The following is a 144,179-nucleotide window of genomic DNA, read 5'->3' on the forward strand; positions in this document are numbered from 1 at the left end:
AGGAGAGACACTTCTGCCTGTACTTACAGTACCATATGTATCACAATCAGTGTTGAGGGACAGAGAGGAGAGACAAGTCTGCCTGTGCTTACAATACCAAATATAGCACATCCAGTGTGGAAAGACAGAGAGGAGAGACACGTCTGCCTGTTCTTACAGTATCCTATGTATCACATCCAGTGAAGAGGGACAGAGAGGAGAGACACGTCTGCCTGTTCCTACAGTACCATATGTACCACATCCAGTGAAGAGGGACAGAGAGGAGAGACATGTCTGCCTGTGATTACAGTACCATATGTAGCACATCCAGTGGTGAGGGACAGAGAGGAGAGACACTTCTGCCTGTTCTTACAGTACCATATGTAGCACATCCAGTGGTGAGAGACAGAGAGGAGAGACACTTCTGCCTGTGCTTACAGTACCATATGTATCAGATCCAGTGGTGAGAGACAGAGAGGAGAGACACTTCTGCCTCTGCTTACAGTACCATATGTATCACATCCAGTGGTGAGGGACAGAGAGGATAGACACTTCTGCTTTTTCTTACAGTACCATATGTAGCACATCCATTGGTGAGGGACAGAGAGGAGAGACATGTCTGCCTGTTCTTACAGTACCATATGTAGCACATCCAGTGGTGAGAGACAGAGAGGATAGACACTTCTGCCTGTGCTTACAGTACCATATGTAGCACATCCAGTGGTGAGGGAGAGAGAGGAGAGACACTTCTGCCTGTTCTTACAGTACCATATGTAGCACAAGCAGTGGTGAAGGACAGAGAGGAGAGACACTTCTGCATGTTCTTACAGTACCATATGTAGCACATCCAGTGTAGAGGGACACAGAGGAGAGACACTTCTGCTTGTGCTTACAGTACCATATGTAGCACATCCAGTGAAGAGGGACCGAGAGGAGAGACACGTCTGCCTGTTCTTACAGTACCATATGTAGCACATCCAGTGGTGAGGGACAGAGAGGAGAGACACGTCTGCCTGTTCTTACAGTACCATATGTATTACATCCAGTGGAGAGGGACAGAGAGGAGAGACACGTCTGCCTGTGCTTACAGTACCATATGTATCACATTCAGTGGTGAGGGACAGAGAGGAGAGACACTTCTGCCTGTTCTTACAGTACCATATGTATCACATTCAGTGAAGAGGGACAGAGAGGAGAGACACTTCTGCCTGTTCTTACAGTACCATATGTATCACATTCAGTGAAGAGGGACAGAGAGGAGAGACACTTCTGCCTGTTCTTACAGGAGCATTTGTAGCACATCCAGTGGTGAGGGACAGAGAGGAGAGACATGTCTGCCTGTTCTTACAGTACCATATGTAGCACATCCAGTGGTGAGAGACAGAGAGGAGAGACACGTCTGCCTGTGCTTACAGTAACATATGTATCACATCCAGTGGTGAGGGATAAAGAGGAGAGACACTTCTGCCTGTTCTTACAGTACCATATGTAGCACATCCAGTGGTGAGGAACAGAGAGGAGAGACACTTCTGCCTGTTCTTACAGTACCATATGTAGCACATCCAGTGGTGAGAGACAGAGAGGAGAGACACTTCTGCCTGTTCTTACAGTACCATATGTAGCACATCCAGTGGTGAGAGACAGAGAGGAAAGACACTTCTGCCTGTGCTTACAGTACCATATGTATCAGATCCAGTGGTGAGAGACAGAGAGGAGAGACACTTCTGCCTGTGCTTACAGTACCATATGTATCACATCCAGTGGTGAGGGAAAGAGAGGATAGACACTTCTGTTTTTTCTTACAGTACCATATGTAGCACATCCATTGGTGAGGGACAGAGAGGAGAGACATGTCTGCCTGTTCTTACAGTACCATATGTAGCACATCCAGTGGTGAGAGACAGAGAGGATAGACACTTCAGCCTGTGCTTACAGTACCATATGTAGCACATCCAGTGGTGAGGGAGAGAGAGGAGAGACACTTCTGCCTGTTCTTACAGTACCATATGTAGCACAAGCAGTGGTGAGGGACAGAGAGGAGAGACACTTCTGCCTGTTCTTACAGTACCATATGAATCACATCCAGTGGTGAGGGACAGAGATCAGAGACACTTCTGCATGTTCTTACAGTACCATATGTAGCACATCCAGTGAAGAGGGACACAGAGGAGAGACACTTCTGCTTGTGCTTACAGTACCATATATAACACATCCAGTGAAGAGGGACAGAGTGGAGAGACACGTCTGCCTGTTCTTACAGTACCATATGTACATCCAGTGGAGAGGGACAGAGAGGAGAGACACGTCTGCCTGTGCTTACAGTACCATATGTATCACATTCAGCGGTGAGGGACAGAGAGGAGAGACACTTCTGCCTGTTCTTACAGTACCATATGTATCACATTCAGTGAAGAGGGACAGAGAGGAGAGACACTTCTGCCTGTTCTTACAGGACCATATGTAGCACATCCAGTGGTGAGGAACAGAAGGGAGAGACACGTCTGCCTGTGCTTACAGTACCATATGTAGCAAAATCCAGTGAAGAGGGACAGAGAGGAGAGACACGTCTGCCTGTGCTTACAGTACCATATGTATCACATCCAGTGGTGAGGGATAAAGAGGAGAGACACTTCTGCCTGTTCTTACAGTACCATATGTAGCACATCCAGTGGTGAGGAACAGAGAGGAGAGACACTTCTGCCTGTTCTTACAGTACCATATGTATCACATTCAGTCAAAAGGGACAGAGAAGAAAGACACTTCTGCCTGTGCTTACAGTACCATATGTAGCACATCCAGTGGTGAGGGACAGAGAGGAGAGACACTTCTGCCTGTGCTTACAGTACCCTATGAGGCACATCCAGTGAGGAGGAACAGAGAGGAGAGACACGTCTGCCTGTGCTTACAGTACCATATGTATCACATTCAGTGGTGAGGGACAAAGAGGAGAGACACTTCTGCCTGTTCTTACAGTACCATATGTATCACATTCAGTAAAGAGGGACAGAGAAGAGAGACACTTCTGCCTGTTCTTACAGGACCATATGTAGCACATCCAGTGGTGAGGAACAGAAGGGAGAGACACGTCTGCCTGTGCTTACAGTACCATATGTAGCACATCCAGTGAAGAGGGACAGAGAGGAGAGACACTTCTGCCTGTTCTTACAGTACCATATGTAGCACATCCAGTGGGAAGGGAAAGAGAGGAGAGACACTTCTGCCTGTACTTACAGTACCATATGTATCACAATCAGTGTTGAGGGACAGAGAGGAGAGACAAGTCTGCCTGTGCTTACAATACCAAATATAGCACATCCAGTGTGGAAAGACAGAGAGGAGAGACACGTCTGCCTGTTCTTACAGTATCCTATGTATCACATCCAGTGAAGAGGGACAGAGAGGAGAGACACTTCTGCCTGTTCCTACAGTACCATATCTACCACATCCAGTGAAGAGGGACAGAGAGGAGAGACATGTCTGCCTGTGATTACAGTACCATATGTAGCACATCCAGTGGTGAGGGACAGAGAGGAGAGACACTTCTGCCTGTTCTTACAGTACCATATGTAGCACATCCAGTGGTGAGAGACAGAGAGGAGAGACACTTCTGCCTGTGCTTACAGTACCATATGTATCAGATCCAGTGGTGAGAGACAGAGAGGAGAGACACTTCTGCCTGTGCTTACAGTACCATATGTAGCACATCCAGTGGTGAGGGAGAGAGAGGAGAGACACTTCTGCCTGTTCTTACAGTACCATATGTAGCACATCCATTGGTGAGGGACAGAGAGGAGAGAAATGTCTGCCTGTTCTTACAGTACCATATGTAGCACATCCAGTGGTGAGTGACAGAGAGGATAGACACTTCTGCCTGTGCTTACAGTACCATATGTAGCACATCAAGTGGTGAGGGAGAGAGAGGAGAGACACTTCTGCCTGTTCTTACAGTACCATATGTAGCACAAGCAGTGGTGAGGGACAGAGAGGAGAGACACTTCTACCTGTTCTTACAGTACCAAATGTATCACATCCAGTGGTGAGGGACAGAGATCAGAGACACTTCTGCATGTTCTTACAGTACCATATGTAGCACATCCAGTGAAGAGGGACACAGAGGAGAGACACTTCTGCTTGTGCTTACAGTACCATATGTAGCACATCCAGTGAAGAGGGACCGAGAGGAGAGACACGTCTGCCTGTTCTTACAGTACCATATGTAGCACATCCAGTGGTGAGGGACAGAGAGGAGAGACACGTCTGCCTGTTCTTACAGTACCATATGTATTACATCCAGTGGAGAGGGACAGAGAGGAGAGACACGTCTGCCTGTGCTTACAGTACCATGTGTATCACATTCAGTGGTGAGGGACAGAGAGGAGAGACACTTCTGCCTGTTCTAACAGTACCATATGTATCACATTCAGTGAAGAGGGACAGAGAGGAGAGACACTTCTGCCTGTTCTTACAGGACCATATGTAGCACATCCAGTGGTGAGGAACAGAAGGGAGAGACACGTCTGCCTGTGCTTACAGTACCATATGTAGCACATCCAGTGAAGAGGGACAGAGAGGACAGACACGTCTGCCTGTGCTTACAGTACCATATGTATCACATCCAGTGGTGAGGGATAAAGAGGAGAGACACTTCTGCCTGTTCTTACAGTACCATATGTATTACATCCAGTGGAGAGGGACAGAGAGGAGAGACACGTCTGCCTGTGCTTACAGTACCATATGTATCACATTCAGTGGTGAGGGACAGAGAGGAGAGACACTTCTGCCTGTTCTTACAGTACCATATGTATCACATTCAGTGAAGAGGGACAGAGAGGAGAGACACTTCTGCCTGTTCTTACAGGACCATATGTAGCACATCCAGTGGTGAGGAACAGAAGGGAGAGACACGTCTGCCTGTGCTTACAGTACCATATGTAGCACATCCAGTGAAGAGGGACAGAGAGGAGAGACACGTCTGCCTGTGCTTACAGTACCATATGTATCACATCCAGTGGTGAGGGATAAAGAGGAGAGACACTTCTGCCTGTTCTTACAGTACCATATGTAGCACATCCAGTGGTGAGGAACAGAGAGGAAAGACACTTCTGCCTGTTCTTACAGTACCATATGTATCACATTCAGTCAAAAGGGACAGAGAAGAAAGACACTTCTGCCTGTGCTTACAGTACCATATGTAGCACATCCAGTGGTGAGGGACAGAGAGGAGAGACACTTCTGCCTGTGCTTACAGTACCCTATGAGGCACATCCAGTGAGGAGGAACAGAGAGGAGAGACACGTCTGCCTGTGCTTACAGTACCATATGTATCACATTCAGTGGTGAGGGACAGAGAGGAGAGACACTTCTGCCTGTTCTTACAGTACCATATGTATCACATTCAGTGAAGAGGGACAGAGAGGAGAGACACTTCTGCCTGTTCTTACAGGACCATATGTAGCACATCCAGTGGTGAGGAACAGAAGGGAGAGACACGTCTGCCTGTGCTTACAGTACCATATGTAGCACATCCAGTGAAGAGGGACAGAGAGGAGAGACACGTCTGCCTGTGCTTACAGTACCATATGTATCACATCCAGTTGTGAGGGATAAAGAGGAGAGACACTTCTGCCTGTTCTTACAGTACCATATGTAGCACATCCAGTGGTGAGGAACAGAGAGGAGAGACACTTCTGCCTGTTCTTACAGTACCATATGTAGCACATCCAGTGGTGAGGGACAGAGAGGAGAGACACTTCTGCCTGTTCTTACAGTACCATATGTAGCACATCCAGTGGGGAGGGACAGAGAGGAGAGACACTTCTGCCTGTGCTTACAGTACCATATGTAGCACATCCAGTGGGGAGGGACAGAGAGGAGAGACACTTCTGCCTGTGCTTACAGTACCATATGTAGCACATCCAGTGGGGAGGGACAGAGAGGAGAGACACTTCTGCCTGTGCTTACAGTACCATATGTAGCACATCCAGTGGGGAGGGACAGAGAGGAGAGACACTTTTGCCTGTGCTTACAGTACCATATGTAGCACATCCAGTGGGGAGAGACAGAGAGGAGAGACACGTCTGCCTGTGCTTACAGTACCATATGTAGCACATCCAGTGGGGAGGGACAGAGAGGAGAGACACTTCTGCCTGTGCTTACAGTACCATATGTAGCACATCCAGTGTAGAGGGACAGAGAGGAGAGACACTTCTGCCTGTGCTGACAGTACCATATGTAGCACATCCAGTGGGGAGAGACAGAGAGGAGAGACACGTCTGCCTGTGCTTACAGTACCATATGTAGCACATCCAGTGGGGAGGGACAGAGAGGAGAGACACTTCTGCATGTGCTTACAGTACCATATGTAGCACATCCAGTGGGGAGAGACAGAGAGGAGAGACACTTCTGCCTGTGCTTACAGTACCATATGTAGCACATCCAGTGAGGAGGAGCAGAGAGGAGAGACACTTCTGCCTGTTCTTACAGTACCATATGTAGCACATCCAGTGGTGAGGGACAGAGAGGAGAGACACGTCTGCCTGTTCTTACAGTACCATATGTATTACATCCAGTGGAGAGGGACAGAGAGGAGAGACACGTCTGCCTGTGCTTACAGTACCATATGTATCACATTCAGTGGTGAGGGACAAAGAGGAGAGACACTTCTGCCTGTTCTTACAGTACCATATGTATCACATTCAGTGAAGAGGGACAGAGAGGAGAGACACTTCTGCCTGTTCTTACAGGACCATATGTAGCACATCCAGTGGTGAGGAACAGAAGGGAGAGACACGTCTGCCTGTGCTTACAGTACCATATGTAGCACATCCAGTGAAGAGGGACAGAGAGGAGAGACACGTCTGCCTGTGCTTACAGTACCATATGTATCACATCCAGTGGTGAGGGATAAAGAGGAGAGACACTTCTGCCTGTTCTTACCATATGTAGCACATCCAGTGGTGAGGAACAGAGAGGAAAGACACTTCTGCCTGTTCTTACAGTACCATATGTAACACATTCAGTCAAAAGGGACAGAGAAGAAAGACACTTCTGCCTGTGCTTACAGTACCATATGTAGCACATCCAGTGGTGAGGGACAGAGAGGAGAGACACTTCTGCCTGTGCTTACAGTACCCTATGAGGCACATCCAGTGAGGAGGAACAGAGAGGAGAGACACGTCTGCCTGTGCTTACAGTACTATATGTATCACATTCAGTGGTGAGGGACAGAGAGGAGAGACACTTCTGCCTGTTCTTACAGTACCATATGTATCACATTCAGTGAAGAGGGACAGAGAGGAGAGACACTTCTGCCTGTTCTTACAGTACCATATGTAGCACATCCAGTGGTGAGGAACAGAAGGGAGAGACACGTCTGCCTGTGCTTACAGTACCATATGTAGCACATCCAGTGAAGAGGGACAGAGAGGAGAGACACGTCTGCCTGTGCTTACAGTACCATATGTATCACATCCAGTGGTGAGGGATAAAGAGGAGAGACACTTCTGCCTGTTCTTACAGTACCATATGTAGCACATCCAGTGGTGAGGAACAGAGAGGAGAGACACTTCTGCCTGTTCTTACAGTACCATATGTAGCACATGCAGTTGTGAGAGACAGAGAGGAGAGACACTTCTGCCTGTGCTTACAGTACCATATGTAGCACATCCAGTGGGGAGGGACAGAGAGGAGAGACACTTCTGCCTGTGCTTACAGTACCATATGTAGCACATCCAGTGGGGAGGGACAGAGAGGAGAGACACTTCTGCCTGTGCTTACAGTACCATATGTAGCACATCCAGTGGGGAGGGACAGAGAGGAGAGACACTTCTGCCTGTGCTTACAGTACCATATGTAGCACATCCAGTGGGGAGAGACAGAGAGGAGAGACACGTCTGCCTGTGCTTACAGTACCATATGTAGCACATCCAGTGGGGAGGGACAGAGAGGAGAGACACTTCTGCCTGTGCTTACAGTACCATATGTAGCACATCCAGTGGGGAGGGACAGAGAGGAGAGACACTTCTGCCTGTGCTTACAGTACCATATGTAGCACACCCAGAGGGGAGAGACAGAGAGGAGAGACACGTCTGCCTGTGCTTACAGTACCATATGTAGCACATCCAGTGGGGAGGGACAGAGAGGAGAGACACTTCTGCCTGTGCTTACAGTACCATATGTAGCACATCCAGTGGGGAGAGACAGAGAGGAGAGACACTTCTGCCTGTGCTTACAGTACCATATGTAGCACATCCAGTGAGGAGGAGCAGAGAGGAGAGACACTTCTGCCTGTTCTTACAGTACCATTTGTAGCACATCCAGTGGTGAGGGACAGAGAGGAGAGACACGTCTGCCTGTTCTTACAGTACCATATGTATTACATCCAGTGGAGAGGGACAGAGAGGAGAGACACGTCTGCCTGTGCTTACAGTACCATATGTATCACATTCAGCGGTGAGGGACAGAGAGGAGAGACACTTCTGCCTGTTCTTACAGTACCATATGTATCACATTCAGTGAAGAGGGACAGAGAGGAGAGACACTTCTGCCTGTTCTTACAGGACCATATGTAGCACATCCAGTGGTGAGGAACAGAAGGGAGAGACACGTCTGCCTGTGCTTACAGTACCATATGTAGCACATCCAGTGAAGAGGGACAGAGAGGAGAGACACGTCTGCCTGTGCTTACAGTACCATATGTATCACATCCAGTGGTGAGGGATAAAGAGGAGAGACACTTCTGCCTGTTCTTACAGTACCATATGTAGCACATCCAGTGGTGAGGAACAGAGAGGAGAGACATTCCTGCCTGTTCTTACAGTACCATATGTATCACATTCAGTCAAAAGGGACAGAGAAGAAAGACACTTCTGCCTGTGCTTACAGTACCATATGTAGCACATCCAGTGGTGAGGGACAGAGAGGAGAGACACTTCTGCCTGTGCTTACAGTACCCTATGAGGCACATCCAGTGAGGAGGAACAGAGAGGAGAGACACGTCTGCCTGTGCTTACAGTACCATATGTATCACATTCAGTGGTGAGGGACAGAGAGGAGAGACACTTCTGCCTGTTCTTACAGTACCATATGTAGCACATCCAGTGGTGAGGAACAGAGAGGAGAGACATTCCTGCCTGTTCTTACAGTACCATATGTATCACATTCAGTCAAAAGGGACAGAGAAGAAAGACACTTCTGCCTGTGCTTACAGTACCATATGTAGCACATCCAGTGAAGAGGGACAGAGAGGAGAGACACTTCTGCCTGTTCTTACAGTACCATATGTAGCACATCCAGTGGGAAGGGAAAGAGAGGAGAGACACTTCTGCCTGTACTTACAGTACCATATGTATCACAATCAGTGTTGAGGGACAGAGAGGAGAGACAAGTCTGCCTGTGCTTACAATACCAAATATAGCACATCCAGTGTGGAAAGACAGAGAGGAGAGACACGTCTGCCTGTTCTTACAGTATCCTATGTATCACATCCAGTGAAGAGGGACAGAGAGGAGAGACACTTCTGCCTGTTCCTACAGTACCATATGTACCACATCCAGTGAAGAGGGACAGAGAGGAGAGACATGTCTGCCTGTGATTACAGTACCATATGTAGCACATCCAGTGGTGAGGGACAGAGAGGAGAGACACTTCTGCCTGTTCTTACAGTACCATATGTAGCACATCCAGTGGTGAGAGACAGAGAGGAGAGACACTTCTGCCTGTGCTTACAGTACCATATGTATCAGATCCAGTGGTGAGAGACAGAGAGGAGAGACACTTCTGTCTGTGCTTACAGTACCATATGTATCACATCCAGTGGTGAGGGACAGAGAGGATAGACACTTCTGCTTTTTCTTACAGTACCGTATGTAGCACATCCATTGGTTAGGGACAGAGAGGAGAGACATGTCTGCCTGTTCTTACAGTACCATATGTAGCACATCCAGTGGTGAGAGACAGAGAGGATAGACACTTCTGCCTGTGCTTACAGTACCATATGTAGCACATCCAGTGGTGAGGGAGAGAGAGGAGAGACACTTCTGCCTGTTCTTACAGTACCATATGTAGCACAAGCAGTGGTGAGGGATAGAGAGGAGAGACACTTCTGCCTGTGCTTACAGTACCATATGTAGCACATCCAGTGAAGAGGGACACAGAGGAGAGACACTTCTGCTTGTGCTTACAGTACCATATGTAGCACATCCAGTGAAGAGGGACCGAGAGGAGAGACACGTCTGCCTGTTCTTACAGTACCATATGTAGCACATCCAGTGGTGAGGGAGAGAGAGGAGAGACACGTCTGCCTGTTCTTACAGTACCATATGTATTACATCCAGTGGAGAGGGACAGAGAGGAGAGACACTTCTGCCTGTGCTTACAGTACCACATGTAGCACATCCAGTGGTGAGGGACAGAGAGGAGAGACACTTCTGCCTGTGCTTACAGTACCCTATGAGGCACATCCAGTGAGGAGGAACAGAGAGGAGAGACACGTCTGCCTGTGCTTACAGTACCATATGTAGCACATCCAGTGGTGAGGGACAGAGAGGAGAGACACTTCTGCCTGTTCTTACAGTACCATATGTATCACATTCAGTGAAGAGGGACAGAGAGGAGAGACACTTCTGCCTGTTCTTACAGGACCATATGTAGCACATCCAGTGGTGAGGAACAGAAGGGAGAGACACGTCTGCCTGTGCTTACAGTACCATATGTAGCACATCCAGTGAAGAGGGACAGAGAGGAGAGACACGTCTGCCTGTGCTTACAGTACCATATGTATCACATCCAGTGGTGAGGGATAAAGAGGAGAGGCACTTCTGCCTGTTCTTACAGTACCATATGTATTACATCCAGTGGAGAGGGACAGAGAGGAGAGACACGTCTGCCTTTGCTTACAGTACCATATGTATCACATTCAGTGGTGAGGGACAGAGAGGAGAGACACTTCTGCCTGTTCTTACAGTACCATATGTATCACATTCAGTGAAGAGGGACAGAGAGGAGAGACACTTCTGCCTGTTCTCACAGGACCATATGTAGCACATCCAGTGGTGAGGAACAGAAGGGAGAGACACGTCTGCCTGTGCTTACAGTACCATATGTAGCACATCCAGTGGTGAGGGACAGAGAGGAGAGACACGTCTGCCTGTGCTTACAGTACCATATGTATCACATCCAGTGGTGAGGGATAAAGAGGAGAGACACTTCTGCCTGTTCTTACAGTACCATATGTAGCACATCCAGTGGTGAGGAACAGAGAGGAGAGACACTTCTGCCTGTTCTTACAGTACCATATGTATCACATTCAGTCAAAAGGGACAGAGAAGAAAGACACTTCTGCCTGTTCTTACAGGACCATATGTAGCACATCCAGTGGTGAGGAACAGAAGGGAGAGACACGTCTGCCTGTGCTTACAGTACCATATGTAGCACATCCAGTGAAGAGGGACAGAGAGGAGAGACACGTCTGCCTGTGCTTACAGTACCATATGTATCACATCCAGTGGTGAGGGATAAAGAGGAGAGGCACTTCTGCCTGTTCTTACAGTACCATATGTATTACATCCAGTGGAGAGGGACAGAGAGGAGAGACACGTCTGCCTGTGCTTACAGTACCATATGTATCACATTCAGTGGTGAGGGACAGAGAGGAGAGACACTTCTGCCTGTTCTTACAGTACCATATTATCACATTCAGTGAAGAGGGACAGAGAGGAGAGACACTTCTGCCTGTTCTCACAGGACCATATGTAGCACATCCAGTGGTGAGGAACAGAAGGGAGAGACACGTCTGCCTGTGCTTACAGTACCAGATGTAGCACATCCAGTGAAGAGGGACAGAGAGGAGAGACACGTCTGCCTGTGCTTACAGTACCATATGTATCACATCCAGTGGTGAGGGATAAAGAGGAGAGACACTTCTGCCTGTTCTTACAGTACCATATGTAGCACATCCAGTGGTGAGGAACAGAGAGGAGAGACACTTCTGCCTGTTCTTACAGTACCATATGTAGCACATCCAGTGGTGAGGGACAGAGAGGAGAGACACTTCTGCCTGTGCTTACAGTACCATATGAGGCACATCCAGTGAGGAGGAACAGAGAGGAGAGACACGTCTGCCTGTGCTTATAGTACCATATGTATCACATTCAGTGGTGAGGGACAGAGAGGAGAGACACTTCTGCCTGTTCTTACAGTACCATATGTATCACATTCAGTGAAGAGGGACAGAGAGGAGAGACACTTCTGCCTGTTCTTACAGGACCATATGTAGCACATCCAGTGGTGAGGAACAGAAGGGAGAGACACGTCTGCCTGTGCTTACAGTACCATATGTAGCACATCCAGTGAAGAGGGACAGAGAGGAGAGACACGTCTGCCTGTGCTTACAGTACCATATGTATCACATCCAGTTGTGAGGGATAAAGAGGAGAGACACTTCTGCCTGTTCTTACAGTACCATATGCAGCACATCCAGGGGTGAGGAACAGAGAGGAGAGACACTTCTGCCTGTTCTTACAGTACCATATGTAGCACATCCAGTGGTGAGAGACAGAGAGGAGAGACACTTCTGCCTGTTCTTACAGTACCATATGTAGCACATCCAGTGGGGAGGGACAGAGAGGAGAGACACTTCTGCCTGTGCTTACAGTACCATATGTAGCACATCCAGTGGGGAGGGACAGAGAGGAGAGACACTTCTGCCTGTGCTTACAGTACCATATGTAGCACATCCAGTGGGGAGGGACAGAGAGGAGAGACACTTCTGCCTGTGCTTACAGTACCATATGTAGCACATCCAGTGGGGAGGGACAGAGAGGAGAGACACTTCTGCCTGTGCTTACAGTACCATATGTAGCACATCCAGTGGGGAGGGACAGAGAGGAGAGACACGTCTGCCTGTGCTTACAGTACCATATGTAGCACATCCAGTGGGGAGGGACAGAGAGGAGAGACACTTCTGCCTGTGCTTACAGTACCATATGTAGCACATCCAGTGGGGAGGGACAGAGAGGAGAGACACTTCTGTCTGTGCTTACAGTACCATATGTAGCACATCCAGTGGGGAGAGACAGAGAGGAGAGACACTTCTGCCTGTGCTTACAGTACCATATGTAGCACATCCAGTGGGGAGGGACAGAGAGGAGAGACATTTCTGCCTGTGCTTACAGTACCATATGTAGCACATCCAGTGGGGAGAGACAGAGAGGAGAGACACTTCTGCCTATGCTTACAGTACCATATGTATCAGATCCAGTGGTGAGAGACAGAGAGGAGAGACACTTCTGCCTATGCTTACAGTACCATATGTATCAGATCCAGTGGTGAGAGACAGAGAGGAGAGACACTTCTGCCTGTTCTTACAGTACCATATGTAGCACATCCAGTGGTGAGGAACAGAGAGGAGAGACACTTCTGCCTGTTCTTACAGTACCATATGTATCACATTCAGTCAAAAGGGACAGAGAAGAAAGACACTTCTGCCTTTGCTTACAGTACCATATGTAGCACATCCATTGGTGAGGGACAGAGAGGAGAGACACTTCTGCCTGTGCTTACAGTACCCTATGAGGCACATCCAGTGAGGAGGAACAGAGAGGAGAGACACGTCTGCCTGTGCTTACAGTACCATATGTATCACATTCAGTGGTGAGGGACAGAGAGGAGAGACACTTCTGCCTGTTCTTACAGTACCTGTGCTTACAGTACCATAAGTAGCACATCCAGTGGGGAGGGACAGAGAGGAGAGACACTTCTGCCTGTTCTTACAGTACCATATGTAGCACATCCAGTGGGGAGGGACAGAGAGGAGAGACACTTCTGCCTGTGCTTACAGTACCATATGTAGCACATCCAGTGGGGAGGGACAGAGAGGAGAGACACTTCTGCCTGTGCTTACAGTACCATATGTAGCACATCCAGTGGGGAGGGACAGAGAGGAGAGACACTTCTGCCTGTGCTTACAGTACCATATGTAGCACATCCAGTGGGGAGGGACAGAGAGGAGAGACACTTCTGCCTGTGCTTACAGTACCATATGTAGCACATCCAGTGGGGAGAGACAGAGAGGAGAGACACGTCTGCCTGTGCTTACAGTACCATATGTAGCACATCCAGTGGGGAGGGACAGAGAGGAGAGACACTTCTGCCTGTGCTTACAGTACCATATGTATCAGATCCAGTGGTGAGAGACAGAGAGGAGAGACACTTCTGTCTGTGCTTACAGTACCATATGTATCACATCCAGTGGTGAGGGACAGAGAGGATAGACACTTCTGCTTTTTCTTACAGTACCGTATGTAGCACATCCATTGGTTAGGGACAGAGAGGAGAGACATGTCTGCCTGTTCTTACAGTACCATATGTAGCACATCCAGTGGTGAGAGACAGAGAGGATAGACACTTCTGCCTGTGCTTACAGTACCATATGTAGCACATCCAGTGGTGAGGGAGAGAGAGGAGAGACACTTCTGCCTGTTCTTACAGTACCATATGTAGCACAAGCAGTGGTGAGGGATAGAGAGGAGAGACACTTCTGCCTGTGCTTACAGTACCATATGTAGCACATCCAGTGAAGAGGGACACAGAGGAGAGACACTTCTGCTTGTGCTTACAGTACCATATGTAGCACATCCAGTGAAGAGGGACCGAGAGGAGAGACACGTCTGCCTGTTCTTACAGTACCATATGTAGCACATCCAGTGGTGAGGGACAGAGAGGAGAGACACGTCTGCCTGTTCTTACAGTACCATATGTATTACATCCAGTGGAGAGGGACAGAGAGGAGAGACACTTCTGCCTGTGCTTACAGTACCATATGTAGCACATCCAGTGGTGAGGGACAGAGAGGAGAGACACTTCTGCCTGTGCTTACAGTACCCTATGAGGCACATCCAGTGAGGAGGAACAGAGAGGAGAGACACGTCTGCCTGTGCTTACAGTACCATATGTATTACATCCAGTGGTGAGGGACAGAGAGGAGAGACACTTCTGCCTGTTCTTACAGTACCATATGTATCACATTCAGTGAAGAGGGACAGAGAGGAGAGACACTTCTGCCTGTTCTTACAGTACCATATGTAGCACATCCAGTGGTGAGGAACAGAAGGGAGAGACACGTCTGCCTGTGCTTACAGTACCATATGTAGCACATCCAGTGAAGAGGGACAGAGAGGAGAGACACGTCTGCCTGTGCTTACAGTACCATATGTATCACATCCAGTGGTGAGGGATAAAGAGGAGAGGCACTTCTGCCTGTTCTTACAGTACCATATGTATTACATCCAGTGGAGAGGGACAGAGAGGAGAGACACGTCTGCCTGTGCTTACAGTACCATATGTATCACATTCAGTGGTGAGGGACAGAGAGGAGAGACACTTCTGCCTGTTCTTACAGTACCATATGTATCACATTCAGTGAAGAGGGACAGAGAGGAGAGACACTTCTGCCTGTTCTCACAGGACCATATGTAGCACATCCAGTGGTGAGGAACAGAAGGGAGAGACACGTCTGCCTGTGCTTACAGTACCATATGTAGCACATCCAGTGAAGAGGGACAGAGAGGAGAGACACGTCTGCCTGTGCTTACAGTACCATATGTATCACATCCAGTGGTGAGGGATAAAGAGGAGAGACACTTCTGCCTGTTCTTACAGTACCATATGTAGCACATCCAGTGGTGAGGAACAGAGAGGAGAGACACTTCTGCCTGTTCTTACAGTACCATATGTATCACATTCAGTCAAAAGGGACAGAGAAGAAAGACACTTCTGCCTGTTCTTACAGGACCATATGTAGCACATCCAGTGGTGAGGAACAGAAGGGAGAGACACGTCTGCCTGTGCTTACAGTACCATATGTAGCACATCCAGTGAAGAGGGACAGAGAGGAGAGACACGTCTGCCTGTGCTTACAGTACCATATGTATCACATCCAGTGGTGAGGGATAAAGAGGAGAGGCACTTCTGCCTGTTCTTACAGTACCATATGTATTACATCCAGTGGAGAGGGACAGAGAGGAGAGACACGTCTGCCTGTGCTTACAGTACCATATGTATCACATTCAGTGGTGAGGGACAGAGAGGAGAGACACTTCTGCCTGTTCTTACAGTACCATATTATCACATTCAGTGAAGAGGGACAGAGAGGAGAGACACTTCTGCCTGTTCTCACAGGACCATATGTAGCACATCCAGTGGTGAGGAACAGAAGGGAGAGACACGTCTGCCTGTGCTTACAGTACCAGATGTAGCACATCCAGTGAAGAGGGACAGAGAGGAGAGACACGTCTGCCTGTGCTTACAGTACCATATGTATCACATCCAGTGGTGAGGGATAAAGAGGAGAGACACTTCTGCCTGTTCTTACAGTACCATATGTAGCACATCCAGTGGTGAGGAACAGAGAGGAGAGACACTTCTGCCTGTTCTTACAGTACCATATGTAGCACATCCAGTGGTGAGGGACAGAGAGGAGAGACACTTCTGCCTGTGCTTACAGTACCCTATGAGGCACATCCAGTGAGGAGGAACAGAGAGGAGAGACACGTCTGCCTGTGCTTATAGTACCATATGTATCACATTCAGTGGTGAGGGACAGAGAGGAGAGACACTTCTGCCTGTTCTTACAGTACCATATGTATCACATTCAGTGAAGAGGGACAGAGAGGAGAGACACTTCTGCCTGTTCTTACAGTACCATATGTAGCACATCCAGTGGTGAGGAACAGAAGGGAGAGACACGTCTGCCTGTGCTTACAGTACCATATGTAGCACATCCAGTGAAGAGGGACAGAGAGGAGAGACACGTCTGCCTGTGCTTACAGTACCATATGTATCACATCCAGTTGTGAGGGATAAAGAGGAGAGACACTTCTGCCTGTTCTTACAGTACCATATGCAGCACATCCAGGGGTGAGGAACAGAGAGGAGAGACACTTCTGCCTGTTCTTACAGTACCATATGTAGCACATCCAGTGGTGAGAGACAGAGAGGAGAGACACTTCTGCCTGTTCTTACAGTACCATATGTAGCACATCCAGTGGGGAGGGACAGAGAGGAGAGACACTTCTGCCTGTGCTTACAGTACCATATGTAGCACATCCAGTGGGGAGGGACAGAGAGGAGAGACACTTCTGCCTGTGCTTACAGTACCATATGTAGCACATCCAGTGGGGAGGGACAGAGAGGAGAGACACTTCTGCCTGTGCTTACAGTACCATATGTAGCACATCCAGTGGGGAGGGACAGAGAGGAGAGACACTTCTGCCTGTGCTTACAGTACCATATGTAGCACATCCAGTGGGGAGAGACAGAGAGGAGAGACACGTCTGCCTGTGCTTACAGTACCATATGTAGCACATCCAGTGGGGAGGGACAGAGAGGAGAGACACTTCTGCCTGTGCTCACAGTACCATATGTAGCACATCCAGTGGGGAGGGACAGAGAGGAGAGACACTTCTGTCTGTGCTTACAGTACCATATGTAGCACATCCAGTGGGGAGAGACAGAGAGGAGAGACACGTCTGCCTGTGCTTACAGTACCATATGTAGCACATCCAGTGGGGAGGGACAGAGAGGAGAGACACTTCTGCCTGTGCTTACAGTACCATATGTAGCACATCCAGTGGGGAGAGACAGAGAGGAGAGACACTTCTGCCTATGCTTACAGTACCATATGTATCAGATCCAGTGGTGAGAGACAGAGAGGAGAGACACTTCTGCCTATGCTTACAGTACCATATGTATCAGATCCAGTGGTGAGGGACAGAGAGGAGAGACACTTCTGCCTGTTCTTACAGTACCATATGTAGCACATCCAGTGGTGAGGAACAGAGAGGAGAGACACTTCTGCCTGTTCTTACAGTACCATATGTATCACATTCAGTCAAAAGGGACAGAGAAGAAAGACACTTCTGCCTTTGCTTACAGTACCATATGTAGCACATCCATTGGTGAGGGACAGAGAGGAGAGACACTTCTGCCTGTGCTTACAGTACCCTATGAGGCACATCCAGTGAGGAGGAACAGAGAGGAGAGACACGTCTGCCTGTGCTTACAGTACCATATGTATCACATTCAGTGGTGAGGGACAGAGAGGAGAGACACTTCTGCCTGTTCTTACAGTACCTGTGCTTACAGTACCATAAGTAGCACATCCAGTGGGGAGGGACAGAGAGGAGAGACACTTCTGCCTGTTCTTACAGTACCATATGTAGCACATCCAGTGGGGGGGGGACAGAGAGGAGAGACACTTCTGCCTGTGCTTACAGTACCATATGTAGCACATCCAGTGAAGAGGGACAGAGAGGAGAGACACTTCTGCCTGTGCTTACAGTACCATATGTAGCACATCCAGTGGGGAGGGACAGAGAGGAGAGACACTTCTGCCTGTGCTTACAGTACCATATGTAGCACATCCAGTGGGGAGGGACAGAGAGGAGAGACACTTCTGCCTGTGCTTACAGTACCATATGTAGCACATCCAGTGGGGAGAGACAGAGAGGAGAGACACGTCTGCCTGTGCTTACAGTACCATATGTAGCACATCCAGTGGGGAGGGACAGAGAGGAGAGACACTTCTGCCTGTGCTTACAGTACCATATGTAGCACATCCAGTGGGGAGGGACAGAGAGGAGAGACACTTCTGCCTGTGCTTACAGTACCATATGTAGCACATCCAGTGGGGAGAGACAGAGAGGAGAGACACGTCTGCCTGTGCTTACAGTACCATATGTAGCACATCCAGTGGGGAGGGACAGAGAGGAGAGACATTTCTGCCTGTGCTTACAGTACCATATGTAGCACATCCAGTGGGGAGAGACAGAGAGGAGAGACACTTCTGCCTGTGCTTACAGTACCATATGTAGCACATCCAGTGAGGAGGAGCAGAGAGGAGAGACACTTCTGCCTGTTCTTACAGTACCATATGTAGCACATCCAGTGGGGAGGGACAGAGAGGAGAGACACTTCTGCCTGTGCTTACAGTACCATATGTAGCACATCCAGTGGGGAGAGACAGAGAGGAGAGACACGTCTGCCTGTGCTTACAGTACCATATGTAGCACATCCAGTGGGGAGGGACAGAGAGGAGAGACATTTCTGCCTGTGCTTACAGTACCATATGTAGCACATCCAGTGGGGAGGGACAGAGAGGAGAGACACTTCTGCCTGTTCTTACAGTACCATATGTATCACATTCAGTCAAAAGGGACAGAGAGGAAAGACACTTCTGCCTGTGCTTACAGTACCATATGTAGCACATCCAGTGGTGAGGGACAGAGAGGAGAGACACTTCTGCCTGTGCTTACAGTACCCTATGAGGCACATCTAGTGAGGAGGAACAGAGAGGAGAGACATTTCTGCCTGTGCTTACAGTACCATATGTAGCACATCCAGTGGTGAGGGACAGAGAGGAGAGACACTTCTGCCTGTTCTTACAGTACCATATGTAGCACATCCAGTGGTGAGGGACAGAGAGGAGAGACACTTCTGCCTGTTCTTACAGTACCATATGTAGCACATCCAGTGGTGAGAGACAGAGAGGAGAGACACTTCTGCCTGTGCTTACAGTACCATATGTAGCACATCCAGTGGGGAGGGACAGAGAGGAGAGAAACTTCTGCCTGTTCTTCCAGTACCATATGTAGCACATCCAGTGGGGAGGGACAGAGAGGAGAGACACTTCTGCCTGTTCTTACAGTACCATATGTACCACATCCCGTGGGAAGGGAAAGAGAGGAGAGACACTTCTGCCTGTACTTACAGTACCATATGTATCACAATCAGTGTTGAGGGACAGAGAGGAGAGACAAGTCTGCCTGTGCTTACAATACCAAATATAGCACATCCAGTGTGGAAAGACAGAGAGGAGAGACACGTCTGCCTGTTCTTACAGTATCCTATGTATCACATCCAGTGAAGAGGGACAGAGAGGAGAGACACGTCTGCCTGTTCCTACAGTACCATATGTACCACATCCAGTGAAGAGGGACAGAGAGGAGAGACATGTCTGCCTGTGATTACAGTACCATATGTAGCACATCCAGTGGTGAGGGACAGAGAGGAGAGACACTTCTGCCTGTTCTTACAGTACCATATGTAGCACATCCAGTGGTGAGAGACAGAGAGGAGAGACACTTCTGCCTGTGCTTACAGTACCATATGTATCAGATCCAGTGGTGAGAGACAGAGAGGAGAGACACTTCTGCCTCTGCTTACAGTACCATATGTATCACATCCAGTGGTGAGGGACAGAGAGGATAGACACTTCTGCTTTTTCTTACAGTACCATATGTAGCACATCCATTGGTGAGGGACAGAGAGGAGAGACATGTCTGCCTGTTCTTACAGTACCATATGTAGCACATCCAGTGGTGAGAGACAGAGAGGATAGACACTTCTGCCTGTGCTTACAGTACCATATGTAGCACATCCAGTGGTGAGGGAGAGAGAGGAGAGACACTTCTGCCTGTTCTTACAGTACCATATGTAGCACAAGCAGTGGTGAAGGACAGAGAGGAGAGACACTTCTGCATGTTCTTACAGTACCATATGTAGCACATCCAGTGTAGAGGGACACAGAGGAGAGACACTTCTGCTTGTGCTTACAGTACCATATGTAGCACATCCAGTGAAGAGGGACCGAGAGGAGAGACACGTCTGCCTGTTCTTACAGTACCATATGTAGCACATCCAGTGGTGAGGGACAGAGAGGAGAGACACGTCTGCCTGTTCTTACAGTACCATATGTATTACATCCAGTGGAGAGGGACAGAGAGGAGAGACACGTCTGCCTGTGCTTACAGTACCATATGTATCACATTCAGTGGTGAGGGACAGAGAGGAGAGACACTTCTGCCTGTTCTTACAGTACCATATGTATCACATTCAGTGAAGAGGGACAGAGAGGAGAGACACTTCTGCCTGTTCTTACAGTACCATATGTATCACATTCAGTGAAGAGGGACAGAGAGGAGAGACACTTCTGCCTGTTCTTACAGGAGCATTTGTAGCACATCCAGTGGTGAGGGACAGAGAGGAGAGACATGTCTGCCTGTTCTTACAGTACCATATGTAGCACATCCAGTGGTGAGAGACAGAGAGGAGAGACACGTCTGCCTGTGCTTACAGTAACATATGTATCACATCCAGTGGTGAGGGATAAAGAGGAGAGACACTTCTGCCTGTTCTTACAGTACCATATGTAGCACATCCAGTGGTGAGGAACAGAGAGGAGAGACACTTCTGCCTGTTCTTACAGTACCATATGTAGCACATCCAGTGGTGAGAGACAGAGAGGAGAGACACTTCTGCCTGTTCTTACAGTACCATATGTAGCACATCCAGTGGTGAGAGACAGAGAGGAAAGACACTTCTGCCTGTGCTTACAGTACCATATGTATCAGATCCAGTGGTGAGAGACAGAGAGGAGAGACACTTCTGCCTGTGCTTACAGTACCATATGTATCACATCCAGTGGTGAGGGACAGAGAGGATAGACACTTCTGTTTTTTCTTACAGTACCATATGTAGCACATCCATTGGTGAGGGACAGAGAGGAGAGACATGTCTGCCTGTTCTTACAGTACCATATGTAGCACATCCAGTGGTGAGAGACAGAGAGGATAGACACTTCAGCCTGTGCTTACAGTACCATATGTAGCACATCCAGTGGTGAGGGAGAGAGAGGAGAGACACTTCTGCCTGTTCTTACAGTACCATATGTAGCACAAGCAGTGGTGAGGGACAGAGAGGAGAGACACTTCTGCCTGTTCTTACAGTACCATATGAATCACATCCAGTGGTGAGGGACAGAGATCAGAGACACTTCTGCATGTTCTTACAGTACCATATGTAGCACATCCAGTGAAGAGGGACACAGAGGAGAGACACTTCTGCTTGTGCTTACAGTACCATATATAACACATCCAGTGAAGAGGGACAGAGTGGAGAGACACGTCTGCCTGTTCTTACAGTACCATATGTACATCCAGTGGAGAGGGACAGAGAGGAGAGACACGTCTGCCTGTGCTTACAGTACCATATGTATCACATTCAGCGGTGAGGGACAGAGAGGAGAGACACTTCTGCCTGTTCTTACAGTACCATATGTATCACATTCAGTGAAGAGGGACAGAGAGGAGAGACACTTCTGCCTGTTCTTACAGGACCATATGTAGCACATCCAGTGGTGAGGAACAGAAGGGAGAGACACGTCTGCCTGTGCTTACAGTACCATATGTAGCAAAATCCAGTGAAGAGGGACAGAGAGGAGAGACACGTCTGCCTGTGCTTACAGTACCATATGTATCACATCCAGTGGTGAGGGATAAAGAGGAGAGACACTTCTGCCTGTTCTTACAGTACCATATGTAGCACATCCAGTGGTGAGGAACAGAGAGGAGAGACACTTCTGCCTGTTCTTACAGTACCATATGTATCACATTCAGTCAAAAGGGACAGAGAAGAAAGACACTTCTGCCTGTGCTTACAGTACCATATGTAGCACATCCAGTGGTGAGGGACAGAGAGGAGAGACACTTCTGCCTGTGCTTACAGTACCCTATGAGGCACATCCAGTGAGGAGGAACAGAGAGGAGAGACACGTCTGCCTGTGCTTACAGTACCATATGTATCACATTCAGTGGTGAGGGACAAAGAGGAGAGACACTTCTGCCTGTTCTTACAGTACCATATGTATCACATTCAGTAAAGAGGGACAGAGAAGAGAGACACTTCTGCCTGTTCTTACAGGACCATATGTAGCACATCCAGTGGTGAGGAACAGAAGGGAGAGACACGTCTGCCTGTGCTTACAGTACCATATGTAGCACATCCAGTGAAGAGGGACAGAGAGGAGAGACACTTCTGCCTGTTCTTACAGTACCATATGTAGCACATCCAGTGGGAAGGGAAAGAGAGGAGAGACACTTCTGCCTGTACTTACAGTACCATATGTATCACAATCAGTGTTGAGGGACAGAGAGGAGAGACAAGTCTGCCTGTGCTTACAATACCAAATATAGCACATCCAGTGTGGAAAGACAGAGAGGAGAGACACGTCTGCCTGTTCTTACAGTATCCTATGTATCACATCCAGTGAAGAGGGACAGAGAGGAGAGACACTTCTGCCTGTTCCTACAGTACCATATCTACCACATCCAGTGAAGAGGGACAGAGAGGAGAGACATGTCTGCCTGTGATTACAGTACCATATGTAGCACATCCAGTGGTGAGGGACAGAGAGGAGAGACACTTCTGCCTGTTCTTACAGTACCATATGTAGCACATCCAGTGGTGAGAGACAGAGAGGAGAGACACTTCTGCCTGTGCTTACAGTACCATATGTATCAGATCCAGTGGTGAGAGACAGAGAGGAGAGACACTTCTGCCTGTGCTTACAGTACCATATGTAGCACATCCAGTGGTGAGGGAGAGAGAGGAGAGACACTTCTGCCTGTTCTTACAGTACCATATGTAGCACATCCATTGGTGAGGGACAGAGAGGAGAGAAATGTCTGCCTGTTCTTACAGTACCATATGTAGCACATCCAGTGGTGAGTGACAGAGAGGATAGACACTTCTGCCTGTGCTTACAGTACCATATGTAGCACATCAAGTGGTGAGGGAGAGAGAGGAGAGACACTTCTGCCTGTTCTTACAGTACCATATGTAGCACAAGCAGTGGTGAGGGACAGAGAGGAGAGACACTTCTACCTGTTCTTACAGTACCAAATGTATCACATCCAGTGGTGAGGGACAGAGATCAGAGACACTTCTGCATGTTCTTACAGTACCATATGTAGCACATCCAGTGAAGAGGGACACAGAGGAGAGACACTTCTGCTTGTGCTTACAGTACCATATGTAGCACATCCAGTGAAGAGGGACCGAGAGGAGAGACACGTCTGCCTGTTCTTACAGTACCATATGTAGCACATCCAGTGGTGAGGGACAGAGAGGAGAGACACGTCTGCCTGTTCTTACAGTACCATATGTATTACATCCAGTGGAGAGGGACAGAGAGGAGAGACACGTCTGCCTGTGCTTACAGTACCATGTGTATCACATTCAGTGGTGAGGGACAGAGAGGAGAGACACTTCTGCCTGTTCTAACAGTACCATATGTATCACATTCAGTGAAGAGGGACAGAGAGGAGAGACACTTCTGCCTGTTCTTACAGGACCATATGTAGCACATCCAGTGGTGAGGAACAGAAGGGAGAGACACGTCTGCCTGTGCTTACAGTACCATATGTAGCACATCCAGTGAAGAGGGACAGAGAGGACAGACACGTCTGCCTGTGCTTACAGTACCATATGTATCACATCCAGTGGTGAGGGATAAAGAGGAGAGACACTTCTGCCTGTTCTTACAGTACCATATGTATTACATCCAGTGGAGAGGGACAGAGAGGAGAGACACGTCTGCCTGTGCTTACAGTACCATATGTATCACATTCAGTGGTGAGGGACAGAGAGGAGAGACACTTCTGCCTGTTCTTACAGTACCATATGTATCACATTCAGTGAAGAGGGACAGAGAGGAGAGACACTTCTGCCTGTTCTTACAGGACCATATGTAGCACATCCAGTGGTGAGGAACAGAAGGGAGAGACACGTCTGCCTGTGCTTACAGTACCATATGTAGCACATCCAGTGAAGAGGGACAGAGAGGAGAGACACGTCTGCCTGTGCTTACAGTACCATATGTATCACATCCAGTGGTGAGGGATAAAGAGGAGAGACACTTCTGCCTGTTCTTACAGTACCATATGTAGCACATCCAGTGGTGAGGAACAGAGAGGAAAGACACTTCTGCCTGTTCTTACAGTACCATATGTATCACATTCAGTCAAAAGGGACAGAGAAGAAAGACACTTCTGCCTGTGCTTACAGTACCATATGTAGCACATCCAGTGGTGAGGGACAGAGAGGAGAGACACTTCTGCCTGTGCTTACAGTACCCTATGAGGCACATCCAGTGAGGAGGAACAGAGAGGAGAGACACGTCTGCCTGTGCTTACAGTACCATATGTATCACATTCAGTGGTGAGGGACAGAGAGGAGAGACACTTCTGCCTGTTCTTACAGTACCATATGTATCACATTCAGTGAAGAGGGACAGAGAGGAGAGACACTTCTGCCTGTTCTTACAGGACCATATGTAGCACATCCAGTGGTGAGGAACAGAAGGGAGAGACACGTCTGCCTGTGCTTACAGTACCATATGTAGCACATCCAGTGAAGAGGGACAGAGAGGAGAGACACGTCTGCCTGTGCTTACAGTACCATATGTATCACATCCAGTTGTGAGGGATAAAGAGGAGAGACACTTCTGCCTGTTCTTACAGTACCATATGTAGCACATCCAGTGGTGAGGAACAGAGAGGAGAGACACTTCTGCCTGTTCTTACAGTACCATATGTAGCACATCCAGTGGTGAGAGACAGAGAGGAGAGACACTTCTGCCTGTTCTTACAGTACCATATGTAGCACATCCAGTGGGGAGGGACAGAGAGGAGAGACACTTCTGCCTGTGCTTACAGTACCATATGTAGCACATCCAGTGGGGAGGGACAGAGAGGAGAGACACTTCTGCCTGTGCTTACAGTACCATATGTAGCACATCCAGTGGTGAGGGACAGAGAGGAGAGACACTTCTGCCTGTGCTTACAGTACCATATGTAGCACATCCAGTGGGGAGGGACAGAGAGGAGAGACACTTTTGCCTGTGCTTACAGTACCATATGTAGCACATCCAGTGGGGAGAGACAGAGAGGAGAGACACGTCTGCCTGTGCTTACAGTACCATATGTAGCACATCCAGTGGGGAGGGACAGAGAGGAGAGACACTTCTGCCTGTGCTTACAGTACCATATGTAGCACATCCAGTGTAGAGGGACAGAGAGGAGAGACACTTCTGCCTGTGCTGACAGTACCATATGTAGCACATCCAGTGGGGAGAGACAGAGAGGAGAGACACGTCTGCCTGTGCTTACAGTACCATATGTAGCACATCCAGTGGGGAGGGACAGAGAGGAGAGACACTTCTGCATGTGCTTACAGTACCATATGTAGCACATCCAGTGGGGAGAGACAGAGAGGAGAGACACTTCTGCCTGTGCTTACAGTACCATATGTAGCACATCCAGTGAGGAGGAGCAGAGAGGAGAGACACTTCTGCCTGTTCTTACAGTACCATATGTAGCACATCCAGTGGTGAGGGACAGAGAGGAGAGACACGTCTGCCTGTTCTTACAGTACCATATGTATTACATCCAGTGGAGAGGGACAGAGAGGAGAGACACGTCTGCCTGTGCTTACAGTACCATATGTATCACATTCAGTGGTGAGGGACAAAGAGGAGAGACACTTCTGCCTGTTCTTACAGTACCATATGTATCACATTCAGTGAAGAGGGACAGAGAGGAGAGACACTTCTGCCTGTTCTTACAGGACCATATGTAGCACATCCAGTGGTGAGGAACAGAAGGGAGAGACACGTCTGCCTGTGCTTACAGTACCATATGTAGCACATCCAGTGAAGAGGGACAGAGAGGAGAGACACGTCTGCCTGTGCTTACAGTACCATATGTATCACATCCAGTGGTGAGGGATAAAGAGGAGAGACACTTCTGCCTGTTCTTACCATATGTAGCACATCCAGTGGTGAGGAACAGAGAGGAAAGACACTTCTGCCTGTTCTTACAGTACCATATGTAACACATTCAGTCAAAAGGGACAGAGAAGAAAGACACTTCTGCCTGTGCTTACAGTACCATATGTAGCACATCCAGTGGTGAGGGACAGAGAGGAGAGACACTTCTGCCTGTGCTTACAGTACCCTATGAGGCACATCCAGTGAGGAGGAACAGAGAGGAGAGACACGTCTGCCTGTGCTTACAGTACTATATGTATCACATTCAGTGGTGAGGGACAGAGAGGAGAGACACTTCTGCCTGTTCTTACAGTACCATATGTATCACATTCAGTGAAGAGGGACAGAGAGGAGAGACACTTCTGCCTGTTCTTACAGGACCATATGTAGCACATCCAGTGGTGAGGAACAGAAGGGAGAGACACGTCTGCCTGTGCTTACAGTACCATATGTAGCACATCCAGTGAAGAGGGACAGAGAGGAGAGACACGTCTGCCTGTGCTTACAGTACCATATGTATCACATCCAGTGGTGAGGGATAAAGAGGAGAGACACTTCTGCCTGTTCTTACAGTACCATATGTAGCACATCCAGTGGTGAGGAACAGAGAGGAGAGACACTTCTGCCTGTTCTTACAGTACCATATGTAGCACATGCAGTTGTGAGAGACAGAGAGGAGAGACACTTCTGCCTGTGCTTACAGTACCATATGTAGCACATCCAGTGGGGAGGGACAGAGAGGAGAGACACTTCTGCCTGTGCTTACAGTACCATATGTAGCACATCCAGTGGGGAGGGACAGAGAGGAGAGACACTTCTGCCTGTGCTTACAGTACCATATGTAGCACATCCAGTGGGGAGGGACAGAGAGGAGAGACACTTCTGCCTGTGCTTACAGTACCATATGTAGCACATCCAGTGGGGAGAGACAGAGAGGAGAGACACGTCTGCCTGTGCTTACAGTACCATATGTAGCACATCCAGTGGGGAGGGACAGAGAGGAGAGACACTTCTGCCTGTGCTTACAGTACCATATGTAGCACATCCAGTGGGGAGGGACAGAGAGGAGAGACACTTCTGCCTGTGCTTACAGTACCATATGTAGCACACCCAGAGGGGAGAGACAGAGAGGAGAGACACGTCTGCCTGTGCTTACAGTACCATATGTAGCACATCCAGTGGGGAGGGACAGAGAGGAGAGACACTTCTGCCTGTGCTTACAGTACCATATGTAGCACATCCAGTGGGGAGAGACAGAGAGGAGAGACACTTCTGCCTGTGCTTACAGTACCATATGTAGCACATCCAGTGAGGAGGAGCAGAGAGGAGAGACACTTCTGCCTGTTCTTACAGTACCATTTGTAGCACATCCAGTGGTGAGGGACAGAGAGGAGAGACACGTCTGCCTGTTCTTACAGTACCATATGTATTACATCCAGTGGAGAGGGACAGAGAGGAGAGACACGTCTGCCTGTGCTTACAGTACCATATGTATCACATTCAGCGGTGAGGGACAGAGAGGAGAGACACTTCTGCCTGTTCTTACAGTACCATATGTATCACATTCAGTGAAGAGGGACAGAGAGGAGAGACACTTCTGCCTGTTCTTACAGGACCATATGTAGCACATCCAGTGGTGAGGAACAGAAGGGAGAGACACGTCTGCCTGTGCTTACAGTACCATATGTAGCACATCCAGTGAAGAGGGACAGAGAGGAGAGACACGTCTGCCTGTGCTTACAGTACCATATGTATCACATCCAGTGGTGAGGGATAAAGAGGAGAGACACTTCTGCCTGTTCTTACAGTACCATATGTAGCACATCCAGTGGTGAGGAACAGAGAGGAGAGACATTCCTGCCTGTTCTTACAGTACCATATGTATCACATTCAGTCAAAAGGGACAGAGAAGAAAGACACTTCTGCCTGTGCTTACAGTACCATATGTAGCACATCCAGTGGTGAGGGACAGAGAGGAGAGACACTTCTGCCTGTGCTTACAGTACCCTATGAGGCACATCCAGTGAGGAGGAACAGAGAGGAGAGACACGTCTGCCTGTGCTTACAGTACCATATGTATCACATTCAGTGGTGAGGGACAGAGAGGAGAGACACTTCTGCCTGTTCTTACAGTACCATATGTAGCACATCCAGTGGTGAGGAACAGAGAGGAGAGACATTCCTGCCTGTTCTTACAGTACCATATGTATCACATTCAGTCAAAAGGGACAGAGAAGAAAGACACTTCTGCCTGTGCTTACAGTACCATATGTAGCACATCCAGTGAAGAGGGACAGAGAGGAGAGACACTTCTGCCTGTTCTTACAGTACCATATGTAGCACATCCAGTGGGAAGGGAAAGAGAGGAGAGACACTTCTGCCTGTACTTACAGTACCATATGTATCACAATCAGTGTTGAGGGACAGAGAGGAGAGACAAGTCTGCCTGTGCTTACAATACCAAATATAGCACATCCAGTGTGGAAAGACAGAGAGGAGAGACACGTCTGCCTGTTCTTACAGTATCCTATGTATCACATCCAGTGAAGAGGGACAGAGAGGAGAGACACTTCTGCCTGTTCCTACAGTACCATATGTACCACATCCAGTGAAGAGGGACAGAGAGGAGAGACATGTCTGCCTGTGATTACAGTACCATATGTAGCACATCCAGTGGTGAGGGACAGAGAGGAGAGACACTTCTGCCTGTTCTTACAGTACCATATGTAGCACATCCAGTGGTGAGAGACAGAGAGGAGAGACACTTCTGCCTGTGCTTACAGTACCATATGTATCAGATCCAGTGGTGAGAGACAGAGAGGAGAGACACTTCTGTCTGTGCTTACAGTACCATATGTATCACATCCAGTGGTGAGGGACAGAGAGGATAGACACTTCTGCTTTTTCTTACAGTACCGTATGTAGCACATCCATTGGTTAGGGACAGAGAGGAGAGACATGTCTGCCTGTTCTTACAGTACCATATGTAGCACATCCAGTGGTGAGAGACAGAGAGGATAGACACTTCTGCCTGTGCTTACAGTACCATATGTAGCACATCCAGTGGTGAGGGAGAGAGAGGAGAGACACTTCTGCCTGTTCTTACAGTACCATATGTAGCACAAGCAGTGGTGAGGGATAGAGAGGAGAGACACTTCTGCCTGTGCTTACAGTACCATATGTAGCACATCCAGTGAAGAGGGACACAGAGGAGAGACACTTCTGCTTGTGCTTACAGTACCATATGTAGCACATCCAGTGAAGAGGGACCGAGAGGAGAGACACGTCTGCCTGTTCTTACAGTACCATATGTAGCACATCCAGTGGTGAGGGAGAGAGAGGAGAGACACGTCTGCCTGTTCTTACAGTACCATATGTATTACATCCAGTGGAGAGGGACAGAGAGGAGAGACACTTCTGCCTGTGCTTACAGTACCACATGTAGCACATCCAGTGGTGAGGGACAGAGAGGAGAGACACTTCTGCCTGTGCTTACAGTACCCTATGAGGCACATCCAGTGAGGAGGAACAGAGAGGAGAGACACGTCTGCCTGTGCTTACAGTACCATATGTAGCACATCCAGTGGTGAGGGACAGAGAGGAGAGACACTTCTGCCTGTTCTTACAGTACCATATGTATCACATTCAGTGAAGAGGGACAGAGAGGAGAGACACTTCTGCCTGTTCTTACAGGACCATATGTAGCACATCCAGTGGTGAGGAACAGAAGGGAGAGACACGTCTGCCTGTGCTTACAGTACCATATGTAGCACATCCAGTGAAGAGGGACAGAGAGGAGAGACACGTCTGCCTGTGCTTACAGTACCATATGTATCACATCCAGTGGTGAGGGATAAAGAGGAGAGACACTTCTGCCTGTTCTTACAGTACCATATGTATTACATCCAGTGGAGAGGGACAGAGAGGAGAGACACGTCTGCCTGTGCTTACAGTACCATATGTATCACATTCAGTGGTGAGGGACAGAGAGGAGAGACACTTCTGCCTGTTCTTACAGTACCATATGTATCACATTCAGTGAAGAGGGACAGAGAGGAGAGACACTTCTGCCTGTTCTCACAGGACCATATGTAGCACATCCAGTGGTGAGGAACAGAAGGGAGAGACACGTCTGCCTGTGCTTACAGTACCATATGTAGCACATCCAGTGAAGAGGGACAGAGAGGAGAGACACGTCTGCCTGTGCTTACAGTACCATATGTATCACATCCAGTGGTGAGGGACAGAGAGGAGAGACACTTCTGCCTGTTCTTACAGTACCATATGTAGCACATCCAGTGGTGAGGAACAGAGAGGAGAGACACTTCTGCCTGTTCTTACAGTACCATATGTATCACATTCAGTCAAAAGGGACAGAGAAGAAAGACACTTCTGCCTGTTCTTACAGGACCATATGTAGCACATCCAGTGGTGAGGAACAGAAGGGAGAGACACGTCTGCCTGTGCTTACAGTACCATATGTAGCACATCCAGTGAAGAGGGACAGAGAGGAGAGACACGTCTGCCTGTGCTTACAGTACCATATGTATCACATCCAGTGGTGAGGGATAAAGAGGAGAGGCACTTCTGCCTGTTCTTACAGTACCATATGTATTACATCCAGTGGAGAGGGACAGAGAGGAGAGACACGTCTGCCTTTGCTTACAGTACCATATGTATCACATTCAGTGGTGAGGGACAGAGAGGAGAGACACTTCTGCCTGTTCTTACAGTACCATATTATCACATTCAGTGAAGAGGGACAGAGAGGAGAGACACTTCTGCCTGTTCTCACAGGACCATATGTAGCACATCCAGTGGTGAGGAACAGAAGGGAGAGACACGTCTGCCTGTGCTTACAGTACCAGATGTAGCACATCCAGTGAAGAGGGACAGAGAGGAGAGACACGTCTGCCTGTGCTTACAGTACCATATGTATCACATCCAGTGGTGAGGGATAAAGAGGAGAGACACTTCTGCCTGTTCTTACAGTACCATATGTAGCACATCCAGTGGTGAGGAACAGAGAGGAGAGACACTTCTGCCTGTTCTTACAGTACCATATGTAGCACATCCATTGGTGAGGGACAGAGAGGAGAGACACTTCTGCCTGTGCTTACAGTACCCTATGAGGCACATCCAGTGAGGAGGAACAGAGAGGAGAGACACGTCTGCCTGTGCTTATAGTACCATATGTATCACATTCAGTGGTGAGGGACAGAGAGGAGAGACACTTCTGCCTGTTCTTACAGTACCATATGTATCACATTCAGTGAAGAGGGACAGAGAGGAGAGACACTTCTGCCTGTTCTTACAGTACCATATGTAGCACATCCAGTGGTGAGGAACAGAAGGGAGAGACACGTCTGCCTGTGCTTACAGTACCATATGTAGCACATCCAGTGAAGAGGGACAGAGAGGAGAGACACTTCTGCCTGTGCTTACAGTACCATATGTATCACATCCAGTTGTGAGGGATAAAGAGGAGAGACACTTCTGCCTGTTCTTACAGTACCATATGCAGCACATCCAGGGGTGAGGAACAGAGAGGAGAGACACTTCTGCCTGTTCTTACAGTACCATATGTAGCACATCCAGTGGTGAGAGACAGAGAGGAGAGACACTTCTGCCTGTTCTTACAGTACCATATGTAGCACATCCAGTGGGGAGGGACAGAGAGGAGAGACACTTCTGCCTGTGCTTACAGTACCATATGTAGCACATCCAGTGGGGAGGGACAGAGAGGAGAGACACTTCTGCCTGTGCTTACAGTACCATATGTAGCACATCCAGTGGGGAGGGACAGAGAGGAGAGACACTTCTGCCTGTGCTTACAGTACCATATGTAGCACATCCAGTGGGGAGGGACAGAGAGGAGAGACACTTCTGCCTGTGCTTACAGTACCATATGTAGCACATCCAGTGGGGAGAGACAGAGAGGAGAGACACGTCTGCCTGTGCTTACAGTACCATATGTAGCACATCCAGTGGGGAGGGACAGAGAGGAGAGACACTTCTGCCTGTGCTTACAGTACCATATGTAGCACATCCAGTGGGGAGGGACAGAGAGGAGAGACACTTCTGTCTGTGCTTACAGTACCATATGTAGCACATCCAGTGGGGAGAGACAGAGAGGAGAGACACGTCTGCCTGTGCTTACAGTACCATATGTAGCACATCCAGTGGGGAGGGACAGAGAGGAGAGACATTTCTGCCTGTGCTTACAGTACCATATGTAGCACATCCAGTGGGGAGAGACAGAGAGGAGAGACACTTCTGCCTGTGCTTACAGTACCATATGTATCAGATCCAGTGGTGAGAGACAGAGAGGAGAGACACTTCTGCCTATGCTTACAGTACCATATGTATCAGATCCAGTGGTGAGAGACAGAGAGGAGAGACACTTCTGCCTGTTCTTACAGTACCATATGTAGCACATCCAGTGGTGAGGAACAGAGAGGAGAGACACTTCTGCCTGTTCTTACAGTACCATATGTATCACATTCAGTCAAAAGGGACAGAGAAGAAAGACACTTCTGCCTTTGCTTACAGTACCATATGTAGCACATCCATTGGTGAGGGACAGAGAGGAGAGACACTTCTGCCTGTGCTTACAGTACCCTATGAGGCACATCCAGTGAGGAGGAACAGAGAGGAGAGACACGTCTGCCTGTGCTTACAGTACCATATGTATCACATTCAGTGGTGAGGGACAGAGAGGAGAGACACTTCTGCCTGTTCTTACAGTACCTGTGCTTACAGTACCATAAGTAGCACATCCAGTGGGGAGGGACAGAGAGGAGAGACACTTCTGCCTGTTCTTACAGTACCATATGTAGCACATCCAGTGGGGAGGGACAGAGAGGAGAGACACTTCTGCCTGTGCTTACAGTACCATATGTAGCACATCCAGTGGGGAGGGACAGAGAGGAGAGACACTTCTGCCTGTGCTTACAGTACCATATGTAGCACATCCAGTGGTGAGGGACAGAGAGGAGAGACACTTCTGCCTGTGCTTACAGTACCATATGTAGCACATCCAGTGGGGAGGGACAGAGAGGAGAGACACTTCTGCCTGTGCTTACAGTACCATATGTAGCACATCCAGTGGGGAGAGACAGAGAGGAGAGACACGTCTGCCTGTGCTTACAGTACCATATGTAGCACATCCAGTGGGGAGGGACAGAGAGGAGAGACACTTCTGCCTGTGCTTACAGTACCATATGTATCAGATCCAGTGGTGAGAGACAGAGAGGAGAGACACTTCTGTCTGTGCTTACAGTACCATATGTATCACATCCAGTGGTGAGGGACAGAGAGGATAGACACTTCTGCTTTTTCTTACAGTACCGTATGTAGCACATCCATTGGTTAGGGACAGAGAGGAGAGACATGTCTGCCTGTTCTTACAGTACCATATGTAGCACATCCAGTGGTGAGAGACAGAGAGGATAGACACTTCTGCCTGTGCTTACAGTACCATATGTAGCACATCCAGTGGTGAGGGAGAGAGAGGAGAGACACTTCTGCCTGTTCTTACAGTACCATATGTAGCACAAGCAGTGGTGAGGGATAGAGAGGAGAGACACTTCTGCCTGTGCTTACAGTACCATATGTAGCACATCCAGTGAAGAGGGACACAGAGGAGAGACACTTCTGCTTGTGCTTACAGTACCATATGTAGCACATCCAGTGAAGAGGGACCGAGAGGAGAGACACGTCTGCCTGTTCTTACAGTACCATATGTAGCACATCCAGTGGTGAGGGACAGAGAGGAGAGACACGTCTGCCTGTTCTTACAGTACCATATGTATTACATCCAGTGGAGAGGGACAGAGAGGAGAGACACTTCTGCCTGTGCTTACAGTACCACATGTAGCACATCCAGTGGTGAGGGACAGAGAGGAGAGACACTTCTGCCTGTGCTTACAGTACCCTATGAGGCACATCCAGTGAGGAGGAACAGAGAGGAGAGACACGTCTGCCTGTGCTTACAGTACCATATGTATTACATCCAGTGGTGAGGGACAGAGAGGAGAGACACTTCTGCCTGTTCTTACAGTACCATATGTATCACATTCAGTGAAGAGGGACAGAGAGGAGAGACACTTCTGCCTGTTCTTACAGGACCATATGTAGCACATCCAGTGGTGAGGAACAGAAGGGAGAGACACGTCTGCCTGTGCTTACAGTACCATATGTAGCACATCCAGTGAAGAGGGACAGAGAGGAGAGACACGTCTGCCTGTGCTTACAGTACCATATGTATCACATCCAGTGGTGAGGGATAAAGAGGAGAGGCACTTCTGCCTGTTCTTACAGTACCATATGTATTACATCCAGTGGAGAGGGACAGAGAGGAGAGACACGTCTGCCTTTGCTTACAGTACCATATGTATCACATTCAGTGGTGAGGGACAGAGAGGAGAGACACTTCTGCCTGTTCTTACAGTACCATATGTATCACATTCAGTGAAGAGGGACAGAGAGGAGAGACACTTCTGCCTGTTCTCACAGGACCATATGTAGCACATCCAGTGGTGAGGAACAGAAGGGAGAGACACGTCTGCCTGTGCTTACAGTACCATATGTAGCACATCCAGTGAAGAGGGACAGAGAGGAGAGACACGTCTGCCTGTGCTTACAGTACCATATGTATCACATCCAGTGGTGAGGGATAAAGAGGAGAGACACTTCTGCCTGTTCTTACAGTACCATATGTAGCACATCCAGTGGTGAGGAACAGAGAGGAGAGACACTTCTGCCTGTTCTTACAGTACCATATGTATCACATTCAGTCAAAAGGGACAGAGAAGAAAGACACTTCTGCCTGTTCTTACAGGACCATATGTAGCACATCCAGTGGTGAGGAACAGAAGGGAGAGACACGTCTGCCTGTGCTTACAGTACCATATGTAGCACATCCAGTGAAGAGGGACAGAGAGGAGAGACACGTCTGCCTGTGCTTACAGTACCATATGTATCACATCCAGTGGTGAGGGATAAAGAGGAGAGGCACTTCTGCCTGTTCTTACAGTACCATATGTATTACATCCAGTGGAGAGGGACAGAGAGGAGAGACACGTCTGCCTTTGCTTACAGTACCATATGTATCACATTCAGTGGTGAGGGACAGAGAGGAGAGACACTTCTGCCTGTTCTTACAGTACCATATTATCACATTCAGTGAAGAGGGACAGAGAGGAGAGACACTTCTGCCTGTTCTCACAGGACCATATGTAGCACATCCAGTGGTGAGGAACAGAAGGGAGAGACACGTCTGCCTGTGCTTACAGTACCAGATGTAGCACATCCAGTGAAGAGGGACAGAGAGGAGAGACACGTCTGCCTGTGCTTACAGTACCATATGTATCACATCCAGTGGTGAGGGATAAAGAGGAGAGACACTTCTGCCTGTTCTTACAGTACCATATGTAGCACATCCAGTGGTGAGGAACAGAGAGGAGAGACACTTCTGCCTGTTCTTACAGTACCATATGTAGCACATCCATTGGTGAGGGACAGAGAGGAGAGACACTTCTGCCTGTGCTTACAGTACCCTATGAGGCACATCCAGTGAGGAGGAACAGAGAGGAGAGACACGTCTGCCTGTGCTTATAGTACCATATGTATCACATCCAGTGGTGAGGGACAGAGAGGAGAGACACTTCTGCCTGTTCTTACAGTACCATATGTATCACATTCAGTGAAGAGGGACAGAGAGGAGAGACACTTCTGCCTGTTCTTACAGGACCATATGTAGCACATCCAGTGGTGAGGAACAGAAGGGAGAGACACGTCTGCCTGTGCTTACAGTACCATATGTAGCACATCCAGTGAAGAGGGACAGAGAGGAGAGACACGTCTGCCTGTGCTTACAGTACCATATGTATCACATCCAGTTGTGAGGGATAAAGAGGAGAGACACTTCTGCCTGTTCTTACAGTACCATATGCAGCACATCCAGGGGTGAGGAACAGAGAGGAGAGACACTTCTGCCTGTTCTTACAGTACCATATGTAGCACATCCAGTGGTGAGGGACAGAGAGGAGAGACACTTCTGCCTGTTCTTACAGTACCATATGTAGCACATCCAGTGGGGAGGGACAGAGAGGAGAGACACTTCTGCCTGTGCTTACAGTACCATATGTAGCACATCCAGTGGGGAGGGACAGAGAGGAGAGACACTTCTGCCTGTGCTTACAGTACCATATGTAGCACATCCAGTGGGGAGGGACAGAGAGGAGAGACACTTCTGCCTGTGCTTACAGTACCATATGTAGCACATCCAGTGGGGAGGGACAGAGAGGAGAGACACTTCTGCCTGTTCTTACAGTACCATATGTAGCACATCCAGTGGGGAGAGACAGAGAGGAGAGACACGTCTGCCTGTGCTTACAGTACCATATGTAGCACATCCAGTGGGGAGGGACAGAGAGGAGAGACACTTCTGCCTGTGCTCACAGTACCATATGTAGCACATCCAGTGGGGAGGGACAGAGAGGAGAGACACTTCTGTCTGTGCTTACAGTACCATATGTAGCACATCCAGTGGGGAGAGACAGAGAGGAGAGACACGTCTGCCTGTGCTTACAGTACCATATGTAGCACATCCAGTGGGGAGGGACAGAGAGGAGAGACATTTCTGCCTGTGCTTACAGTACCATATGTAGCACATCCAGTGGGGAGAGACAGAGAGGAGAGACACTTCTGCCTATGCTTACAGTACCATATGTATCAGATCCAGTGGTGAGAGACAGAGAGGAGAGACACTTCTGCCTATGCTTACAGTACCATATGTATCAGATCCAGTGGTGAGAGACAGAGAGGAGAGACACTTCTGCCTGTTCTTACAGTACCATATGTAGCACATCCAGTGGTGAGGAACAGAGAGGAGAGACACTTCTGCCTGTTCTTACAGTACCATATGTATCACATTCAGTCAAAAGGGACAGAGAAGAAAGACACTTCTGCCTTTGCTTACAGTACCATATGTAGCACATCCATTGGTGAGGGACAGAGAGGAGAGACACTTCTGCCTGTGCTTACAGTACCCTATGAGGCACATCCAGTGAGGAGGAACAGAGAGGAGAGACACGTCTGCCTGTGCTTACAGTACCATATGTATCACATTCAGTGGTGAGGGACAGAGAGGAGAGACACTTCTGCCTGTTCTTACAGTACCTGTGCTTACAGTACCATAAGTAGCACATCCAGTGGGGAGGGACAGAGAGGAGAGACACTTCTGCCTGTTCTTACAGTACCATATGTAGCACATCCAGTGGGGGGGGGACAGAGAGGAGAGACACTTCTGCCTGTGCTTACAGTACCATATGTAGCACATCCAGTGAAGAGGGACAGAGAGGAGAGACACTTCTGCCTGTGCTTACAGTACCATATGTAGCACATCCAGTGGGGAGGGACAGAGAGGAGAGACACTTCTGCCTGTGCTTACAGTACCATATGTAGCACATCCAGTGGGGAGGGACAGAGAGGAGAGACACTTCTGCCTGTGCTTACAGTACCATATGTAGCACATCCAGTGGGGAGAGACAGAGAGGAGAGACACGTCTGCCTGTGCTTACAGTACCATATGTAGCACATCCAGTGGGGAGGGACAGAGAGGAGAGACACTTCTGCCTGTGCTTACAGTACCATATGTAGCACATCCAGTGGGGAGGGACAGAGAGGAGAGACACTTCTGCCTGTGCTTACAGTACCATATGTAGCACATCCAGTGGGGAGAGACAGAGAGGAGAGACACTTCTGCCTGTGCTTACAGTACCATATGTAGCACATCCAGTGGGGAGGGACAGAGAGGAGAGACATTTCTGCCTGTGCTTACAGTACCATATGTAGCACATCCAGTGGGGAGAGACAGAGAGGAGAGACACTTCTGCCTGTGCTTACAGTACCATATGTAGCACATCCAGTGAGGAGGAGCAGAGAGGAGAGACACTTCTGCCTGTTCTTACAGTACCATATGTAGCACATCCAGTGGGGAGGGACAGAGAGGAGAGACACTTCTGCCTGTGCTTACAGTACCATATGTAGCACATCCAGTGGGGAGAGACAGAGAGGAGAGACACGTCTGCCTGTGCTTACAGTACCATATGTAACACATCCAGTGGGGAGGGACAGAGAGGAGAGACACTTCTGCCTGTGCTTACAGTACCATATGTAGCACATACAGTGGGGAGGGACAGAGAGGAGAGACACTTCTGCCTGTGCTTACAGTACCATATGTAGCACATCCAGTGGGGAGAGACAGAGAGGAGAGACACGTCTGCCTGTGCTTACAGTACCATATGTAGCACATCCAGTGGGGAGGGACAGAGAGGAGAGACATTTCTGCCTGTGCTTACAGTACCATATGTAGCACATCCAGTGGGGAGAGACAGAGAGGAGAGACACTTCTGCCTGTGCTTACAGTACCATATGTAGCACATCCAGTGAGGAGGAGCAGAGAGGAGAGACACTTCTGCCTGTTCTTACAGTACCATATGTAGCACATCCAGTGGGGAGGGACAGAGAGGAGAGACACTTCTGCCTGTTCTTACAGTACCATATGTAGCACATCCAGTGGGGAGAGACAGAGAGGAGAGACACTTCTGCCTGTGCTTACAGTACCATATGTAGCACATCCAGTGGGGAGGGACAGAGAGGAGAGACACTTCTGCCTGTGCTTACAGTACCATATGTATCAGATCCAGTGGTGAGAGACAGAGAGGAGAGACACTTCTGCCTATGCTTACAGTACCATATGTATCAGATCCAGTGGTGAGAGACAGAGAGGAGAGACACTTCTGCCTGTTCTTACAGTACCATATGTAGCACATCCAGTGGGGAGAGACAGAGAGGAGAGACACTTCTGCCTATGCTTACAGTACCATATGTATCAGATCCAGTGGTGAGAGACAGAGAGGAGAGACACTTCTGCCTGTTCTTACAGTACCATATGTAGCACATCCAGTGGGGAGAGACAGATAGGAGAGACACTTCTGCATGTTCTTACAGTACCATATGTAGCACATCCAGTGGGGAGAGACAGATAGGAGAGACACTTCTGCCTGTGCTTACAGTACCATATGTAGCACATCAAGTGAGGAGGAGCAGAGAGGAGAAACACTTCTGCCTGTGCTTACAGTACCATATGTAGCACATCCAGTGGGGAGGGACAGAGAGGAGAGACACTTCTGCCTCTGCTTACAGTATCATATGTAGCACATCCAGTGGGGAGGGACAGAGAGGAGAGACACTTCTGCCTGTGCTTACAGTACCATATGTAGCACATCCAGTGGGGAGGGACAGAGAGGAGAGACACTTCTGCCTGTTCTTACAGTACCATCTGTAGCACATCCAGTGGGGAGGGACAGAGAGGAGAGACACTTCTGCCTGTGCTTACAGTACCATATGTAGCACATCCAGTGGGGAGGGACAGAGAGGAGAGAAACTTCTGCCTGTTCTTACAGTACCATATGTAGCACATCCAGTGGGGAGAGACAGAGAGGAGAGACACTTCTGCCTTTTCTTACAGTACCATATGTATCAGATCCAGTGGTGAGAGACAGAGAGGTGAGACACTTCTGCCTGTTCTTACAGTACCATATGTAGCACATCCAGTGGTGAGAGACAGAGAGGAGAGACACTTCTGCCTATGCTTACAGTACCATATGTATCAGATCCAGTGGTGAGAGACAGAGAGGAGAGACACTTCTGCCTATGCTTACAGTACCATATGTATCAGATCCAGTGGTGAGAGACAGAGAGGAGAGACACTTCTGCCTGTTCTTACAGTACCATATGTAGCACATCCAGTGGGGAGAGACAGAGAGGAGAGACACTTCTGCCTGTGCTTACAGTACTATATGTAGCACATCCAGTGGGGAGAGACAGAGAGGAGAGACACTTCTGCCTGTGCTTACAGTACCATATGTAGCACATCCAGTGGGAAGGGAAAGAGAGTGGCAGACCTAAATGATGGCAGACAAGTTAAAGAGCAGCTGATCTGAAACCTAGGGCGGAGAAAGCAGCATCGGCTGCTTGATAAATCTCCCCCTTAGAATTTAATTCCAATGTGTATGTGTACATAATAGGGATGGGCGAATGTGTAAATTTCCAAATTCGAATGTTAGAACGAATGTTATTACCGAAATTCAAATTATAAATCCGAGTTGATAAGAATGAATATTCTTAAAAATTCTATAATGGAATGCTATTTACAGTTTTCGAATGTCACTTTCAAATTTGAATGTTTTTAATTATATCGAATGTCCACATTCGAAATTTCGAATTTAACATTCTATTTAACAAATACTTTTCAGAAGTTCAATAGTTCATGTGGTAGGGAGGGAATCTAGTAAATTGATACATAATAGATACAAATATATAATTTTGAATGTTTCTCTATAGAATATTGCATAATTCAAATATTACATTTAAAGAAAGCATTAGAAATACTAAAACAAATATAAATTTGAATTTTTCTAAACAAATATTTTCGAATGTAATCGTAAAATTCGAAATCGAACATTTGAAAATCGAATGTTAGAATGTTATGTAAACATTCGAAATTCGATTCAAACGAACAAATGTGTTTAAATTTGTTTCATTTTTCGAATGTTGCGAAACATTCGCCCATCCCTAGTACATAATGTAATTTCCGTATTCTAAGTGTTTGTAAAGCACATGGATACTGATATTACAAAAAGAAATGTGCACATCTGAGTGAAATGGTGATCCTGTGAGATTGGTATTGCAAAAAGAAATATGTATACCTAAATAAAATAGTGATACTGAAATTTGAATTTTAATGTATAGCCATTTCTTAATGTCTGACTGCATAAAACAAAGTCAAAGTTATTTACTAGGAGACGATTTAATATGCTGCAGGCTCGCCGGAAACTTAAGTTAAGAAGTAGCGGTCATAAGACCGCTGCTCCTTAACTCATCCGCCACCTCTGAGGTGGCAAACAGCAATCAACCCGATCAAATACTATCGGTTGATACCCCTTGAATCTGCAGGGGGGCGGCTTTTAGCGATGTCGGGCGGACATGATCTACTACAGCGGCTCATGTCCTTCCGACATTTGTTAAATCAGCCCCTTAGTGTCTATATAAGGATTTAATGCTCTCAGATTGCATAAGGCAAAATAAGTCAGTTAATTGTTACCACTCACACAGGGCTAGATTACAAGTGGCGTGTTAGTTTGCACTCGTGTTCGAGCATTAAAACCACTGGAATTATGTTTTGCCCTCAGCACTTCAAACTCGTATTATGATTTGAAAGTAAAAAGTTTGCACTTTCGCAATGTCACAGTAACAAATAAACTTTGAGAAGTCGTAAATGCAAAATTATATTCACCCAAAGTTGCCGATTTATTAAAGTGCAGACGGACATGATACGATGTAGCATATGCTGTCGGCATTTATCACTGCACAAGCAGTTCTTGTGAACACAAGAGAGTGCTGCAAAATGTATCAAACGTAAATAATGTTGTCCCTTTGCTTTTCTCAAAGTAACTGAGCACATTAGGGCATATGTATCAAGCTCCGAACGGAGCTTGATGCCCCGTGTTTCTGGCTCGCCTGCAGGCTCGCCTGATACAGCAGTTATGAAGCAGCGGTCACAAAGACCGCTGCTCCATATCCTGTCCGCCTGCTCTGAGCAGGCGGACAGACATCTGTGAGCTGCTGGTGCAATGCTGAATACGGCGAGCGTATTGCTCGCCGTATTCAGCGAGGTCTGGCAGACCTGATCCGCAGTGTCGGATCAAGTCCGCCAGACCTTGATAAATATGCACCAATATATCAATCAATAATCAATGAGTACCAGCACCTTTATTTTTACAAAAAAGCACTGTATATATATATTTGAACAAAGTAGAATACATCTACAACTAGTGTAGGTGTAAACTTATTAAAGGAGGGCACACTACCTTAGTAATAAATTATATGAGATATAAATATGAGTGTGTGTGTAAAAAGTAGTAATTCTAATGTATATACACATACACGTATGATAAATCACAAAATATATATATATATACATATAATATATAAATATATAGGTAGGACTGATGACGAAAATATGTAAATACACAAGTTCACAGTTGCCTAGAATACGATAGGGGATACTGGCTGCTATATGTACAACACCCAGAAAGGCTATCTTTTCCCAGAATATCCCTGAGGCAGTAAAATTAGTTGATGTTTCTAAAGATGCAGGAACCATAATCAACTTTTGGCCTTTGGAAAGTATATAAGAGTCAATTCCAGCAAAGAAACCTCTGAAGTTGCAGATTGCGAGTATCTTTCGAAACGCGTCAGGTGCGAGTGTACACTTATAATATACCATTATTCTTTGCCAGAACTATCTCATATACTTTCCTAACACCATGGATTATAACTGCAACCGGCCGGTGCAGCTTCATCTATTCTTTTACTATCGTGCTTGAGGCTTTACTTTGTCTCATTTATGCTATATCGTTACCTCATTTGTCATTGAGGTTTTAAATTGTAAGTGCATATTTTTACCTTATACTATCCAGGTGCGAGTGTACACTTATAGTATACCATTATTCTTTGCTGGAATTGACTCTTATATACTTTCCAAACGCCACGGATTATAACTGCAACCGACCGAAAAATTTAATCCTTACTTTATAGAAAGTACCTAGATCACACATTCTACTTTAGATTTATCATTTATTTATTTATTTTTTTGTATTATTCTGACCAGACACATATGTAAATTTATGGAAATTTTTGCATTAAAGCTATTTTTTTCTCCAAAAAATTTCGGAGTGAACCGAATATTATCTGTCACACATGACCAACCATTGTGCTAAGGGCAGCTTTGCTGCTTCGTACATGGAACCCATTTGTATATTTTGAAGAATGTCTTAATTTCAAAAATGAATTACATTTTGTAAAGCTTCTTATAACCTCTTTAACATTATATTATTCAATTTTTCATTTTGTATACATTTAAAAAAACAACAACATGGAATTTGGTTTTAATTTAGCATCTTCCACATATAGGCCCTATATTGCTCAATTTTTATGCAAAAAGTACTTAACAACAGATTCATTTTGGTTTATAATGCAAATTTATAAATATAAATATATATGCATGGAATTTTTCAAGCAATATAAAATTATATTGAATCAAAACATTTTTCTTTGTTCTATTTTAATTATTATTTGAAACCAAAACCTTGGTTATTTATATGCTAATTTATTTTAACTTGAAGGAAGCCAAAAATGATGAATGTTTTGTTTACATTTTTTATAAAATTCATATTGATATTTCATGTGAGTCATATAGATAACAATGTTCACATGCAAGTGGCTTTACCTAGGAGTAATCACTGGGTGGCTAAAATGCAAGTCTGTCTAAAGTAGTTAAATAACTTTGTAGTCTGTAGAGGCTTAGGGACATATTTATCAAGCTCCGTATGGAGCTTGATGCCCCATATTTTCTAAAGACCGCTGCTCCATAACCTGTCCGCCTGCTCAGAGGCTACGGACAGACATCGCCAGAAATCAACCCGATTGAAAACGATCGGTTGATTGACACCCCCTGCTAGCGGCCGCAAATCTGCAGGGGGCGGCATTGCACCAGCAGTTCACAAGAAACGCTGGTGCAATGATAAATGCAGAGAGCGTATGCTGTCGGCATTTATCGATGTGCAGCGGACATGATCCGCAATATTGGATCATGTCCACTTGCACATTAATAAATAGGCCCCTTAGATCCAAGATCACACCTGAGTTAATTACATTTTTCCAATACAACCATACTTAAGTTGTAGACTGTATCTTTAAAGTAGACATGTGCGATTCGGTTCGGTTCGATTCGGAAATTCGGAAAATTCGGAGATTCGTATCGAACCAAATCTCCGAATTAAAATAGTGCCGAATCTACCGAATAAATCCGAATAACTTCGGCTTTATTCTGATTTATTCTGATTTATTCGGTAGATTCGGATGGCCATGGATTACACTAGTATTGTACAGTATATTAGGTTATATCACTCTGCTATGGGTTACACCTAATGTACAGTACATAATACTAGTCTAATCCCACCTAACATTTACCAAAATTCCGAATTTCCAAACCGAATCCAGTCGAATTTATTCGAATCCGAATGAATCCGAAACAAATCCAAACCGAATTTATTCGAATCCGAATGAATCCGAAACAAATCCGAACCGAATTGTTTAAAATTTTTCCGAATTCGAATCGCTCCGTACCAAAATTCGGAAAAATCTGAATCGATCCGAACCAAACCAAATTTTTTTCGCAATGCACATGTCTACTTTAAAGTTTTATCTAATTAGCATATGAGCAGACCAAGCTTTATCTTTAAGTTAAGAATAATAAGAGAACAAATAAAATTATGTGATAACATATAATTGCATTATTTTGGAAATTTACATCCTTGATTTCAATAGTGACATTTTTAAATTTATTTAATGTCATTTATAAAAAAAATAAAAAAGTATTGAGCAAATGGTTATTGGTCAAACATGAGATACCAGTGTCTAGCTTTTCAAAAATGTATATATGTAAATAAAAGCCTTTTGATTAATGGCTTATATATTGAGTTACAATATAATTATATTAAATGCAATTCCCTAATATTTAACATTTTAATTGTTTTGTATTGTCCTTTTACATATAAAACAATGATCTATATATGTTGTTGTTTTTTTAAACAGCTCGTCCTCTATCTGTGACATGTAGGGGTAGCGATGACGCAGCGACATCAAGACCATCAACATCGTCATCCACGTCGATGCCAAGTAGTGCAGCCCTACATGGACAATTCATTTGAAGCACCTCCACAACTAGCCACACCATGTCATCAGCTGATACTATTCCTGAAACCAATGTTGGCAGAGGTACAGGTAAGAAACTTTTTTAAATAAAAAACAAGTTTTTTGATTTATTTACTTTTTCATTTTTGTATTTTAGATTACATTAATTGTGTAATCCAAAATTCAATGTTTACTACAATGGACATGAAACAGTTTGGGATAGAGATAAACTAGCTCTTTTAAGTATCATACTTGTACAGCTGTAACTCGACACCCATAATTTATTATATGACTGTATATATATATATATATCCGTATATATATCTACCATTGTTTTGTTAGCATGCAGAAGTAACACATTTTATTACCTGTTGAAGCATATCTATATGCCAAAAATATGTGTGTGTTTCTGATGCTAAACACTGATAAGGGTGATTACATTATCAATAATTATTTTCATGATTTTGGTTTTGTATCCTTTCAATTCAATAAGATAGAGCTAATGTATGACTATTTTTTTCAAAGCAAACCGTTAATGTTTATAATATTTCATAAATTATATATGTATCTTAAAAGAAAATACACTAAATTAATATTGTTTCTGTTATTCCCAGGTGATCTTGGACAGCTTTTTAGGAGCATGACTGCAAGTCCTCCACAGTTGCTTGATGGTGAGTATGTCTTTAAGGGACAGTACACACACATTTTTAATATAAATGCATTTAATAGATAAGAAGAATATGCACACAAACTGATGTAAATATTATTTCTAAACCCAATAAAATACAACATTTGCATATCAAAATTTACCATTGTGGGGGGCGGAGCTAGCCACAAGATGGAGCAGTAACATGTTTTTTGAGCTCCGTAGTCCAAGCTAACTTTACACACATAAAGGGCATCTTTACATCCTTTTTAACTCCTTTCTTTTACCTACCTAACTCCCGTTTCACCTATACTACCTATTGGAACCCTGGATAGAATAGAGATCGAGCCATAAACCGCAGATCTGCGGCAGCGCTTTCAGCTAAACTCGGGCTGATATGTCACCAAACTAACTGTGTATGTCACAGTACGGAGCATTCCAGAATAATACCACCTTCTCTCAACTGATATTTTGGCACCACGGACCTCTAACGAAGGGCGACATCTATCCACTCTAACTTCACAACTCACCAGACGGATCATTGTGTCAGACACAGCCAGGTCTCTACACCCGTCTCGCCATGCTGATCCCAGAAGCTGCATAGAGGCCAGGAGTGTAAGCGGCCTACAAATCAGACAAAGTTCCACGCACCAGGCCACTAGACAACGGCCCCTAATCAAATGGTTGCTTTTAAAACAAAGCTGGCTGCCGACAGTAGCACTCCTGGGAGGAACACAAACACGGACTTTACCTGGGACAATAAGTTGTGGTCATTGTGATCCCTTCGAATTCACAATCCCATAAAAAATTAACAGTGGAGGGTTGGAGTAGATCTGCAGCCATTTCCTTACATCGGAACACCTCACTGCAACACAGCAGAGTTAAACACCCAGTGAGTGTGAAAGTATACACTTATCTAATACCTTAGCTCTCAACAGCTCACCCTAAATAACTGGGCCTTTTAACAAAAGCTATAAGACCTTACCTCTTAATAGATCTATAACAGCCTTTATTATTATACTACACTAGTACCTTAACTAGGCAGACTATACCATATTTTTGAGAGCACAAGTTATTAACTAACTTTGTACATAGGCTTATTTAAAGGTACATCTGCACTCACTGGACATTAAAATTACCTGCATTATACCTTGATCTCCCTCTATAAGACCTACTTTCTATAATCTGGGTTCCTAGATCTTAAGGCCTGTTTTAATAACCAACTAGTTACCAGATGAAGTTCAAACACCAGCTATACCATTGCAACTGAAGATATTACAACTCAAAAAGTTACCAGTTATACTAGGGAATTAACAGCCCATCTGAGGGAACGTGTGGTTAATTCAAGTGCCTACTACCCTAATTACCTCCATCTTAAACTGATTATCACATCCACATACCTAGTCTCTCTCCTCCATTTCCTGTTTGGCCCACTTTGCCCATGGGTCATACCCCATTTTCCTTTTACCTTTATCGCCTTAGAGGAACACTTCCCCAGGAGAGAGATAACTACTTTTTCACTACCTTTGATCTCCAATCAAGCAACAGCTACATAAGAGATATCCCTAGGATTAAACAGATGATTTCAATTCTAAGAAACTGTTTTTTATCCCAGGAGGCTCGTATCCTTGATATCTGATCAGCACACTCATTCCCTCACCCTTCCTATAATCCATTATCTTATCTATTGTACATTACATCTCTGAAAAGAAATGATGGGCTAACTCCACCAAACAGGCTGTACCGGTCCTTCTCCTACTATTTTTATTCTCTCCCAGGAAGATTACTGTGCATAATATCTATTATCACATCTGAGACGTGCCTCTCATTCCCCACCATGGCTCATTCTCAAAAAAGGAAACATTCGGAGCTTGATAGATAGGCCACATGTGTCTAGACAAGCCAGGGCTATTGGGGCTTTTCTCAAGAGAGCTTTTTGGAGAAAATCTAATCTAGGACAGAGTTGGCTCTACTCCAGATCAGGTTTCTTTAAAGGTGGAACTTTGCCATTGAAGAGTTTTGAATATGTATTTAAGGAAGACAAGTTTCAGTCTTCTACAACTGAGAAACATTAGAGAACATCTTAAAGGGATATGAAACAAAAAAAATATTCATGATTCAGATAGATCATACCATTTTAAACAAGTTTCCAATTTAATTATATTATTACATTTGTTCTCTTAGTATCCTTTGCACTACTGGGAGCTAGCGGACCACATCCGGTGAGCCAATGACAAGAGACATATATGTGCAGCCAGCTCCCAGTAGTACATTGCTACTCCTGAGTCCATCTAGGTATTATTTTCTACAAAGAATACAGAGAAAATGAAGCACATTAGATATTAAAAGTAAATTGAAAAGTTGTTCGAAATACCATTCTCTACCTAAATCAAGAAAGAAACATTTTTAGTTTCATATCCCTTTAATTCAGTCTTAGCCGACCCTCCTTAAACACCAGTAGCCAAACATTTTACAAGTTATAATATTAGTCGATTGCATGATGTATTTTCTTTTCATTGACCCTGCACCGTATAGTATTACTGGTGGAGATTAGCATCATTAAAGGGACCCTCAAGTCAGAATAAACTTTTATGATTCAGAAAGAACATGCAGTTTTAATGCACTTTACAATTTACTTCCATTATCAAATTTTGCACAGTCTTTTTATATGCACACTTTCTGAGGCACAAGCTCACAGTGTATACATAAACTAGTCTGTGATTGATTGATGTCGGTCACATGATACAGGAGGACGAAAATGGGAGAGAAAAATGAATTTGCCAGAAAAAAAATCTACTGCTTATTTGAAATGTAAAATGTTATTGCCTTGTAATTTTGTTATGCACTTGTTAATTATGTAATTGTACTGCATAATTATGTGTAACCAGTTGCAAGATGCTTGTCTGGTATGTAATAATAAGTAATAAAGAATACGTATTGGGTCTAGACTGTCCCTTTAAATTAAAGTGTTTGCGCCAGATGCTCAGTGCTGGGCAATAAATACGACTCTCAGGTATTAAACTTCCAATTCTCGTGTCAGTGTCTTATTTTACTTTTTATTATGACTGTTAAGGTTTGCTTTAAATACTGTTATTCTCAGGGGCGATAGGATATTTAGGGCTAGATTACGTGGGGAGCGGAATGTTGCGCGCAAGCACAATTTTTGAGCTTCAATTAATAATACTAGTGCACGTAATTGTGCGCTGGTATTACACGTGAGGCCCAATGCGAAAGCGACCTAGCATTCGCATTGCCCAGAAGCCTTGAATTTACGAGAGCGCACTTCCATAGGCTCCAATGGGAAACTCTTTTTCATGCCGTCAGACCACCTAGCGCGAAATACATAGTGTTGGGCAGCAATGAATAAATATATATATGTATATAAATATATACATATATATCTATGTGTTAATATGTGTATATACATATATACTGTATTTATGTGTTAATAACTATATACATATATATTTAATACATATATATTTATGTGTTAATATCTGTATATACATATATGTTTATGTGTTAATATGTGTATATACATATATGTTTATGTGTTAATATGTGTATATACATATATACTGTATTTATGTGTTAATAACTATATACATATATATTTATGTGTTAATATCTGTATATACATATATGTTTATGTGTTAATATGTGTATATACATATATGTTTATGTGTTAATATGTGTATATATATATATGTTTATGTGTAAATATGTGTATATACATATATATATACTGTATTTATGTATTAATAACTATATACATATATATTTATGTGTTAATATCTGTATATACATATATGTTTATGTGTTAATATGTGTACATATATATGTTTATGTGTAAATATGTGTATATACATATATATATACTGTATTTATGTATTAATAACTATATACATATATATTTATGTGTTAATATCTGTATATACATATATGTTTATGTGTAAATATGTGTATATATATATATATGTTTATGTGTAAATATGTGTATATACATATATATATACTGTATTTATGTATTAATAACTATATACATATATATTTATGTGTAAATATGTGTATATACATATATATATACTGTATTTATGTATTAATAACTATATACATATATGTTTATGTGTAAATATGTGTATATACATATATATATACTGTATTTATGTATTAATAACTATATACATATATGTTTATGTGTAAATATGTGTATATATATGTTTATGTGTAAATATGTGTATATATATGTTTATGTGTAAATATGTGTATATATATATATGTTTATGTGTAAATATGTGTATATATATATGTTTATGTGTAAATATGTGTATATATATATGTTTATGTGTAAATATGTGTATATACATATATATTTAGAGTGAAAATCCAGTCCCCATTCATCTCTATGTAAAGGCACTTTAGTGCCGTTTTTTATTCTAACATCCCATATCCCCTCACTTTAACCCCTTATAACTGCTTCAATTGCAATTGGGGCATATTTTAACTTTTAACCAGAGGTCTAAACTCTGATTAATTGCGCCAATCGCAAAATGAAACCGAGAGCTTGTGGGAGCATTAACCAGCGACTTGTAATGGCTGGTAAAGGGCGCACATTAAAATAGTGCTCCACTTGTAATCCGGCCCTTAATCCCTTATGATACATGCTGATGGCATATGTAGTGTTTTAGCTCAGAAAACAATGTAGTTATTGATATATTTGTTATCCTTTGCATCTCCTTTACGTATAAAAATATTTTAAATAAAACTTGTAATAAATGAACAGAAGAGAAGAGGGTGCTTAGTTCACTTACAATTGTACTGAACACAGCAAAAAACCTATACAAAAAAACAGTGCACACCTGGAGTCTAAATATAGGGCTGGTGTTCCTCTATACAGAAAAGCATAAGTAAAACAAAGTGTTTGTGCTGATTTTTATTTTGTTATATTGCTGATCTGGTATGTAAATAATAAAACAGCAGAATAAATTCAATTGTTATAAATCAAGTGACATTTTTTGCAGCTCCATATTATGAAAATACAAAACTGTGTGAATTATGATTATTAAAGGAACAGTAAGCTATGTGAATTATGATTATTAAATTATGATCATTAAAGGAACAGTAAGCTAAGTTCCTGCAGTATTGAAATAAATAGGTGAATGTGAAATGCTATTGAAATGCTTGTTTGCTGCAATTATTTTTCAATAGCCAAATTCCACTTACCACTTGCCATATTTGGAGGAGACAATCTAGGCTTCAGGAAAAGACACAGCTAGCCATGATCATTATGTTAACAAAACATGATTTGTTTTGCAGTTCTTATCTTATCATCTCTGCTGAAGCCAATCAGGGGACAGATTTATGGCAGAGTTGGATTTGTGAAGCTGCCATGTGCACTTCCAGTTCTTAAAACTGGTAAACCCACATTTCTTGCACTTAAAGGGACAGTAAAGACACAATTAAAAATGTGTGATTCGGATAGAGCATGCAATTTTTTGACTATTATTAAAGGGACAGTAAAGTAAACCAAATTGCGCTTAAAGTTGAAATTACCCCATAGAAGTGGAGAAAAAAAGTTGAAAAAAAACACCCACTCACTCACGCAAACACCATGACATATTAGCAATAGCACTAACCTAACATGAAAATATTTCATATTCCAATGTTCTATAAAATGTTTTTTGTAATATACCCGATTGCATACTGTAATATGCGCAAACATGATTGCATACTGTGATATGCGCAAACATGATCGCATACTGTAATATGCGCATATACTGACATGAGAAATATGTATACATATATATTAATGTATTTATATGTGTATATATGTCTGTAAATACATATAAACATAATAATACATTAATATATATTGATACATATACAGTATAGACATATATATGTACATACATATACATCTTTAGACATGTATATGTATGTAACTCAATGTTAAAGCCCTTCAAGGGCTTTTTATTTCTAACTCCCGAGATCTCATATCTTTCAGCCTTTATAACTTTTCAATGCAATATTTTTAACTGTGGTTAGTTGTTTTCCGAAAATAAAAAGTTGCACAAAAACAAAATTTATGCATACCTGATAAATGTATTTCTTTCTTGACACGATGAGTCTACAGATCATCATAATTACTGTTGGGAATATCACTCCTGCCCAGCAGGAGATGGCAAAGAGCACCACAGCAGAGCTGTTAAATATCTCCTCATTCAACCGAAGTAAAGGAGAGAAAGGAAGAAACAAGGTGCAGAGGTGTCTGAAGTTTATAACATACTAACAACCTGTCTAAATAACAGGGTGGGCCGTGGACTCATGGATCATCATAATTACTGTTGGGAATCAATACCCAAGCTAGAGTACACAGATGATAAGAAAGGGCCAATACAGGAAACCTAAACGGAAGGCACCACTGCTTGAAAAAACCTTTCTCCCAAAGAGACCTCAGCCGAGGCAAAAGAGTCAAATTTATAGAAGTTTGAAAAGAGAGAATAGAGGACCAGGTTGCAAACTTGCAAATCTGTTCCATGAAAGGCTTCATTGAGAATGCCCACCAGGTAAAGAAGTAGCCTTAGCCTACTGTCTTTAACGACAAACAGAAAACTGATGAAAATTCTTAGTCATCTGTACAAGGAATCCTAATGCATGTACCACGTCCTGCAAAGAAGGATTAGGACACCAGGAAAGAACCATGATCTATTAATTAAAGTTCCGTTCCGAAACTACTTTAGGGAGAAACCCTATTCTAGTATGTAAAAACCCACGTTATCCGATGAAAAATAAGGTAAGGAGGCTCATACTGTAATGCCGAGAGCTCAGACTCCACAAGCAGAGGAAATAGCAACAAGAAACAAAACCTTCCAAGATAACAACTTGAAATCTAAGGAATGCAACAGCTCAAACTGAGCCCCTTGAAGGACCTTAAGAACTAAACTAAGGCTCCAAGGAGAAGTAACTGAGTTGAACACAGGCTTGATCCTGACCAAGGCCTGACCAAATAATTGTACGTCTGGGCATCCACCAGACGTTTAAGTAACACAACTGACAAGGCATCTATTTGACCCCTTTAGGGTAACTTGCCGATAATCCCTTCTCCAAACCTTCTTGGAGAAGGGACATAAGTCTAGGAATCCAAACTCTACTTGAAGAGTAGCCCTTGGATTCACACCAGTATACATATTTATGCTATATCTTATGGTAAACATTCCTAGTCACAGAATTACAAGCCTAAATCATGGTCTAAATGACTGATTCCTAAAATCCATGCTTGGATAGAATAAAGCATTCATCTACAAGTAGTCAGCTTCAGAGAAACTAGACTTGGAAGAAAGAAGGATCCTTGAAATAGAAGGTCCTTCCTCAAGGAAGTCTCCAAGGTGGAAGAGGTAACGTCCACCAGGACTGTATCCTAATTCCTGCGAGGCCATGCCGGTGTAAAGAGGACCACCAATGCCCTCTCCTGCTTAGTTTGAGCCATAAATCGAGGAAGAGAAGCAAACAGAGGAAATAGGATGTGAGACCGAATATCCAAGGTACCATCAGAGCGTCAAATAGTACAGCCTGAGTGTTCTTTGACCCCGACCCATACCTCGGAAGCTTGACATTCTGACAAGAAACCATGAGATCCTATTCCAACTGACCCCCTTTGAGAATCAGGCTGGAAAAACACTACCGGATGGAGTTCCCACTTCCCCGGGAAAAAGGTCTGCCTGCTGAAGAAGTCCGCCTCCCAAATGTCCACTTCTGGAATGTGAATCACCGACAGACAGCAATTGTGGGTCTCAGCCCACTGAATGATCTTGGCTACCTCTATCACGGCCAAAGAACTCTGAGTTCCTCCCTGACGTTGATGTAAGCCATTGAGGTTATATTGTCTGACTGGAATCTAATGAACCAGGCCGAAGCTAACTGTGGCCAGGCCAGAAGGGGATTGAAGATTGCTCTCAATTCCAGATTGTTTATGGGTAGAACAGTCTCCAAGTCTATTGCTCCCAGTCCAAAAGGTTGGTCTCTGTTGTCACAATCACCCAGGAGGAACAGTGAAAGCAAGTTACCTGGGAGAGAAGATCCTGAGACAACCACCAAAGTAGAAAATCTCTTGTCTCCTGCTCCAGCTGTTACCACGGAGACAAATCTGCATACTCTCTTCCACTATCTGAGTATGTTTTAACTGCCGAGTCCTGAGGTGGAACCGGGCGAACGGAATGATGTCCAATTTCTACCCCCAGAAATAAAGCCAGCACTTACCTCATCTTCTGCCTGAGAGCAAGACATTTCCCAGGTTTGAGAGGTCCTCTCCCTCACATGGACCTGTGAAATAAATGAAAGTGAGAACTGAGTAAATATCCCTCAGGTTTTCAGGGTAAGGGCAGCATCAGTATATGGGAGGCGCAGTGAGAATTATGTCCCACAATTTCCCATTGTTTTAAAGCCACCACTGCTCTACTGAAGAGACCGATATGGACTAAGGCTACACCCTAGAACAAAGCAGCACAATCGTGTACTACTTTTAAAAATAATAAACTCTTGATTGAAGAATCTTTCTAACACCTAATTTACCACCTCCTTGCTCTTAACGTAGGCAAAGAGAATGACTGGGGCGGGAGGGAAGGGAGGAGATATTTAACAGCTCTGCTGTGGTGCTCTTTGCCGCCTCCTGCTGGGCAGGAGTGATATTCCCAACAGTAATTATGATGATCTCTGGAATCATTGTGTCATAAGAAAGAAACACACCAAAAATACATAACAAAGTACAGTTACACTCATAATAACACTGTCTAATAAAAAAATATTTTAATAAAATAGTGCACACAAAAGTTATAAGGGTTCAAAGATATGAGATCTCGAGTGTTTTAAAAAAAAAGCTGGCAAAGGGCTTTAAAATAGAGATACATACATATACATGTCTAATGATGGATATATATATATATGTGTATTTATATAAGTATATGTGTATATATGTATTAACAGACGTATATACACAAATAAACACATACATATATATGTATTCATATACAGATATATATATATATATATATATATATATATATGTGCATTAGAACCTTTTGCCGTTATGAAGATGAAAACATGTTAAAGCATATTTATGCAATACATTTTTAACTATGTATTTACTGTAAATATTTCACATTACAATGTTCTACAGAAAGCAGAATATGTTTCAAGTATTTTTAAATAGATATATAAATCCATACCTATATATAATCATATATAATAATATAGATGAATCAACAGGGGTTACAACTCACTCAAAAAACTCGGCAGGAAGAGGGGGGTACAAGAAAAAAACCTCCCCAGGCTGCAGAAATGATTGGGGAGGACATTGTGGTCAATTTGAGCAGCCACCCCCACAGCACTTTGGAACTATAAGTGCTCAATAAAGGACTCACTTTCATACCTACCCGCAGGACTGACCCCTGTGACATATATATAGACATCCAGAAATTCGAAAGACAACTTAAGTTAAAAGAGAAATTCTGCACAAATAAACAGAATCAAAAACAATTCCGCAAAAAAGTCCACGTATGACCCTGGCTCAAATAATTCCAGTATCAAGACATTCACCAGACTAACTCTAAATAAGATGGAGAAATCGGTGAAATTACACCAACGCGATACTTATAACAACTTTACCAAGGATGAGCGCAAGGCATTGAAGATGCTGACAGAGGCTAAAACTCTGATTGATCATACATGAGGCAGATAAGGGTGGCACTGTGGTGTTAATGGACTATGTGGATTATAAGAAATACTGTCACAATTTATGAATCAGACAACTTATCGCAAACTGAACGCAAATCCCTACATCCGGATTTAAAACTCAGATTGATCAATACGTTTCGGCTGCATTACAACAAGGATTTTTTGATAAGGATACGTTTGCCTTCCTAAACGTACCCTTTCCTCAGACACCAGTGTTCTATACACTGCCAAAAATCCATAAACAACTAACTAAACCCCCAGGGAGACCCATTGTCTCTGCAATGGGGTCACTCCAACAGCCTATTGCTACTTATGTGGATGCTTTTCTCCAACCATTTGTCACAAACATGCCCACATACTTGAGGGACTCGACCATGCTACTGGACCTCATTTCAACATTGGATGCAAACAATGAAGAGTATATATGTTAATGCTTAATGTCACAAGCTTGTATACAGTTATCCCCCATGCTGAGGGTCTCCAAGCCATTCAGCTTTAGGTTTCAAGATACCGTTTTGTGGGACCGCCTGGGGAGTTTTTGCTTTTCTGCTTGAATTTTGCTTAACCAGCAATTACTTTTATTTTGAGCATCAATATTTCCTCCAACTGAAGGGCACTGCAATGGGGTCCACTGTGGCCCCATCATACACAAACTTATACATGTCAGTGTTTGAGGAATTTGAAACCCATCATTTCATAGACAAGAGGATTAAATTCTTAAAAAGGTATATTGATGACCTGATCCTAATTTGGACAGGTACCAAGCAGGAACTGGACGAATGGTTTATAGAGTTAAATACCACCAATGACTCATTGAAATTTAAAATACAGATTGATCTGTCACAAATTGACTTCTTGGATGTAAGGCTGTAAAAGAAGGATGGGAAAATACAGTCAACACTGTACCGTAAGTACACTGATCGCAATGCCTTGTTACACTACAGTTCCAATACGTCCTATATTCAGCACTAATAACCCAATGATGTGTGCACCCTGTGAAAGGGCCACTGCAAAGCCCCACAAGTAAGTAGTGTACAAGAACACAGCAGCACCACGTGTAATCTTAAAAAATCTTTATTCCATATCATGATGTGGGAGCAAACAGCAGGTAAAAGGAACAACGATTCGGGTTATGCACCCTTATTCATGTTCATGCATTGTATGTACACACAAGCCTACTTAAATACCTGTAAGCAGGTAAGACCACACCTCTTCAATTAACACTGTAATTACAACACAGATTACTCAAAGACAATGTAAAGAACTAAAATTCTAAATCACATAACTTTAATGTACTCTGGGTCTCAATATTTACATAAATACACTCAAATCCATTTCCCTATTCCTACCTTTTGGGATTAATGAGTCCAGTTTATCAATCCAGAAAGCTTCACGCTTTTTAAGAAGTAGCTCTCTATTGCCCCCCCCTCATCTAGGAATAGCTATATAGTCTATAACCTGAAACCTCAATTGTGAAATAGTGTGGCCATTTTTTAAAGGCTACTGGGGCATTTAAATCATTGGTCCTAATGTTTGACTTATGCTGAAGGATCCTGTCTCTGACCCGTTGGGTCATCTTGCCAATGTAAATTATGCCACACAGACACTTAATTAGATAGATCACAAAGGAGGCATTACAATTATAGTACCCTTTAATCCTAAACGTCTTTCCTGTGAGGGGGTGGGTGAATATATCAGCTTTGGTCATATTGTTATAATTTGAACATTTAAGGCAAGGAAAACAGCCGTTATTCTCTGAGGTTATAAAACCTTGTCTGCATTTCTTTTTACTACCTACATCAGCTCTAATTATTTTATCTCTTAGGTTGGGAAGTCTAGTGTAGGCAGACATAAGTGGCTGTTTAAAAGCTTTCACTTCTGGATTGCAATCACTGAGTCAGGATGTGCCAGTGTTTCTTTATTATTTTTTTTATTCTTGAGCTACAGGTATTATACTCTGGAACAAATACCATCCTGTCAGGGTTCTTTTTTCTCTGAATGTTCTCTTTGTTAACCCTTCTTTTAGGCTATTTCAATATCTCGTAAATTACTTCCTCTATCATAGTATGTGGATAGCCTTGCTCCACAAATCTCTCACCCATCTCATTTAGTCCCATAAGGGCCAAAGTGTCATCCCTCACAATCCTTTTCACCCTAAGAATTTGGCTAAATGGTAGTGACCTAATCAAAACAGGGGCATGTGCGCTGGTATAATTCAAAAGGCTATTTCTATCTGTGTCCTTTCTATACAAATCTGTTCTTAGCAGGTCCCCATCTTTATATACCTTAGTATCTAAGAAGTTAATTGATTCCTCACTCCAGGACAATGTAAATTTTATACTTTTTGAGGCAGAATTTAATTCCAGCACAAATCGATGGAGGGTGCCAATATCGTCTCGCCAAATGCCATAAATATTGTCTATGTAGCGCCACCAAGTGGCGCCACATAGAAGAGACAGTTTATCTTCATATACAAATCTTTCTTCAAAGACATTAAAAAAATGTTGGCATAGGTGGGAGCGATGTTGGACCCCATGGTTGTTCCCTGTTTTTGTACATAGTATATGTCCTTAAATAAAAAATAGTTACAATATAATATTATTTCCAGAAGTTCAATTATAAACGGTTGTTGTTCTAGTGTGAATCTATTACTCTTAGAGATAAAAAAAAAGTATAGCATCAAGGCCACTAGTATGAGGTATTGATGTGTAGAGGCTTACAATATCCAATCTGTACAAAATACATTTATCCATTGTACCAGACAAACTATCAATTTTCTCCAAAAAATCATCAGTGTCTTCTAAGATTGAGATACAAAAGGTCTTAGAAGTTTGCATAGGTATATGGAAATGTTAATAAAAATAAAGTCGGTGCCTGCCACATTTGGACGCCCAGGAGGTGTATAAAAAACTGGAGTGATAAATTAATCTTTAATAAGAAAATTCTTAGTTTCATTGTCAATGATACCATTTAGGAATGCTCTCTGAACACATTTTTTTTTTTATCAGCCATAATTTTCTTAGAGGGATCATAGGTAAGGGGCATATAAACCTCAGATTTGGACAATTGTCCCTGAATTTCATTAATATAATACCCCTATCTAGGATCACAGTGTCTCCACCCTTGTCAGACTGTTTGCAAATCATTTTTTTATCATCACTCAATTAATTTAAAGCTAAGCTCTCTTGTTTGGACATATTAGGTAAAATGTTATGCCCTTTCTTATTTAGCTGTGCTTTAAATACATCTACATAATTTTTGACTAATTTCATAAAAAACATCAATGCTGGAATCATAGGCTGCTGGTGTGAATGTGCTTTTATTTCTCAAACCCAATTTCTTAATGGAAAGTTCATCAGCCCTACAAGTAAAAGAAATTACATCCTTATTGTTTACAAAAGGATAGTCCCTTCTCTAATACATTAGACTGAGTCTTTGTGAGTTGCATACCAGAGACGTTAATAATCAGCGTTTTGTCCCTCGACGAGTCCTCCTTTGAGATTCCTGCACCGGCTGGCTGCTCACTGGCTTTGCAGCAATGTTTCCTGCCACCCCGTCTCCTACGATATCTGACTGCCCAGATGATAACTCTGTGGTCATATCGAAGCTGCTTACTGCCTTCTGTGTTCTCCGTTCGCGTTGACGTGCAAAACCGGAAGTAGTGTTCCTCATACTTCCGGTTGGGTCACGGGTCCACCTGTTGGTCAGGTAATCCTGTTCGTCTCGAACTTGGTTCTTTTTTAACTTCAAGTTCCTTTCCCATCTCCACAATTTTGCTGTTAATCTCCTTTAGTGCCTTATCGATGTCGATGTCACCAGCGGAACTCCTAAGGCTTGCTTCAACTTCCTTGATCTCATCAGTCTGTGCCTCAACTGCCTTTTGAAGATATTCCACGTTAAGTACTATTATATCCAAGGAGCATTTGTTTAAAATTTGCTCAAACTTGTTGCATTACACTTTATTGCTAGATAGTAACGTGGGCCTTGTACTCATTCTAAGGCCCTGTGGCATGCTATTAATTCTGTAATATTCCGCTAAATTTGATGCATGCAGCAGATGTTTGTTTCAGATTGGGGAGTTCTTAGGAAATCACGAGAGCCCCTTACTAAGGTAGTAATCCTGGCTACCTCCACATCTGTGTATTCAAATACCCTTGCTCCCTGGGTTTTTTGGATTACCTCAATAATAGGGTAAGTGCTCAGATACACAGCAGCAAACAAAAGTTCCAATACGTCCTATATCCAGCACTAATAACCCAATAATGTGTGCACCCTGTGAAAGGACTACTGCAAAGCCCCACAAGTTAGTAGTGTACAAGAACACAGCAGCACCACTTGTAATCTTCAAAACTCTTTATTCCATATCATGATGTGGGAGTAAATAGCAGGTAAAAGGAACAACGTTTCGGATTATGCACCCTTATTCATGTTCATGCATTGTATGTACACACAAGCCTACTTAATTACCTGTAAGCAGGTAAGACCACACCTCTTCAATTAACACTTTAATTACATCTTGGTGTTCAATCTTATACACACTACCCTTTAGTGGTCTGCACTTGTGATCTTACGCCTTTCTCAGTTGGAGTACCGCAAGGATCTGTCTTGGGTCCCTTGCTTTTCTCTCTCTATACATCCTCCCTTGGAAAACTTATAGCCTCCTTTGGATTCCAGTACCACTTATATGCTGATGATACCCAAATCTATCTTTCCTCTCCTGATATCTCTCCCTCTTTACTCAACCAGATTTCCAACTGCCGCTCTGCAATTTCCTCTTGGATGTCTTCACACCACCTTCAACTCAATCTGTCCAAAACTGAGCTGCTTCTTATTCCTCCCTCTTCGAGACATCCAACACCAGACATTTCTCTGACGGTTGGAGACTCTATTCTCAGCACCTCACCCCAGGTCCGCTGTCTTGGGGTTACACTTGACTCAGAACTCACATTCAACCCACATATACAAGGACTTACCAAATCCTGCCGTTTACACCTACTCAACATTTCTAGAATTCGTCCCTTCCTTACTCAAAAAACTACAAAAATACTTATTCATTCCCTCATTTTGTCATGCATTGATTATTGCAATCTACTTCTAAATGGCCTTCCAAAACACTGCCTCTCCTCCCTTCAATCTATTATGAAGGCTTCTGCTAGACGCATCCACCTAAGTCGCTGATCTAAATCAGCTACTCCGCTCTGCCAGTCTCTACACTGGCTCCCCATACACTCCAGAATACAATTTAAAGTATTAACTCTAACTTACAAAGCACTCAACTGTCTAACTCCCAACTATATTTCCTCTCTCATCGTGAAATATTCCCTATCCCGTCTTTTTCTATCAACCTCTGACCTACGTCTCTCCACTCCTGTTATCTCTACGTCCCACTCCCATCTCCAAGACTTAACACGTGCTGCTCCTGTCCTCTGGAACTCTCTACCCCGCTCCATAAGACTGTCTCTAACCTTGTATAGCTTCAGACGCTCCTTGAAAACCCACCTATTCAGAGAGGCGTACCATCTCTCCTCCATCCCTCATCTTAACCAAACTAATACATGAACTGCCTGACTCCCTGCTGCAACTACAACCGATGTGACACGCTACCCCCAACCTTATGTCTCTGCATCCTAAACCTATAGACTGTAAGCTCTCCAGAGCAGAGCCCTTTTCCTCCTGTACTAGACTTATTTAATTTTCTTATGTTTTGTATTTTATCACAAATCCTTGTCATTGTATACCCCTATTACTGTACCCAGCACTATGGAATTTGGTGGCGCTATACAAATAAATGATAAAAATAATAATAATAACTGTAATATTTATGTACTTTGTTTTAATAGCCACCGGATCCAGGTTGCCCTGGATGATGAGGTCATCGTTAAGGGCGTGTCTATCCGGGAGATCCTGGAGACCGCCGTCCTGGTACACTGTATATCTGTGTGGGAGAGGGTAAGTTGTTTGTTCTACTTTTTCATGTCTGAGGACGGGCTGTATAGCCTGAAAACGTTCTCATTAAAGTGACCAATTTGAAAATATTACAGTATACGATCATGTTTGCACATATTACAGTATACAATCATGTTTGCGCATATTACAGTATACGATCATGTTTGGGCATATTACAGTATGCGATCAGGTATGTGCATATTACAAACATTTTAAAGAAAATTGTAATATGAAATATTCTTATTTTATGTCGGGTATGTGCAATTTACAGTATGGGTTCATGTTTGTGCATATTACAGTATGCGATCGGGTATGCACATATTAAAAACATGTTAAAAAACATTTCAATATGAAATATTCATATTTTCATGCCGGGCTATTGCGAATATGTCATGGTGTTTGCAAGAGAGTGGGGTGTTTTTTTTCCCCATTGGCACCTATGGGGGAATGCATCAACGCGATTGTGATTTTCAATTTTCGGGTTTTTGTGCAAGTCGGGTTACCGCTGGAGAAAAAAGAGTTTACTTTCATCTTGTAATACCAGCGCAACTAGTGTAAAAATGAAAATCCTAGCAGAGTTTTCACCATAGTGAAAACGCAAACTACCGCTCCACTTGTAATCTCGCTCTTAAAGGGACATGAAACCCACTTTTTTTTTTTCATGATACAGCCTACAATCTTAAATAACTTTCCAATGTATTTCTATTATCAATTTTGCTTCATTCTCTTGGTATCCTTTATTGAAGGAGCACTAATGCTCTACTGGGAGCTACCTGAACACATAAGTAAGCCAATGATGAGGTATAGATGTGCAGCCATCAATCAGCAGCTAGCGTCCAGATCCTGAGTCTACTTAGGTATGCTTTTCAACAAAGAGAACAAAGCAAATTATACATTAGAAGTAAACTGGAATTTTTAAAAAATTGTGTGCTCTATCTGAATCAGGAAAGAAAATTGTTGTGCTTCCTGTCACTTTAAAGGGACATGAAACCCCAAAAAATGATTTCATGATTTAGGTAGAACAAACCATTTTAAACAACTATCCAGTTCACTTTTATTATTAAATTTACTTCATTCTCTTGGTATCATTTGTTGAAAGAGCAGTAATGTACTACTGGTTTCCAAATGAAAACATGGGTAAGCCAATGACAATCTGTATATATATGCAGCCACCAATCAGCAGCTAGAACCTAGGTTCTTTGCTACTCTTGAGCTTACCTAGTTAAACCTTTCAGTGAAGGATAACAATAGAAGGAAGCAAATTAAATAATAGAAGTAAATTGGAAAGTTGTTTAAAAGTGTCTACTCTGTCTAAATCATCAATGTCTAATTATGACTTTACTGTCCCTTTACATCTACCCAGTCCAAAGAATATGATAATTATGTTTTGACGTTCTCTTGGGATATCAGGTGTTTTAGGCAATCAGTATACAGTCATGGCCATAAAATATTGTCACACAAAATACAGAAGTGTTAGATGGAAACAACACAGGAACAAAAACAGTTTCTGTAACAAAGGTAACCAGAACTAATACTCTCCTTTTAGATTAGACCGCAGCCTTCTTACAGTCTCTCCTCTGTGACTGTCTTGTGAAATGGCAAAAGGGTAATAGATGGCGCTGGTCTGTTGTATAATTTTTTCTTCTAATGAGTGAAGAGAAAAAGGGCTTGAAATTTATGTAGAAACCAATGGATATGGGTGCAGTATACTCACTCCATAGGTTGTAGTAGTTCAGCTTCAATGGGAAGGATCACCAAGAAAATGCAGATCCTTCCCATTGAAGCTGAACTACTACAACCTATGGAGTGAGTATACTGCACCCATATCCATTGGTTTCTACATAAATTTCAAGCCCTTTTTCTCTTCACTCATTAGAAGAAAAAATTATACAACAGACCAGCGCCATCTATTACCCTTTTGCCATAAAATATTGTCACCCTTGCATTTCTATCAGATAATGCACCACTTTGCCCAGAAAATTTTGCTGCAATTACAAATGCTGAGGCATTCTCATGTTTATTTCTTTTTTTGTATTGTTTTGACAGAAAAAAGTGGAGAAAAAAAGCCAAATCTGACACATTCCACGCAAAACTCCAAAAATGGACTGGACAATATTATTGGCACCCTTAATTTAAAATTTGGTAGCACACCCCTTGGAAAAAATAACTGAAATCAATTGCTTCCTGTAACCATCAATTAGTTTCTTACCTCTCTACTGGAATTTTGTACCACTCTTCTTTCACCAACTGCTTCAGGTCTCTCAGATTGGAAGGGTTCCTTTTCCCAACTGCTGTTTTGAGATCTCTCCACAGGTGCTCTATGGTATTGAGATCTGGACTCATTGCTGGCCAGTTCAGTACTCTCCAGTGCTTTGCCTTAAACCATTTCTGGGTGCTTTTTGACGTGTGCTTTGGGTCATTGTCCTGCTGTAAGACCCATGACCTCTCACGGAGACCCAAGTTTCTGACACTGGGCCCTACTTTGCACCACAGAATTATTTGGTAGGCTTCAGATTTCATAATACCATGCACACAGTCAAGACATCCAGTGCCTGAAGCAGCAAATTAACCCCTAAATATCAGTGAACCTCCACCATGTTTGACTGTAGGGACTGTTTTCTTTTCTTTAAAAGCCTCATTTCTTTTTCTGAAAACAGTAGAATGATGGGCTTTACCAAAAAGCTGTAATTTTGTTTCGTCTGTCCACAGCACATTCTCCCAAAAGGATTTTGGCTTCCTCAGGTAAGTTTTGGCAAACTCCAATCTGGCTTTTTTATGTTTCTGTGTCAGCCGTGAGGTCCTCCTGGGTCTTCTACCATTGTGTCCCTTTTCATTCAGATGGCAACATATAGTGCGAGCTGACACATTTGTACCCTGTGCCTGAAGGTCATCTTAAATTTGTCTGGAAGTTGATTGAGGTTCTTTATCCACCATTTAAACAATCCTTTGTTGCAATCTTTGATCATTGTTTCTCTTTCACCCACATCCAGGGAGATTAGCTACAGTGCCATGGGCAGTAAACTTATTGACAATGTTGCACATAGTGGACACAGGAACATTAGGATCTCTGGAGATGGACTTGTAACCTTGAGATTATCCATGCTTTTCCACAATTATTTATTACAATTTTGAAAAGGTGCCAATAATTTTGTCCAGTCCATTTTTTGAGTTTTGCATGGAATGTGTCAGATTTGGCTTTTTTTCTCCATTTTTTTGTGTCATACCAATACAAACAAAAGAAATAAACATGAGAATGCCTAAACATTTGTAATTCCATCAATTTTCTGGGCGAAGTGGTGCATTATCTGACAGAAATGCAGCGGTGCCAATATTTTGGCCATGACTGTGTGTGTATGTATATATATATATATAGATATGTGTGTGTGTGTGTATATATGTCTATACATGTGTTTATCCTATAATATAAAAGGCTAAGTGTGTTTGTCCGTAGCTATCATGCGCAGTAGAGACAGCACGAGGACAAACACACCTGGCCTTAGAGTCCCTACTCCATACATGATCTGCAGTGCAGGCATGACCGGGCGTGAGCGGGGGCATGGTCAGGCATAAAGGGGCAGGCCGAGCATGAAGGGGGCGGAGCCAGGCATGAAGGGGTCGGGTGCGGTCGCGCACACGAGATAGAGGGGAGAGAGATAGAGAGGGGGGACAGAACAAAAGAGATGGGAAAGAGTTAAAGATAGGATAAGAGAAGGGAAAGAGCAAGAGAGGGGGGAGAGAGAGCAAAATAGAGGGGGAGAGAGAAAATAAGAGGGGGAAAGAAAGAGAGCAAAAAGAGAGGGGATGAGAGAGAGCAAAAGAAAAGGGGGAGAGGGAGCAAAAGAAGAAAGGGGGAGAAAGAGAGGGGGTGAGAGAGAGAAGGGGGAGAGAGAGAGAGAGGGGGGGGAGTAGGGGATAGGAGGGGGAAGGGAGAGAGAGAGAGGGAGGAGAGAGGGGGGAGAGAGAGGGGGGAGAGAGAGGGGGGAGATAGAGAGAGGGGGGATAGAGAGAGGGGGGAGAGAGGGGGAGAGAGAGAGAGAGAGAGGGGAGAGGGGGAGAGAGATAGAGAGATAGAGAGAGAGAGGGTGGAGAGGGGATAGAGAGAGGGGGAGAGAGATAGGGGGAGAGAGAGGGGGGAGAGAGAGGGGGAGAGAGAGAGAGAGAGGGGGGAGAGAGGGGGGGAGAGAGGGGGGAGAGAGAGGGGGAGATAGAGAGAGGGGGAGATAGAGGGGGGGGAGAGAGGGGGGAGAGAGAGGGGGGAGATAGAGAGAGAGGGGAGACAGAGAGCGCAAAAGAGAATGGGAGAGAGAGAGCTCAAAAGAAAGGGGGGGAGAGAGCAAAAGAGAGGGGGAGAGAAAGAGAGCATGTGTTTATCCTATAATATAAAAGGCTAAGTGTGTTTGTCCGTAGCTATCATGCGCAGTAGAGACAGCACGAGGACAAACACACCTGGCCTTAGAGTCCCTACTCCATACATGATCTGCAGTTCAGGCATGACCGGGCGTGAGCGGGGGCATGGTCAGGCATAAAGGGACAGGCCGAGCATGAAGGGGGCGGAGCCAGGCATGAAGGGGTCGGGTGCGGTCGCGCACACGAGATAGAGGGGAGAGAGATAGAGAGGGGGGACAGAACAAAAGAGATGGGAAAGAGTTAAAGATAGGATAAGAGAAGGGAAAGAGCAAGAGAGGGGGGAGAGAGAGCAAAATAGAGGGGGAGAGAGAAAATAAGAGGGGGAAAGAAAGAGAGCAAAAAGAGAGGGGATGAGAGAGAGCAAAAGAAAAGGGGGAGAGGGAGCAAAAGAAGAAAGGGGGAGAAAGAGAGGGGTGAGAGAGAGAAGGGGGAGAGAGGGGGAGAGAGAGAGAGAGAGAGAGAGAGAGAGAGGGGGGGGAGTAGGGGATAGGAGGGGGAAGGGGGAGAGAGAGAGAGAGGGAGGAGAGAGGGGGGAGAGAGAGGGGGATAGAGAGAGGGGGGAGAGAGGGGGAGAGAGAGAGAGAGGGGGAGAGGGGAGAGAGATAGAGAGATAGAGAGAGAGAGGGGGGAGAGGGGATAGAGAGAGGGGGAGAGAGATAGGGGGAGAGAGAGGGGGGAGAGAGAGGGGGAGAGAGAGAGAGGGGGGGAGAGAGGGGGGAGAGAGAGAGAGGGGGAAGAGAAAGAGAGAGGGGGAGATAGAGAGAGGGGGAGATAGAGGGGGGGGAGAGAGGGGGGAGAGAGAGGGGGGAGATAGAGAGAGAGGGGAGACAGAGAGCGCAAAAGAGAATGGGAGAGAGAGAGCTCAAAAGAAAGGGGGAGAGAGCGCAAAAGAGAGGGGGAGAGAAAGAGAGCAAAAGAGAGGGGGAGGGAAAGAGCGCAAGGGGTGGGACCGCTGTACTGCAAAAAATGGCCCGTGTGAACGGGCTTTAGGACTAGTATGTGTATAAATGAATAAATACACATGTATATACATATATGTGTGTATGTATATATATATATATATATATATATATATATATAGTATAGCCCTTTCCATTCAAACACCACTTGTAATCTAATCTAGTGAGCCTTTGTTTTGCAATTAGCTAACAGAAACATATATAGTTTATTAGGAAAACTATAAACAGAGATGTGTGTTATAGGCTCTCAAATCTATTATGCAGATGACTTCTGAAGGTTCTGTCACTTTATTATGTGATCGATACTTGTTTTCTGACATTCCATAATAATTGGTATTGATTGATACATGTAGTGATTTTCTCATTAACTTTAACCTTGCAAAGTTCTTTTACTGATATATCCAAAAAAGACAGTTAGAAAAAGATTGGTCATTAGTACTGATATTCATTTATTCTTATTAAAGTATTAAAAAAATATATATTTATTATACATATTTTTTTTTCCTGTAGATTTTCAAGCTGAATAAAAAATCCTAGTTTACACACAGGACATGGGACCAAGTCACCTGTCAATCATACCCTATATACAGAAAAATGCATAGTTAATCTACCGCACATGCAAATAAATCTACTCTTGTATGATAAGTTTTTCCTTAAAGAGACAGAAGCAACAAAGAAATGAGGTACTAGCTATTGATAGGTGGTTGCATATATATATATATATATATATATACCGATTGTCATTGGTCACCCATGCGTTCAGTCAGCAACCAGTAGTGCATTGCTGCTCGTTCAACAAATGAAACAAAGAGAATGAAGAAAAAATTATAATAGGAGTAAATTAGAAAGTTGCTTAAAATTGCATGCTCTGTCTTGAATCATGAAAGAAAACATTTGGGTTTCATATGCCTTTAATGCTTTAATGTGTTTCCAATGACTTGTTACACCAGCAGCAGTATAACATGTATGAAAAATTGCTTATTTATGTTGAATTTTGTATATGAAATAGCTGGTTTTGTTTTTTGATACCAATACCACAACCCATCAAAATGGGTTGAGCTTAGAGGAAAATCAGATATGTGACTTGACACGCTTATTTGTGGATCGGATGGCGGAGAAACTTATGCGTGCAATGAAGTTTGTGAGCCTAAGCAAGTTTGTTCATTTCGGAAACTGTCCTGAGTGGCATAGAGGCTATCTGCTTGATTGTGCAGCGGATCCCATACTCCATCTGTAAAACCTTTTGTCAGACAGAAGGAAGAGTGGTGAAATTTGGCAGCAATCAGGTGTAGTCGACAGAGGGATATGGATATACACACTTAGGGGCCTATCTATCAAGCTCTGAAAGGAGCTTGATGTCCCGTGTTTCTGGCGAGTCTTCAAATTTGCCAGAATCAACAGTTATGAAGCCGCAGTCACAAAGACCGCTGCTCCATAACCGGCGGACAGGAATTGCAACAATTCAACCCGATCGAGTACGATTGGGTTGATTGACACCCCCTGCTGGCGGCCCATTGGCCGCGAGTCTGCAGGGGGCGGAGTTGCACCAGCAGCTCTTGTGAGCTGCTGGTGTAATGTTAAATGCAGAGACCGTATTGCTCTCCGCATTCAGCGATGTCTTGCGGACCTGATCCACACTGTCGGATCAGGTCCGCAAGACATTTCTTAAATAGGCCTCTTAGTATCCTCCTGCATCTTTGCTTTGTGCCATTATTCTTCTCACAACTTTGCTTCTACCTTGCTGTGATTTAAACAAGATGGGTGCAGTTGACAGAGGGGTATAGTAACTAACATATGATATCCTCCTGCATCTCTTTTCTTGTCAAAACCATCTCCTCTCGCTGCAATACTAATACCTATGCTTCTAATGCTACATGATATATCACACATCCTTGCTTATTTTGGCTCAAGTGACTCTGTGAAAGTTGCCACATTTCATTTCCCTGGCTAAAGGGGAATTTGATACCTACAGAAAGACATTCCAGTCTATGTTGCTCTATAGACTTTTTACATCATGTATGTCTACTGCTTTGGCTCTTTAGGTATCATTAGAATATCCACATAATTGTTTTATACGGTATACTTCTTATGTGTTGTTGCATATAAACATATGTAGTTATGCTATATCTGGCATTTTAGTTTTGATGTTTGGTTGTCAAACTATTGATACGCTTAAGATATAGGCGTCTCTGCACAGGTGCAGTAACTCCAAATGTTCAGTTCTATTAAAACCTATTTAGGTCTGCATAAATAAGATTGAGAACTGCAATTCTCAATCTTTATTACTTTATTACTTTAAATAATACTTTATTTACACAAAATGCATGTCTTTTCACATGGACCGGTCCTAGCATTTCTTAACTTTTGTATATATTTTGTACTATATATTCATTGTTTTTAACCACAATTTTTCTTTATTCTATTGGTTGGTTGTTGCCATTTTAACGGGCCTGCGCTCGGCACAGTGTGAAAATAAAAAATTACCTTTTTCAAATGCAAATTGTGTTGCTGCTTTGTTTATGTTATTTTTTTGAAAAAGAGTGCTGAATTCCCAGTCTTTGATTAGGTTTTATCATAAACTTCTTTCTCTTCTTGACCATGGTTTGAGATATATATATACAGTATATATATATATATATATATATATATATATATATATATATATATATATATATGTACGTTCCTTGTTTGCAAGAAGGCACTCACTGGTATTTAGTGAAAAAACAGCTTTTAATTCATGTTAGAAAGCAAGTACATCCATAACGTTTCAATGTCGTTATGACATCTTTATCAAATGTTCTGCCAATAACAACAATATAGAACAATCGCGATTTTCTCTACTTTGGGAACATGATTGTTCTATATTGTTGTTATTGGCAGAACATTTGATAAAGATGTCATAACGACATTGAAACGTTATGGATGTACTTGCTTTCTAACATGAATTAAAAGCTGTTTTTTCACTAAAGACCAGTGAGTGCCTTCTTGCAAACAAGGAACGTACATATTTTATGTGAAGTGCACCCTGGCAGTTGTGGTAATGTAAGACTGTGCTTATCTCTTTTTGGAGGACATTTATATATATATATATATATATATATATATATATATATATATATATATATATATATATATATATATATATATGTTATCACTTCCTTAACTTATTAATTCCTGTATACCAAATCCCAATACTTAGGGCCTGATATTCAAAACCTCTGCGCTCAGGTGAGATTATATAAGACATCTCTTCAGTACAGAGAAGTCCCTAAAAAAAAATGTTAGAAACACAAATTTTATTTTGAAAGCTATTTATCTCACTATACAGAGTTCTTGGTGTGAAGGAGAGACACCTACATTACAATATAAGATCTACAAAAAATCCCAAAGATTTTTCATGAATTCTCTTTGTACTGGCAAGCTTTTGAATATCCGGTCCTCAGAGAGAACAATTGAAATTAACATTTTATTACTTTTCTCATCTACTATCTCACCTGCCTCCCACTGGGAGTGTAATTTATTCTGCTGGTTATGTTTGCACATCTTTTTCATAGCCTATACTTAAGTCAAAACCAAACATTCATGATTCAGATAGGAAATGCCATTTTAAACTTTCCAATTTACTTTTATTATCAAATTTGCTTTGTTCTCTTGGTATTCTTTGTTGAAACTTAATCTAGGTAGGCTCATACACTATTTTCTAAACCATTAAAATGCTTATCTCAGGGAAATTTGACAGTTTTTCACAGTTAGACAGCGCTAGTTTGTGTGTGCCATATAGATTACATTTTGCTAACTCCTATGGAGTTACTTAGGAGTCAGCACTGATTGGCTAACATGCAAGTCTGTCAAAAGAGCTGAAATAAGGGGGCAGTCTGTAGAGGCTTAGATACAAGATAATCACAGAGGTTTAAATTATATTACCATAACCATGTTGGTTATGCAAAACTAGGGAATGGCTAATAATATAATTTATACTTACCTGGTAAATTATTTTATTTGCTGGCATGGAGAGTCCACGAATCCATTCAATTACTAGTGGGAATTCAACTCCTGGCCACCAGGTGGAGGCAAAGAACACACAATGGTAAAGTGATATACAATTTATTGTTAATGTAAAAATATATATATAGGATCTGCAATAAACAAGTTCGTTAAAACATAGCATATATGTGCAAGTTATAAAAACTGGACACCGGTGTCTGTAAAAATAAAAATAATAATAAAACTATATAGTTTTTTAAAATATCCAAATAATATAAATGGTTACTATTTGAGTACAACAATGTAACTAGCACAATTTTTGGCAACAATTCTAAATAGAATGTCCGTATGAGTATGACAGGACTTTTTGTTATAAGTGACAACTGTATATTCTTAATACAATATTCCAAAAAGTTATTTTGGGGTTTAGTATGGTGATCAGCCTAATGGCTGTGATTAAAATGAGTAGAAATAGTTATTATTTGTATTAGGCCAGTTTGCCCGATGTTACCTTATAGTGTTTCTGTATGAACACATTATTTGTGGTAAGTCCGTGATGAAAAGGTTATCCCAAAGCCCTCTGTTGAGAAACTAGCTTCAGGTCCCGATGAGTAGTAAATTCCGTTCTGTGCTGGGTAAACTTTTCTCTTAAAATCTTCTGATGATGACTTGTTATTAGGTGCCTGCTTGCTTGATATTATCTTCCATCTTATTGCGGTCTCTTAATGACCGTTCCTGCAGGTTGATGTTCTTTATTCAATCACATAGATAGTAATGTGATGTTTTCTTTACCTTGATGCGGTCTGGTTTCGTGCCGCTTGTTTAAGGTGGTCTTTGCTTTTTTGATGGGGTATCCGATGTAGCTGTGTGTCGGCTACTTTGGTGGTGTCATCCGGTTTCCTTCTTGCGTTTTTTTTTTTCTCTTAATTGCGGTCTGTTGGTATCCGCTTCTTGTTGGTGATAACAGCTTCTGCTAGATGGACCCCTAAAGTATTGGGGTGACTCCTTTCTCCTCAGATTATATACCGCTTGTTGGATGAGGGTGGCGGTTTTGTTCACCGGACCCTTAGAAGATTGTGATAATATCCAGGAAATAATAATCGCTCCGTGTAGTCTCTGCTCACCTGTCCACACACCTCAATCAGTGTAGCAGGTGAATCTGGTATCAACGCGTTTCGGCTGGGCAGCCTTTCTCAGCCGAAAATGCATTGAAATGCCATGACTGTCATGCCGCGGCGCTCTAGCTGATGCTTGGGGTGTGGCATCTCCTTCCCTGCTCATTGCCTAGGGCTGTGTCAGGTCTGTTGGCGTGCAGCGCTCCTCTCCCTCTCTGATGCTGGTCCAGTGCTTGTGGCGCGAATCCTATGCCTATGTAAGTGTTCCTTATATGATCTATCACTGCCCAAGTATAGGTGTTACTTTGTGTGCTCCTGGGTGTGATAGATTGTACTTTTCTTACTGCCTTATTGTTATACCGCTGCTGAACTCTGCCCGTCTGACTACTCTGTCTCTTAACCCATAAATTGCTAGATTGATTATTGCTGCTGAACTCTGCCTGTCTGACTACTTTGCCTCTTAACCCCTAAATTGCTGGATTAATTACTCCTGCGGAACTCTGCCTGTCTGACTACTCTGTCTGCTATAGCTCCTAACTTCTGGATTGATATACTGCTGCTGAACCCTGCCTGTCTGACTGCTCTGCTTATTAACCCCTGTTGTTCTGGATTGCCTTTTGTTGCAGAACACTGCCTTTCTGACCATTCTAGTGTTGTGCCCTTGGACTGCTTTACTGTTGCCAAACCCTACCTGCCTAACCATTCTAGTGGTTTGTCCTTGGACCGCTTTGCTGTTGCCGCTGGGGACTGCTCTGCCTGTGGTGAGTGCCGCCTTCCTCATCTTACTAACTTTCTCTGCTCTGGGATATTTCCTATCTTTCCGGCTCGACGCCGGGATAACAAGACTACTGGGCGAGTTCTGTCTGATAGAGAAATATCCCACAAGCATTACAGCGACAGCCATAGTGGAGTGAGCCATAATTTTCTCTGGAGACTGCTGTCCGGCTGTCTCATAACCCAATCAAATAACACTTCTCAACCAGAAGTAGAGAGTAGAAGAAGTTGCCTTCTGACCCCTCTGTTTACCAGAAAATACAACAAAAAGAGCAGAAGATTGACTAAATCTGTCGTAGCCTGCAAACAGACCTTCAAAGCACGTACAACATTCAGATTGTGCATCAACCGCTGCTTCTTAGAGGAAGGATTATGACAAAATGAAGGAACAACAATTTCTTGGTTAATATTGCGTTCCAAACCACCATAGGTAGGAATCCTAATTTAGTACAGAGGACCACCTTATCTGCATGAAGAATAAGATAATGAGAATCACACTGTAGAGCTGAAAGCTCCAAAACTCTACAGGTAGAGGAAATTGCCAGCCGAAAAAAAATCTTCCAGGACAATAACTTAATATCAATAGAATGTATAGGCTCAAATGGAACCTGCTGCAGAAATTTGAGAACCCGATTAAGACTCCAAGGAGGAACAATTGACCTAAACACAGGCCTGATTCTAACCAAAGCCTGGACAAAAGATTGAACAGCTGGCAAAATTGCCAGACGTTTCTGCAAAAGAATCGACAAAGCCGAAATCTGACCCTTTAGGGTACTGACTGATTAACCCTTCTTGAGGCCCTCCTGAAGAAAGGACAGAAAGAATACAGAAAATTCCCACCTGACTCCAAGAAAGACCCCTAGATCCGCACCAATGAAGGTATTTACGCCATACCTTATAAGAAATCTTGTGAGTAACAGGCTTACGAGTCTGAATCATAGTCTCAATAATCTTCACAGAAAAACCTTGTCTGGACAAGACTAAGGGGCCGTATGAGTATGACAGGACTTTTTGTTATAAGTGACAACTGTATATTCTTAATACAATATTCCAAAAAGTTATTTTGGGGTTTAGTATGGTGATCAGCCTAATGGCTGTGATTAAAATGAGTAGAAATAGTTATTATTTGTATTAGGCCAGTTTGCCCGATGTTACCTTATAGTGTTTCTGTATGAACACATTATTTGTGGTAAGTCCGTGATGAAAAGGTTATCCCAAAGCCCTCTGTTGAGAAACTAGCTTCAGGTCCCGATGAGTAGTAAATTCCGTTCTGTGCTGGGTAAACTTTTCTCTTAAAATCTTCTGATGATGACTTGTTATTAGGTGCCTGCTTGCTTGATATTATCTTCCATCTTATTGCGGTCTCTTAATGACCGTTCCTGCAGGTTGATGTTCTTTATTCAATCACATAGATAGTAATGTGATGTTTTCTTTACCTTGATGCGGTCTGGTTTTGTGCCGCTTGTTTAAGGTGGTCTTTGCTTTTTTGATGGGGTATCCGATGTAGCTGTGTGTCGGCTACTTTGGTGGTGTCATCCGGTTTCCTTCTTGCGTTTTTTTTCTCTCTTAATTGCGGTCTGTTGGTATCCGCTTCTTGTTGGTGATAACAGCTTCTGCTAGATGGACCCCTAAAGTATTGGGGTGACTCCTTTCTCCTCAGATTATATACCGCTTGTTGGATGAGGGTGGCGGTTTTGTTCACCGGACCCTTAGAAGATTGTGATAATATCCAGGAAATAATAATCGCTCCGTGTAGTCTCTGCTCACCTGTCCACACACCTCAATCAGTGTAGCAGGTGAATCTGGTATCAACGCGTTTCGGCTGGGCAGCCTTTCTCAGCCGAAAATGCATTGAAATGCCATGACTGTCATGCCGCGGCGCTCTAGCTGATGCTTGGGGTGTGGCATCTCCTTCCCTGCTCATTGCCTAGGGCTGTGTCAGGTCTGTTGGCGTGCAGCGCTCCTCTCCCTCTCTGATGCTGGTCCAGCGCTTGTGGCGCGAATCCTATGCCTATGTAAGTGTTCCTTATATGATCTATCACTGCCCAAGTATAGGTGTTACTTTGTGTGCTCCTGGGTGTGATAGATTGTACTTTTCTTACTGCCTTATTGTTATACCGCTGCTGAACTCTGCCCGTCTGACTACTCTGTCTCTTAACCCATAAATTGCTAGATTGATTATTGCTGCTGAACTCTGCCTGTCTGACTACTTTGCCTCTTAACCCCTAAATTGCTGGATTAATTACTCCTGCGGAACTCTGCCTGTCTGACTACTCTGTCTGCTATAGCCCCTAACTTCTGGATTGATATACTGCTGCTGAACCCTGCCTGTCTGACTGCTCTGCTTATTAACCCCTGTTGTTCTGGATTGCCTTTTGTTGCAGAACACTGCCTTTCTGACCATTCTAGTGTTGTGCCCTTGGACTGCTTTACTGCTGCCAAACCCTACCTGCCTAACCATTCTAGTGGTTTGTCCTTGGACCGCTTTGCTGTTGCCGCTGGGGACTGCTCTGCCTGTGGTGAGTGCCGCCTTCCTCATCTTACTAACTTTCTCTGCTCTGGGATATTTCCTATCTTTCCGGCTCGACGCCGGGATAACAAGACTACTGGGCGAGTTCTGTCTGATAGAGAAATATCCCACAAGCATTACAGCGACAGCCATAGTGGAGTGAGCCATAATTTTCTCTGGAGACTGCTGTCCGGCTGTCTCATAACCCAATCAAATAACACTTCTCAACCAGAAGTAGAGAGTAGAAGAAGTTGCCTTCTGACCCCTCTGTTTACCAGAAAATACAACAAAAAGAGCAGAAGATTGACTAAATCTGTCGTAGCCTGCAAACAGACCTTCAAAGCACGTACAACATTCAGATTGTGCATCAACCGCTGCTTCTTAGAGGAAGGATTATGACAAAATGAAGGAACAACAATTTCTTGGTTAATATTGCGTTCCAAACCACCATAGGTAGGAATCCTAATTTAGTACAGAGGACCACCTTATCTGCATGAAGAATAAGATAATGAGAATCACACTGTAGAGCTGAAAGCTCCAAAACTCTACAGGTAGAGGAAATTGCCAGCCGAAAAAAAATCTTCCAGGACAATAACTTAATATCAATAGAATGTATAGGCTCAAATGGAACCTGCTGCAGAAATTTGAGAACCCGATTAAGACTCCAAGGAGGAACAATTGACCTAAACACAGGCCTGATTCTAACCAAAGCCTGGACAAAAGATTGAACAGCTGGCAAAATTGCCAGACGTTTCTGCAAAAGAATCGACAAAGCCGAAATCTGACCCTTTAGGGTACTGACTGATTAACCCTTCTTGAGGCCCTCCTGAAGAAAGGACAGAAAGAATACAGAAAATTCCCACCTGACTCCAAGAAAGACCCCTAGATCCGCACCAATGAAGGTATTTACGCCATACCTTATAAGAAATCTTGTGAGTAACAGGCTTACGAGTCTGAATCATAGTCTCAATAATCTTCACAGAAAAACCTTGTCTGGACAAGACTAAGGGGCCGATTTATCAAGCTTCGTATGGAGTTTGAAGCCCCTGTTTCCGCGCGAGCCTTCAGGCTTGCCGGAAACAGAAGTTATGAAGCAGCGGTCTAAAGAAAACTGCTCCATAACTTGTCCACCTGCTCTGAGGCCATGGAAAGAAATCAACCCAATCGAATATGATTGGGTTGATTGACACCCCCTGCTAACAGCCAATTGGCAGGGTGCGGCATTGCACCAGCGTACGCTGTCAGCATTTATTAATGTGCAGCGTACATGATATGCTACATTGTATTATGTCCGCTCGCATTATGATAAATCTACCCCTAAGCGTTCAATCTCCAATCACTTATACACAAATACCTAGTTCCTTCTGTGCAAATAATTCTCTATCCTCTATAATCTGCTAGGTCTCCCAACTAGTAGATAAAATAAAGAACAATGTTACCAAATGAGGATAAAAAATGTTTAATAACACAATGAAACATATGATAAAATCAGATGCATCCATTTCAAACGTATTAATTGCACAATATGTCAGTATAAAATATACAATAAAATCGGTGTATAATATCAGTGGATAATCTTATCCGTGGTATTTTAAATTGATAAAGGCCCAAGGGCTGAAACGCGTAGAAGCTGCTAAAGGAACCAAAAACTGTGTGTTAAATACACAGAACATGCGCTATCCTATATAATCTGCTAGATTTTCCAACTAGTAGATAAAATAAGGAACAATGTTACCAAATGAGGATGGCACTAAAAGAAGCTATTAATTTCCTAGATTGAATAAAAAAATGTTTAATAACACAATGAAACATATGATAAAATCGGATGCATCTGTTTCAAACATATTATTTGCACAATATGTCAGTATAAAATATACAATAAAATCGGTGTATAATATCGGTGGATTATTTTATCCATACTATTTTAAAAAGTCTAAGTATAGCAAGTCTCTCCTTAATAAAAGAAACCAATTTCAGATAGGGATTGTGGAAAGTGGGAGGATATTTGAAGCTTTGCTGGGGTATTCTTTGCCTCCACCTGGTGGCCAGGAGTTGAATTCCCATTAGTAATTGAATGGATTTGTGGACTCTCCATCCCATTGGAAAGAAAAAGGGATATAAACAATAAATGTTCTGGAGTAGAATGTCCCTTTAACCATTGCAAACAATAGTGCAAAAATAAAATGCTTTAACTCATTGAACATTCATAAATGAAGCATAAAACTATATTATCAGACAAGGAACAAAAAACGATATAATCTTCCTTGGTCAAAAAAATGGTGAAAAAGGGGGGCAGTCTGCAGAGGCTTAGATACAATGTAATCACAAATATAAAAAGTATATTAATATAACAGTGCTTATGCAAAACTGGGGAATGGCTAATAAAGGGATTATCTATCTTTTTAAACAACTTTCCAATTTACATAAATAAAAAGAGAGAAGTGCTCAACCTGGGACTGAACAATAGCATAATAGCTTGTTCTATGGCTAGTTACCACCCAAGAAGCAGCCTCTTTTTGCTCAACATGTGCCTTTCACAGAGAAGAACTTTCCTGAAGCATATCAGTCTTATCCTGACTTAACAGTACAGTCCAGCCCGGAAATACCAGGCAATCCTTCTCTGAACTAGAGAAACAGCAAAACCCCAGACGTACATTTCGGCCTATTGTGGGCCTCGTCAGTGAGGTGCAGCCATATTCCTCTAGGCACACTGAGCAACAGGTCCAAGTCTGGATTCCCGCATCACACTTAGGGAGACTTCCCTAAGTGTCATAATTTGCATAAATAAAAAGAGAGAAGCGTTCAACCTTAGAACGAACAATAGCATAATAGCTTGCTCTATGGCTAGTTACCACCCAAGAAGCAGCCTCTTTTTGCTCAACATGTGCCATTTACAGAGAAGAACATTCTTGAAGCATATTAGTCTGATCTCCTGACTTCACAGTACAGACCAGCCCCAAAATACCAGGCAATCCCTCTCTGAACGAGATAAACAGCAAAACCCCAGACGTACATTTCGGCCTATTATGGGCCTCGTCAGTGAGGTGCAACCATATACCTCTAGGCACACTGAGCAACGGGTCCATGTCTGGATTCCCGCATCACACTTAGGGAGACTTCCCTAAGTGTAATAATTTGCATAAATAAAAAGAGAGAAGTGCTTAACCTGGGAACGAACAAAAGCATAATAGCTTGCTCTATGGCTAGTTACCACCCAAGAAGCAGCCTCTTTATGCTCAACATGTGCCTTTCACAGAGAAGAACTTTCCTGAAGCATATCAGTCTGATCCTGACTTCCCAGTACAGTCCAGCCCTGAAATATCAGGCAATCCCTCTCTGAAGGTGAGAAACAGCAAAACCCCAGACGTTTCGGCCTATTGTGGGCCTTGTCAGTGAGGTGCAGCCATATTCCTCTAGGCACACTGAGCAACGGGTCCAGGTCTGGACTTTCCAATTTACTTTTATCACCAATTTTGCTTTGGTAAACTTAGGTAGGTTCATATGCTAATATTTTTAAACCTTGAAGTCCGCCTCATATGTGAAAGCATTTTGACAGTTTTTCACCACTAGAGTGTGTTAGTTCATGTGTGTCATATAGATAACAGTAAGCTCACGCTCGTGAAGTTACCTAGGAGTCAGCACTGATTGGCTAAAATGCAAGTCTGTCAAAAGAACTGAAATAAGGGGGCAGTTTGCAGAGGCATAGATACAAGGTAAACACAGAGGTAAAAAGTCTATTATTATAACTGTGTTGGTTATGCAAAACTAGGGAATGGGTAATAAAGGGATTATCATCAATCTTTTTAAACAACAAAAAAATTTATGTTGACTGTCCATTTAAAGTATAGACATTTTCAGTATCAGTAGGGATACCACAGGCAAAATCATCTATTTCAAATTCTGATTTATGGTTAGATTACGAGTGGTGCGCTAATTTTTGCGCGCAGGTGTTTGCGCAACCATAAGCACATCCCTCTTAATTAGTGTGAATTAATTGAATGCGCTTCAGGTTAGCACAAATTCAAAGTTCTGGTTAACTGTTACACTCAAATAATTAGTCGCACACAAAAAAACACCAAAAATACATTTTAAAGTTACACTCATAATAACACTGTCTAATAAAAATTAATAAAAAAAACTAAATTGCAATAAAAAGTAATAAGGGCTCAAAGATATGAGGTCACAGGTAAAAAAAAACCTCATTGTTGTACATATGTATTTATATATTTATGTGTTTTACTGTATATTTATTGTACATATTTCATATTCCAATGTTCTTAACCTACAGGCAATGTTACCTCTTATTTTACAGCTGTGCGGAGCTGCTACTGCACTGAGCAGAATTTTTTTACACAACCTGGTGACTGGGCAGTATATATATATGCTTTACCCACAGCTGCTTGGGTAATGTCCGTTTTACCCAGGTAATCCTAGGATTAGTCAATATCTGACTTTAACCGCAACATATATATGTGTGTATATACAGTATATATATATATTGTGACCTGGGATCTTGGAAACACACAGTCCTCAAAGCTGGAAACACCACACAAGGTTGCAGCTTTATAAAATACAGTCTGTTTATTATCAGGTCTGGCAAAAAAACAGGCAAAATAAACATAAACAAAACAAAAGAGGCTTGCTCCACTGAGCACTTACTAACAAGTACAACTGTCTGCACTAAGTAGCTTTTCACAAAAGTAATATTGCACAGACCTTTCAAACTTTGTCCTTTAGAGATAATTCCTCTCAGTCTCTCAGGAGAGTGTTTGCAGTTTTCCTTTACTGCAGGCAAATCTAAATCTCAACCCCTGACTGGGGATTTTATTAGCACCTGCTGTTAATTACCACATGCAGGTGAGTAGCTAGCTGAGTCAGACAGAATTCCTGGACTGGACTTTTTGACATAATGTGCTACTTGTAAACTGCGGGGTGGAGCACTGCAACACTTTTGAGGGAATATAGACACCTTCCATTACTATGCCTTGGGTTCTGTCACACATCCTCCCCGCCAGCTCAGACCTAGTGGGGTGAGCGACCATGGCCAAAAGCGTATGCATACGTGAAAGGCCATCAGCATTACCCTGTTTACTTCCTGCCCTGTGTTCTACTGAGAAGACATAGGGTTGCAAACTAAGGAACCAGCGTGTAACTCTACTATTATTATCCTTATTTTGACTCATCCATTTAAGAGGTGCATGATCTGTAACTAGTCTAAATTTTCTGCCCAACAAATAATATTTTAGAGTTTCAACAGCCCATTTAATTGCTAGACACTCCTTTTCAACAATTGAATAGTTCTTTTCTCTAGGTTGAAGTTTCCGGCTCAGGTATAGTATTGGGTGCTCTTCACTTTGAGTTTCCTGGGAAAGCACTGCTCCAAGCCCAACATCAGAGGCATCCGTCTGTAAAACAAACTCCTTTGAAAAATCAGGGGTGACTAACACTGGTTGTCTACAGATGGCTTCCTTGAGATTTTGAAATGCCTGTTCAGCTTCAGAGGACCATTTCACTATTACTGGATCTTTTGCTTTAGTGAGGTCAGTTAAAGGACCCGCTATAGTAGCAAAGTTGGAGATAAACCTTCTGTAGTAGCCAACAAGCCCAAGAAATGTTCTGACCTGTTTCTTCGTCATAGGTCGTGGCCAATTCCTTATGGCTTCAACTTTAGCAAGTTGTGGCTTTACTATTCCTCTTCCAATGGAATAGCCCAGATACTTGGCCTCCTCCAAGCCAATGGTACATTTACTCGGATTTGCTGTCAGACCGGCATTTCTTATGGAATTAAGGACAGCTTGCACTTTTGGCAAGTGAGACTCCCAATCTTCGCTATGTATGACCACGTCATCTAAGTAAGCTGCAGCATAATGAGCATGTGGCCTTAAGATCCGGTCCATCATTCTTTGAAATGTTGCTGGAGCACCATGTAGGCCAAAAGGTAACACCTTGCATTGGAAGAGCCCATCTGGAGTAGAGAAGGCAGTCTTTTCCTTTGCCCGTCCTGTAAGCGGCACTTGCCAATAACCCTTGGTCAAATCCAATGTGGTAAGGTACCTGGCTCTCCCGAGTCTCTCCACAAGTTCATCAACCCTTAGCATGGGGTATGCATCAAACTTGGATATTGCATTCAGCTTCCGGTAATCATTACAAAACCTGATTGTGCCATCAGGCTTTGGTACAAGCACAATTGGGCTACTCCAGTCACTTTGGGATTCTTCAATTACCCCAAGGTCCAGCATTTTCTTTACTTCCAATTTGATTGCTTCCCTCCGGGCTTCAGGTATTCTATATGGCTTTAGATTTATCCTTTTTCCCGGTTCAGTGACAATGTCATGCTCTATTATCGTAGTTCTTCCTGGGACTGAGGAGAAAACATCTCTATTTAATCTGATGAAGTCTTTTTTTTTTTTTTTTTTTTTATATTTGAATTTTTATTGAGATATTCAAAAAGACAACAAATGTGTACAAAATAGTGCATAATAAACAGATAGCAAAAAAAAGGGAAAATGATGTTCAAGTCCTTTGAGCAAAACATTGTTCCACTCTTATCAAGCCAGGTGAAGTTGTCTATTACATCAGAGATCTCAATTAGTGAGAGAAATATAAACTTGGGATCAGATTAAAAAGTTAAATTAAAATCTCTCAAATAGCAAGTAATTTTTCAATAAAGTTTAACATATTAGAATACAAACTCACATTGGGCTGGTTGAGACTAAAGGGAGCACAGCTCAACCAGATTAAGATAGAGAAATTAAAGAAGAGAGAGAAAGAACAGAAGAAAAAAAAAAAAAAAAAAAAAAAAGGGGGGGGGTAAAAGGGGGAGGGAAAGGGGTTCCATCAACAGCCTCTGTCGTGTGGCTCCCTCTTCCAGAGCCCAAGTCAAATCTGCCTGTTCCACATCGCCAACATCAACTCATGGACCTCCAGGGTATGTGTCTTTAAATAATGATATCTCTCCAGGGAGAGAAGATCAGTAACAGACTCTCTCCAATCGCCAGTGGTAGGAGCGGTCTGGGACTTCCAGAGCTTCGGAATAAGCTTTTTAGCCGCTGTCAACATGATCAGCAGAAGTGGGAGTTTGCCCGTTCCGGGCAATTTAGGGAGTGAGACGAACAGTAAAACTTTCGGGTCCAACGGGACCTGTGCTCCCAGTATCTCCGACATCTCCAACAGGATATCTCTCCAGAAATCACCAAGTCGGGGGCAAGCCCACCATATATGGAGGAGAGTGCCCTCATCTCCGCAACCTCTCCAGCAGGTGTTAGTACACGAAGGGTATATTTTTTTTAGTCGAGACGGGGTCAGGTACCATCTGCACAAGAGTTTTAAATGGATTTCCTGGATCGTTGCCGAGACCGAAGATCTTTTGGTCGTACGGAATGCTTGATACCAAGATTCATCCTCAATAGTGCAGTTTAGTTCCCTCGACCACGAGTATGTGAAGGAAGGGAGTGACTGTGAATCAGGTTTGTTAATGATTTTATAGAGTTTCGAGATCAGATGGGTCGGAGCATTCTGCGAAACGCAGAGGTCTTCGAAAGGTGTTAATTTTCTGCCAAAATCACCTCTATGTGTATGATGGGAGATAAAGTGTATCAATTGATGATAGTGAAGCCAAGAGGAGAAAATCCCCTCGTGGGCTTCTGCCATGTCGGAGTGTGTACGGAGCTTCCCCTCCACCGTGACAAAGGACATCGTCCCTGTTTGAAGATTGTATGGTTGTAGCCTGGAAAAACCTAGGCGGTAAAAGGGGAGGTCGGGGTGTTCAATGATAGGGGTAAATGGGGCATGTCGGGAAGAGATGTGTGTAGTTGTGGCTAAAATTTTGTCCCAGTCCGCAAGGACACCCGCCGTGATATGGTAATTATTAATGAGCTTGGGTCTCCTCTGGTGGGCCATCCATCCCAGTGTGGCCATATTATTTACTTTATGTATTTGTCTGTCAATGTTAATCCATGCCTTACCATTAGAATTATGGGCCCATTCCACCATATGCCGGAGGGAGATAGCCAGTTTGTATTTTTCCAAGCTGGGGACCCCTAAGCCTCCCTCGTCTCTAGGGAGGTACATAGTTCTCCTGGGAACCCTAGGTTTAATTCTATCCCAGATATATTGATCAAAGGCTTTTTGTATCTGAGGGACATATCCCTCAGGGAGCGGGACAGGGAGAGCTTGGAACAAGTAAAGTAAGCGTGGCAGGATGTTCATTTTAAGCACTCCAATTCTTCCCAGCCAAGACAGTTTCTTACTCTTCCAGGAGGACAGATCCCTGACGATATCCTTTTTTAGGGCGTCATAGTTAAATTTAAATAGGTCTGACGCATTTGGGGAGAGAAAAATTCCCAAGTATTTCAGTTTATTGCGTGCTATGGGGATGCTATATTTGTTACTCAGCTGAGCTATACAACTCGGGTCAGTGTTTATATTAAGAAATTCAGATTTGGAAAAATTCAGCTGGAAGTTAGAGATCTTACTGTAATTGCCCATTTCCAGAAGCAAGGCGGGGACAGATGTTTCCGCCGCAGTCAGTGTAAACAGCGCATCATCTGCATACAGGGCTTGTTTATGCTCCGATCCTCCAATCACTAATCCCCTAATCTCTGCATTATTTCTGATCTTTTGAGCCAATACCTCCATAGATATGGCAAAAAGAATTGGAGACAGGGGGCACCCCTGTCTGGTGCCGTTAGTTATATCGAATGCATCTGAAAGGACACCGTTGGCTGCAATTCTAGCATTAGGGCATGAGTACAGAGCCATCGCCATATTAAGAAAGGGTTTAGGGATGCCCATCTCCATCATGGACCTCTGCAGAAAAGACCACCGAACCCGGTCGAAGGCCTTCTCCGCATCGGTCGCCAAAAGGACCAGTGGAGTATGTGTCAGTTTTGCATGGTTGATTAGATGTAGAACCTTAATAGTATTATCCCGGGCTTCCCTACCCGGGACAAAGCCGACCTGATCCATATTAATTAATGTAGGTAAGTATTTATTTAGTCTATTGGCCAAAACCTTAGCCAATAGTTTCATGTCCGAATTGATAAGGGAGATGGGTCTAAAATGTTCGGGACGAGTTGTATTTTTGCCAGCTTTTGGGATAACAGTTATATGAGCCTCCAGAAGAGACCTCGATAGAATAGGGTTAGTCTGTAGATTATTAAATAAATGTAGCAAATGGGGGGCCAGAATTGAATGGAATCTCTTAAAGTAACCGGATGTAAATCCATCTGGTCCCGGGCACTTGCCCGCTGGGGAGTCTTTTATAGCCTGTTGAAGCTCGTCTAGTGTGACTTTGGATGCCAGATCCATTCCCTCATTCTCAGTGAGAACGGGGAGATTAAGGTTAGAGAAGAAGCTGTTCATTTGCTCCTCCAGTGAGACCTCCGTTAGATGGGGCTGGTGGGTGATATTATTATCCTTAATGTTATACAGTGACTTGTAATAGTCCCTGAAGGTGGCAACTATTAACTTGCTGCTTTGAACCACCTTACCCTCTGAAGTGTGCAGGAATTGAATATATGAGGCCAACTGACGCCGGCGAAGAGTTCGTGCAAGAACTCTTCCCGGTTTGTTTCCTCCTTCATAGAAGTATTGTCTAAGACGTAGGGCGTTGCGCTGGTGTTGTTTACTGAGATACGTTTTGAGTTCTGCTCTTTTAGACATCAGCTCCTGGGAGCAGGTGTCATCAGAGGGGTCCTGTTTATGTAATTCTTCTAAATTGTTAATTTTTTCAAGTAGACTATTGTGATAAAGTTTAGCCTGAATTGAAAGTCTGATGTTATGTTTGATGAATAGACCTCGAATCACCGATTTGTGCGCCTCCCACTCTACCACATTTGAAGAGGATGTGTTTGCGTTAAGAGCAAAATATTCGGCAAGAGCTTTCTCCACTTCCCCCGAAACAATCGGGTCGTTTAAGAGAGAGTCGTCTAGTCTCCAATTTTTAGCACAGACTGGGAGGTCAGGCCACAGAATGGAGCATGAAACAGGGGCATGATCCGACCACGTAATGTTACCGATTTCACAATGCGAAATGAGAGAAAGGCCATGAGAGTCGGTCAAAATGTGATCAATTCGTGAGTAACAATTATGAGGGACAGAGAAAAAGGTATAATCTCTATCATTAGGATGCATCACTCTCCAGACATCGTGTAAAGTGTGATTGTTCAGAATAGCTCTGACTTTTTTAAGAACTGGGCTTGGTACACTAGTGGTACCTTTTGAGGTGTCTATAAGAGGGTTGAAGGTAAGATTAAAGTCACCTGCCATGAAAACCACTCCTTTAGCATGGTCTAGTAAGAGGTTTAAAACCTTCTTTAGAAATTTATCTTGGGCCAAGTTGGGAGCATAGATATTTAGAATAGTGAGGGGTTGACCGTGCAGTGTACCTACCAGGAGAATGAAGCGTCCCTGTGGGTCCCTGGAGAGGTGCGTAATTTGTATGGGCATAGTCTTATGTATAAGAATTCCAACCCCCCGTTTCTTATCAGGGCCGGATGCAAAGAGGGCCACCGGAAAGTGTTTAGGGGCCCATCTTGGTTCCTTTCCTTTTTTAAAATGGGTCTCCTGGAGGAGAATGATGTGACTATTCATTTTATGTAATTCGTGAAGGGCAATTGACCGTTTACCTGGGCTATTAAGGCCCTTTGCATTAATTGATGTCAACCTTAAGGCATGTTCTCGAAATCTGCTGGGAGGCATGATGGAGAAGGAGGGGGTAGAAAAAAAAAAAAAAAAAAGTAGGGATTTGAAAAGTAATAAGAAAAGATTAGGTAAAAGCGATAAATCGGACACAAGAAGAAAGTGTCTCTCGTGCCCCAACTTTTAGTTCAGAAAGATAGAAGAGAAAAAAAAAAAAAGAAAAAAAGACAGAAAGACAGATCTCCAGAAAAGGAGTGTGTTACCTTTTCTTATTCGAAGGGTAACAAAACCAGGGTAGTGTCGTCACATAAGACTATATGAAGCGTTTAAGAACAATACTATACTAATGATGGTAGTACTGAGGGGGAAAGGAAAGGAAGGGAAAGGGGGGGTGAGGGGGAAAAGAGGGAGGGGGGAGGAGGGAAAGGGGAGGGGAGGAGGAAAAGAGGGAAGGAAGGGGGGGGGAAGGGGGATCCGGGGGCACCTAGCTAGTACTGTGTGCCCCGCGTCAGACTCAGATTTGTTTATGAATTCCATCTCTAGGACCTTGGTGTTAACCAGGTTCAGCCTGAAGGCAAACCCAAAAAAGGATTCCCCGCTCAGGCGGAACCCAAGACCGGCAATCCCTGCACAAACACAAGTTAATGATTATAAAAATTCGAGGGGGCATGTATGAACAAGAGGGCTGAACTATTACACTCGGGCCTGGGCCAGAGTAAAGGAACAGCATTGTATACCTTAACTGAATGGTCATGTACATATTAGTGTAAGAACATGCATCGACATTTGCAAGAGTAGTGAACCAGCAAAATAGTACAAGTGTAGGGCAATATAATCAGGTCAATCTGTGCATTTTTACAAAAGGATAATGACATTTATCTATTGACAGGGAGCATGTATGCAATAACAGAAGAGAATACATCAGCGTATATATAAACAATGAACATGCAGAGCTAAACTAGTGCAGAGCTCTGATCTTAAGAAAAACAACATGGTGCATATTTAGCTATATAGTGCTCTTACCTACCCCTCCAATAAGGAAGGCACCCTAAATAGGAAAGAAAAAGTAACATTTTTACAGAGAGATAGTAACATTTACCTATTGACAGGGAGCCAATATGCAATAGCAGGAGATAGTACATCAACGTATATATAGACGATAAACATGCAAAACCAAATAAGTGCAGAGCTCTAACCATAAGAAAAACATCATGGTGCATATTTAGCTATATAGAACTCTTACTTATCCCTCCAAAAAGGAGGGCAACCTGAATAGGAGAGAAAAAACAGAAAACAAACATAAGCAAAACAGTCTGATCACTTGTAGAGGACTATGAATCTAAACTTGAAAATTCGAAGACCAATGTGGCCCTCTCTCTGTGACAAGCTCAAGTCGGGGAAACAATAAAGGATACTCCTGGAGAAGGTGTGGCGTTTAGATGAATCTGTCCCCTCGTCATCTTGCTGATGAAGGAGGTCGAAAGATTAAGAGGGTCAGGGCCCCAAGTTCTCCATTCCAGGCCGCCCCCCCTTAGACAGATGAAGGGAGAACCATGGCAACCGTAGATCTGAGGCTATGTAGACCCCAACAGGCCTAGATGAAAAGGAGCACATCAGGTTCACTCAGTGGATGCAGGACCCAGAACCTGTTTCGAGGGGACAGAAGAGGAGCGATCCAGAGCGATGGAGTCCCTTATTGAAGCGGAGGGAGCGTGGGCGACATCTTCTGTGGGCAAGGGGCCGCCTCTTTCAGAGAAGACTGTAATCGAGAGATCTTTGTAAAAAAGGTTAAGATCGGCTCCCGGACGGTAAATAGCAGTTTTGTTGTTGGACGAAGCTATCAGCGAGACCGGGAAGCCCCATCTATACTGTATTTTATGCATTTTCAAGGTATTGGTGACATTGGAAAGTTCCTTTCTCTTCTGGAGAGTGGTGGGAGAGAGATCCGAATATAATTGTATCTCCTCTCCTGCATGCGTAATTGTGTGTTTTGCTCTTGCGCATCTTAGGAGATCGTCCTTATCCTTGTACTTGAGAAATTTCACAATTATATCACGTGGTGGGGCTTTCGGGGGGGGTCTGGGTCTTAACGCTCTATGAGCTCGTTCTATTTGGATGTCTTCCCCCGAGGGATCATCTTTAATTATTCTAAAGAGGGCTTGAAGGTACCCTTCAATCGCCTGTGGGAACACGGTCTCCGCCACACCTCGAATTCTAAGGTTATTGCGGCGGGTCCTATTCTCAAGGTCCTCTAGTTTTTCAGACAGCAGATATACCCTATTATCCAGTTCTTGGACTTCAGATGTATTAGCTTGAACCTTAGTAGATAGAGCATTATGATTGGTTTCGAGTGTCACCACTCTCTTTTCCATAGCCCCCAGATCCTTACGTAGATCACCAAATAAAGTCCTCATTTCATGTAATACAACTTTGATGTCATCTTTGGAAGATAAGTGCGTAATGTCCTTTTTTGTTATAAAAGAACTTAAATCTGCTACCTCCATGTCTGTTGATGCCGTAGTAGAGGCCCCAGAATCAGATGGGTCTCGCTCTTCTGGTAGGAATGGTTCTCTGGGCACTAGATATTGATTAAGGGTTTTAGAGGGTAGTGGTTTATCACTTTTAGCTTGCCTCTTGCAAGGCATCCCCTATCCTGACGTGGTTGAAACGTTGATGAATTGCTAAGTATATATGTTAATATTCGAGGGGGGAGGCCCAATAAAGGTGAAGATTCCAAAGATAATTAATTTATTGAGGTTGGGGCAAAATCCACAACTGCACTCAGTAGGCTGGGTTATTTTTGTGAGAAAGTACACTTTGTAGCAAGGGCCACACTGATATATATGCAGCTAGAAATCAGGAGCTATTCACTTATATATATGTTCTCAGCAATCAGAGATGAAAAGCTCAGGTATACTATTGTGTTCACAGGGTGAAGAAACCAAAATAAGCAAAAATCAGGGAGTTAATCACCCTTGTTCGTTTTGTCTAGCTGATTGTGCAAGATAGAGAGAGGCCCACTTTGCTGCCAGGCCGTTATGCTGTAACCTCCTCTCCTCCTCTCAGAGCTGTGATGCAGAGAGTATGGGTGAATGATAATTGGGGCATATACACTTAGTACCCGGTGTAAAGATTAGAAGGTGTTCAAAGACTCCAGGGGCAGGGTATAGAGGTAAACACATGCAGTCTCAGATATCGTGCGTGTCTGCTAAGTCCCTAATAGCAGCAATGCCCTCCGGGTGCAGCTAGTTCCCAGTTCAAGCTTACTCGGTGTTATGGCAGCTTACACGGGAATCCCCACTCACCTCCGGATCACCAGGGATGAACAGCGCGGTCAATTTCTACAACCCCCGATGGGGTCGACTGGTTGATTTTGTGGCAATTCCTCCAAGTGAGCTAATTACACCTCAGTGCGCCTCTAGCTCTCCGATCACAGGCCGCAATTGCAGCGCAACTCCTCCGGTCTTTGCTCTCGGGCCAGGAACCACCCGGAACTTGTAAGGTGTAAGGAAAAGGTAAAGGGAGGTAAATGGGGGAGATTTAGAAAGCTATGGCATTTGAAATGAGTAGTTAGTCTATGTGACAGACAAGAGCCGTTTTAGCAGGCTGCCATCTTCCAGCGTGGCTAGGCTCCGCCCCCTGATGAAGTCTTTTACCTCCCTCTTCTGGTGGATAGTCAGGGTTTCTGAGATATTGACTACGGGTTCATTCTCCTCCATTGTAGGGAGGTCCGCTGTTTTTATAGCCACAAGTGTTTCTCTCTCTTTCCACGGTTTAAGTCAATTCACATGGTAAATCTGTACCTCCTTTCGCCTCCCAGGCTGTCTTACTTTGTAATTTACTTCCCCCACTCTGTCAATGACTTCATATGGCCCATGCCATGTTGCCAAAAATTTGTTCTCTACAGTGGGAACCAGGACTAGTACTCTGTCTCCTGGATTAAGCACACGAACCCTGGCATTTCTATTATAGCTGTTCTGCTGGTGTTGTTGGGCATTTTCCATGTGTTCTCTAACTATGGGCATAATGGCTGTCATCCGATCCTGCATCTGAGTTATATGTTCAATCACACTTCTGTGAGGGGTTGACTCCTGTTCCCAAGTCTCCTTAGCTATGTCTAGCAACCCTCTGGGGTGTCTTCCATACAAAAGTTCAAAGGGCGAAAACCCAGTAGAAGCTTGAGGAACCTCTCGGATGGAAAACATTAAATAAGGCAAAAGGAAATCCCAGTTTTTCCTATCTTTATCAATTACTTTTTTGAGCATAGCCTTTAGTGTTTTATTAAATCGTTTTACCAGACCATCAGTTTGTGGGTGATATACGGATGTTTTCAGATGCTTTATATGAAGAAGATTACACAACTCCTTTGTAATTCTCGACATAAATGGAGTGCCTTTGTCTGTTAATATTTCTTTGGGAATCCCAACACAGCTGAACATTAACATTAACTCCTTAGCAATTGCTTTTGCTGAAGTAGTACGCATGGGTATTGCCTCAGGGTAACGTGTAGCATTGTCTACTATTACCAATATATACTGGTGCCCCCTTGCAGACTTTACAAGAGGACCCACAAAATCCATACCAATGCATTCAAATGGGACCTCAATTATGGGTAAGGGTACCAAGGGGCTACGGTATGCTGTAAGAGGGGCAGTTAATTGGCATTCAGGACAAGAAGAACAATAGTTTGTGATAGATGCCATTACACCTGGCCAATAAAACCTCCTAAGAATTCTCTCTCTGGTTTTTTCAATCCCCAAGTGCCCCCCAAGTATGTGGCTATGTGCCAGATTTAATACAGTGTGTCGATATGCCTGGGGTACTAACAGCTGCTTGACAGACTCCTTTTTCCAAACTCTGTACAGTAAATCATTTTCCACTTCAAAGTATGGATAGGTGAGCGCTTTATCAGTATTAATGGGGGTGCCATTTCTTATGGAAATATAGTTTCTATCCACAGCTAAAGTTGGATCCTCCCATTGTGCAGCCCTAAAGTTACTTGGGCTAACCTCTAGGTCAGTTATTTCTACATCAGGTTCAGATATATTAGATTGACCTGTATTATTCTGTTCAGTATTACCTCCAACTAGGGTTTCCATAGGGGTTGAGTGTTTCCCTCTAGCAGGAGTTATTTTGTCTAAGTCATCCCCCAATAAATCAGAAAAGGGAAAGTCACAAATAGCGCCCTCTACTGAATCCGGTGAATTTTCCTCAGCAGCATCCCATAGATTCAAAAAATGGGGAAAATCTCTGCCTATTATCATTTCATGGACTAATTTATCCACTAAACCAACTCTATGATTTATAGGGCCATTTTGAGTACTTTAGCAGTTGGATACTTGTGTATGTCCCCATGGACACAAGCAATATCTAGGTTCTGGTAATTATCAATAGGAGTATTTCTCTACAGACCCCTGTCTATGAGCGTAACCATGCTACCAGAATCCAGCAAAGCTTTAATTTCATTTCCCTCCACCCTTACAGTGCACCAAGGGTGGCCATTTAAACAATCATTTTTGGTAATTGCATATACTGAGCGAGTGTACAATGAATAATTGTCTCTCATATTGCCAACATTACATTCCATAGCAACATCATTCTCAGGGCAGTCCTTTGCAAAATGTCCATACTCTTTACATTGAAAACATTTAATATTAGCATTAGACAACATCTTTGAGGCTATTGTGGACCCTTCCTGCCTCACAAAACTCTTGTCCCTTGCAGTAATGTCCCTCAGGTTGTAAAAACCCATCTGCTCCTCCCGATACCCCCTTTTCCCCGGAACACTCTTACCCAATTTACTGGGACTCTGGATCTTCGGGGTTCTAGGTCTTTCCTGGTTGGGGATTTGTAGAAACTCTCTGGCAGTCAAATAGCGTTCCACCAGGGCAACTAGACCGTCAGCAGTTTTAGGTTCACTCTGGCTGACCCACCACCGCAGGGAAACAGGCAATCCTCGCAGGAACCGGTCCATCACAAGCTGTTCCACAATGTGACTAGCTGAGTTGACCTCTGGCTGTAACCATTTCCTGGCAAGATGTATCAAGTCAAACATCTGTGACCACACGGCTTTGTCTTGACTGTAAGTCCAGGAGTGAAATCGCTGGGCCCTTACTGCTGTCGTTACTCCCAGGCGGGCCAAGATTTCTGTTTTTAGCTTTTTATAGTCACTGGCCTGCTCAGGCTCCAAATCATAATATGCCTTCTGAGCTTCTCCACTCAGAAATGGCGCAAGGAGACTTACCCATTCAGACGCAGGCCACCCTTCTCTTTCGGCTGTCCTTTCAAAAGCCATCAGGTAAACCTCCACATCATCTGTAGCCACCATCTTTTGCAAATAGTTACTAACTCTCAGAGTCTTAGAACTGTGTGGAATTTCTGCAGCACACCTGCCCAGTCTTTCAGCTAGGCCTCGAATCTCCTGCTGCATGGTACGTGTGATATTCTGCTGTTCCTCTCTTTGTGTTAATACCAGTTTTTGTAGCACTGCAATATTTTCTTGCTGGCTGGCAGTAGCTTGCTGCTGTGTGGCAGTGGCCTGTTGCTGTGAGGCCGTAGCCTGTAGTAAAGCCTTTACAACTTCCTCCATTTTAAGTGTGGTATTGTTTCCTTAACAGACTATTAGTGTGTTGCCCGCATTCTCCACCATATGTGACCTGGGATCTTGGAAACACACAGTCCTCAAAGCTGGAAACACCACACAAGGTTGTAGCTTTATAAAATACAGTCTGTTTATTATCAGGTCTGGCAAAAAAACAGGCAAAATAAACATAAACAAAACAAAAGAGGCTTGCTCCACTGAGCACTTACTAACAAGTACAACTGTCTGCACTAAGTAGCTTTTCACAAAAGTAATATTGCACAGACCTTTCAAACTTTGTCCTTTAGAGATAATTCCTCTCAGTCTCTCAGGAGAGTGTTTGCAGTTTTCCTTTACTGCAGGCAAATCTAAATCTCAACCCCTGACTGGGGATTTTATTAGCACCTGCTGTTAATTTCCACATGCAGGTGAGTAGCTAGCTGAGTCAGACAGAATTCCTGGACTGGACTTTTTGACATAATGTGCTACTTGTAAACTGCGGGGTGGAGCACTGCAACACTTTTGAGGGAATATAGACACCTTCCATTACTATGCCTTGGGTTCTGTCACAATATATATATATATATATATATATATATATATATATATATATATATACTAGTCATAAAGCCATTGTACATGGGCCATTTTTTGCAGTACAGCGGTTCCACCCCTTGCTCTCTCTCTCCCGCCCCCCTCTCTTTTGATCTCTCTCCCCTTTATTTTGCTCTCTTTCCCCCTATCTTTTGCTGTCTCTCTCCCCCTCTCTTTTGCTCTTTCTCTCCCCCTATCTTTTGCTCTCTCTCTTCCCCCTCTCTTGTGCTCTCTCACCCTCTCTTTTGCTCTCTCTCTCCCCTCTCTTTTTCTCTCCCTCTGTCTCTCCCCTCTATTTCCCATCTCTCTTTTGCGCTCTCTCTTCCCTGTCTTTTGTGCGCTCCCCCTCTCTTTTGCTCTCTCTCTCCCCCTCTCTTTTGCTCTCTCTCTCTCCCCTCTCTTTTGCTCTCTCTCTCCTCCCTCTCTCCCTCCTATTTTCCGCTCTCTTTCTCTCCCCTCTTTTGCTCTCTCTCCCCTTAATCCCCCCTCCCTCTTTTGCTCTTTCCACTTTCTTTTGCTCTCCCTTCCACTATCTCTTTGCTGTCTCTCTCCCTCTATTTTGCTCTCTCTAGCCCCCCTCTTTTGCTCCCTCTATTCCCCCTCTTTTTTCGAGCTCTCTATCCCCCCTCTTTTTTTGATCTCTCTCTCTCTCTCTGACATCTGCACGGCCCTGCCCCACCCCTTCCAGCCCCCCCATGTAAAGGACGGCCCGCCCAGCCCCACCCACGTCACACCCGGCCGGCCCCGCCCACATCACACGCGGTCGTAACAGGTGCCAGCCAGGTCAGTCTTCTTGAAGGCCAGGTGTGTTTGTCCTCGCGCAGTTTCTACTGCGCATGACAGCTTCGGACAAACACACTTGGTCTTTTATATTATAGGTTATATATATATATATATATATATGTACACACACACTAGGAGGCCAATTTACTAAAGTGCGGACGGACATGATACAATGTAGCGTATCATGTCTGCCGCACATCGATAAATTCCGACAGCATACGCTATTGGCATTTATCATTGCACAAGCAGTTCTGGTGAACTGCTTGTGCAATGCCGCCCCCTGCAGATTTGCAGCCAATTAGCCGCTAGCAGGGGGTGTCAATCAGCATGATCGTATAGGATTGGGCAGAATGAAGACCACAGCCTCAGAGGCAGCGGACAAGTTATGGAGCAGCAGTCTTTAGACCGCTGCTTCATAACTACTGTTTCCGGCGAGTCTGAAGGCTTGCGCGGAAACAGGGGCATCAAGCTCCATTCAGGACTTGATAATTCAGCCCCTCTGTATATTCTATTTCTGCTTCTATCAGCTCCCATCCTTTTTTAGTCTTTAGTGGTTACATATACAATTAATCTTATTTATTTTGACTTTTTGATTACAGTAATTCTTGTCTAATACCTTTAATGTGCTGTGCAGTAAATACTAATTCCCCATACTTCGTCATGTTAAAGATGTGTACATTATGATTAGAAGTTGCAGTCTACAATTTAGTTTGCATCTCAGATTTTCTTTTCTTATTAACACATTATGTTTCGATTAACCAGACAAAGTATGCAGTTAATGTACATTCTAATAGTTCTACATATTGCTGTCCCTTATATATAATCTTGATGTTGGTGTAGGATGTCTCAGCAGTACATTAAGTTATCATTTTCTAAGAATTATAGTCAGATGCAATTTCCCTTCCTTTGTAATCTGTTAAAGTGCAATGTTAGACTCTTCGTCAAAGTATAGACACTAGCGTTGAAGAATACGTTCTCTTTTACAGCCACTCAGCTCTACAGTAGCTATTACAAGTATTGATTATTCTGTTTGTTCAGAACACATTGTGACTGTAAATCACAATGTAAGGTACAGTATCTATTCTGTGTTTCAGAAAATGGAATGCTTATTAAGTTGTTTGCCACAAAATGACATGCTTCCTGCACCTGAGATTTGTATAATTTTTATTTGATTGATGATTCAGACATATTACACTTTCAAAATTTTGTATGTTATTTTTATACTTTGATGTGTAGTAACAAAAAACGCATTATATAGATGCTGGAATTTAAAGGCTATATTGCTCACCTAGATACATAATTTGATCCATGCATATTGTGGCTGTATACCTACTTTATTATAGCATTCTATTGGTTAAATGGATGCCAAGATCTAAAGGTTGTACAGTTTATGTAGATATATAACTTGTTCATCATATACTGTGGTTGTATACCCGCTTTTATACAGTATGTAATTGTTTGAATGGATGTTGAAATTTAAAGGCTGTATAGTACCCATAGTCATATAACTTATTCTGTATATATTGAGGTTGTATACCAGCTCTAGCACATATTTGGGGATTTGATTGTCCTGTTTCATCATCTCCAAATATGGATAATCCAGAAAATATGGCAATAGAAGGTGTCTTAACAGGTGTACAACAAATGCCATTTTATTCATTGAGAAATCCGAATGACATGTGTAATAGGAATTTTGAAACTATCTTTTCAGTAGATGATTCAGATGTAGACTTACCAGAATTGTTTTCATGAATAGAGGTGTTAATGATAAAAGCAGAGAAAATTAAATACGACAAGTGGACTTTAGAAAAATATGTCAATCTGAAAATGATACCAAGGGGCCTACGTATAAACAAGTTTCAGACTTTTGAGGTAGAGGATTCCAAATTTAAGGATCAATGGAATGAGGTTCTTGTAGCTATAATTTTAAAACACATTGATTTTTCAGAGGCATGTGCCAGAGAGACACTTCTGACATTACAGTGCCAGGAAATTCCAGAAGGTATAAATGAGAAAGAAATACATAAAGGTTTTAGAACCAAGTCTTCCATTTATCCGATAAACTCAAGGGGAGGAGTCTTAGAGTCCTTTCAAGAGAGAGTAACAAGTGATTTAGAAATGTTACATAAGAAAAACAAAGACAATCCACAACAGTAGGAACATAACCTTACATACAAAGAAAATAAGGCTATAAGAGAGCTTGGAGAAAATCCCAAAATAGTGATAAGAAAATCAGACAAGGGAGGAAGCATAGAAGTACTTAACAGAACAGACTATGATAAGGAAATTATGAGACAAATCAATAATACAGACACTTATATCAAATTAACGAAAAACCCATTGAATGAATACAAACAACAGCTGTCACATCTCTTAGATTAGGGTTTACATAATGGTTTTATTGATAAGCAAACACATGATTTTCTGTGGGTTACTCATCCACAAACACCAATATTCCATGTATTTCCCAAAGCACACAAAAGTCTCAAGGACGTCACAGGACGTCCTATTGTCTCTGAGATTGGCTCCCTCTTAGAGCCAATGTCTGAATGGGTTAATTCTATCCTACAACCACTAGTTTTAGAGCTAGCACATTATCTTGGAGACTCCAAACAGTTAATACAGATATTAGAGGAACAGAATTGGACAACCTTACACAAGTGGGTAAAGTTGGATGTGGTATCACTTTACAGCTGTATACCACATGATAGGGGATTGCAGGCAGTTAGATTTTTTCTTTCACATAGAAGCAATCTAAGTAGCAATCTACAAGAATATGTTATTAAAATCATCGAATACCTTTTGACACACAACTATTTCTGCTATGATGGGGTTTTCTATCTCCAGATATGCGGTACAGCAATGGGGGCAAAATTTGCCCCCTCCTATGCCAACCTCTTTATGGGTTGGTGGGAGCTGTGCCGCATCTATGGAGATGGAAACCCCTTTAGGCAATATATATCTTTATATAGGTATATTGATGATTTGCTAATTGCGTGGAATGGTGATATGCCAGCCCTTAATCAATTCCTTGATTATGTAAAAGTGACTGATAAAGTGGTCTCCTTTACTAATGAGGTTCATCCTACAAGTATTAATTACTTGGATTTAACACTAGTAGGAAATGTACAAAAATCAAAGATTGAAACAAAGATTCACACAAAACCTATATCCAAAAATGCGTTGTTACATGCCAAGAGTAACCATCCAGTACATACATTTAAGGCTATTGCTAAAGGACAACATCTCAAAATTAAGAGAAATTTTACTGATCCTAACACATATAAAGAAGAAGCATTACAATTGGACAGAAATCTCATAGAAAGAGGATATAGCAATAAAGTAATTAAGGATGCACGACTGTCAGTAGCCCGCATTGATAGGAACACACTCCTGGTTAGCCAATCCCAGAGGCAAACATAAAGACAAAGACATACACTTTATTACACAATCGGTATTATGAGGTTTGTGAGATCATTAAAAACCATTTACCGAGTTGGCTGCTGAAGAATGTTTTGGCTCAGACCCACAGAAACACGTGAGATTTACCTATAGGAAAGGAAGAACACTGGGGAACATTGTTTCCCCGTCTGTACTCTCTACAGATAAAAAGCAATCATCATGGCTAGAAATTAAGGGACTACACATATGTGGTTTCAAAGATTGTAAGGCATGTAAGCATGCTGAAGTAGGTAGTTCATTCACATCCACTACTAAAGGAATAAGTTACAAAATCAATGGTTGTGTCAACTGTAGAACAAAAGGAGCGGTATATTTGATTGAGTGTTCCTTATGTCATTTACAATACATAGGTAAAACCTTGAGAGAAGTAAGATCTTGCATAAGGGAACACTTGCCAGTATTACCGTTGACACTGAATCAAGTAGGAAAAGAGAAGATAAGCTATTGCCAATAACTAAACACTTTATAGACAAACATACAAGAAACACAGACTCTTTGAGATGGACTAACGTGGAAAAAGTTTTCCTCTCTGTCAGAGGGGGCGACAGACAAAATTCTGAGTAAACGAGAAGTCTATTGGATATGGTGTCTAAAAACAAAAACACTGCAGGGATTAAATTCTAGATTTGATCTAGTAAATTTTTGGCAATAGTGTAGGTTTACACGTTTATACTCTAACTCTATACATAGAACCAGGCAAATAAATCCCATTTAATATTTGAGTATTAGACATAAACAATGTATGGAGGAGAAGAATATATGTTACATGAAAACATTTTGAGACACATGTGTATATCTAATAAAGTTTGGGTGTGATGATCCCATTCACATTTGACAGTTGATACATAGTATTGTTACTTAGTTTAGTCAATAGTAGGTTTAAGGGGGACAATTTGATTATTTAAAATGATCACGTTAGTATATAATGTTGTATGTAAAAGGCATACATATTGTGCATAAAGTTTAACGAACCATATTTTGTATTAATATATTATAATAAGTCCTTAGGTTGGGTAGCAGCTACATGGAATGAGAATATAATATATCTTTGAAGCAATTTGAGGGCTAAAATCCTTTAGTAATAAAGAGTTGTATTATGCCCTTTAAGCGTTAATTTAACAATCATAGGTGCATGTTAGAGTTAATTGTTTTTAGACATTAATTAATCAATTAAGTTGTAGCTGTATATATTAAACATTATTACAAAGTACCCCATCAGTCTATGAGTACGGCTTCAAGGAGCTGAAACACGTCAGACTCGGAGCCTTTGTCTAACTTTGCACTTTCATGGTTTGCATGCTGTTGCTTTTAAAGATGTGCAAATAAAATACAGTACTAACTTTTAACCGGGACCACGATTGGATATCTTCCTTTTTTTCACACACACACACATATATATATATATATACACACACACAAAGTGCATTCTCAGGAATGATAAAACCAGCTGAATAACTTAGTATTAGCTTGTTCTCCTGTAGTATATCATTCTGATCCCGGCTATTTAGGTCAGTCGAGCAGCAAATACCAGACTATTTTTCTCTGAAGAAGGAACATGGCAACCCCAGACAATCGCTTCGGCCTTCATTGGGCCTCATTAGTGGCGTGCAGCCATATTCCTCTAAACACACTGAGCAAGGAGTCCACATCTGGTTTCCCCTTTTACACACAGGCCCCGCTGTTCGAAAGTGCCCTGAGGCAGCAAAATATTCTAATCGATTCACCGCTTGTTAAGCTTAAGCAACCCCCAGCATCACCGACCATATTGGCGATGTATAGTTAGCGATCCCTGGAATATTACTGCCCTCTGCCTAATAGCTACTCTTAATACCGCTAAACCAAAGTACCTCACGATCGCAAACTAACACTAATCTAATAAATATCTAAACTGCCACATACCCGCCGCAAGTTCCTAAATATTAACCTCTAAACCACCACAGACACACCACAAGTGCTATCTATTAACGCCTGAGCCACCATGAACCCACTGCAAGTGCTAACTATGAACCCCCTATGTCACCATGAAACCACTGCAAGTGCTAACTATTAACCCCCTATGCCAACATCAACCCACCGCAAGTTCTAATTTTTAACTCCCTAAGATGCCATGAACACACCAGAAGTGCTAACTTTTAACCCGCTATGCCGCTATGAACCCACCGCAAGTGCTATTAACCCCCTATGCTGCCAATAGCAAGAACTTTTTTTAATACAAAAGGATAATTTAAATTTAAAAATGTCTTGCTATTGGCTGATTCAAATCAGCCAATAGGGATTGACTGAGTAAGTAAGGGGTACCCCTATATATTGGGGTTCCGCATGTCCGGTTTTCAGTGTGCAGCGGAGATCGTACTTAGAGGAGAGGAGGAGGCAGAAGAGGCCACTGAAGTTGGCCTCAGCGAACATGGGCCCCTGGAGACTGGATGAAGATGGGCCCCACCAGTGATGAAGGTTGTTGAGCGGAGGTGGTAGAAGAGGCCACCAAAGTCTGCCTCCACTGCCGTGAAGATGGGCCCCCGGTGCCTGAAGGATGGACGAAGATAAGCCCAGCCTGTGATGAAGATTGTGAAGAGTAGTAGGTGGAAGAGGCCGCCAAAGTCTGCCTTGTGAAGATGGGTGTCTGGAGCCTGAATGAAGATGGGCTCGACGACAGAGCAAGAGGATCCGGAGTCCTCATCAACTGTGAGAAGCAATTGTGGGGATAGTTAGGTTTTTTTGGGGTGGGATTTTTAATTTTCAGAATAGGCTTTGTTATTTGTAATTTTATTTTGTAGACTAGGTTTTTTGTAGACTAGTTTTTTTGTTTGTTTTGGGGGTGGGGGTTTACTTTAATGTAGGTGTTTTGTTTTGTTTTTACTTGTTTTTTTTGTGATCGCTTTAGGGCCATTGTAATTTATTTTAGAGTTATGATTTAGGGTTTTTTTTATTTTATTTTATGGGGCATGTAATTTAGTGTTAGGTATAATTTTTTTATTTGGGATAATGCATTTTTTATTTTCTGTAACTTAGTGGGGTTATTTTAGAGGGGTGTTAAGTTTAGAGGATGGTTAGTTTAGAGGGAAGTTTAGTTGCTAGTGTAGTACTAGTTTGCGTTGGGAGGTGGCGGTTTAGGGCAAATAATATCTAACATTAATCATCCATTCAACCCCCATACAGGTATGGGGGTTAATTGGGTGATTAATGTTAGATATTATTTGGTAGGCTTTAATCTCCAAACCACACCATACATTTATGGGGGTTAATTGGATTATTACTGTTAGTTAGTATTTAGAAGGCCTTAATCTCCTAACTACTCATCATACCTGTATGGGGGTTCATTAGGTGATTGCTGATGGATAACATGTTTTAGGCCTCAATAACCTAACCCTCCCTCATACCTGTATGGGGGTTGATTAGGCTATTATTGGTGGTTACCATTTATTAGGCCTTAATTACTTAACCACCCCTCATACCTGTATGGGGGTTGATTAGGTGATTAGGTTAGGGCAGCTTAGGGGTTAATAGTGCATTTATCTACCATTTTTTAAATATTATGCATGATACATATTCTTTTAACTATTGTATATACATTAATATGTATTTCTTTTTTCTTGTTGTGTTTTTATATTTTAAAATTTATGTTCATGTTACAAAAGGCATTCGTGTTACAGGCATGCAGTTATGTGATACTATAATTATAATGCAACTGTCTTTTACAACATAAATATCTATTTTAAAAATATATTTTTATTTACAATAATTTACTTCTATGGGAGCAACATCGGCGCTCGTGGGCATTGCTTGGACACGCCCTTCTTTACATTCTGAAGGATCGTCAGGTTGCGATGCCAACAAGGCAATTTCCAGACAGTCCGTCGATGTTTTGAATATCAGGGCCACAGAGAGAATCGCTCTCTCAGGAACGAACAACCAGCTCAATAACTTGTTAGCTTGTTCTGTGGCAATGTACCACCTGGGTGCAGCTTTTTATATATATATATATATATATATATATATATATATATATATATATATATAAATAAATATACCACTGGTGCAGCAGGTGTAGTAGCACCAGGTGCCAAGTGCTGGGCGTCCCATAGCAGCCAGTCTATACAGCAGCTAGATATGCATCTTGAAAGTAAAACTTTTTCGTTCAAGCGAAAACCTCAGATGCTCTGTTGGTTAGCAAGGCCATGCAAACTAATAGAAGTCTGGGGCAAGCTGCAAATGTGCATATATATATATATATATATATATATATATATATCTCAAGAAAAGTACGGTGGGGACACAGTTGCAACTTGAGCTTTTCTAACTTCTTTATATAGGCACAATAGCCTCAGTATATGTCAAAGACAAAATGGTGCAGACCCTTATAAAAAATGTTATGAAGTTGCAGGAGAAGTGCAAAATCAGGAATGTAATCCTGATTTAGGAAAGACAGGGATTTCCGCACTCTTTTTAGAAATAAAAGGAAAATAAGCTCAAAGTCAATTTTTTCATATTAGCAAAGTTTAATCGTGAGATAGTGGTCTCTCACACAAGAGAGTACATTAGTGCTAGAAAATCTATATTAAAATGCATCAATAGCTGAAATTATAGAAAATACCAAAACAGTAGAAACCAGTGTCAATAAAATATATACAAGAAACCTGACCGGTCAGGGGTACATGTAGGTATCGCTGATTATATCGATCAAAGGTGATTATCACAGTATTATTTTCCTTTCAAAAAAGGAGGGGGTAGTACTCTGTATCAAAGCCTTCTACACCCTGCTGCTCACAGAACCTCTCTAACAAGGGTCAAAGGGGTATATCCTGGGCAGGTTGAAAATGGGATATAAGAGGCTAGAACAGAGTAATAAGATCAAACAGCAAACTAGATGAAAGTATGCATTGAGACTTATGATATATACACAGACAGGAATCAGAAATATATCGAGGCAGAACGCTCCAGACTCACTACACCCAGCTGCACACAGCACCCCTGTTAGGGGATAAATATGCTTGGCAAGTTTTCCAAGGGGATCTAAGTGGACTGATTAGCGTACTTTCTCAATATGCACATGTAAGGACATGCAGCAAAATATATAGCAAGATAGAACAATGCTTAATGAAGTAGAAACATGCAGCAGCTTATAAATGTCTACAGAGAATGTAGGTTGGAGGTACTTTTTCATGCAGGATATAAGCGGCTTTGAGCAGTAGTTTTTAGTAGCCAATGTTAAGCAGGCAGTTTTTCCATGTATTCCTTGCAGACATCACACATCAGAGTGAATTATAGTCTATAAGCGGGCTACATAAATCCTCAAAAACTGTAACCCTCGACAGTTAGTTGAACTTTATCATGCAGGATACAAGCGGCTTAAAGCAGTAATTGTTAATGGCCACGGTTAAGCAAGCGGTTATTATTATTAGGTGATTAGGTTAGGGCAGCTTAGGGGTTAATAGTGCATTTATCTACAATTTTTTAAATATTATGCATGATACATATTCTTTTAACTATTGTATATACATTAATATGTATTTCTTTTTTCTTGTTGTGTTTTTATATTTTAAAATTTATATTCATGTTACAAAAGGCATTCGTGTTACAGGCATGCAGTTATGTGATACTATAATTATAATGCAACTGTCTTTTACAACATAAATATCTACAATAATTTACTTCTATGGAAGCAACATCGGCGCTTGTGGGCATTGCTTGGACATGCCCTTCTTTACATTTTGAAGGATCGTCAGGTTGCGATGCCAACAAGGCAATTTCCAGACAGTCCGTCAATGTTTTGAATATCAGGGCCACTGAGAGAATCGCTCTCTCAGGAACGAACAACCAGCTCAATAACTTGTTAGCTTGTTATTATTATTTATTATTATTATCGGTTATTTGTAGAGCGCCAACAGATTCCGCAGCGCTATTAACAAAGGCAGAGTACAAAAAAAACAGTTATAGGGATCAAATGGGTAGATGGCCCTGCTAAGAGTTGCACTGTTGTAGTCAGCTCTTGAGAAGGTGATCAACAAACAGCTGGACTCTTAAGCTTACATGTTAGGGGGGTTCAGGGGATAGCAATGGAGGAGAGGAACTGGTATAAAGTAAGGTTAGCGTAGGTTGTATGCATCCCTGAACAGTAGAGTCTTTAGGGAGCACTTGAAGCTTTTAAAACTAGAAGAGAGTCTTGTGGAGTGAGGCAGAGAGTTCCACAAGATGGGAGCCAGTCTGGAGAAGTCCTGTAAACGGGAGTGTGATGAGGTGACAAGAGAGGAGGAGAGTAGGAGGTCTTGAGCAGAGCGAAGGGGACGGGAAGGAGAGTATCTGGAGACAAGATCTGAGATATAGGGGGGAGCAGTGCAGTTGAGGGCTTTGTATGTCAGAGTGAGAATTTTGTGTTTGATCCTAGAGGCAAGAGGAAGCCAGTGGAGAGATTGGCAGAGAGATGCAGCAGATGAAGAGCGACTTGTAAGGAAGATGAGTCTGGCAGAGGCATTCATTAAGGATTGTAAAGGAGCTAGGCAGTAGGTGGGGAGACCAGAGAGGACAGAGTTGCAGTAATCGAGGCCGGAGAGAATGAGAGAGTGGATTAAAATCTTAGTTGTGTCTTGCGTAAGGAAGTGTCTAATTTTAGAGATGTTTTTAAGGTGGAAGCGGCAGGCTTTAGCCAAAGACTGAATGTGACAAGTGAAAGAAAGATCTGAGTCAAATGTGACCCCGAGACATTGGGCATGCGGGGTAGGGGTAATGATGGAGTTGTCGACAGTTATAGAGAGATTGGGGGTGGAGAGTTTTGAAAAAGGGGGGAAAATAAGAGCTCAGTTTTGGAGAGATTTAGCTTGAGGTAGTGAGAGGACATCCAGTTGGAGATGTGAGAAAGATAGTTAGTGACACGGGTTAGCAAGGAAGGAGAAAGGTCTGGTGCAGAGAAGTAGATTTGGGTGTCGTCGGCATACAAATGATATTGTAAACCATGGGACTTTATTAGGGAACCAAGTGATGACGTGTAGATTGAGAAGAGAAGGGGACCGAGGACAGAGCCTTGCAGTACTCCGACAGAAAGTGGTGACGGGGCAGAGGAGGCCCCAGAGAAGGTTACACTAAAGGTACGGTTTGACAGGTAGGAAAAGAGCCACGAGAGGGCTGTGTCACATATGCCGAAGGATTGGAGGGTTTGGAGCAAGAGAGGGTGGTCAACAGTGTCAAAGGCTGCGGACAGATCAAGGAGAATAAGCAGAGAGAAGTGGCCTTTTGATTTTGCTGTAAGTAGGTTGTTGGTAACCTTGACAATTGCTGTTTCTGTGGAGTGATGGGGATGAAATCCAGATTGCAATGGGTCAAGGAGGGAGTTTATTGTAAGGAAATGGGAAAGGCATGCATAAGCTAGTTTTTCGAGAAGCTTTGATGCAAGAGGGAGGAGGGAAATAGGGCGGTAGTTGGATGGGGAGGTAGGATCAAGGGAGGGTTTTTTGAGGATAGGTGTGACCAGTGCATGTTTCAGCGAAGAGGGAAATATACCGGTGCTGAAGGAGAGGTTGAAAGTGTGTGTGAGTATAGGGGTAAAGGTGGCAGAGAGGGAGGGGAGTAGCTGTGAGGGGATAGGATCAAGGGGACAGGTAGTGAGGTGAGAGCGCAGTATAAGTGCTGCAACTTCTTCCTCAGTAACAGGGGAGAATGAGCTAAGTTTAAGGTTATGTGGGTTGTGGTTGATTGCGAGCATTTGAGGGGGTGAGGGAATGGAATTATGTTGAGAGCTGATTTCATTTCTGATGAAGTTGATTTTGTTATTGAAGTGGTTGGCAAAGTCTTGAGCTGACAGAGAAGTTGTATTAGGAGGTGGGGGAGGGCGGAGAAGAGTATTGAAAGTGGAGAACAAACGTTTTGGGTTTGAAGAAAGATTAGAGATAAGAGTAGAGAAGTAGTGTTGCTTATGGAAATTAAGGGCAGAGTAGTAGGAGTTCAAGATAAATTTGTAGTGTTGAAAATCAGCTGAACTCCTAGATTTTCTCCAGTGCCGCTCAGCAGTACGGGAACATCTGCGTAGGTATCGTGTCAGTGGAGTATGCCAGGGCTGAGGATGAGTGTTTGATTTCCGAGCTATGGTAAGAGGGGCGAGATTGTCAAGGACGGATGTAAGGGTGGAATTATAGTGGCAGATAGATTGGTCAGGGCATGAAAAGGAGGAGAAGGATGAGAGGAGAGGTTTGATGGAATTAGAAAGCTGTTGTTGATCTAATGACGTAATGCTTCTGTGAAGTTTGGTGTGAGGAGCAGAAGGAGGGAGAGTTGTAGGGAGGGATGATATGTTGCAAGTAAGGAGATGGTGGTCAGAAAGAGGAAAGGGGGAGTTTGTGAAGTTTGAGAGGGTGCATCGATAACTAAAGATCAGGTCAAGGGAGTGACCATCTTTGTGAGTGGGAGAATCAGTCCATTGTGACAAACCAAAAGAGGAAGTGAGTTGCAGAAGTTGTTTTGCAGAGGAGGCAGTGGGATTGTCAAGAGGGATGTTGAAGTCACCAAGAATGAGGGAAGGGGTGTCTGAGGAAAGGAAATAAGGTAGCCATGCAGCCAAGTGCGGGGGGGGGGGCGCATTTTATTACTGGTGCATCTTTTTTTGCAGGGGTGCTGGTGGCATCACTTTATTGCAGCGGGGCTTAGGGCACCATTTTATTGCTGGGGGGCATCATTTTATTGTGGGAGGGGGCTGGGGACATCATTTTATTGCAGGAGGCTGGCCTGGGGGCTTCATTTTATTGCTGTGGGCATCATTTATTGCAGTGGGGCTGGTGGCATCATTTATTGCAGGGGGCTCAGGGCATCATTTTATTGCAGGGGTGCTGGGGGAATTTATTTCTGGGGGCATAATTTATTACAGAAATGGGGTGGGAGCATTATTTTATTGCAGCAGTGCTGGGGGCATAATTGTATTGCAGGAGGGCTGGGGGGAATAATTTATTGTTGGGGGCATCATTTATTAAAGAGGGGGGCTGTGAGAATAATTTTAATGCTGGGGGCATCATTTATGACAGAGGGGGGCTGGGAGCATAATCTTATTGCAGGGGTGCTGGGGGCATAATTTGATTGCTGGGGGCATAATTTATTAAAGAGGGGGGCTGGGAGAATAATTTTAATGCTGGGGGCATCATTTATGACAGAGAGGGGCTGGGAGCATAATTTTATTGCAGGGGTGCTGGGGGGAATCATTTATTGATGGGGGATAATTTATTACAGAGGGGGCTGGGAGCATAATTTTATTGCAGGGGTGCTGAGGGCATCATTTTATTGCTGGGAGCATCATTTTATTGCAGGGGTGCTGGGGGCATCATTTTATTGCAGTGGGGCTGGGGTATCATTTATGATTTGACCGCTGACTCCTATTGGTGTGGTGCATGTTTACGTGAGGTGTCACTAATAAAAGCTCAATAGCAAAGCTTGGCATACCATCATGTGTCACAATACCTCAATATATGGATTTAAAATTGTATAAAGTAAAGACCAGACAACTGTAATTTGCAGCTAACCAGCTTGCCTTAGTTACAGTAAGTACAAGCGTACTTACAAACTGCAACTAAGCTTAAGCAATTGACACCATTTCAGTTGCTTCCCATTTCTATACATTTTTGCTTTGGGTTTTCATGGTATTATTATATGTAAGATTATGTGAATATTAGACATCAATGTCTACAGCAAAGAATGTAACTGCAATGTTCCAGAAACCCTTAAAAAAAAAAAAAAAAACTTTTTGTAGAAAGGCAGCAGTCACAGTGACACTTCAGTTTTGCTTAGAACTAGCATAGCATTAGCAATGTTTCATTCAATGGTAGACTAGTTTTTGGATGGAATCTACTACTTGATAAATTTATATTAATTTCATAAGGTCAGTGACTGACCTTATGAAATTAATATCAACTTATCAAGTAGTAGATTCCATCCAAACACTAGTCTTCCTTATGAAATGAATATACATTTTCAAGTAGTAGATTCCATCCATAAACTAGTCTTCCTTTGAATGAAACACATTGCTAATGCTGTGCTAGTTCTAAGCAAAACAGAAGTGTCACTGACTGCTGCCTTTCTACAAAAAGTTTTGTTTTTTTAAGGGTTTCTGGAACATTGCACCACCCCATATTAAATTCAGCTCACTGATTAGAATTCTGTTGTTTACATTTTTTTTTTAGTAGTAAGGGGCTGAACATTATGTCAACAATCTATAGCACATCAGGGACAAGGCACTGGCAGATAGTGACTGCTACTGTAACTGAAGCTTTCAATGTGTTCTAGGAATTACTGGACTGGCAGTCTATGGGTTACAAAGTAAAAACTGAAATCTGATATAGGCTGCTCTGCTGCTGATTCTCCAAGAGCTGTTGATTAAACTTTGCAGGCTTATAATCACAGAAAGTTATAGTTGTCTGAAAATGCATGTCAGTTCTCTTTATTTACCTTAAATACAGATTTCACACGTTAGCATAAATACCCATCAAAGCACACAGACATAAATCACAAGGCTAACTACTGTCATAAGAGTCATTATAACACTCTTTTCACAAAAACAACAAGCATGGAAAGTGTTTAGGCTTTTTATTGAGGAATATATTAATGTTCATTTTCTACACAACATTTTTGTTTTATGTTTCAGATAGAACATACAATATTAAAGACTTTTACATTTTACTTATGTTATCCAATTTGCTTTTTTCTTTTAGTATCCTTTGAAAAGCATACCAAGGTAGGCTAAGGAGCAGCAATGCACTACTCGAAGCAGCTGGTGATTGGTGGTTGTGCATATGGCTCATTTAATATGTTCATTTAGCATCCAGTTGTGCATTGCTGCATGTCCTTCAACAAAGGATAACAAGAGAATGAAGCAGCATTATTAATAGCCTCACCAGCCTCAGAACTCACCGCACGTCACTGATATACTACCATGTAATATGTCTGACCATTAGAGAGAACTCCCAGGCATTTTAGTGCAGCTCAGAAAACAAATGCTGTACATTTTCCCTGTTTGCTTTGCAAAACTGTCCCAGTGGACCAGATAATTCAGCAGGGCCGGACTGGGAAATCAGACCGGCCCGACTCTGCCCCCTCCAGTCAAGCCCCGCCCCCTCCAGCACTGCCCCCTTAACATACCCATATATAAAATTATTACTTACAAAATGTATATTGTTTTAGGAGATGTACCACACACCCAGTTTAAGGAAAAATATTAATTACAGCTGAACTGCTTTTAATTCAACATTTTTTTGCACTTCTGATTTTCTGTGATTAATTGGGATGTAGGGATGGGATCTTAAACTTTTACTTGTGTCTTGAGTTCAAGTACTACCACTTGATTACACATCACAGCAGATACACTATAGCAGCAACAATATGGGATACACTTCTCACTCTCTCCTTTGATTTATTTTTATTTTGCTTCAACTGTTTTTTAATTCTCTCTGTGTACTGTTTGGATGACATTAATCAAATGATGATTATCTGTAATATATCAAATTAAATTTAAAATTCTGTGAACTAATACTGCAGTGAATTGATCCTCTCAATATAGTAAACTCACAGTGTACTCTCTCAGGGCCAGGCATCATCCACTGCTTATGCGAGGGAAACGCTGAGTCCAGCCCCTACATGGGAGCGTCTTACTTGGGCCCTTCAATTGTAAAACCCTGGTTTCTCTTCGCTAGGTCAGCTGCTCTGTTATCCCTATGCTGTCAGGCAAAGGCGAGAATGTGTTTGCTAGGTCACATACCACATGACCGATTGACGGCAACCATCCAATGCAACAATATCATATGGGATACACACCATCCACGCGCCATTACCTTGTCCCAAAGCACAGGGCAGCCCAGGGGTAGAATCGTATCTGCTACTACAGCGGAAGCAGCCTCAGAGAGAGTCAAATCGGGGGAGGGGCTGTACTAGTCTAAACAGCACATCAGCAAATTCTTCTCCACGGTTGGGGCTAACCGGTGGCCCGGTTTTATTTATTATTGTGACATGATGTAGTTTTAATACTGTGATGCATATTAAAACTACATCATGTCACAACAATAAATAAAATCTGGGGGCAAAGTAACAGCCACTGCGCCCCTTCACACTGTGCTGTGGCGCTGCCTGTGCTGTGGTCACACTCACTGCTTGCTCTCCACACCACACACTATGTGCAGCTGTCAGCCCACCAGCTGCCAGCCCACCGGGATTTTTCCCGGTATCCCGGCGGCTCAATCCGGCCCTGTAATTCAGCTATGTGTTAACGGTGTCCCATGTTCCCATTTTCCAAGCTATAATTCTGACAGTTTGCCCATGCCTGTCTATATTATTTAAGGGAATAACACTGATTTTTCACCTGAGTTTAAAAATACTTCACAAAAGACTAAGACAGAGCTGTGTAGAAATGTGTCTCACACCCCCGTCACTCGCAGGGACCTGAACCTTTAGCTCTGTTACCATCTAGTTTATAGTCATCTGACTCTAATGAGTCCTTTTCTGAATCTTCTGAGTTAAACCAGGTTTTCAAAGCACCACCAAAGGCTCCTCAGGCGTTTGAAGCTCCAGACTTGGTGACAGATTATATTACTAAGGAATGGAAGAAACCTGGCATTCCTTTTTACTCCTAACAGATTAAAAAATATGCATCCTCTTTCAGAAAATAATCTATCTGTCTGGGAGGTGGTTCCTAAAGTTGACGGAGCTATTTCCACTCTAGCAAAAAGTACAACTATTCCCATGGAGGATAGTTCCTCGTTTTAAAGAAGCCAATGGACCGAAAATCTTTACTAAGAAAACTATTTTCTCAATCAGCTCTGCAGCTTCGAGCAGCTTTAGCAGTCACTTGTGTGATTCTCTTTCTCAGATGCTTCCTGAGCAGTCATCTGAAGATGTTCGTAACTGCCTTAAAGTTCTTAAGATGTCTAATAATTTTATATGTGATGCAGTTTTTGATATTATTAAAATCGATGTTAAAAATATGTCTATTGCTATCCTGTTACGGAGAGTCTTATGGCTTAAATCCTGACCTGCTGATATGGCCTCAATTCGCTTTGAGGGTAAATTGCTTTTCGGATCAGAGTTAGACTCTATCATTAAGGCTGTTACTGGAGGCAAAAGAGTTTTCCTTCCTCAGGACAAGTAGTATAAGGGAAGATATAAAATTGTTTTTGTTCCTTTAACTCTTCCAACCAAAGGTCTGACTCCTACAAAACTTCCTGGAAACCAGGATCCTCATGGTCCAAGAGTAAACCGTCCAAAAACCCCACCTCTACTCAGAAATCAGCATGATTTTCTTTAAACTGAAAAAGTTTATGCACCCCAATTAATTTTGTAACTTGTTTAGGCATTCAGAATTTTTAGAGCACAATTATATGTGAACATGGTGAGATTTCAATAGTTTTTAACTGTGCAGAATAAAGGACAACTTCCACTACACAAATAACTATATTTAGGGTTAAGCAAATGTGATTACTGTTTTACTCTAAGTCCTGTATTGTATGTATTGTATGTATGTATTACATAATGTATTTACTTTACCTACATTGGGCTAGATTAGGAGTGGAGCACTATTATTAGCACAAGGAGAATAAATGCAATTTGAAGATCGTTGTGTTTTTTACACTCAAATTCATAATAATTTACACTCCCCGTATTTTCTTTGGGTGGTGTTGAACAGCAATTACGAGTTGAAAGTAAATGCTATTGCTCAAACTCAATCGTATTGAATGCGCAAAGTTTTTGCACAACCTGAAAGTTTGTGTGAAGAGTTTGGTCAGAGGAAACAGTTGCACTAAACTACTTTATTAACCCCTAAACCAACACACCCCCATTGCAAACTACCCCTCCACATTATTAACCCCTAAACCACCACAACCCCTATCACAAAATTCCTACTACACAATTAACCCTTAAACCATCACAACACCATTGCCAAATGCCCCTCTACACTATTAACCCCTAAACCACCAAAAAAACGATCGCAAAATAACCCTCTACACTATTAACCCCTAAACAACCACAACCCCCATTGAAAAATACCCCTCTATACTATTAACCCCTAAACCTCCACAACCCCCATCACAAAATACATCTCTACAGTTTTAACCAATAAACCGTCACAAACCCCATCGCAAAATACCCACTAACATCTAAACCCCCTAAGTTGGCAAAAAAAAACAACTAACATTACCTAAATAAAAAAAATAACATTATGTGAAAAAAAATACCTAACCATACCATACGTAAAAAAAAAAACTACCATTACAGAAAATAAAAAACTTACCATTACAGAATTTTTTAAAAAAAAAACAGTTATGCTTATTCTAAAACAAAAGCTCTACTTAAAAAAAAAAAACATCCCAAAATAAAAAACCTATACTAACACTAAACTAAACTATAGCAATAGGGGCCAATTTATCAATGTCTGGCAGACATCGCTGAATGCTGACAGTATACGCTGTCGGATTTAACATTGCGCAAACAGTTCTGGTGAACTGCTTGTGCAATGCCACCCCCTGCAGATTTGCAGCCAGTCGGCAGCTATCAGGGGGCGTCAATCAACCCAATCGTATGCGATCGGGCGGAATGATGTCCGCAGCTCAGAGGCAGCGGACAAGTTAAGGAGCAGTGGTCTTGCGACAGCTGCTTCTTAACTCCTGTTTCCGGCGAGCCTGAAGGCTAGCATGGAAAAGGGGTATTTGGCCCCTTTCGGGCCATAATAAATCGGCCCCATAGCCTTTAAAAGGGCTTTTTGTAGGGCATTGCGCTAAAGTGACTATGTTTCTTTTTTCACAGAAGAAAACAATGCCCCATTCTACAATACTACACAAACCCCCCCAAAAAAAACTACTCTAAAAAATGCCCTGAAAAGAGCATTTGGTTGGCCATTGCTCTTAGAAGGGCAGTTAGCTATTTTGATGCACAAATAGGAAAAAAAAACTCCACTTTACCCCAAAAATGGTACTCATGAAACTTGAATACGGCTCCTATGTGGCAGCGACAGTCCATCTTCATCCTGGCTGTGGTGTTCTATCTTCATCCATCCTCTTTTCTACTTATCTTCAGATTTTCCATTGCAGACTTCCTCTTTATGTGCAAGGTACTTCATTTATATAGGGGTACACTTGCATTCCTATTGACTGATTTTCATTTTCAAATTCAAATCAGCCAATAGAAAAAGTTTTAATTCTATTGGCTGATTTGAATTTATAAATGAAAATCAGCCAATAGGAATGGAAATGTATAAAGTCAACAAGGGGAAAAGAAAAGCAAGGGTGGGTAACCTAATGAAGCCACGGAGCCAAATTAATAAGTAAACAAAAAATGCCAACAACTGTTTACAAATGACTGTAGTCCCTCAATAAGTGGCTCACAAAGCAATGCAGGTATAGATGAGACCTGTAGAGATTTCCCCTCTCCCCACAGGATAACAGGTGTAAGGAGAATACAGTATGTAAAAATGTGCCTTTATGACAGCAAGTTCAAAAAAGTATGCACACTTTATGCTGAGACACCCACCTCATGCTTCATGGAGGTCACAAGAAATCCTCCCGGAGTGGCGTGTGAAAACCGCTCTCTCCTCCGCAATCAGGTGCTGTGGGTTTCCGCCTCCTGCTAAAAGTGGTGCCTGGGAGACCACCTCCTATGGTGGCATATTCCATATCTCCTGATACCTTGTTGCTTGTGGCATTGCGGCAGTATGAAGGCCCCTGCAGTAATGCTGACACTCCTGAAGTGCTCACTCTGTGGCCTCAGTAACACAGACGAGAAAAAAGGAGGAGCACAGAGGGAGTTGCAATTCAGTGTAGTTTATTTATTTAAATCTTGTCAAAAAACAGTTGCTTGGAGCATAAAAATTAAAGACAAATAACAACATCAGAGTGAATGGGGGTAAATAACCCCGGGGTAAAATACAGAGTGTACCGGGAGCTGTGTAACTGGTCGGCTACATGGAGTTCATGGGCCTGTATATAAAGGGGATACCTTGAATTTAAAATTCATTGTGCAAGGTGGATGACCACATGAAGAGGACATTGGGGAGGAAAGATCCAAAGAAAAGAAGATGAATGAACATAGAAGACCACTAGGATGAAGATGGACCGGCACCGCCAGGATGAAGATGGACCGCTGCCGCCATGTAGGAGTCAGATTCAAGTTTGGTGAGTACCATCTTTGGGGTTTAATGATAGACTTTTTTTGGGGTGGGTTTAGAATAGGGTTTTTTGTTATTTTAGGGAAGCAAAAGAGCTAAATTTCTTTCTAAGAGCAATGCCCAACCAAATGTCCTTTTCAGGGCAATTTTTAGATAGCCGTTTTTTGGGGAGGTAGGGGGTTGGCTCTAGGGGGTTGGCTCTTTGCACACATTGGGTTAAAAGCAAAAAAATAGTAATAAGCACGCTAACCGACGCACGTAAAGAGCCGAAGTTGCGCATGCAAACTGGAGCAATAAATAGCGTTCCACTCGTAATCTAGCCCATCATGTTTTGCATGTTTTACTATCAACTTGTTATTGCAATTGAAAACATTCCTGGAGCTTTGTAGAAGGAAAGCCTTGAAACATATACTTCAAGTGGGTTTTCCTGCCTCCACTGACAAAATTGTCTGAACCAGCAACACCTCCAACGGACGTTACAGCCAATGCACCCCAGGCTCCCTGGGGAAGTGGAATTGCTACTTTTTCAGAGAAAATTACTGGAAAGGGAGGATTTAAAAAATTAAAGTACAATACAAAGTTATGTTTTACATTTAAAATTTATGGTCAATTTCATCTCAAGTTTAATGTTCTCTTAAGTCTATTACCTTATTTGCTGATTTATTTATTTTTGTAACAGTGAGCATGGAATATTTTAAATCTACTGGCTAATGATTGATTGGCCATCCTCGTGGTCAATATTAGACAGTGAAGGCTAGGAATTTAGTCTTCAGCTTGGAAATAGTATCAACCATTTTTCCCCATGAAGTACAGAGGTAATAGGCACAACAGGTTACTACATTGGAGGTATGATGAATCTTTATTTGGGGATCCAAAAGGTTTAAACACTATCACCTAGTGTGACGAACCAAGGTTATCCAACCCTGCGCCAGTCACTTATTTGGCACAGAAAGGGTTATCAGCCCCCTTTTTCTGTCACCTATAGGTCACAATCTAGCCACACCAGGCAAGCTTGTGATTCAGTTTAGTGGGTGCAAGGGTTAATCCCACTCCCTAGTCTGTACTAGACGTAAGAGAAATGCCCTAAATTCCCTTTTAATGCCACCCACACTAAACCAACAATCCTATAGCTCAAATACTGCCACTACTTAAAATTTATTAAAGGGGAAATCCTAAGAAAAAACCCAGACTTTACACATTAACTCTAGAAATACAATTTAGCAGAAAATAACCTAAATTATACAGTTCTAATATTCCAGTCTCTTTCAGTAACGTGGTTCAATTATTAGACAAAGGCCAAACTTAATAAAGGAATTATTTATTATGCCAAAAATATTATGCACAATGCATTATTAATAAAAAGTTGTTACAAATAAAATTACACACGCAAACAGTGTTTTAAAATAAAAAGGAGAAAAATAACAGACCTAATACTTCACTAGCTTATGAGTCTGCCCCCAGGGAGATGGGCAAGAAGAAAAGTTGTCACTCACGCTGTAGCAAGCAGCCTCCCATGTAGAATGAACAACTTCAGTGTTAACACCCAAGACCCTTATACCTTTTTCCCCCTAGATCAAGTTCCTGACCACACCCTCCTGGGCAGGCTAAGAAACCCCCCTGTCTTTAAACACATATAGGCATTAGACCAATGTCCTTTTATTGGCCTCATCAGGATGTGGGGGAGAAGCACTGTGGTATCTCTGGAGCTGACAGATTGACTCAATGCATACACAATAACATTTGGAGGAAGGGTTTTTTTTAGAACTATTTATGATGGGTTCTGGCACTTCAAAGAAAACACAAACAAACCCAGTGCACAGCTATTTCTAAAAAACAAACAACGGTTCTTAGTTCACCACTACACAGAATTAACCCCTTTCTCAGCTAACTCCTGAGGTATTCGTGACACCTCCCCCAATACGAGCCACTCCCGATGCGTATCAAAAGAAGCTTCCCCTTGCGGTGAGAACACCATTGCCAGACAGATTGCACCTAGCAGTTTTGGCAGCAGAATGCCCTCCTTTTAAAAGTGACACACTAGTTGCTCTACCCAACCGATTGAATATATTGCAGGGCCCCTCCCATGCAGCCTCTAGTTTGTTCTGTCTCATGGGCGTGAGTATAAGAACATTATGGACCATCTCACACACTCCCTCTCTGGCAGTAAACTCCTGCAACTGTTTTTTGTGCGAATATGGCATCTCTGGGTTTTGCAGGTACCTCCCCCAATAAGGTTTGCATCTTATCCATGAATAACACATCATCCCCTGTTACAGAGGTGCCTGTGAAACCTAGTGTCTTGCTACCTATGGTGTGCTCTCTAACCATATTGTGTGCTGTCAGTTGCTGCTTAACTACCATAGGCTCTTGCCCTCCCACTGGAGTAGAATTCCTGTACTCCTGCACTCTGTTATGGTTGGTAGGGGGTTGACTAACTGCCCCCCTCCTCCTCACTGTGCGTTCTAACAGCTGAGCCTGCTGGGGACACTGATGCTGCACATCTATCAGTGTATTTGCTGAATGGCACTGTGGGGCTGTGTAAATACACTTCTCTGTACTCCTCCCCCCTGTGCCTGCAGTCTGTGTCAGTCTCTGTCCCCTAGCCTGTGCAGTCTGTTTATAGGTCACAGCTGAGGTTACTGGGGTCTCTGTCACCCACAATCTTTCACACTCACTCTGGGGGTCCCTCAAAGAGTATTCTGTACCCTCCTCCCCCACACACTCTGACATCTGTGGCTTTGCTGCTTCTGTCATAGAGTGGGCTAGTTTGCCCCCCTGCTCTCTCTCACAGTTAGTCTGCCACTTTGCATAATCACACAGAATCTGGGATCCTTTTGACACTGGTGCACACATCTTCCTTCTGCCATTTATCCCAAATATTGTGTCTTTTCACAGTGTATGGAATTGTCCCTGGCAGAGACTGGCACACATCATCCAGCGGCCCAGTCACCCAGTCATTCTCTCCCCCGTCAATCTCACCTCCTTCTATAGAATCCACTGATTCAATCACAGACAGACACGCACCCCTCATCTGCCTTCTCTCACAGACAAGTTCTTCCCGTACAGCTAAACTTGGTTGAGGCACAGACAGACCCACACAGTCTATCTGCCTTTCTCCCCCATCAGTCTCACCCTGTACAGCTAACGGTAATTCTGCCGATACTGCTGGTTTAAGTACAGGAAGACACACACCGTCTGTCTGTCGTTCTCCCCAGTCAGTCTCTCGTCTTACAGATTCACCTCTAAGCACAGACACCCCAAGTTCAGGCACAGCCCTGCGCACACATGCACTCTGTCCTCCCTCCTGGTCATAATGTCTCTGAGCATTTTTACACACAGCCCTTTCCACATAAGGGTCTGCAACTAATGTCACTAGGTCACATGTAGCATTGTCAGGCACATAAAGAGATAACAATCTACCCAAATCAGTACCCAGTAAGACATCATTAGGAATATTTTCAGATACCCCCACATTTCTTAAACCTCTCCCCACTCCCCAATCAAGATATACACGTGCCATAGGCACTGCAAGTTTCATTCCCCCAATCCCTTTAACTGCTAGAGTCTTTCCAGGGATAATGTTCTCAGAGTTCACTAGCTTTGGATGCACCATAGTCACTTCTGCACCTGTGTCCCTTAGCCCTAGGGTTACCTTATCTCCAACAGTCACAGGTTGCAAGTTCTCATGGTTGTTTACCTCTGGACAGGCAACAAACAAAACAGATGCTGGTACTTCTGAGGGATTACTCCCTCCAGCTGATTGCCCCAATTTAATCCTCTCTAGGCAAGTGGAGCTGATGTGGCCCACTTTGTTGCAAACAAAACATCTGCGGGTATCCCCCTGCCCAGATGCAGCACTCGCCCCTCCTTTCCCAGAGGGAGCAGACACACTGGATAAAGGCACAGCAGCTTTTGTGAAGGGGGGTCGTGCCGCAGCTCCTTTACAGGTGGATCCCCCCTTAGAAAAGGATTTCCTCCCATTCTCTGGAGACCTGTTAGCTGTGTAAAAATCAGCCAGCTCGCCAGCTTCCAATGCTGTTATGGGCTTCCAATCTAAAACCCATTCTTGAACTTCGGCTGGGCACAGCTGCATAAATTGCTCCTTCACCATCAAATCTTCCAGCTCCTCCATAGTGGCAACTTTTAATCCTCTGACCCACAGTTTAAAGGCTGTCATCAAGTTCCCAACAGCTGTAATATAGCTCTCTGACAAACCTTTCTGCAGAGAACGTAATTTCTTTCGGTAAACTTCAGGAGTAAGATTGTATCTCCTCTGCAGTGCAGCTTTAATGGAATCATAGTCCTGATCAAACTCTGGGGGTAGTTCAGCAAACGCCTCCAGTGCAAGACCTTTCAGGCCAGGGGTAAGGTACTTGGCCCACTGCTCCCTTGGCAACTGGAACTGTCTGCAAACTTTCTCAAAGCTACGCAGGAATACATCCACATCTCCATCTTTCTCCAGGGTGGGAAAATTCTCTGCACGCACTCTGGGAGCAGGGGGGTCTCTAGGTTCACTAACAACAGGTGAGACCATCCCTCTCTCCAACCGTGCAAGCTGTAGCTGATACTCTCTCTCCGCCTGTCGTTCAGCAGCCTGTCTTTCAGCTGCCAGAGCCTCTCTCTCAGCTGCCAGAGCCTTTCTCTCAGCTGCCAGAGACGCCTGTCTCTCAGCCACAGCAGCCTGTCGTTCAGCAGCCTGTCTTTCATAAAACTTTGTAATCAGTTCCATGCGCAAACTTGCATCCACTGAGCCCATATGTTTAAGAACAGTTTGCAAATAACATTCCAATGGATAACCAGATCCTGATGAATCACCGCCCACAGCTGCAGACATCTCTACTGGGACTTCAACTGGTGTGATTTTGCTGTTATCATATTCAACAAGAGCTTGTATTAGTAAATCTTTGTTCTTTGAACGTATTGGAATATCCCGCTCCTGGCATAGGAGTATAAGTGCCTCTCTAGATCGCTGCTAGTATGCCTCCATAGCAAAAATAAAATAGAAAAGAAAAACAGAGAATTAGGAAGGGGACTGTTTGCAATGTGTGACTATATAATGCACTGAGTTTTAGCCTTTGGAAATTGTAAGAAACAATTTCTTTTAGTACCGGGTTTTTCACACTAGCAAATCCACAAGCACTAAAATCTAATAATAAACAAAATTATCTACACCGCTGCCCACCAATTTGTGACGAACCAAGGTTATCCAACCCTGCGCCAGTCACTTATTTGGCACAGAAAGCCCCCTTTTTCTGTCACCTATAGGTCACAATCTAGCCACACCAGGCAAGCTTGTGATTCAGTTTAGTGGGTGCAAGGGTTAATCCCACTCCCTAGTCTGTACTAGACGTAAGAGAAATGCCCTAAATTCCCTTTTAATGCCACCCACACTAAACCAACAATCCTATAGCTCAAATACTGCCACAACTTAAAATTTATTAAAGGGGAAATCCTAAGAAAAAACCCAGACTTTACACATTAACTCTAGAAATACAATTTAGCAGAAAATAACCTAAATTATACAGTTCTAATATTCCAGTCTCTTTCAGTAACGTGGTTCAATTATTAGACAAAGGCCAAACTTAATAAAGGAATTATTTATTGTGCCAAAAATATTATGCACAATGCATTATTAATAAAAAGTTGTTACAAATAAAATTACACATGCAAACAGTGTTTTAAAATAAAAAGGAGAAAAATAACAGACCTAATACTTCACTAGCTTATGAGTCTGCCCCCAGGGAGATGGGCAAGAAGAAAAGTTGTCACTCACGCTGTAGCAAGCAGCCTCCCATGTAGAATGAACAACTTCAGTGTTAACACCCAAGACCCTTATACCTTTTTCCCCCTAGATCAAGTTCCTGACCACACCCTCCTGGGCAGGCTAAGAAACCCCCCTGTTTTTAAACACATATAGGCATTAGACCAATGTCCTTTTATTGGCCTCATCAGGATGTGGGGGAGAAGCGCTGTGGTATCTCTGGAGCTGACAGATTGACTCAATGCATACACAATAACATTTGGAGGAAGGGTTTTTTTTAGAACTATTTATGATGGGTTCTGGCACTTCAAAGAAAACACAAACAAACCCAGTGCACAGCTATTTCTAAAAAACAAACAACGGTTCTTAGTTCACCACTACACAGAATTAACCCCTTTCTCAGCTAACTCCTGAGGTATTCGTGACACCTAGATTTTGAGTTTTGCTTTAACAGGGGTGTGGTGCTAACGAGCAGTTTAAGCTCACCGCTCACTTTCAGACAACGCTGGTATTATGGGTTTTTAGAAACACATCTCACCTCAATACCAGCGCTGCTTATGTTGCTGCTTGTGCACGGAGCGGGTCCATCTTCAAGACATCCAACGTGGAGCATCCTCTTCATCCGACGGCCGACGACTGATTGAAGGCTCCTTTAAGTGACGTCATCCAAGATGGCATCCATTCAATTCCGATTGGCTGATAGAATTCAGCCAATCGGAATTAAGGTAGAAAAAATCCTATTGACTGATGCAATCAGCCAATAGGATTGAGCTCGCATTCTATTGACTGATTGGAACAGCCAATAGAATGCAAGCTCAATCCTATTGGTTGATTGGATCAGCCAATAGGATTGAACTGCAATCCTATTGGCTGATTGCATCAGCCAATAGGATTTTTTCTACATTAATTCCGATTGGCTGATAGAATTCTATCAGCTAATCGGAATTGAAGGGACGCCATCTTGGATGACGTCACTTAAAGGAACCTTCATTCAGTCGTCGGCCGCCGGATGAAGAGGATGCTCCGCGTCGGATGTCTTGAAGATGGGCCAGCTCCGCACCGGATGGATGCAGATAGAAGATGCCATCTGGATGAAGACTTCTGCCCGTCTGGAGGACCACTTCTGCCCTGTTGGGTGAAGACATCTCATGGTAGGGTGATCTTCAAGGGGTTAGTGTTAGGTTTTTTAAGGGGGGATTGGGTGGGTTTTAGAGTAGGGTTGGTTGTGTGGGTGGTGGATTTTAATGTTGGGGGGGTATTTGTACTTTTATTTACAGGTAAAAGAGCTGATTACTTTGGGGTAAATGCCCCGCAAAAGGCGCTTTTAAGGGCTATTTGTAATGTAGTGTAGGGTAGGGCTTTTTTTATTTTGGGGGCTTTTTTATTTTGTTAGGGGGATTAGAGTAGGTGTAATTAGTTTAAAAATCTTGTAATTATTTTATTATTTTCTGTAATTTAGTGTTTGTTTTTTTCGTACTTTAGATCATTTTAAATTGTAATTAATTGTATTTAGTTTAGGTAATTAATTTAATTATAGTGTAGTGTTAGGTGTAATTGTAACTTAAGTTAGGCTTTATTTTACAGGTAAATTTGTCTTTATTTTAACTAGGAAGTTATTAAATAGTTAATAACTATTTAATAACTATTATACCTAGTTAAAATAAATACAAACTTGCCTGTGAAATAAAAATAAACCCTAAGCTAGATACAATGTAACTATTAGTTATATTGTAGCTATATTAGGGTTTATTTTATAGGTAAGTATTTAGTTTTAATTAGGAATAATTTAGGTAATTGTAGTAATTTTATTTAGATTTATTGTAATTATATTTAAGTTAGGGGGGGTTAGGGTTAGGGTTAGACTTAGATTTAGGAGTTAATACATTTACTATAGTGGCGGTGACGTTGGGGGCGGCAGATTAGGGGTTAATAAATGTAGATATTTAACTACTGTTTGCGATGCGGGAGTGTGGCGGTTTAGGGGTTAATATGTTTATTATAGTGGCGGCGATGTCCGGTTCGGCAGATTAGGGGTTAAAAATATTTATTTTAGTGTTTGCGATGTAGGTGGGGCCTCGGTTTAGGGTTTAATAGGTAGTTTATGGGTGTTAGTGTACTTTTTAGCACTTTAGTTAAGAGTTTTATGCTATGGCGTTGTAGTGTAAAACTCTTAACTACTGACTTTAAAATGCTTGACAGGAGAGGGTCTACCGCTCACTTTTTGGAAGACTCGTAATACCGGCGCTATGCAAGTCCCATTGAAAATATAGGATACGCAATTGACGTAAGTGGATTTGCAGTATTTCCGAGTCTGGCAAAAAAGTGAGCGATACACCTGTACCTGCAAGACTCGTAATACCAGCGGGCGTTTAAAGGCAGCGTTGGGACCTCTCAACACTGCTTTTTAACCCTAACGCAAAACTCGTAATCTAGGTGTATGAATATTATAGATATGTTTGATTTGGTTTTTACTTTAGGTCATACACATCATCCCTATTGCAATTGATTTTGTGTTTTGTTATTTTTTCAGAAAAATGTATATATTAATAATTATATGCTACTGTCACGGTCAGACGTCTTCTCACCTCTTGTCAGAGCGCACTCAGAGTTGATCTTGAAAACTCCAGTCCCTGACTGTTTACCTATTCTCCTGAGCCACTGGAGAGCTCTGTGTATGGATGGCTGAATCCTACTGTCTGCTCTGGCTGGCTCTCTAGCTCCGCCTGCCTGCCAGCTGTTGGCAGTTACCTAATTAGCAGCCTTTATAAGCAGCTTCCTGTCTATGCCCATGTATTGGATTTTTCCTGGGTGTGATTACTTCTACAGAGAATTCCTTCTGTGAACGGACTTCTTGCCTGGACTTCACTTCTCTTCTGGATTGTGATTTGGACTGCTGTTTTAATTCCTCTGACTACTCTCTGTCTTGTAATTTTGTCAGTTTATTGTCCGTCTGTTTTTTTATCCTTATGCCTGAACTGACCAATTATTCTGTGATTTGATACTTTCTCTAACAGCTTGTTGCCGACTCTGGCTGAACGACTTTGCTTGGCCTATTTATACTGGTTACATTCTGGGTTAAAACCTTTGTGCACATTCTGGGTTAAAACCTTTGTGCTTGGATGCTGTGTTCTCGTCTCCCACTTCCTTACCAGAGGGTTCCTTCAGAGAAGGTAAGGCAGGGTTTGACAATTTGCTTCCAAATCTAGGAGCCAACCAAAAAACTTGAGAGTGTATACATCACAGAGGCTGCCTTCATGATCCAGATAGAAGTAAATTTGAAAGCTGTTTAAGGAGAATGAGGCAAATAAGATAATAGAGAATACAATTTTAAACACATTGGTTGAGCCAATAATATAAGGCATTTATGTGCAGCCACCAATCAGCAGCTCCTGAGTCTACCTAGGTATTCTTGAATACAAGGGATACTAAGAAAACAAAACAAATTAGATAATAGAAGTACATTGAAAGTTGTTTAAAATCATATGCTCTATCTAATTCATGAAATAAATGGATATGCCAGGCCATTTTCAGAATACTGTGCATATCCAATTAACTCACTTGGGAAAGCTTCAGCCTTTGTCATGCATAACCAAATAAAACAATTAAATGGGTGTGTATTTTATATGTGTATATATATATATATATATATATATATATATTTATATATATATATATATATATATAAATTCATTTTAATTTGAAATATAAAAAAAAATCCAGCTAGACCTTAAAAAATAAAAATCAGATTAGCCTTATTTCTGCACTAAGTGCCACCCTTTAGGAGCAATATATTATGCATCACCAGGGTTAGCACAGAGCAGCAGTCACTCCCACATAACCTATGGCCTGGTAGCTAGAAAGCAAAGCAGTTAACCAAATGGCTGCCAAAATGGGCTGCAGTGCACTGCACTGCACAGCATTACACTTGCAATCCTCTCTGGTAGTCAGGGGTTAAAATAAAGCAGTGGAAGTGCCTAATTTAAAATTAAATGTCAAAATTACCTGCAGAAAATGTTTTCTCTATAAAAAAAATCTCATTGCAGAAAGTGAAAAAAAACTCTGCCTCTGGGGGTATAGGATGGACTACTAAGGGTTTGCAAAACTCTGCAAATGTATAATAATAATAATTATTACAACTACATTTTCAAATGCTTAAAAACATTTATTTTATACGTAGATTGTTTGCAATGCAGCAGGTAATGTTTATACACATACAGTGCATATCTTAAAAAATACCCCTTTCATTTCGGAATCTGTTGGCGCTCTACAAATAACCGATAATAATAATCATTCATTACCCTTTGCCTCCTGCATACTTCACATTTGTACACACAGAGTAGATATTATTATGTATTCAGCCACTTATGTTATAAACTGAAATGTAAAAAAAACTGTAGATGTTTTTTAATTGTATTTGCTCTGCTTTAGCTCGTTTGCGTAAGTATTAATGTACAGTACTAGCTCTCTGCACACAAAGACTAGATGATGCGAGCTTTAAAAATTCATCTCATGGTCTCACATAATTAGGCTATAAAATAAACTAGTCTTTCAATATATATTGCCTCATTTGCTACTTCTGTAATGGTCAAATGGCATGCAGTTTTATTTATGTGCCACTTCATCATAAGGACAAATTAATATGGATTTCAGCTCTTGTGTATTGAAATAAAAAAAGAAAATCAATTTATAATAACAGAAGACCTTACCCATAAAAATCACATCCTGATTTATTCATATTTACTCCATTTAGAAATACCCATAGGACTTATAGTGATAAGGTTTGAATAAAATGTAAATAAAATGGAAGAGAGCTAAGGGGAAAAAAAATAAAAAGATGATGGGCAAGATTACGAGTGGAGCGCTAACAGTTGCGGGTGTTTGAGCTCATCGTGTTTAGCCCTGGTATTACAAGTTGAAAGTAAACGCATTTCCTTGAGTGCAATCGCAATTTAAGCTAGAATGAGTACCACATTCTTAGAGCTCTGGTTAACTGTTTTGCTAAACAAAAAAGTTGCACAAAACATCAAAAATACGCTTACACTCATGATAACACCATCTAATAAAAATTATTTTTCAAAGATATGAGATCTTAGGTGTTAAATAAAAAAAAGGCAACCAAAGGGCTTTACCATAGAGATACATACATATACATGTCTAAAGATGTATATGTATGTATATATTTATATGTCTATATGTATGTACAGATGTATTTATGCATTGTAGCATTTATATGTGTATATACAGGGAGTGCAGAATTATTAGGCAAATTAGTATTTTGGCCACATCATCCTCTTTATGCATGTTGTCTTACTCCCAGCTGTATAGGCTCGAAAGCCTACTACCAATTAAGCATATTAGGTGATGTGCATCTCTGTAATGAGAAGGGGTGTGGTCTAATGACATCAACACCCTATATCAGGTGTGCATAATTATTAGGCAACTTCCTTTCCTTTGGCAAAATGGGTCAAAAGAAGGACTTGACAGGCTCAGAAAAGTCAAAAATAGTGATATATCTTGCAGAGGGATGCAGCACTCTTAAAATTGCAAAGCTTCTGAAGCGTGATAATCGAACAATCAAGCGTTTCATTCAAAATAGTCAACAGGGTCGCAAGAAGCGTGTGGAAAAACCAAGGAGCAAAATAACTGCCCATGAACTGAGAAACGTCAAGCGTGCAGCTGCCAAGATGCCACTTGCCACCAGTTTGGACATATTTCAGAGCTGCAACATCACTGGAGTGCCCAAAAGCACAAGGTGTGCAATACCCAGAGACATGGCCAAGGTAAGAAAGGCTGAAAGACGACCACCACTGAACAAGACACACAAGCTGAAACGTCAAGACTGGGCCAAGAAATATCTCAAGACTGATTTTTCTAAGGTTTTATGGACTGATGAAATGAGAGTGAGTCTTGATGGGCCAGATGGATGGGCCCGTGGCTGGATTGGTAAAGGGCAGAGAGCTCCAGTCCAACTCAGACGCTAGCAAGGTGGAGGTGGAGTACTGGTTTGGGCTGGTATCATCAAAGATGAGCTTGTGGGGCCTTTTCGGGTTGAGGATGGAGTCAAGCTCAACTCCCAGTCCTACTGCCAGTTTCTGGAAGACACCTTCTTCAAGCAGTGGTACAGGAAGAAGTCTGCATCCTTCAAGAAAAACATGATTTTCATGCAGGACAATGCTCCATCACACGCGTCCAAGTACTCCACAGCGTGGCTGGCAAGAAAGGGTATAAAAGAAGAAAATCTAATGACATGGCCTCCTTGTTCACCTGATCTGAACCCCATTGAGAACCTGTGGTCCATCATTAAATGTGAGATTTACAAGGAGGGAAAACAGTACACCTCTCTGAACAGTGTCTGGGAGGCTGTGGTTGCTGCTGCACGCAATGTTGATGGTGAACAGATCAAAACACTGACAGAATCCATGGATGGCAGGCTTTTGAGTGTCCTTGCAAAGAAAGGTGGCTATATTGGTCACTGATTTGTTTTTGTTTTGTTTTTGAATGTTGAGATGTTATATTGGTTTCACTGGTAAAAATAAATAATTGAAATGGGTATATATTTGTTTTTGTTAAGTTGCCTAATAATTATGCACAGTAATAGTCACCTGCACACACAGATATCCCCCTAAAATAGCTATAACTAAAAACAAACTAAAAACTACTTCCAAAACTATTCAGCTTTGATATTAATGAGTTTTTTGGGTTCATTGAGAACATGGTTGTTGTTCAATAATAAAATTAATCCTCAAAAATACAACTTGCCTAATAATTCTGCACTCCCTGTATTTCTTGAAGCTTTTGACTGATTGGAATACATTTTAGGGAAACTATCCCAATGTAAAATTATAAGTGAATTTTGCATAGTGCAAGGCTACTAGAACACCAATAGCTGGATTTGTAAAGATTTTCTAATGCAGTAGAATGACCTAGAATCTGAACAACCTTTGAAATGCCAAGTGAGATACTTAATCGTCTCTTCTGTCAGTTCATTCTGTATTTCCAGGTTACTATGGATGCTGGAATGTTAATTTGACATGGAGCATACTTATTTGTTGGTTATACACTTTATATTATAATTCAAATTATGCTTTTCTTGCCATTGTGATACCAATTAAAGCAACATTGTGGCTCTCTAAGTTCACAAATCACTTTAGTTTTCTGATTAGTTTTGCTGAACCTGGTTTATACTTTAACCACTAATGCATGAATCCTGATTACAGTTGTGATACTTGCTTGTAACCTGCCCCTGCTCATCTCTCGCTGGGACTTTTATTAAGGTACAATGCTCTATTTCTGTCAAGTTAAAAAGTGTATCTTTAAAAAATTAAACAGTGCTAGTAACCTAAAAGTAAAGAACAATCTCTATCTTAAATAAAGATAATCAAAAAATAATAAAAGTAAAATACTCAAATAATATAGTGCAAATAATATAAATCCAAAATGAATAATATATATCCAAAATAATAAAAAAAAAAATAGAACTCATATAAACACAATATTATCTCACCACAGACCAAGAAAAAGTTTGGGAATAATGTGGTTGAATTTCCAAGAAATCGGTTGCAGCTGTATCACCAGAGTTGTCCTTCGAGCCACCAAGAGTAAGGTAGAATCCAGCAAAAATCTGGAAATGAAGCGCAACCAGAATCAAGTGCAGGGTATTATAGATGGACACACAACACTACTATGTTGCACTTATAATTTAAAACGTTTTTAATGCACATCAAGTAATGAGCACAATCCAAACAGCACATCACAGGATAAAAAAAAGTAAAAAATGAATCCCGAAAGTCTATTAAATATCAAAAAGCCTTAATCAGCATAGCTCTATCCTAAGCATTCACAGCTTACGTCCTAACGTCCCACATGAGATTCCCGCTAGCAGCGTAAATCTTAGCCGCAGATGTTCAGAGATGAAAGAGAGGTGAATCTTCTACAGGTCCTTGGAAGTGCAGAATACAGCCTCAATGCATTTCTACCACCACCGTGCGGTCTTTCTCAAGAGGCAAGTGCAACATAGTAGTGTTGTGTGTCCATCTATAATACCCTACACTTGATTCTGGTTGCGCTTCATTTCTCTACAGATTTTTGCTGACTTCTGTCAAGTTGTTGCAGACTCCCTGTCACCTATTTCTCGCTGCCAGCAAGTAATGTCCTGAGGTAAATCCAAGGGCTCTGGTCAGTCTGTTTAAAGGGACACTAAAATCTTGTAATTATAAGATATTTCTGTTGTCTTGCTATATAATAACATATCAGTCAAGTTGAAATATTTTTAAAATAAATTAGCGTATTTTTCTGCAATTGTGTTTCAAATCCAATGTCCACCAACTGCTTAACTTTGTTGGAGGAGCCAATTCAGGATTTTTCCTGCAGAAGACATGGTTATTATGTTATAAAAGGGATAAGCCTCTGCAGTGTGCTTTTCCAGTTTTGAGAATTACAGAATTTTCTGAATTACATGAAAAGAGAGCAAAATAAATAATTAAATTATTACTAAACATAACTAAACATTCTATATTAAGTCTATATTAAAGTTTTTTTTTGTAATCTCTCCTCAGTACCTGGGTCTAGTTGTTGGCTTATAATATCTCCATGTTGTGATATTTTCTGACAAATTGGAGCAGAAAGCATGGTGAGAGGAATACCCAATTTATTAGTCTCACAGAGACCCACTCTCACTAATCTCACTAATTTTGTGCTAGCTACATTGCTTTTCTCTTTGAGAAAGCACTGTATCCAACACAAATATGTCAGATTGATGTGAGGTTTCCCTATGCTGTTTACCTGATGTGTTTACTTTATTAAATAAATTGCTCGATCCGTATGTTAACCAAAGATAACCTTTGGGTTTGTTTATGAACAGGAATTGATGGCTTAGGAGAAAGGGAAGCAGTGATCTGTGGTAAATACATGACTGCATAACACTGGGTTGAGAAATAGTTTGATCACCAAGATAAGAAGTCTCCAAAAGTATAGAGCAGATGATGCTAAAAGTTAAAAACTACATACTTTATTTAACTTTTAATCTAAAAGGCACCCACAGTGTGACGAGGTAGACATCAACCCATTACATCGAACTGATTTTACGCTACACAAACGCGTTTTTCGCAAAAACACTTGACTGCCTCTGATGCATTCTGCAGCTCCTCTTGAGATTGGTGGTATTCAATAATAAATCTGCTTCAGTTTAAGTCTCCTACGCTGTAGTTGCCCAGTATCTAATTCAACCCCTAAGTTTGTACCTAGCACTATAGAATTGTGTTGTGTTGTAAAAATAAAAGATAATAATAATAATAATAATAGCCTTCACATCTTGAAAACCATTTTCCTTATTTTAAGTGGTATTTCTTGGCTGTTCAAGTGCCCTTTTTAAATCTTAAATTTTTACTAAAGTTCAGTTCGTATGTTAATAAACACAACCCCTATCCTAGGTGTTTAATTCTATTTTCATGCACCAATGTTTAAAGCAATCATACTCTTTCTCAAGAACATTCTGCTCGTTAATGAGATCTTTTAAACAGATTTATAAATCAAAATATAAATTAAACTAGAGAGAGAGAGAGACAACTCATAATCATTGATAGACCTTATTATGATTTCTGATATATACTGTATATTGAAACATTTTAATAACTGTCATACAAGACTGTTGAATTTTGTTTTCATATACAACCTTATGAGTCATTTGTGATTATTTTCCATTTTCAGGCATTACTGATCTGAGCACTATGATCTTTCATCTTTTTTTACGTCATGAAAAAATAGAATTTGACAGCTGAAAAGAATCAATTGACCTCTTGAGTTTGTGTCCTTTTTATGTGCATTATAGCCATATAACTCTAATAAACAATTCTAAATGTGCTTTTTGGGGACATCGTAAGGAAGTGTAAGCTTAAATTGAAATCATTAGTGTCACTATAGAAAAAACTAAACAACTGGTGCCCTCTTCTTTGTCTTGGCTGTCCTAGACATAGCTAACCTTGTCTTAAAATAATGGCCCAGTAATAGAATTTGTGCAGCAGACAAGAGAAGATATGTGCACTTCCTGCACAAATTAAACAATATAAAGTAATGTTTTTATAGAACTGTCAATATAGATAAATATTTTAATAACAGTAAAGCTGTTTTATTGCTCTCTATATTTTTTTATATCAGTGAAGACAAAGGATTTGAGAAAGTATGTGAACTTAAGTTAGGATTTAGTCATAGGAAGCGGGAAATTACTCACTCAGATTAACCATATATTGGCTATTTATTGGCTATCAATAAGATTCCATACATTGAAACATGGAGTTTCTCTATTATCTGAACCAGAAGGCTTAGGGTTAAATCTGGTTAATCTGGAAAAGAAACTGGGTGGTCCAGGGGAAGAGCTGGATTGCATATGTAGGAGTTGGACTGCCCTGTGGGTTTGGCCATTTGAGAGGTGTGGTCAGAAACGTTGAAGCACAGTTTAGACAGTGCCAGAGTGGTTCCAAGTTTATTTAACAAACATAAGTACAGTAATGAACATTGAGAGACAGTCCTCCCAACCTAGCAATGCTAGGCTCTAATATTGTCAGGGATTTATCTCTTCTCACACTGTGCCTTTAAGAATGTGAACTCACTACCCCTATTTAAGGCTCCTCCCAACAGAACTCATTGCTTGGTAATTTGTTGCTCAGTGTCAAGCTGCTTCAGAAGAGACCTAGCCGTTTATACAACTTTGTATTTTCAACTTATTGCTCACCCTGAGTTTCTGCCTACTCGAATCAACCTGCAGATTCTCTTTTGTGCCTGAAGTTTTGCTCCGTTTGTTCTCTGAGAGATTTCTCAGTCTCTCTCCAGTATTGAGGTTGTTCCCTGCAGCGTGTGACGTCACGCCCGACATTCTCCCGCCGCGGTTCTCAGCCAGGCTCTCTGTGATACCGCTGGGACTTGTTGCTGTCTGGTAACTGTATTGCTCTGTGCTAATATCATCTCCAATATTACTGGTCTGTATATATTGCATTGTATGAACTGTGTGTATTGCTGCAACCTCATTACACTTACGCTTGCTATATATTATTTGTGAAACTTTCACTTGCTGGATATTCATATTCGCTTCAGATATCAAATATGCACTAAACCTCTTACTGCTACTTACCAAATTGCAAACAAATAACTGTGACAAAGATTATTACAACTACCATTATTCATTATCGGACTGCCTAAGCATATTTCAAACTTAACAACAATTAACCTCTATTGTGCTTGAAATGAACTGTTTGCTTTAACTTAAACTTTATCTGTTTCATCAGTTAAACACAGCTTATATTACTCTGATTGAACAACTCTGGAAATTACTACTATTCATTATCAAAGTATGGTTTACATTCATCAAAGTACTGTGTGAATTTCAGTGTGTTCGCTAAAGCCTGCTGCATAAACTATTTTCACTCCTAGACTGTTTGAATTAAGGCACCTGCACTAATTAACTCTTTCTCTACTGCTGAAGTCACATTCCTATAAGACTTACTCTCTTTTCTGCTACAAGCAGTTATTGTTGCGTGAAGGTTCCGTTTTCACTCAGCTACCCTGCTGTAGTGACCCTCAGATCAATGAGCATATCAGGGTTCCCTTAAGTTAAATCTGTGGGAATCCGAGGTAAGGTGTGAGACTGAGTGGTCCTGCATAAAGCAGTAAGCTGTAATTGTAGTGTTCTCTAAAACAACTAAACATATCCTAACAAATATTTCTCATTTAACTTGCTGAGATTAAGACATTACAAAACTAGTTAAGATCTTATGTGAATTCAAGATGCTTCTCAACTATGTCTACTAAATGTAGTACAGAAAGAGGGACGCCAAACTACTAATGTCTATGGCTACTAAATGTAGCTACTCTAGGTCACTGAGCAAGATTGACAAATAGGCTGCTCCTATTAAACCAGTCTGCCACTCTACTTTCCTCGCTAACAATACCTGTAGCAAGCGCAAGTAAAATATGGCACACAAGGAATTAACCTACCTAAACAACTTTTCCATAAGTACTTCTATTATCAACTTTGATTTGTATCCTTTTTTTTACGGATCAGCAATGCACTACTGAGAGCTGGCTGAACACATCAGGTGAACCAATAACCAGAGGCATAATTGTCAAGTCATGAATCAGAAGCTAGCTCTTAGTAGTGCTTTGTGGGTTCCTATCTATGTATTCTTATCAGCAAAGGATAGCAAGAGAACAAAGCATATTAGATAATAGATGTGAATTAGAAAGATGTTTAAAATAACGTGCTCTGTGAAAGAATCATGAAAGAAAATGTTGGGTTTCATATCCCTTTAATGTTCTTCTTCCCTCCCTTCTATTTCTCCTCTCCATCACTTCTCTCTCTCTCTCATATATCCCTCTTCTCATTTGGAAATGTGATTAAAAATAAAAAAAAACGTAATATGTTAAACTCTGATCAAAAATTGTTATGGCTAAAAAAAGGCCTGTAACCTGGCTATAGCGTCTGTGTGTAGGGAAAGGGGGTAGGGCGTTTGAGCAGCAGAATTTGAAGTGCCTAGGGCAGCACAAAAACCTAAATACACCACTGCTTTATACTATTTAAAGCATATGATACCAGCATTATTTAGTATGGTTGTCACCCATGGCTGTATAGTTCATTATAGGTTATCTACTGAAAATCCAAAATGGTATGTGCAATATTTATTGTGAACTTCTATTTTTTGACATATATAAAATAGTATTTTACTATGTATATCTTTTGCTTTTATAAGAAATGTTCATAATAAAAAAAGGGTGATCCAAAATGTATCAAGTTTGTTTTAAAGGGTCAGTAAATTTATCATCTTAAAGATATTAGTCATTGTTACTTTTTATGAAAAAATACCAACCACATAATTTCTTTTATAAAAGTTAATATTTATTAATGTTAACTAGAAAAAGATGCACATTGATTGTATATTCTGCATGCTGGTATAGGCTGCCCGTCACTGTTGAACTGAAGCATTGGTCATTTTACATGAATGGTGTTTACAGCATAAAATTTGTGCATGCGCGAATCTGCAACCCCACGAAGCCAGACATCGATGATGCAATCAAGTGCGGGTGCACAAAAGGAATCAATTGCGCAACCAATATTTTAACAATAGGTGGATGGCTATTACTTTGAAAACTATGAAAAAAAGCAGCAGAGCTGTAGGCAGACAGGTATTAAGGCTGTGACACACTGCAAGTGATGTGGCGCGAGGCAAAGCAGCTGCTTCGCACCGCGTCACATCGCTTCTGAAGTTCAAATATTTAATCTCTGAGCACTCAGCTACGCGACCTGATGCAGCAGAGTGCTCAGAGATGAAAAGGCAGGACACACTGAGAACGCACAGCCGCATATACACGCTGAGCGCCGCTCCGCTTGCAGTGTATCACAGCCCTTATTCCACTGGGCTAACATTTGATAACATTATAAATATTAGTGCAAAGGTTATTATATATGAAAAATTATGAATGAAACTTATATTGAACACATCTTGCATATGCAAAATTGAAGGAATAATTTCTGTGGTTCCTGTCCATTTAATAGCTTTTCAAGAAAAAAATTTTTTTACATAAAACCTATTTACTAGGATAATATAAACTGTCTATGTTTAATTAGACATCTTAAACTATAAAATACAAGCATGTATCTTCAAGTGGAGCAATATGATACCATGCTGTGTTCAATATTAATTATACAGGTAGGTCAAAAGTGGCCCTGGGAACATAAACATAGATTTTAACAGTGCAGCTTGATTTATTGCATGCTTAGCATTTATGCCCCATGAAATTTTATGACAAAGCATTGAAACAATTTAATTTGCATTTTAAAAAGCATTGTGAATAATCATTCCATTGGACAGCATATCTTTTATCAGATTTTTCTTAAGATGAGAGACCTTTAAAGAATAAGGTTACCTTCAATAGACTGAAATGGTATGTTAACTTTATGTAAAGGTCAGCACAAGTGTGCAGCACAACAACCAGTAACAATTTATGTAAAGAATATTTAAAGGGACGCTACTAGATCAAATTTTAGGTGAGTCGGAAGATTTGTAAATGGAAGAATTAAACGTAATTTTAATGGCATTGCTGCTTACAGGATGACATATTAAAACATTGCAGTTGGCTTGTAGCAGTATTTGGAATGCTGAATATATAAGCAGAATTAAAATAGAGCACATATTAATCTTATTACCTTAGCAATCACAGTCAATAGATACATTTTAAAGGGACATCAAAGTCAAAATGTATTTTAATTAATCAAGCACTTACTGGCATGCGCAATTCCAAATGTTGGCTGGAGTGGTGAAAAGCACAAGGCCACTGGATTTTGGAGCATGGATATGTGTTCTTTGGAGTGATGAATCATGCTTCACTATTTGGCAGTCTGATGGAAGAATCTGGGTGTGGAAGATGTCCAGAGAAAGCTACCTACCAGAATACGTAGTGCCTTTTGTAAATATTGGTGGAAGTGGGAGAATATTCTAGGCTTTTTTAAGCTTTGGGAAAGGCCCCATAGTTCCAGTGAAGGGTATATTAATGCTACAGGATACAAAAACATTTTAGACAATTGGGTTCTTCCATATTTGTGGCAACAGTTTGGGGAGGGCTCTATCCTATTTCAGCATGATTGTGCCCCTGTGCATAAAGCAAGGTCCATAGAGACATGGGGCCGATGTATCAAAGTCTGGTAGACATGATACGCTGAATGCCACCCCCTACAGATTCGTGGCCACTAGCAGGGGGTGTCAATCAACCCGATCGTATAGGATCGGCGGATTGATGTCCGCAGCCTCAGACGCAGCGGACCAGTTAAGGAGTAGCTGTCTTAAGGCCACTGCTTCATAACTGCTGTTTCTGACGAGCCTGAAGGCTTGAATGGAAACAGGGGCATCAGAGGCCATTCGGGCCCTTGTTAAATCGGCCCCATGGTGTGAATTTAGTGTGGAGGGACTTGAATGCCCTGCACACAGCCCAGCCTCAAACCCATTGAACATCTTTGGCAGGAATTGAAAAAAACAGTTGTTAGCCAGACCTTCTCGTGCCTGTTCTCACAATTGCTCTTTTGTCTGAATGGGCACAAATTCCAGCAGACACACTCCAAAATCTTGTAGAAAGTCTTCCCAAAATCTTGTAGAAAGTCTGTTATGGCTGCAAAGTAGAGGGCAACTCTGTAGTAATGCCCATGGTTTTGGAATGGAATGTCCAACAAGCTCAAGTGATGGTCAGGTGTCATTCAATTGCTGATCCTAATAGACTAAATCCAAACAAGGAGATTTGCTCACTCCTGGGGTAGATTGAATCTAATTCACAAAACCAAAAATTCTGTGAGGCCAAACTACTTTAAATGGCCATAATACTAGGGATGGGCGAATGTGTTTATATCCGAATTCGAATGTTAGAACGAATGTTATTGTATAAATTCGATTTACATAATAGAATGTTGATAAGAACGAATAGTCTTAAAAATTCGATTTTAGAATGTTATTTACAGTTTTCGAATGTCACATTCGAATTTGAATGTCACATTCGAATTCGAATGTCACATTCGAATTCGAATGTGACATTCGAATGTCACATTCAAATTCGAATATTACATTTATAAAACACAATTGTAGACTAGAAACACTATTTCGAATGTCACATTCGAATCGAATATCACATTCGAATCGAATGTCACATTCAAATTCAAATATTACTTTTATAAAACACAGTATTAGACCAGAAATACTATTTCGAATTCGAATGTCACATTCGAATCGAATGTCACATTCGAATCGAATGTCACATTCGAATTTGAATATTACATTTATTAAGCACAGTTGCAAACTAGAAATACTATTTCGAATTCGAATGTGACATTCGAATTCGAATATTACATTTAAAAAACACAGTATTAGACTAGAAATACTATTTCGAATTCGAATGTGACATTCGAATTCGAATGTTACATTCGAATGTTACATTCGAATTCGAATATTACATTTAAAACACCTGTATTAGACTAGAAATACTACTTCAAATTTGAATGTGACATTCGAATTCGAATGTAGCATTCGAATTCGAATATTACATTTAAAACACAGTATTAGACTAGAAATACTACTTCAAATTCAAATGTGACATTCAAATTCGAATGTCACATTCGAATTCGAATATAATATTTCGAAATTGAATGAAATACATAGCTAAACATTCTATTATTCAAACGAATATTTTCGAATTTTATTAAAAAATTCAAAAATGAAAATTCAAAAATAGAATGTAAGAATGTTATATAAACATTCGAAATTCGATTTGAACGAACGAATGTATCAAAATTCATTTTAAATTTCGAATTTTTAGAAATATTCGCCGATCCCTACATAATACCCAAATGTTTAAACACTTGAAAGTGATGCAGCACAGCTGTAAAAAGCTGACAAGAAAATATCACCTGAACATCTCTATGTAAAAAAGAACGATATTTTACCTCAAAAGTTCCTCAGTAGCCACATCCCATTGTAAAGGACTTCTAAGCAGCAAATCAGTATGCCTGTCATTGGACAGCCGAAGGATTGAGCCTCGTGCACTCTCATGTTACTATGAAATCTCATGAGAGTTAAGTCAAATCTCATGAGATCACAGTAAAAGAGTTCATGACCTCAGCACTGCTGATGCTGATTGGCTGCTGCTCAGTTCTTCATTTTATTTTTTTTTACCTGCAGCTATAACCTTTTACACAGAACTTACTCTGCTGAGCTGAGGAGATTGTGAGGTAAAATATCTTCTTTTTTTACATAGAGATTCTCAGGTGATATTTTCCTGTCAGCTTTTTACAGTTATACTGCATCAGTTTCAAATGATTTAGCATATGAGTATTATGTCCCTTTAATGTGAAATAAGCATTGAACTATACTATTCCAATTTAAATTCAATATTCAAATATTTATATCTATTCAAACATTTGTTCAGGGGTGTAACTACAAGTGTTTCTGAGGTCTCAAATAAGACCCTGTTGTGAGCTACCTTTATCATGTCTGGCCTCCCTGTGTGCCTTTAGCCTCTGCAAAAGAAGGTCTTACAGTGTTTGATTTGCCTTAACATATATGCTGTTAGGGTTTCCAAAATGGCTGACACATTAATGTTGAACAGAAGAACCTGCAACCACATTTCTACAGAAAGGTTGTGCAAGTGTATATTTTCTGGCATGGACCAACCAAGGGGAAGTATGACTCACTGTCACATAGAAGTGGCTCCTCTTGCTTCTATTTGGCTGCAGGCTTGGCCTATGTTAATTGCAAAAAGTCAGAAAGGGTACTATTGAAATAGGGGCTCCTCAACAATCTTTGCCCTGAAGCCCAGTGAGGTAACAACCCTGAATTTGTTAAATAGGAATTAGACTGGTAGCATTCTAAAATTCTGTTTTTTTAAATGTTTTTTTTTTTATCTCTAATGCCCAGCTACAACAATAATAAAACGCTTCACTTCAGCAATAAATATATTTTTCTACTAATATAATGGGGCCGAATTATCAAGCTCTGAATGGCTCATTCAGGCTTACTGGAAACAGAAGTTATGAAGCAGCGGTCTAAACCCCGCTGCTCCATAACTGGTCCGCTGCCTCTGAGTCCACGGACATCAATCCGCCCGATCCTATACTATTGGGCTGATTGACACCCCCTGCTAGCGGCCGATTGGTCGCAAATCTGAAGGGGTATTGCACAAGCAGTTCAATAGAACTGCTTGTGCAATGATAAATGCAGACAGCGTATGCTGTCAGCATTTATCGATGTGCGGCGGACATGATACGCTACATCAAATCATGTCCACTCGCACATTAATAAATAGGCCTCAATATCTGTGACATTGTCATCACTATAAATCAAGAAATACATCCTCAAGATCCTCTCACATAAAGCATAAGCCTCACAAACCCCACTGCCCACCCCCTAAATAGCTGACCTATGTCCCCAGGAACCCCCCTTCCCCCTGCATTTATCTCTTCACCCTGTATTCTCTACTACATTAATGCATGCTCTGTTGGGATTTTTGGAGGGGACCTTTGAAACAGTGGCATAACATGGAGGGATCTTGCACTGTGGAGTTGTGAATTTTCCCAAAAATGTAAGTAAACATTAATGCTTGATGCAGTTAAAAAGAACAGTGGTTATGTAACAAACCCTCGTTAGATTACATTTTTTTTTAAATGTATTTATCCTTTATGTATCTATCTATCTATCTATCTATCTATATCACAGAGAACCTGGCACTCGTCAGCAGATAGAAATTTATGTTTAAATTTATTTATTCTTTATGTATCTATCTATATATAAATAAATATATATATATATATATATATATATATATATATATATATATATATACATGTATATACTCAATAAAAAAGAACTAGAATACCTAACCCATCCATACTCGAGAAAAGCCATATTTTACCATCTTCCAAAGATCCATAAGGATCAACATAACCCTCCGGGATGCCCAATAGTGTCCGGTATTGACTCACTTACAGCTAGAATGTCCGAATACGTTGACTTTTTTCTGAAACCACTGGTACCGCAATTACCATCATATATCAGGGACTCTACTGATCTTATAACAAAAATCAGCAAAGTCCAATGGAAAAACACATACAAATGGATGACACTAGATGTGTCTTCCCTATACACGTGTATTCCACATGACCTAGGAATACAGACCTTGTCTCAAGTTTTAAAAAGGACTAAACTTACTGATATTCATCAGTCATTCATCTTGGACAGCATTAGATTTGTGTTAGAAAAAAACTATTTCACCTTTGATGGAAAGTTTTTTCTTCAGATTAGCGGGACCGCCATGGGGACTACCATGGCTCCCAGCTATGCCAACCTCTACATGGGGGAATGGGAGACCATGTACATCTATACCAATAACCCCTTCAGTAGTAATATCATCTGGTGGGGGCGGTACATAGATTATATTATAGTCATATGGAATGGAGACGAAGACAAATGTCAAGAGTTTATCAAACTCATTAACAATAACACTCTAAATCTCCAATTCACCTCAAAAGTGTCCCCCATTTGTATTGAGTTTTTAGATCTAATACTCTTCCATGAAAATGAAACCATTATGACAAAACTGTTTACCAAAGAAACGGACTGCAACGGTTACTTAAGAGCAGACAGTGGCCATCATCAATCATGGATAAAGAACATCCCATATGGCCAGTTCCAACGGGTCAGGAGGAACTGCTTAAAAATCAGTGACTACAATAAAGAATCAGAGACCCTAAAACACAAATTCATCCAGAAGAAGTATCCCAAATACTTAGTAGAAAATTGCCAGAAAAAAGTAAGAGATCTAAACAGAGATACACTTGTAAAAGGTAAAAGCGAAAAAGATAGATATGGCAATCAAAATATCACCATGATTACCACATACAATCAAGCTGCTCCAGAGATCAAAAAAAAAATTATTTTAAAAAATATTGGCCCATCCTACAACAGGATACACTTTTGAAAAATACAATAGGGGCCACTCCAAAAATAATCTTCAAGAAAAATCAAAATTTCAAACAAATGTTGGCACCAAGCCAGATCAAACAGAGTAAAGGAGGAAACTGGCTAACAGATAAAAGCAAAGGTTTTTATAAATGCAACAGACTTAACTGCAAGGGGTTGCGAACATGCTTTACACTCCAAAAAAACCTACGAAAATGATCAAATCCAGGACTTTTCCGAAAAAAGAATGTACCATCAGTAGACCAATTGTAAAACCACGTTTGTGGTCTATCTTTTGGAGTGTCCCTGTGGACTCCAATATATAGGCCGCACCAAAAAGACCTATAAAACTTGACTGCTCGAACATCTGAAAAATATAGAGGAAGGATATAAAGACCACAGCCTCTCTAGACATTTCTAGTTAATTCATCAACAAGATCAGAATCTTCTAAGAGACACCATTCTAGAACATGTAGTGGTTCCACCGAGAGGAGGGGATAGATTCCGTAGACTTAGACAAAGAGAGTCTTATTGGATCCACTACATGGGTACAATGGCACCAATGGGCCTAAACGAGGACATAGACCTAGTGGCTTTCCTCTAAAGATAGAATATTTTTATGCACCCCACAATATGTTTTTTAGGGGATTCCCTTTTGCAATGGACTTTTATTTAAGAGACCAGAATTTGTACCATTCCCATCACCTGCTATTAGCAACGCTCAGATAACAATACAGGTCACACTAGTAGCAGTCATTACTTATAGGTAATATAAAACACCAGTAATAAATTCATTAGATAATCTTCAATTGACGCTACAATTAGTCCCTATTCCTGATGTGTTCAATGACTACTCAAACATATCCGAGTGAATAATTATCCTCAGTGGAAGATAGCAGAGACACATATACGACTAATAGTGCTGATAGACCCCTTGGATGGCCTGGAAACATGTTCAAGGCTACAGTCGTGGGTTTTAGTTATTTATTTCAATCAATTATTATCAGGCTATATATAGCACCTATAGAATGTTACTAGATAGCCTTTCCTTTTACTAACCCTTGTTTCCTTTCCGTAATTGGGTTCTCAGTAATAACCTCACAGGTTACTCATAATAGTAGAATTTTGGATACATTTTTTTTATATAGTTGTCAGCAAACTCACTTTCACGTGAGCACTCTATGGAAATCAATATACATGGGAATTCTATCTATCAGGTCATATTTGACCAGTCATTATACTCTATGTTACGCCACTATGGGTTGCTTAGTCGTTTGCCCGATATGGGCGCATCTGCCTACGTAACTATTCAAGTTTTATACGTTATAGTTCACAGAGAAACCCGTTTCGCTCAATTTGAGATTTTATATAAAATTTATACATTCCCTTTATACCCAATACACTAACATGTATTCCTCAATGTGTTAGTCATTAATAAATTTTATTATTGCCTCTCCTTCAAATCAGGATATTTTCCGAGAGTGCTACCACAGATAATTTTATCAATTCTCAGGTCACCGATCTATCTATGAAAACAGAACCCGTTACCAATGGAAACCGGGACACATACTCCTTCATTGGCCAATTAGCATATGTTACGCTTGACGTCACACGTAAGCGAGAAGACACACGCCCACCTGGCTTGTTTAAAAGTTTGCCGGTTTCATGGTACTGCACATCGCCTCTGACGAAGAAGTATTTGACACTTCGAAACGCGTAAGGCTCCCCAGGTGTGGCAGTACTGTTTCTTCTCGCTTACTTGAAGCGTAAACCGGCCTCCTTTGTTTGTACCGCTCCCACGCACATTACACCAGCGGTACCCCACTCGCTCTATTAGAGCCGTGCTGTTGTGCTATAGTCACACATCCGACCTGCTGCTGCTGGTCGGAGTATTATCAGTACATTTGGACACTATTGGGATACCAGTGGTGACCCACATTGACAGCAATTAGACATATATTTTTTCTCTCCAGCAACTTTCATTACCGCATCAGTAGGAGACAAAAAATTGGGTTTTATTGAAATACTTTTTAGTTTTCACTTATAGCAATATATATATATTTTCTGGCTCATTGCCACATCAGACTACCTAGTTCATTAACCCTTTCCATAAAGGACATTGACTCTAGGAATTGGTGGATTTGATGGATTATACTTACCAACACTAAGTTAGCTCTTCATACAACTACCCAGAAGTATTCTTTGCCTACATACATTTTGATGTGCCAATACTTACCTCATTCTTGATTGAGGGTAATACATGTGAGTGCAATTCCTATCTTTTATACTGTAAATAAATATTCTTTTTAAACAGTATTACGCTATGTATTTTCTGCTTTCTTTCTCCCATAACTCCTCCCACTGAGAAATCTGGGAAGGACGGGCTGATGGAAAATACCATACCATCAAGAGGTACCAAGTCTACAATACAAGATCCAGGAAGTTTCCTAAAGGGGAAAACCATACACAAGTCTGCACCGAAGGTATTAACCACAGCAGTGACACGTTTTCAACCTCAGATCGCCTACCCATCACAATATCTACGTGACCATACATTACCTCATATGATTGAGGTAATTTCCGGTAAGAGGACACCTATACTCTATTCTTGCTTGGATATACTTCATTTAATATATACTTGAACTTTGATTGTTTGTAACAAAGAGTTAAAAAGGTTTAAAAGACTTGATTTTCTGTTCCTTTGATAATCCACTTAGTTGCGCAGAAGAACGCATGATTTGTTCTCTTTGTATTCTATTTTCCACAGTGTAAGGGGTACACTGTTTTCTTACCTTCTTGCTGCACTAATCCTGACACGAATATTGGTTGTTGGTACTCCAACTAATCAAGGAACATCTGAATAGACAGGAGTATATACACCATCCCAAGAGTACACACAGCGACATATATAGTATTATTCCACACTTTACAGCAGTGTGTCTTGTTATTGCGATCCAATTTGAGCGCTGGTATTTTTTCTTTATTCACATATCACTAACCACCACCCCCTGAATGACGTACCCTAATCAGCTGCACATTGGAATCAAATAGCATTCAAGATATGGAGTCTCATACCTTTGAATTTGGTAACTACTTTGACCCTTTTACTAAGATTAAAACAGTATCTATTAATTTAGAGGAAGAAAGCAAATTGGTGATCGAGCAGAACATAGACCCAAAATAAATTTTTGAAAGTCTTGAAAAATTAAGCAAAAAACAACTAACACATTGGTATGACAACTTAAATCTTGAGAGGTACCTTAAATACAAGATCATTCCCAGAGGTCTCAAATTGTATAAATCATCCATATTTGATCCAGAGGATGTGGAATATCTTACAGAGTGGGATACAGCCCTAGAGGATTGTTCAATCACCCTAATGAGAATAGCCTCTAAATATAGAAATTTTAAGGTAAATAAAATATCCTCTGAAATTAAAGAACTGAAAAACAACCTAGAAAAACATAAGGGAGACCCAGTGTTTAAAGAATTAGACAAAAATAATAAAGACAAAATCTCCAGATTTGAAGGCGCTTTAGAGGCAAAAAAAAGGAAAAAATTCCTGAGAGATTACTTAGACATGCAAGAGGGGGAAGAGACCCAAATGCCAGAGGGGGAGGAGGAAATATGGGAAGATCCCCCCACAACAGGGGAAACACCACAAATACATAGGAACATACCCCCTAATACTATAGACAAACTCACTAGCAATAAACACAACAATTTTCAGACTGAGGGTAGATCATTAAAAAAAAAAACAAGCACAACTTAGTGCTAATCACTCCCACAAGAGGAGACATTCGAACCAACAAACACGGACGAATAGTACAAACTCAGATTACACCCCACAAAGACACACCCATAGACTAGGGAATTTCAATCACAATCAACAATGGAAATATAATAGAAAAGATCAATATAGCCATAAACAAGTCTCTTGGAATAGAAATATAGAAAATAGGGACAACTTCTGAAATATACACACACGTGACCCAAGACTGCAAAATGTGTATCATAACAGACAAAATACATCGCAACAGTATCACTATAATTCCCAACAACGCCAACATAATCAAAATAAACTCGACTGGAGAAAATCTAACCCCGGTCCAAGCCATTATGTACCGTATACACCAAAAGAAAATATACACCACCCACCACAATACATCAATCAGAAACAGAATTTTTTATAGAGGGAATGGACAGGAAACCATTACCCTCAAAATTTTCCAAATACTACAGAGACACAATACTCAATCCCAGTGGACCCCACAATGCACAAAGTAAACTTAAGACCGGAGTGGTCAAGGGACCAAAACAGAAAGAGAAAAGGACCCGTAGAGGAAGAAGAGGAAGAGGCTTGGTGGGAACCACAAAACAAAAACGAAAGAGCAAGAACCCCGAAAAAAAGGGGGAAACAGGAGACAAATTACTAAAAATGTTCAATCTCTCCTCAGCCTCTTTTTCCGATACACAAATGGAAGTATTATCTAAAAGATTGAATTTTGCCCCTACTCGAGGACCAAACCCCTTCAATTTATTCATTGACCTCAACAAATTTATTCGTAAATTAACTCTATGCAGACATTATGAAAAAATCAAACAAAAAGGAAGGATGCAACCTGTAGAAAATGTATCAGAATATGACCAGGAAACGTTGAATATCTTGGAAGAACTTAACCTAGAAAGTGAATACCTTCTAGGGGATGTTCATTTGGAAAGTAGAAAAAATTCCAATCTAAAACCCCCGTCCATCTTCTATCCGACACAGTCGAAAGGAAACTTTATTCCTACTTTTAAGGATCTAGTTTCAAAGGAACTGGAATATCTATGCACAATTTTTAAAATCAAACAAGATAACTTGTGCAAAAGAGAAAAAGAAGCACTAAAACTAATAATGGAAATGGACAACATAATCCTAAGAGAAGCAGATAAGGGGGGAGGCCTAGTCATCCAAAATAAAGTGGATTATTTTGCAGAAGCATACAGGCTTCTAAATGACCCCCTAACCTATATTAAACTAAGAGGGGATCCTACTGCTACTTTCCAAAAAGCATAAGACTCCCTTATTGACACAGCAAATTTCAACAAAATACTCAATAAAAAAGAACTAGAATACCTAACCCATCCATACCTGAGAAAAGCCATATTTTACCATCTTCCAAAGATCCATAAGGATCAACATAACCCTCCGGGACGCCCAATAGTGTCCGGTATTGACTCACTTACAG

Source organism: Bombina bombina, chromosome 5, assembly GCF_027579735.1.
Source record: "Bombina bombina isolate aBomBom1 chromosome 5, aBomBom1.pri, whole genome shotgun sequence".
NCBI classification, from domain to species: domain Eukaryota; kingdom Metazoa; phylum Chordata; class Amphibia; order Anura; family Bombinatoridae; genus Bombina; species Bombina bombina.